The sequence below is a fragment of the Pongo pygmaeus genome, chromosome 6 (assembly GCF_028885625.2).
Source record: "Pongo pygmaeus isolate AG05252 chromosome 6, NHGRI_mPonPyg2-v2.0_pri, whole genome shotgun sequence".
Lineage (NCBI taxonomy): Eukaryota > Metazoa > Chordata > Mammalia > Primates > Hominidae > Pongo > Pongo pygmaeus.
The window spans coordinates 74,106,961-74,238,452 of NC_072379.2; the positions used below are offsets into that span (position 1 = coordinate 74,106,961).

The 131,492-nt window shown below is 38.6% G+C and overlaps 1 protein-coding gene across 1 annotated transcript; it reads right to left on the reverse strand.

The window, feature by feature from the left end:
• Positions 1–29,373: 29,373 nt before the first annotated feature.
• On the reverse strand, positions 29,374–105,055 carry SCIN (scinderin). The gene is made up of 16 exons (XM_054496802.2): positions 104,450–105,055; positions 97,188–97,342; positions 94,171–94,332; positions 75,431–75,580; positions 57,137–57,229; positions 54,888–55,020; positions 54,164–54,252; positions 53,215–53,430; positions 50,811–50,932; positions 46,786–46,876; positions 42,475–42,645; positions 38,663–38,840; positions 38,271–38,392; positions 33,439–33,516; positions 31,084–31,144; positions 29,374–30,389 (listed from the first exon to the last, which is right to left on the reverse strand). Exons 1-16 carry the CDS (start codon positions 104,646–104,648, stop codon positions 30,262–30,264), a joined length of 2,148 nt encoding a protein of 715 aa, XP_054352777.1. The 5' UTR covers positions 104,649–105,055; the 3' UTR covers positions 29,374–30,261.
• Between the last annotated feature and the right edge of the window lie 26,437 nt (positions 105,056–131,492).

Below are 131,492 nucleotides of genomic sequence, written 5' to 3' on the forward strand. Positions count from 1 at the left end.
TTGCTAAACTATTAGTATCAGAAGACCAGTTTAAAATGTATTTTATATCTAAGAGAAAAATTATAATTCTTAGTTTTATTTATTTGCATATACAAGTGGTAAACACCTGGAAAAGATTAATAATTTTGTATATTTTATGAAAAATGGAAATTATAAATGATAGGCATGGTTAATATTTTCTGCTTTCTGTTACTAAATAGACTTCCCATTTATTAAGAGGTTATAGGAGCACATTGAATTAACTCATAACACAGGAATGAAAGGCAGGCTATAATTGGATCTTTAAACTTCATGTACAACTTATAATCTTACAAAATATCATTATATGTAATAAAGCAAAATTCCTATTTAAAGAAATGATTTTTTTTTTTAAGAGATGGGGTCTTGCCATATTCCCCAGGCTAGTCTTGAACTCCTAGCCTCAAGAAATCCTTCCACTTTGGCCTCCCAAAGTGCTGAAATTACAAGCGTGAGCCACTGCACCTGGCTAGAGAAATGGATATTAAAATCAGGCTTTAAAAAATCAATTATTTTGGTGTCTCACACCTGTAATCCAAGCATTTTGGGAGGCCAGGTGGGTGGATCACTTGAGGTTAGAATTTCGAAACCAGCCTGGCCAACATGGTGAAACTTCGTCTCTACAAAAAATACAAAAAAATTATCCGGGTGTGGTGGAGGGTGCCTGTAATCCCAGCTACTCGGGAGCCTGAAGCAGGAGAATTGCTTGAACCCAGGAGGCGGAGGTTGCAGTGAGCCGAGATCACGCCACTGCACTCCAGCCTGGGCGACACAGCAAGACTCTGTCTCAAAAAATAAATAAATAAATCATCGTTTAATATTTTAGATTATAAACTATAATTTCTAAACAGTTAAAAATTTTTATTTTAGATTTTACTCAAATATTAAGGAGTATTAAATATATAAATTCAAACTTTTTATGAATTCCAAGAATATAAAATTATTTTGATGGCTAAAAAATTATGTGCAAAGCTAATGGGAATATAAAATGGTACAGTCACTTTGGAAAATTTTTTGATGGTTCCTCAAAAGGTTAAATATAGATTTGCCATATAAACCAGTAATTCCATTCCTACGTACATACCTAAGAGAAATAAAAACATATTTTATTAGTCCATTTTCACACTGCTATAAGTAAATATGTGAGACTGGGCTATTTATAAGAAAAGAAGTTTAATTGGCTCGTGGTTCTGCAGGGTGTATGGGAAGAATAGCAGCTTTTGCCTCTGGGGAGGCCTCAGGAAACTTTCAATCATGGTGGAAGGCAAAGGGAGAGCCAGCACTTTACATAGCTGAAGCAGGAGGAAGAGAGAGGGGGAAGGTGCTACACGCTTTTAAACAACCAGATCTTGTGAGAACTCACTCACCATCATGAGAAAGGCACCAAGGGGATGGTGCTAAACTATTCATGAGAACTCCACCCCCATGAATCAACCACCTCCCACCAGGCCCCACTTCCAACATTGAGGATTACAATTGCACATGTGATTTGGGTGGGGACATAGAGCCAAGCCATATCACATATGTCCACACAAAAATTTGTATATGAATGTTCATAGCACCATTATTCATAATAGCCCCAAAGTGGAAACAATCCAAATGTTCATCAGCTGAGGAATGAATAAACAAAATGTAGTGTATCCATACAAAGTAATATTATTTGGCAATAAAAAGAACTGAAATACTGATGCATGCTGTAACATGGATGATGCTTGGAAACATTATGCTAAGTGAAAGAAAGTCACAAAGGATCAAATGTTGTATGATTCTATATCATATGTATGTATGACTCCATATAAATATTGTATGATTCCATATATACACATATATATGGACGTCTGGTATAGGCAAATCCATAGAGACAGAAAATCTATTAATGGTTGCCTAGGGCTGGGAAGGAGGAGAGGTAAGAAAAAATGGGAAGTGACTGCTAATGGGTGTGAACTTTCTTTTTAGTGTACTAAAAATAGTCTAAGACTGATTTTGATGATACTTACACAATTCTGTGAATACACCAAAAATCACTGAACTGGGGGGAAGAAAAGCAAAAGCAATCTCTCAAAACTAAATAGCTTCTATCGGTAAACCATGTTTCTTTAAAAAGACTTGCACACTTGCCCATGTACAAGGAGTTTTAAATCTAGCACAGGTTTACAGGTTAAAAAAAATTTGCAATACTCTAGCTCTTCAGGATATATATGTAGGCTATTATTCATGTCATGTTTAGGAGAACTGAATTTTGATTGAATTCATTACAATTTCTTTACTTCAAAGGAAAAAGATCATCAGGCTTCAATAGATCTCACTAAGTTTTTGCATCAAAATATCCAGTTATCTGAAGAGTAAGATTTGCTGACTTGCAAACAATTAACATATACTAACTGATTATCTCCTGTGTCATATGCAAGACTTCACAAAACAACAGAATGCCTTTGAGGGGTTCAATTTAGGTTAGGATTGTGTCCACTATGTTTTCACGTCACAAATAATTCCATTCCAAATAAAGTAGAAAAATTGCACTGCTACAACATCAAAGAAGAGAACTAAACAAAGATTAAGCAAAGGTATTTGGCAACCCATTGTGCCAGCGCATGGAAACACAAGTCTCCACTTTGGCAGCTGTGTTTGTATACATTCCAGTCCAGGCTGAACATTAGGACTCCTTACCACATTGAACACCATGTGACTGGTGAAGCTTCAGCATAAACACAGACAGTGTTATGTATATGGATTCACTTTGCAACCTGATATTTATGTCATGTAAATTAAATATGCATTTGTACAAAGATTGAATATATCAGTATATATGCACAATATTTAGAGACTGCCTTCTTGCCAGCACTGTACTAGACTCTGGAGAATTATAAACACATGACTATATCCTAGCTATTTATAAAAACATGCAAAATAAATACAATATGTTTTTAATCATTGTCATCATGTATTTCACCACATATTATTTTTCTTCATAATTTTAACCCTAAACACACTACAAATTATTTAATTAATACATAGGAACACTAAAATTTAAATTTGCTTTTTTTTCCTTTGTGCTTTTTCTATACACATGATTCTAAGTGACTTAAAAGGGTCCAGACTTCTCTTTTTCCATTCTAACGATCTCTGATAACAAATCATTTCACATATAGAAGAGAGAAAATGTTGTTGGCCTTTTCTTAAATTTTTGATGTTTCCAAAATTATTTGCGAAAGCCACTTTGGGGACTCTTCTGAGATTGTGGAACTTTCTGCTTTATCCACTAATGTCCTGGAACCACAGCCTTCATTGAGGTCAGAATTAGAAGTGACTATATGGAAAGATCTTTTTTTTTTTTTTTTTTTTCAGGAAACCCTCAAATCCAACACTCTGGTCTGCGTGTATATGTCAGGGTTCCTAGCTGCCAACAAATAAAATCAATTATGGTTAGTTAAGCAGAAAGTAATCTTAAAAAGATGTTAGGGAGCCCTCTGAATCTGCTCGGGGGCCAGAGAGCCAGGCTTAGAGCCTGCACAGTTAAGAACAAAGTTCTAACTTAACCATTGATTAACTGCCAGCAAAGACAGACCTGCAGCCATTGTTGGGCAATGCCATCATAGACTGGTACTTCTCAGGATGAGCCCTGGACAAGACTGCCACAGCCTCAGCTACGGGCACCTTCATAAACTGGGCACATCCACCAGTGTCCTCATCAAAGTAGATCCCACGGTGCCATTGTCCCTGGCTCCAAATTTAAGCCTGATATGCTTGCATTTGACAGGTGGTATGTAGGCCCCATGCTTGTGCCCCCCCAACCCTCACCACTAACTGCAAGGACAGATGGGAACACTGGCTTCTAGGTTCTCTGTAGGAGATGGGCTGTCAAAAAGTAGAGAAAATGTTGGTCAAAGAGTTGGAAGACATAACAGTCTAAAATATTCAATGAAATATATAAAATCCCACATTGCTTTTTAGGTTACTTAGCTTTTTTGTGAGCAATATCTTTCCTTGCACTGAGAACATAACTTCTAAGATAGATGGAGAGGATGGGAGAAGGGGGTTTGAACTAATGATTCTTTCCCAACCATGTTATTCCCTGACTCAGAATTCTTCTATCTATTTATCTTCTTATGTATAAATTTCGGCAACATAGAATTTCAATTCCTGGAGTATGAGATTTTATAATAAATTTTGTGGTAGAAAATTTGGAAAAGAGGAAATAGGGCAATTGAAAATCTGGCCAAAGAGGCAATGTGTCTCTGCCTTCTTTATGGGCCTGGAATGCTGCTGGAAGTAACTTAATTATCCACCCATAATAATTGAAACTTTTACAAAGCCATGGTTATAAAACACATCTGGGCTCTCATCACCTGCCACCCCACCCCACCTTGCTTCCACATTTTTCTTTCTTTTGAAATATTCTTCTCTCCATAGTGGTTATCTTAAACCTTTTCTATGTGCCTCATGTGTTCGAATACACCATGTCCTTTCTCACTCTGTAGATAATCATACCTCCCCAAACTCTGTGGCACCATTCTTTTCTCCAGTGACACTGGAAGTGAAGAGCCATCTGCCTGAGGCTAATCTTGCTCCAGTGCCTAGATCTATCTACCCCTGCTTTTTCTCAGTACCTACCATCTCTTATTTAACTTTATGCTGTGTTCTGAAACTTTACATTTGTACTAGTTATTTCTCTGCAATATGTAAATATTTTCAAGGCTTTTGCATTCTTAAAAAAATCTGCAACCCCAGATCCTGCTGTACTTACTGGGCTTTCCATTGCCATGACTGCCAAACTTCTTCAAGAGTGTTTCCTGTACTAGCTTTTTCTGTTAACTCATTTTGCTGAATCCAACGAATATTTCTGGGATTTTTATCTTCCTTGATTATGCAGCAGCTTTGACAATACTGACACCTTCTCTTTTTCCTGGATTTCTTTTTTTTTTTTTTTTTTTTTGAGACGGAGTTTCACTCTTGTTGCTGAAGCTGGAGTGCAATGGTGCGATCTCGGCTCACTGCAACCTCTGCCTCCCGGGTTCAAACGATTCTCCTGCCTCAGCCTCCCGAGTAGCTGGGGTCACAGGTATGTGCCACCATGCCCGGCTAATTTTGTATTTTTAGTAGAGACGGCGTTTCACCATGTTGGTAAGGCTAGTCTTGAACTCCCGACTTCAGGTGATCCACCCGCCTCGGCCTCTGAAAGTGCTGGGATTACAGGCGTGAGCCACCGCGCCCTGCTCTTTTTCCTGGATTTCTTTGATACCTCAGTCTTTTCCTTCTCCCCTCCTCCCTTGTCCTCCTCCTCTCAGGCTCCTTTGCAGATTTTATTTTCCGTCTTGTTTACCTGTCTGAGTTCATTTGGTCGGCTACAACAGAATATTATAAACTGGTTGGCTTACAAACAACAGAAATTGATTTCTCACAGTTCTGGAGGCTGGGACATCCAAGTCAAGGTGCTGGCAAATTCAGTATCTGCTGAGGGCCCACTTCCTGGTTTATAGACCACTGTCTTCTCCCTGTAACTTCAGATGGTGGAAGAAGTGACAGGTCACTTCTCTCTCAGACTCCTTTCATAAGGGCACTCTAAAGGGTTAAAGTCAAGGATGCATAGCTCAATGATTTCTTACAAAGTGAGAACCCCCTAGATCTCTGCAGTGTTGTATTTTTGGGGCTTGTGTATATGTGTGTATTCTATTTTATGTGGGATTTTTTTACAATGAACATGTGTATGGGTTGAATTGTGCCTCTAAAATGATTTGTCCGCGTCCTAATTATAAAAAACCAAGTATGTCCTCATTTAAAAAAAGGATTTTTTCAATGTGATTAAATTAACAGTTTTGAGCTGAGATCATCCTGGATTAACTGAGCGGGTCCTAAATCCAATCACAAGTATCTTTACAAGAGAAGACACAGTGAAAAAGGACATAAAGGAGTCAGAGATCGGAGTTATGATGCCGCAAACCAAGGAATGCCTGGAACCACCAGAATCTGAAACAAGGAAGAACTTTCTCCTAGAGCCTTTGTAGGTAACATGGTCCTAAAGACACCTTGATTTTGAACTTCTGGACTCCAGAACTGTGACAGAATAAATTTCTGTTGTTTTAGACTACCAAGTTTGTTAGGACATTCCTGGGGAACTAATACAGCATGTGTAATCATTATGACAGCAATAAAGTAAATATTATTAAAGTACAAGATTTGCAGTCCTCCCCTCCCCCTGCCTTCTAAGGAGGCACGTGGCCTTTGCCCGCTAAGCAAGCTTCTGATTGTTGTTTTGTCCTTGATCACGTTGATGGGTAGAATTGAGCTGAAAGCTCAGGATGAAACTCTGGTTTTTTTTTTTTAATCTTGCCCAAATTCCTATCTAAAGGGTCTGGGGAGTCATGCCCTCAGATGGGTTTTATACCCTGTATACCATGATTTACTTTCCAACCTGACTCTGGCATAACATTATGAGACAAAGAAGAAAATCAAAATATTTTACCCCAAAACATGTTTCTTTGCCATATTTTGAAATGGCCCTGCAAATCTGTTCTTTATGGGGGAAAATTTGCATCTGTAAAGAATCTCTATTAACATATCTACATCTTTTTCTTCCAGACCCTCCCAATCCTAAAGAGATTAAGATCTGAATAGAAAACATTTGTCATCTATTGTCTCTAAGGGCAGCCACTTCAGAAGAACTTCGGTCTCCATGATCTTTATCTTAACCTGAACATTCCCTTTCTATCAATCCCAGGTCTTTAGACAAACTCAACCAATTGTCAACCAGAAAAGGTTTAAATTCACTGATAGCCAGGAAGCCACGCCGCTTTGAGTTGCTCCACCTTACTGGACCAAATCAATGTATTTCTTAAATGTATTTGATTGATGTCTCATGCCTCTCTAAAAACATATACAACCAAGCTGCTCTGGGACTACCTTGGGCACATGTTCTCAGGACTTCTCCAGGGCTGTGTCATGGGCCATCGTCACTCATATTTGGCTTAGAATAAATCTCTTCAGATATTTTAAAGAGTTTAACTCTTTTCATCGACAAAGCTTAGGATAATGAGGGTGGGATATGAATGAAGAAAAACGTTAGAAAAATGAGCAGCTTCAGGAAAGAACAGAAGACCTGGGGGAAGGCTTGCTCTGGGTTCTAGCCCCAGTGGCCAATTTACCAGGGAGTAATAGATGAGGCCCAAACATGACAATATCTCTGCTCTGACGTTTTGATTTTGTTAATTTTCATTTGATATCAATGAGCGAGGCCAGCATGAGCATCAAATACCCATATGCAACAATCTACATAACTGAAAACTCCAAGGCCACATGTGGTGTGTCATGCATGTCCTTGTGAAGAAGACCACCAAACAGGCTTTGTGTGAGCAACAAGGCTATTTATTTCACCTGGGTACAGGCAGGCAGAGTCTGAAAAGAGAGTCAGCAAAGGGTGGTGGGATTCTCATTAGTTCTTATAGGTTTTGGGATAGGTGGTGGAGTTAGGAGCAATGTTTTGCAGGCAGGGGGTGGATCTCACAAGTACATTCTCAAGGGTGGGAAGAATTACAAAGAACCTTGTTAAGGGTGGGGGAGATTACAAAGTACATTGATCAGTTAGTATGGGGCAGAAACACATCACAATGATGGAATGTCATCAGTTAAGGCTATTTTCACTTCTTTTGTGGATCCTCAATTGCTTCAGGTCATCCAGATGTATACGTGCAGGTCACAGGGGATATGATGGCTTAGCTTGGGCTCAAAGGCCTGACATTCTTGTCTTCTTATATTAATAAGAAAAGCAAAACAAAATGGTGGTGAAGTGTTGGAGCAGTGAAAATTTTGGGGGAGTTGGTATGGAGAGATAATGGGCGACGTTTCTCAGGGCTGCTTCAAGCGGGATTAGGCACGGTGTGGGAACCCAGAGTGGGAGAGGTTAGGCTGAAGGAAGATTTTGTGGTAAGGGGTGATATTGTGGGTTTGTTAGAAGGAGCATTTGTTGTATAGAACGATTGGTGATGGCCTGGATGCGGTTTTGTATGACTTGAGAAACTAAACGAAAGACACAAGGTCCAAATAAAAAAGGAGAAAAATAGGTACTAAAGGACTAAGAGTTGGTAGTACCCAGGATGTCCAATTAGAGAGTGTCCAAGTGGATTCAACATTATTGTTTGCTTGGTTGGCGAGTTTTTAGGCTCTATCCTTGAGTTTTTTTATGTTGTCATATACCAGGCCAGATTGATTTAGGTAAAAACAACACTCTTCATTTAAAAATATAGAGTCCTCCTTTCTCAGCAGTGTGTAAATCGAGGCCTTGGCAATTTTGGAGCAAAGAGAAACGCAAAGCCAGCAATTGTTTGTTAAAGAAGGATTAGAAACGGCTAGGAGAGTGAGTGAGATTGATAGTGTGGTGGAGACAGCTGGGGAGAGGTAGAGGGTGGCATAAGAATGGGAACGAGAATAAGAGTGAGTATAAAAGTAAAGAGTAGGACTTCAACAGGGCGAAAGTATTGGAGTGTGCCCTGTCAGCAAAGATCATCTATCCACTCTAAGAGGGAGTCAAGAGTGGCGGATTGGGGATAGATTTTCACAATGGAAAGGAAATGAGAGGTTTTAAGAGGCAGGCTAATGGCTTGTAACCTACATGGAAGAGGTTATGAAATGACGACAGAATAGAATGGGCCTGTAAGGCTGGAAGGAGTTTTTTTTTTTTTTTTTTTTTTTGGTCTAAGAACCATCTGCCTTGAGTGGAGAAGGATTGATAGGTGGAAACTTCATTTGGAGAGTAAATAGGACTGACCAATGAGAAGGAGAAAAACTGGCCATGCCATGAGGGACAGAAGTTGGAACACTAGCTGCTTCTTTAGCTACCTTATCAGCATAAGCATTGCCCTGAGTGATGGGACCTGATGCCTTTTGATGGCCTTTGCAGTGAACGACTCCAGCTTCCTTTGGAAGTAAAGTGGTTTTAAGAAGAGTTTTTATTAAAGAGGCATTAATGGTGGAGGACTCTTGCATAATGAGGAAATTTATTTTTGCCCATATAACAGTATGGTGGTGCAGGATATGGAAGGCATATTTAGAGTCAGTATAAATATTGATGCGTAGTCCTTTTGCAGGAGTGAGGGCTCGAGTTAAGGCAATGCATTTGGCTTGCTGAGAGGTAGTGGAGGGGGGCAGGGCGGTAGCCTCAGTGATAGATGTGGAAGATACTATAGCATAGCCTGCCTTTGCTGGTGTGTGGCGATTAGGCCTGGTGGAACTGCCAACAATAAACCAAGTGTGATCAGGGTGAGGAACAGGAAAGAAGGAAATATGGGGAAATGGAATGAATGTCGGGTGGATTAGAGAGAGACAGTCATGGGGGTGGGGGCCAGCCTAAAACAGTAAGGTTAAGTTGTTTGGACAAAAAGGCTGCAGGGCATGGTCTGGCTCTTGTGTAAGAATTTTGACTGCACAGCCCTGCACTTTAGCTGTGTGTAATGAAAAAGGGTTGGAATGAGTTAGGGAGATCTAGTGTGGGAGCACTCTCTAAAGCTGTCTTCAAGGAACAGAAAGAGGAATGGGGAAAGGATTTAGGATATATGGGGTCAGCTAGGTTTCCTTTTGTGAATTTACATAATGGTTTTATTAGGATGGCAAAACCAGGTATCTAAAGATGAAAGTATCCAACCATGCCCAGGAATGAAAGGAGCTGTTCTGTAGAAGGGGTTGGGGTTTGAGAGATCAGTCAGACACGATCGGCAGGGAGAGCATGTGTGTTTTTATGAAGAATTATGCCGAGGTAGGTAATGGATGGAGAAGAAATTTGAGCTTTGGAGGGGGATACCCGATATCCCTTGGAGAATAAATGTTGAAGGAGCAGGAAGGTGTCTTCTTGAGAAGATTCAAAGGAGGGGCTACAAAATAGAAGGTCATGAATATATTGAATAAGGTGAGAAGCAGACGGGTGGAAAGAAAGTAAATCATGAGAAAGAGCTTGGCTGAAGTAATGAGGGCTGTCCCTGAAGCCTTGCGGCAGTACAGCCCAGGAAAGCTGCTGGGACTGATGGGTGTCAGGGTCAGTCTAGGTAAAAGCAAAGAGAGGCTGGGACCAGGGGTGTAGGGGAATAGTGAAAAAGCATCTTTAAGATCAAGAACGGAATAGCGAGTTGTGGAGGAAGGTATTGAGGACAAAAGAGTGTATAGGTTGGGCACCACAGGGTGGATAGGCAAAACAACTTTGGTTGAAAAGTGCAGATCCTGAACTAACCTATAAGACCTGTCTGAATGTTTTTGGACAGGTAAAATGGGGGAATTGTAAGGAGAATTTATGGCTTTAAAAAGCCATGCTGTAACAGGTGAGTGATAATGGGCTTTAATCCTTTTAAAGTGTGGTGGGGTAAGGGTGATTAGATTTTAATGGGATGGTAAGGGGTGCATGATCGGTCTCCAAGGAGGGAGTAGAGGTGTCCTATACTTGCAGATTAAGGTGGGGAGATACAAGGGGAGGATTCAAAGGAGGCTTTGAACTGGGGAAAAGGGTGGTAATGAGGTGTGGCTGTAGCCCAGGAATAGTCAGGGAAGCAGATAATTTGGTTAAAGTATCTTGACCTAATAAGGGAGCTGGGCAGGTGGGGATAACTAAAAAAGAATGCACAAAAGAATGTTGTCCAAGTTGGCACCAGAGTTGGGGAGTTTTAAGACATTTAGATGCCTGGCCGTCAATACCCACAATAGTGTTTTAAGGGAAACACGCCCTTGAAAAGAAGGTAATGTGGAGTGGGTAGCCTCCGTATTGATTAAGAAGGAGACGGACTTACCCTCCAGTGTAAGAGTTACCCAAAGCATCTGTGGTGGTCCTGTAGGCTTCCGAAGCGATCGGGCAGTGTCAGTCTTCAGCCACTAAGCCGAGCAGATCTGGGAAGGAGTCAGTCAGAGAGCCTTGAGCCAGAGTTCCAGGGGCTCTGGGAGTGGCTGCCAGGTTGGACAGTCCGATTTCCAGTGGGGTCCCGCACAGATGGGACATGGCTTAGAAGGAATCCCGGGTTGCGGGCATTCCTTGGCCCAGTGGCCAGATTTCTGGCACTTGAAGCAAGCTCCTGGGGAAGGAGGTCTTGGAGGAACCCCTGGCAGCTGCGGATCAGGCATTTGGAGTTCTTGTGTGCTGGAGATGTGGCTGGGGTTTGTCTCACAGTGGAGGCAAGGAATTGCAACTCAGAAATACATTGCCACTTGGCTGCCTCTACTCTATTATTGCACACCTTGAAGGTGAGGTTAATTAAGTCCTGTTGTGGGGTTTGAGGGCCAGAATCTAATTTCTGGAGCTTTTTTAAAGTCAGGAGTGGGTTGGGTAATAAAATGTATATTGAGAATAAGACAGCCTTCTGGCCCCTACGGGTCTAGGGCGGTAAAGTGTCTAAGGGTTGTTGCCAAATGGGCCATGGACTGGCTGGGTTTTTATATTTGATGAAAAAGAGCCTAAATGCTAACAGATTTGGGAGAGGTCAGATAAAGAAAAAGGAGCATTAACCTTGACTATGCCTTTAGCTCCAGCCACCTTTTTAAGAGGAAATTGTTGGGGAGGTGGGAGAGAGCTAGTCTAGGAAAGAAACTGTAAGCCGGACCGGGTGTGAGGAGGAGAGGTGATAAAAGGATTATAGAGTGGGGGATCGGAGGCTGAGGAAGGATTGGGACCCGGCTAGGCCCGGAGAGGAGCAGCCTGGGGAGGAGGGGAGAGGTCAGACGATTCCATAGAAAAGGAGGATTCAGAGGACTCAGAAGTTGGGGTGGAGACTGAAGGAACAGACAGGAGAGAAAGAAGAAAGATTTGGGACGAGTCACATCGGGAACAGAGACTAGGGAGGAACCGATGTGTAAAAGAATGCCTGGACATCAGGCACCTCAGACCATTTGCCAATTTTTTGACAAAAATCATCCAGGTCTTGTAAAATGGAGAAATCAAAAGTGCCGTTTTCTGGCTACTTGGAACTATTGTCGAGTTTGTATTGGGGCCAAGCGGTATTGCAGAAGAAAATAAGGCATTTAGGTTTTAGGTCAGGTGTGAGTCGAAGGGGTTTTAGGTTTTTAAGAACACAGGCTAAGGGAGAAGATTGGGGAATGGAGGGTGGAAGCTTGCCCATAGTGAAGGAAGTAAGTTTAAAGAGAAAGGTAGAGACATGGAGAAGCGGGGTGGGGAGCAGCCCTGGGCTGCAATGTGGGTGAGCAGCCAAAGCAGGCGTCCCTGCAATTGACTTGCCACTGAGGGAATGTCGGTGAATGACCAAAACAGGCATCCCTGCGGTAATCAGACACCAGTGGAATGTGGGTGAATCATCAGGCAGGCGTCCCCACCGTGATTAAACACCAAGGGAAGACTGTCTTCCTGAGTCTGTGACCGGAGCTGGAGTTTTGGGTCCACGAATAAAATGTGTCTCCTTTGTCACCACTAGAGAGGCAAAAGAACTGGAATTGGAAGGACAGGGAGATTGAAGGGTAGCGAGAGAGGCTGGAGGAGAGAGTGAAAAGACCGCTTACCCGATTTGAAATTGGTGAGATGTTCCTTGGGCTGGTTGGTCTGAGGACCTGAGGTCATAGGTGGATCTCTTCACGGAGTGAGGGTGAGGACAGGGGACTGGTCTCCCAAAGGAGTCCCTCTGACGCGGGTCTTCGGCACCAAATGTCACACGCGTCCATGTGAAGAGATCACCAAACAGGCTTTGGGTGAGCAACAAGACTGTTTATTTCACCTGGGTGCAGGCAGGCTGAGTCCGAAAAGAGAGTCAGCAAAGGGTGATGGGATTATCATTAGTTCTTATAGGTTTTGGGATAGGTGGCGGAGTTAGGAGCAATGTTTTGCAGGCAGGGGGTGGATCTCACAAAGTACATTCTCAAGGGTGGAAAGAAGTACAAAGAACCTTCTTAAGGGTAGGGGAGATTACAAACAAACTTTTTAAGGGTGGGGGAGATTACAAAGTACATTGATCAGTTAGTATGGGGCAGAAACACATCACAATGGTGGAATGTCATCAGTTAAGGCTATTTTCACTTCTTTTGTGGATCTTCAATTGCTTCAGGCCAGCTGGATGTACATGTGCAGGTCACAGGGGATATGATGGCTTAGCTTGGGCTCAGAGGCCTGACATGGTGTGTACTCTGTGTAAAGTGGGGAGCTAGTTATTTTGCACAGGGCAGTCCATGGTCAGGATTTGCCATTGTGCCATTTTAGCCAGCCACTGTGGCTCTTTCACGACACTAAATATGGCTCAGACTAGGGACAGTGATTTGCACTATGTTTACCTGTGATATCTGTCTCTGGGTTAAATATAGTATATAAGTTATGTACACAATTTTCTTCCCCTGGATGACCATGGATATACTTATCCTGAGACTTATTTCCTTCATTAATATAAAGCCATCATGGTGGCTTTAGATATCCATGCCAAAATGGCACATGATGTTTGGAAGACTCTTTATCCCAACTTCAGGCAGTTCCCTTCACCAGTTAAGGGAATCTCCTGCTTTCATGGACAAATCTAGCTACCTGATTTCTGGCTTCTGGTTTTTGAAGGTGCTGTTCAAATACAGCCAAGTCTGTATTTACCTGTCTATTGTTTACCAGCTCATAGAGACATAGATTAAGTCCATAGACAAATGGGTGGTAAATGGTGCTTTTAAAAAACATAAATAGGGCCGGGCGCCGTGGCCCATGTCTGTAATCCCAGCACTTTGGAAGGCAGAGGAGGGTGGATCACGAGGTGAGGAGTTCAAGACCAGCCTGGCCAACATGGCAAAACCCCGTCTTTACTTAAAAATACAAAAAATTAGCCAGGCATGGTGGCGGGCGCCTGTAATCCCAGCTACTCAGGAGGCTGAGGCAGGAGAATCGCTTGAACCTGGGAGGCAGAGGTTGCAGTGAGCAGAGATCGTGCCACTGTACTCCAGCCTGGGCGACAGTGCAAGACTCCATCTCAAAACAAAACAAAAACAAACGACAACAACAAAAAACATAAATAGTGGTGTCATTGCCTACTTTCACCCCTCTGAATTTGTAGGCTGGAAAATACAATAGCCATTCAGAACACTATACATTCTACAGCAATTACAATTTCTACTCGTAATATTCCATGAGTTGCCCAACTTTACTGATAAACTCTAATGCTATCTGTATCTAAAATAAATGATAGGATGTATATCAATACCTTGAGGACTCCTTCCCACAGCAGAGGGTGCAGCCCCAAGCTAGAGAGGAAGATCATACAAGAGAGTCTTGGCATCACCTTTCTGTACGGCCAGGTTCCCCAAACACCTGGCTCCTTCAAAATAATGGAGATAATCAAACAACTTCAGTTGCCTCCCTTTCTTATTTCATTGTATCCTCTGAACTCTGCCATAAACTCCATTATGCATGCCAAAACTCTAAAATGTGGAACAACATTGTTTCTCAGAAGGTATTGTGTTACTGAAGAATCCAGGCTCAGGTTTGTCGGAAAGGGAATGCGTCAGGAGAGATTTTCACCTACATAGCATCTTTGGTGTGTCAACACTCCAGTGAAACCCTGCCCACATTCACCTCTTCCTTTGACCTTTCTAAGGAGTTAAGGGCCCTGCTCTATCATTCTCACTACTATTTCAGTTAAAGCTCATCAGTTCCCTGGGAGGTGAGATCTGGCAAAATATATTCCATCTAAGGATCACAAGCTAATGACAATGTCAAATAATTAGGAAAACTCAGATTTGCTCATTCTTGTTTACTGTTTACCTAGAAGTTGGCATTAGCCAGAATGATTTGGATAACATCAACATTAGTTTTATTTCATGAATTATTAAAACCTTAGATTGAGTCATAGTAAACTTGCAGGGATATTTTAATTCAGTATTGTTTGCAATCAGCACAGAAATAATGGAAAACAATTTATGATGAGACATTTTTAGTAAAGGTGTCATTTTTATTATAATAACATTAAAAATAATCTCTCTAAATAAGATGGAGTTTGTCATGTTAACTAAATTAAAGCATCAATTTTTTATAGGCAACAGGAAATATGACTACTGAATTCTTATTCCTATATTAGGAGAAAAGTATATTAGAAATTATCATTCTGAAGAAATGGAGACATGATGAAATGCATGCAAATGCCATAGTCAATTACAAACTAGAAATAACATCTTAATAAGGGACTGATATTGTCAAATAATACTTGGCTGCTTTTCACATCAATATGAAGAAGAAAAAAACAACACAGGCTGCAAAGGCCCAAGGGAAAATAATACCTCTGATTTGTCTGCCACTGATTGCATTATACAAGGAAACTGCTAAACAATATCTTTGTTTTTTTGCTAATGCAAATATATATATATATATATACATATACATACATATATATACATATACATACATATATATATATACATATATATATATAACTTAAAAATTCGTGTCCAGGTGCAGTGGCTCATGCCTGTAATCCCAGCACTTTGGGAGGCCAAGGCAGGTGGATTTCCTGAGTCTAGGAGTTCAAGACCAGCCTGGACAACATGGCAAAACCCCATCTCTACACAAAAAATTAGCTGGGTGTGGTGGCATGCACCTATAGTCCCAGCTCCTCAGGAGACTGAGGTGGGAGGATTGCTTGAGCCCAGGAGGCAGAGGCTGCAGTGAGCAGAGATCACTACTGTACTCCAGCCTGGGCAACAGAGTGAGACCCTGTCTCAAAAAAAAAAAAAAAATCATATTATATCCTTTAGTACACACATGTATGCATTTTTGTTGGGTATATACCATGGAGTGGGATTTCTGGATTATAGGATATGTGTATGTTCATTTTAGTAGAAAGTACAAAAACCGTTCAAACCCATTGTATCAATTTATACTTCCCCAGTAGCGGATGTAAGCTCCAGTTTCAGTACCTCCTCTCCTCTATTTTTACTTGGCATTACCAAGTAAAATATTCGATTTTAGTCATTTCCTAATGAATAAATATTAAAGTTGAGCCACTTTTTACAGGTTTTTTTTTCTTCCTCCTACCTCTCACCGTCACCCAGGCTGGAGTGCGGTGGCGCGACTCGGTTCGCTCCAACTTCCGCCTCCCCGGGTTCAAGCGATTCTCTTGCCTCAGCCTTCCGAGTAGCTAGGATTGTAGGCGCCCGCCACTACGCTCAGCTAATTTTTTGTATTTTTAGTAGAGACGGGGTTTCACTATGTTGGTCAGGCTGGTCTCGGACTCCTGGCCTCGTGATCCACCCTCCTTGGCCTCTCAAAGTGCTGGGATTACAGGCCTCAGCCACTGCGCCCCGCCATTTTACAGGTTTAATGGCTACTTTTCTATCAGTTTTTGTGAAGTGCATTTATGAGCCAGTATTTTCCTCTGAGTTGTCCGTTTTATCCAAGAGCAAAGAACACAGTGGAATGAATGATAATTCTACATACGCGGGGCATTTGTAGGCTTTTAAATTCAAGTCCAGTTCAAATCAATTAGGTTTAAAATAAATGTTCAGTGTTTTCCTTTCAGTTCAAAGTAATTATCTACTTATTTTTTCAGCAAAAGGGCTTGCGTCACTACACAACAGTATAAATTCACAGTATATAGCTTTGGAGAATGATTGGGACAAGAATTGCTTCATGACTGAATAATGAGTTAAGTGGACAGATGCTTTATGCTTATAGTGTGTTCCTAATCATTACCGGAGGCCAAAACATTATTCAAAATACAATGTGAAGGCCATTCTCTTTACCAGAACTGCTAGAAATAAATGGTGGGAAACATTATTTGATGAGCTACCTAAGATGAGATGAGAAGACTGAGGATTGTGCTTGAGAAAATACAGAGGATCTAAATGGCTCACCAGGCTCTCCAGCACCAAGAGGTAAATGCAGGACTTCTGTTTGACTGAGTTGAGTACGAATTTCTTGAATCAGAGAGAAAAGATGAGGCTGACCTCTACTAACAGTAGGCTTCCTGGGTCTTTCTGTTCTTTCTTTCTTCTGATTAAATATTAGATAAATATGCCAATATATCAGTTTGAAGAGACACAAGCATATTAACTTGCTAGGGAACACCTGTATCTCTTTCTCCACATGTACCCAGTCTAATGTGTTTGGTTTTAGATTAGTACATATGTTTGGCAAACATACAATATTTTATGTGTATGTTTACAAAAGTAATACTGTGCTATGGATCAAAAAGTTTTGACCAGTCTATACACCTATTAATAGTTTATGGGTGAACCTGTAACCCTACACTTTGATGACCACTAACATTTTAATATTTTAACATTTGCTAATCTGGTAGATAGATAAAAATATGATTATTTTATTGTGAATTTATTTAATTAAGAGTATCTTAGACTATCTTTACATTATTTACTGGTCATTTTCATTCTTTTCTGTGAACTTTTATTCGTGTCTTTTGGCCATTTTTCTATTGGGTTGCTGACTCATTGATTTGTAAGAGTTTCTTTTCAGTGAAAGGAATTCCTTATGTAGCTATAATGTTAGCTGTATGTATTACATATTAATTTCTAAGTTACTCATCTGTTTTGGGTACTAGATACAGTGGATTTATCATATCTGTGGGTTCTACATCTGCGGATCAAAACTATTTGGGGAAAAAACAATAAAATAACAATACAACAATACAAAAATAATGCAAATAAAAAACCAATATAGTATAACAACTATTTACACAGCATTTACACTGTATTAAGTATTATAAGTAATGCAGAGATGACTTAAGAGTATACAGGAGAATGCTATAGGTTTTATGCAAATACTACACCATTTTATATAAGCGACTTGAGCATTCAAGGATGTTGTTATCCATGGGGGTCCTCGAGCCAATCTCCCGTGGATACTGAAGAACAACCGTATGTCATATTTTCATGTAGTGAATGTATCATATTTTTAATTTTATGCTTCATGGGTACATGCATCTTTGCTGTGATACATTCAGAAATTATGCTTATGTTCTTCTCTTTCCATCTTTTGGGCAGGTTAAAACTCTGCAACAAAACTGAATAATCATTTTAGGCACTTAGCAACTTTTATTCTGCCTTATCATCTTGCTGCTGATCTCATTTTTGATATTGCCATTCAATAAATATTAACTGAGACCCTACTATATGCCTAGGCCTGTGCTATAAATTGGAAATGAGAAAAACCACTGGCTAAACTAGAGAAACATCATCAAATACAGTGTACCCTGGGCCACTCACCTTGCCCTTTACTAATGTTGTGAAAAAGTACTACTTATTAAATCATTTTATTCTCATTATCCTTCAAAAAATATTAAGCTTGACTCAGAAGATATTTATAAATATTTTTAAAAATTATTTTTCACTCAATTACATTCCTAGAAATGTTAAATGTCTACTTACATCATTTTTGTTGCATGCAGGACTAGTGCTATATTTATTAGTTCAGGTTACACTGCCATAGCAAGAAAATGCCTTTTTAGGTAAATGTTCCTTTAGGCAAATGTTAGAGTTGGATCACATGGTCATAATCAAGTTGAAGTAAGGCTGAGAAATCTCATGCCTGCCTGGATGGCCACATTATCTGCTAAAATATCAGTGAATTCTATGATTAAAAAAAAATAGAGATATTCAATACTAAGGGACATTAGCTTCTACCATAGCCCATTTGTGTGGTAAGTCAGTTGTCTCTTTAGTTTTTTCATCCCACATGAAGGATGAAAAAAATTCATGTGGGATGAATTGTTGGACCCTACATTGTTCATCCTTTAGGGCCCAACAATTCTGAGCTTTTGGCTAAGAATCTAGAATCTCTACATGAGGCAAAGTTCTTTCCATGGGTTCTAATGTAGTTTCTTCTTTTTCAATGACCTATATAGACTGGTAGATAATGTAACTGCCACTCAGTGTATCAGTATATACTGATATACAATGGCATATTGGAAATAAAATAGAATGAAATAATAGAATACGATAGAATGGAATGGAATGGAATCAGGGTAACTGCGATAAAAATTATTACTTGGAAAAGGGAAGAATGGAAAACATAAAAACTCACTTTTCTGTAGCTTTGCTGAAACCTTGCAGGACAAAAATTGCTAAGATTCTCTATTGGCTACTTGCCAGTAAGTAGCTTGATATCATTAACTTACTTGAACTTGGCTCTGCTCCCTGGGATACTCCCCTGTCCATTGTCTTTTTGATCTCTTGGCTTTGCCCTTAGGGAAATTGTTCCCTGTCCACAATCCTTTGGGGCACATCTACAGTGAATGTTGGAAGGCATAGCTTCTTTTCTACTTTAGATGTGATAATGGCCAAGCAATTCTAGGTTTTGAGCTGAATACAGCATAAGTTTCTTAACTTTCTGCTGATTCAGGGTTAAAGTCTTAGGCGATGCTTTATGATTAGACAATCACATGCCTTTGTAAACTAGGTTTGCAAGTTTTTTGGAATGCAGTATGCTCAAAACCATAGTTGACTCCTGATCTATTTGTTTCCAGGCAGTTGTATATCAAAGAAACCAAAAAGGCTTTATCTGACTATAAGCCTTACAATGCTATTGTCACTCTCTCCGTTGAATTAATAGCAGCTACAATGGTGGGGAAACAACATCCTTAATCTGATTTTATGTTTGCATTGGTCTCTATTTTTGGTTGCAAACACATAAGGGAAGGCTCTTGAGCAAGGTCCTGAGTAACAACTTAACTACTGTTATTTTGTTTATAGAAACAGTTGAGTTTTCCCAGTTACTAGTCCCTCAATTTAGATTGCTTGCCATCTGCTGATAATAGAGCAGGATTATATCCCTTCATCTCTGCATTAAATTGATTAATTTTTGCCTGCCTTACCCTCTGTCTGATAGCACATTGCTAAGAGCAGCAAGGAACAGCCAATACACATTAATATCCTGAATTTTCCAAACCCCTTTTCCAGGAAATATAGGCTTTGTAACTACTATTAAAAATTTTACTTAATGTTTTATCATAGAAGGGATGACTGGCCTCCCAGCTCACAAAATCTATTTACTCACTCTCAGCAAGTCTACAATTAAGGCAGAACTAGGACATTTTTAAGGAATATCCCACTTCTGATAATAGTTTTTATATTAATTAGGGTACAGACTAAACTGCTTAACAATGAGATTCTGAAATGCACTGACTCAAACAAGGTAGAATATTCTTTCTTTTTGTTTATCAATCTTTACAAATTTATTTTTCTTCGCCATGCAACACTTTATTCAATAAAATGGAATAAGCGTGTCCTTGCCTATCAGTCCTAAAATGAGCACATCAAGTCATAATAGGGAAGCTCTGCCATCTGCTATGTGTGGTTTCCATCGCTGGCCTCAAAGTGGCTATTCTAGCTCTCATCATTTCTCAGCCAGTGGGAAAGGAATAGACAAGTGGAGGACAAAGAGCTTCCTTTTTAAGAAGGTGACAAGAAATCTGCCCTCATAACTCATAGAACTTCTGCTTGTGTGTCATTGGCCTGAATTTAGTCAGATGACCACACTTTAACTGCCAGGGAATGTGACCTATTATGATATGCAGGCAGGGTTTCTATTACTAAAAGAGAAAAGAGAAGAACGGATAATGGAGATCATTTAGCAGATTTTTCACATCTGTTGGGAAGAATGGCATGCATATTTAGAAACAATAGTTTTAGCTCCTAGATAACATAAAAATTATACATTTTTGATCTATATTTCATATTTTTAAATATGTTCATCATATTTAAAATTTATCAGACTGTTTTATCAGTCTGATATAATATTATTATAAGAGATATATTATTATAAGATATCTTATATTATTATTATATTATATTATTATATTAATATATTATTATAATATCTGATAATATTATTATAAGAGATAAATTTGTCTTTATGTTTTGAAGGAGTTTCCCCTAACTTCTACACAGGTGTTTTTCATCCTATTTTTCACTTCTCACCTCTGCATATATAATAAACCTCATCAAGCGCAAAGTACTACAAACTAGCAATAGTTTCTGGCATTCAATTTTTTTCACCATCACCCTACCCTCACCAGCATTCTTGTTTTATTTATTATTTATTTTGGGCAATCATTGAGTTTTTCCCACTACCTCCTCACCCCTTTTGAGTTTTTCAGAACGTTTCCATGAGTAGCTGAACATTTACGCTTATAACTCCTTTCTTCATCATATACACTTTTTGACGTGTTGGTTTAATTTGGTTTTGTTCAGAAAGTTTCTCTGTCTTCATCATATTCTGTATATTCTGAGACTGTGCCATGCTCTTGTTGATGTCTTCCTTCTCTTTTCAGCTGGCTTAGCTGGGGGTAGCAGCTCAACTAATTCCTCCTGACTTCCAGCAGCTGTGCTTGTTTCTTTCCCAGCATTCATACTCCTCCGTGAAAGACTGTGAGGTGAGTAGGCAGGCAAAATACATGCTTAACCATTAGAGAAACTAAGATCAAAAAGCAATGAAGTGGTTCACCTAGTATATCTGGCCCAAATAATAACAGTGGAGCCAAGATTATTCCGAAGGTCTTTTAATTAAAGGACCTAACAAGACGCCATGCAGTGTTCTCTAGTATTACATCGCTATTGGAATCAACCACACTGCTTTCAGACAAAGCAATGGAACTCCAACAGCATCAGTAATCTGTCAGTTATATTTGGCTATTAGGTGTCATCTTGGGAATACCCGGGAAAGAATCTGGTTCCACCAAGACTTACTTGAAAGTTTACTCTTCTGAGGGGAGAAAAGCCATGCCTGGATAATTGAATGAAATTATGCTCTTTCTTTTTGGTTTCACTTAATTATTACCTTAAAATCCAATGAGTATAAAATACATTTTTTAAAAAACCCATAAAGCTCAAACTTTTAGAAGCATGTCATATTTTTGCAAGCTATGGAATACCTGTAATCCTTATTAGGAAATAGGACATAATTTTCAGGGTTTTTTTGTTGTTAACTTTTTTCATTAAAATTTGGGGAATCACTATTCGGTGACCATTTCTGCCTACACATTCTTCTGGGCTTGTGGCAGTTTTGGTGCTGAAATATGAGCTGATTTGCTCCCATATAATTTATGAAATTCCTTGGCAAATATTTATAACTATGTTTGATGGTGACCTATTCTCTTTAGGAATGTCATCATAGAAATCATCCATGTATGGATTTTAGAGAGGCCAGTTAGGCATTATGTAAGTTTTTTGTTCTGAGTTACTGATGACCTCTTGGAGCCTGAGACATTACAAAGGGAAGAATAGAATGCAGACACAAATAAGCAGCTGATTCAAGGACTGTAAAATAAATGTTCACTCTGGTGCCCTCCATAAAAGTTCACGTGAAATAATACTTGACCTTATAAAACATGACCTTTTTTGAAGCACATTTATATTCAGAAGTTGAAATCTCAAAATAATGATTTCTCTTCATCAAATCTGGGTTAAACATTATGTACCATTAGAAGCCTATTGGCTAACCCTGACTGATAACCTGCTGAGAATGTTATCTTTCCAGCGATGTCCTTCCTGGATTGTAAAATACATAACATCTATAGATATCCTGTAACTGAGAATAGAAAAATACCACTCTCAAAATCCAAAGCTCAAGGTAATCTTATGAAATTAGATCCTTAGTTTAAAATATTTTGTTTTTGGTTTAACTCAGCTGAAATATCCTATGCACTCTCTTGTTTCCGTAATTGTCCCACACATACTTTTGAATTTCAGGTAGTGTTACTGTAATTGTGTAGACAACAATAACCTTATATGAGCTCAATATGTGAGTTTTTTTTTTTCTGCCCAAGTATGAAAGATTGTTAGATTGAAACAAGAACAGACATTTTTCAAGGATTATGAAAGAGAGGAAATATTGACTATATTTTCCCCCAGTTGCTATTTATTTTATTTTATTTATTTATTTTTTTTGAGACAGTATCTGACTGTTGCCCAGGCTGGAGTACAGCAGCATGATCATGGCTCACTGCAACCTCCACCTCCCAGGCTCAAGGGATCCTCTCCTCTCAGCCTCCCAAGTAGCTGAGACCACAGGTACGCACCACCACATTTGGCTAAGTTTTGTATTTTTTGTAGAGATGTGGCTTCGCCATGTTACCCAGGTTAGTCTCAAACTCCTGAGCTCAAGTGATCCTCCTGCCTCGGCCTCCCAAAGTGCTAGGACTATAGGCATGAGCCACTATGCCTGGTCCAATTATTTTCTATTTTAGAAATGAGGAGGCCAGCGCAATGGTTCATGCCTATAATCCCAGCACTTTGGGAGGCCGAAGCAGGAGGATCACTTGAGGCCAGTAGTTCAAGACCAGCCTGGACAACATGATGAAACCCTGTCTCTACAAAAAAAAATACAAAAATTAACCAGTAGTGGTTGTGCACACCTGTGGTCCCAGCTACTTAGGAGGCTGAGGTGGGAGAATCACCTAAGTCTGGGGAGGTCAAGGCTGCAGTGAGCCCTGAGCACACCACTGCACTTTGGCCTGGGAAACTGAGTGGGATCCTGTCTCAATAAATAAATACATTGATAGATAAATAGATAGATAGATAGATAGATAGATAGATAGGTACATAGATAGACAGATAGACAGAGGTCTAGGCTGATGGTAGAGTTAATGGAAGAGAGTGGGAATATTGACCAGCTTTTCAAGGTATCAGCTTTTACCCAATATACCAACTGACTAGAATACTAGCTTCACCGTACACCTTTTTACCCAGGCAGAATAGCATCCCACCAAATATGTCTACATATTGTGACAAAGATGTCTAGGATCTGTGAATGTTACTTTACATGCCAAAAAAAGGACTTTGCAGATGTGATTAAATTAAGGATCTTGAGATGGAGGAGATTATCCTGCATTATCTGATGGCTCAATAATCCACTGGACCATTGGACAACATAAGCAAAAGCATTCTTATAAGTGAGGGAGGGAGGCAGGAGAATCAGAGACAGAGAAGGGGATGTAACCAACAGAAACAGAGGCCAGATAGGAAGACACAGATTTTGAAGATGCTATTTTGCTGGCTTTAAAGATGGAAGAAGTGGACACAAACCAAGGGAGAGGGTCTTGGGAGAGGAGGATGCCACTGGTATCTGCCAAACAGAGGCCAGCAATGTTACTAAACATTCTATAATGAACAGGCAGCCCCACAAAATAAAGAATTATTTATATGTGTATAGTGCCAAGGTTGAGAAACTGCCTTGTTAGACACGTTAGGACCTCCAGCAAAGTACGGAATAGAAGAGATGAGAACAAACATCCATCTCTTGTTCCAGATCTTAGGGCAAAACACTTAATTTTCCATTCTGAAGTATGCTGTCAACTGTATAGTTTTTGTAGATACTCTTTTTAAGATGGAAGACCCTCCATTCTATTCCTACTTTGCTGAGAATTTTTACTATGAATGGTTGCAGAATTTTATCAACTGCTTTTCTATATCTATTCAGATGTTCAAATGGTTTTTAGTCTGTTAATATGGAAAGTTATTAATTTTTAAATGTTAAAATGAACTCCTGGGATAAAACCCAGTTATAAATTGCTGGATTCAATTTGATAAACTTTTAATACTTTTACATCTATGTTATGAGGGATACTGGTTTTATTACTGTCTTAAATGTGTTTTTTCCTCCCAATCTGCGGTAAACTTTCTTAAATGTTTAACAGAAGTCACAGTGAAGCACAAATCGGCCTGGATTTTTCTCCGTGAGGAGATATTTAGACCGGGCACTGTGGCTCACACTTGAAATCTCAGCACTTTGGGAGGCTGAGGAGGGAGGATCACTTGAGCCCAGGAGTTCCAGAACAGCATGGGCAACATAGCAAGGCCTCATCTCTGCAAAACCTAAAAACAAACTAGCCAGGTATGGTGGCATGTCCCTGTGAGTCCCAGCTACTTGGGAAGCTGAGGTGGGAGGATTACTTGAGCCCATGGGGTCCAGGCTGCAGTGACCTGTGATTGCGACACTGTACTCCAGTCTGGGCAACAGAGGAAAATCCCGGAGTCTCAAGAAAGAAAAGTTTGACTATAATTTCTTTTTTATTTTCTTTCTTTCTTTTTTGAGACAGCGTCTCGCTCTGTTGCCCAGGCTGGAGTGCAGTGGTGCAATCTTGGCTCACTGCAACCTCCACCTCCTGGGCTCAAGTGATCCTCCCACCACAGCCTCCCAAGTAGCTGGAACCACAGGCACTCACCACCATGCCCAGCTAATTTTTGTATTTTTTGTTGAGATGAGGTTTTGCCATGTTGCCTAGGCTGGTCTCAAATTCCTGGGCTCAAGTGATCCACCTGCCTTGGCCTCACAAACTACTAGCATTAATTTGATTTCTTTGTGTGTGTGTGTGTGTGTGCACATGCATGTGCATATTCCTACTTAGATTATCTATCCATTTCTTCTTGAGTTAGCTTTAGCAGTTTCTGCCTCCCAAGGAATCTATTTCATCAATGTCAAGTTTATTGGCATAAATTATTTCTCTTATATATTTTAATGTCCATAAGATCAGCGGTGGCATCCTTCTTAATCTTGATATTAGTAATTTATGTTTCCCCACTGTTTTCTTATTAGTCTGGCTAGAATTTTATCATTTTATGATTCAGAAGAACCGTTTTTAAAAAAATCTATTAGCATTCCCTTTTCTCTGCTTATTTTGGGTATAATTTGTCATCTTTCAGTTTCATAAGGTAAGAACTTAGATTATTGATTTGAGGGCTTTTTATTTATTTAATGTAAGCATTTAATGCTATAAATTTCCTTTTAAAAAAATTCTAATTTCTCTTGTGATTTCTTCTTTCACCCAAATATTTGGGGACTTGCCAGATATCTTTGACTTCTCAATTAGTTCCATTGTGATTAGAGGCACAGTTTGTACGATTTCATCTTTTTAATTTGTTGGCATTTGTTTTATGGCCTAGAATATTTTCTATCTTGGTAAATATTTTAAGTTCCCTTAAAAAACAAATATACATGCTGGTATTATTGGTGGTGTTCAGTAAACATCAAATCGGTTAAGTTGGTTGAAAGTATTGTTCAAGTCTTTTAGATTTTTGCTGATTTTCTTCTTATTCTGTAAGCTACTGTGAGATGATTTCCCTATTCCAACGTGATTCCATGTATTCTTCCATTATGTTCATGGTTTCATTTTCACGTGAAAATTTGTGAACTACATGGAATTTATCCAGGCACATTTAGTAAGATGTGGATCCAACTTTTCATTTGTTTTTCCTTTAAGACCAAAGCATTGCATCATGAATGTTTTAGGTAGCACAATAAGCTCAGTTGGTATTAAATAGAAAAAAAAATTTTAGAGAATATGTATAATACATGTCATACTTTAAAAAATCTAACACAAGTCTTTAAAATTAAAAGGGGAGTTAACATAGTGAAGAGAAAATAAGACAACAGAGCAAGGCAGACAATTTTTGAAAATATATTTAAAAAATTACAACACACCCATCCTGTATATATAGTGAATACTATTATTCTTTTCTTCATTTTGATTAGAATTATATCCCTCTGAATAACCTATACAGTCCAGAAATTGTTTTGAAGCCAGTTTACTGATTATCTTGCAAAACAAAGCAAACAAATGATAGCTAAGGCCATAAAACAATTGTTGACTTTACCTGGGTACTATGTTTCCTGGTTGTTTGCTCAAAGTAATGCCATAACTTGATTCTTTATTTTAATTCTTGAGATGTACTACTCTTTTTAAAATTATTTTTATTTTTGTTTTTGTAGAGATGGAATCTCACTGTGTTGCCCAGGCTGGAGTACTGTGGCTATTCACAGTTGCTATCATAGCTCACTACAGCCTTAAACTTCCTCTCGCCTCAGTCTCCCAAGTAGCTGGGACTACAGGCACATACCACTGTGCCCAGCTTATTATTTCTTACTAGATTAATTATTTCTAATTAGTGCTTGATTTTTCTGGATTCATTTACATATATATATATTTTTTGTTGATTAGTCACAAATTTCACACAACTAGGAGTGTGCTATATTGTTTGGGGCAAGAAAGGGTCCATAAAGCACTGGTAGCTGAGGCTAAATATATTTGTTTTGGTTTCTGATCCCCAAAATCCATGAGTAAAAGCAGAGAAGAAATAAATCTAATATTTCATATTAAAAATTAGTAAGTATTAGCTCCACCAAAGAAAAAAAAGAAAGTAATTATAAAACGTTTCTATTTATTAATTAGGCTGTATGAAACTGCATTTCAATTCCAAAGGACTAATTTCTATAAGGAATTACATGTAATTTGAGTTTTAAGACTACACAGTATCATTGAACAATGGAACACTCTCTAGAATAATTTTCTTTAATCCCGCAAACGTTCACCTTTTTAGAAGTAGGTTTTGTTTTTGTTTTATATGGATTTTGCTTGTGTTGCAGATGTTTCTTCAAGCCACATCAGCTTTAGGTGTGAAATTAAAATACCAACTCCATAGGGCTCTTAAGTGTTCTTGCAATAGCAGCTGTAGTTGCTGACAATTTGTGTTCACCTCTACTGGTCAGGCTGAGCAATGGGCATAGGTACTTCCTCCCCACAGTGCTTGTGCTGCTGATGCTGTTTTTTGTTTGTTTGTTTGTTTGTTTTTGTTTTTGTTTTTGTTTTTTGTGAGACAGAGTCTCACTCTGTTGCCCAGGCTGGAGTGCAGTGGCATGATCTCAGCTCACTGCAAGCTCCGCCTCCCGGGTTAAAGCCATTCTCCTGCCTCAGCCTCCCGAGTAGCTGGGACTACAGGTGCCCACCACCACGCCCGGCTAATTTTTTGTATTTTTAGTAGAGATGGGGTTTCACTGTGTCAGCCAGGATGGTCTCGATCTCCTGACCTCGTGATCCACCCGCCTCGGCCTCCCAAAGTGCTGGAATTACAGGCGTGAGCCACCGCCCAGCCTGATGCTGCTGTCTTGTTACCATCACTGCCTCGGATTCCCTGGGTTTGCGATTTGGAAAAGTAGTATTCTCACATCTCAGGCTGTGATGAAATTTTTTCTAGTCCAGTGGTGACAGTGGAAGAGAACCCTGTGGAATCTCCCTGTTTCTCTAGACTTCAGCCCATTCTACCAGGCATGCTTTCCTTTCAAGGCCTTTGCTGTTGGTACTCCTTCGGCCTGGGTGTAACCCTGAGGTTCACTCCCCACTCACTATCGATTCTTTTTTTTTTTTTTTAATTTTTATTTATTTATTTTTTTACACAGAGTTTCACTCTTATTGTCCAAGCTAGAGTGCAATGGCGTGATCTCAGCTCACTGCAGCCTCTGCCTCCCAGGTTCAAGCGATTCTCCTGCTTCAGCTTCCTGAGTAGCTGGGATTACCGGCACCTGCCACCACGCCTGGCTAATTTTTGTATTTTTAGTAGAGACGGAGTTCACCATGTTGTCCAGACTGGTCTCAAACTCCTGACCTCAAGTGATTCGCCTGCCTCAGCCTCCCAAAGTGCTGGGATTACAGGTGTGAGCCACCGCACCTGGCCTCGATTCTCTGTTTAGATATCACCTACTTAACTACACCTCCCCTGACCATCCTATTAGTATTGCCTAGCCTCCTTCCCTGTATTTTCTTCTCCACAGCACATATCTTCTAATGTATTTTATAATATATCTATGTGTTGATTTGGGTTTTTTTTGCCACTTCTGTAGAATATAAACTCCATAAAAGTTTAGATTTTGTCTATTTCATTCATGTTGAGTCCAAAGTGCCTGAAAGAGTGCCTGATACTGAATAGATGTCTAATGAATATTTATTGAATGAATAGTGCCTTGAAGTACAGCTTCTCTCTGCTTCCTTACCTCCCACGCAAGCTCCAGGATCTCATGGGAGCATTCACCATTAGGCCATAATAAAACTGGGCCCACTTCTCCATGCCAGGACCCAATTTGAAATACATATGCCCTTCATTTCCCCAGAGAGAAGGTAAGAACTCCTCAGATCACTTCCCTGCTTCATTTCTTCTTCCCATGGAAATGTACCTTCCCCTCCTCAACTACCCAGTCCTCTATCCAATGACCAAATTCAGTTCCTACTTTATTGGGGATCCAGATTCTGTCTCAACTCCTGTTTTCTGGGGACCTATGTTTTGCATGCAATCTCATATTTTAAAATTTTCATAATGATCTGACCATGAACAGCTGTTGAATTTTGACCACTTGAGGATGAATTAAGAAATACTAAACTCAAATCTACTTATGCATAGATGTATTTGACCTTAAAATTAATAGTGTAATTAACTCATCAAATTTGAATAAAATGTCATTAACACAAAACTTTCGAAGAGATGTATTTTAATAATGAAAGACAGCATTAGTGAGGTTTTTCCTGTATGTATCTTTTGTGATATTAAACATGTACTGTCAAATGTCTATCTATCTATCTATCTATCTATCTATCTATCTATCTATCTAAGTGGATAACAATACAATTCATTTTGTCATGAAAGAGCTGTGTTTTCAAAGGCTTTTAATAAGGTTAAAAAAGATAAAATTCCTCTTAGAAAATAACGCTTAGCAGTTAATGGCATCAAAGTCACATTGACTAAAGAAGGAAAATAGCAATCAATTGTTAAAGCCACCTTAACATAAACCTTATTGCAAGTATACAAATCTTTTGAACACAATCTATAGAAAAGAGAATAACTTCCAAGGCATTACAACTTTTTCTCTGGCATGTTAAAAAACAAGTTTGACTAATGGCTAATGCATTATAAAATTTACTATCTGACAAATCTCTCTAGATTATGCATAGTATTTTACTTTTGAAAGGTCATAAAAAAGATATAAATCAGTTTCCATAAGAGCTAATATTGGCCCATAACGAAAGTTTCCTTCAGGTTATTTTAATGTATTAACGTAAGAAAACTCCAGTTTAAGAAGAATTTCAAGCCAAAACTAAGCATTAAAAAATAGGCATTTGGTTGAGGTTAATTTCTTTTTTTTTTTTTTTTTTGAGACAGAGTGTCTGTTGCCCAGGCTGGAGTGTGGTGGCGCAATCCTGGCTCACTGCAACCTCAGCCTCCTGGGTTCAAGCAATTTTCCTGTCTCAGCCTTCCAAGTAGCAGAGACTACAGGCGTGCACCACCATGTCCAGCTAATTTTTTTGTATTTTTAGTAGAGGCAGGGTTTCGCCATGTTGGCCAGGCTGGTCTCGAAATCCTGACCCCAATGATCCGCCTGCCTCAGCCTCCCAAAATGCTGGGATTACAGGTGTGAGCCACCGCGCCCGGCCTTAATTTTCAAAAGACAAATAAACAAAAAGGTTTTCTTGTTCCTCTCCCAAAACAGCAATGAGATAACTGCCTTGTAATGTTTGTTTGCTTTTTACAAACACCAATTTACCACTTGCTGGAATCCCAGCCCAGGAACCAGCCTGTGAACGTGGGTGGCTCATGGCCCTGTTTTATGATGACAATTGGTGTCCTCTTGTCTCTTCCAGAAGGGTCTGTCTCAAGGTACATTTTGGCTAAAAAGAGTTGTAAAGACATATAAATTCAGTTAGTTTGAGTTAAACTAAAGTAACTGCAGATTGAAAATTCTTCGAATAAAAGTAATAAATTAAATTTCCAGAAGAACAAATAAATATTGGCCACATTGAAAATGAAAATTCTTTGAATACAATTCTTCAAATGAAAGTAATAAATTAAATTTCCATTGACCAGGTAGACAAATACAATTTCTTTTTGATTTCTCTCATCTGCCATGAAAGGCAACATGCGAGTCTCATTAATGCCTGAAAGAATTCCAAGTTTTATGGAATTGTCCTTGTGGCATAATTATTGTTATACGTTTCAGTAAAAGCAAAATTGTGCCAGAAAGAACAGCATTGTCAAAAGGAAGTTTATAAAATCTGGCTTATCGCAGTCATGGAGGTTTTACTCTTATCATAATAAAACAAGGGTTGAAATGAATTTAAGTTTTTCAGGTTAAATTGATATAATTCTATTCTAGATTAGAAAACAAAACATATTTTTTCTTGTGCCCATTTGGAAATTCTCCAGTTCAAAAAATCCCATTACTCTTTAGTTTTGAGGAGGAATGCTAAGCTACTTCTTGATTTTGAAATGTATTTTTGTAAGACATGGTGGCAAAGAGCAAGTCAGACACTCGGTCATAATGGTGCCCAGTTACTGCTATAATTGTCCATCGATTGAGCTTACCAGACTTCAGAGATTCTTTTTTCTCAACTTCATTAGCATCTTTGCCAATCCAAATAAATATCTGAAAAATGAAACAATAACAATATGTATGATTTTTGGGATGTTGACTCAGTGCTAGGCCCTGTGTAAAGTGCTTCACACACACATTGCTCATTCAATCTTCACAATATCCGCAGAAGTTAGGGATGTGGAGGCGGTGGCCCAGAGAGGTACCATCACTTTCCCAGTGTTCACACTTATCAGGAGACACCTAAATTTACATCCAGCCAGTTTCACTTCAGATTTCACACTTGGATATTTTATGTTTACATGGCATTTTCTAGTTTGTAAAGTGATCTTTCACAAAAAAAACAGATTGTCTGGGTGGATTTTTTTTTTTCATCCACCCCCTAGGGTGTGACAGCAGTCGAAGGAAACCAAAATATTTCACCTCTGAATACACTTCTTTGACATATTTCGAGATGGCTGTTCAGAGGACTTGCAAACAGAGATAGCCCTGCAAAGCTGCCTTTTGTAGGGGAAGATCTGCATCTGTAGAGAATCTGCAGTGGTGCAGCCGGACTTTCTCTGAGGCCCTCCCTTTTCGGGATCTAGGGAAGATTAACTGAGAGTCTCACACTCTTAAAGGTCTGAAAGAAACATTTACCATCTATACTTTATGTGAGGTTTTATCCATAACAAGACCACCTTTCCTAGCCAGGCCTCTTCTCTCCCTCCCATAACCAGTTTTGGCATCCTTCAATCCCCCATTATTTCTGTAACTTCAAAATGGTACAAAAGCATCAACCATCCAGCCATTTATTTAGTTCTTGCATTCTGTATGACTCCTGTGCACATTAATATATTTGTATGCCCTTTCTCCTATTAATCTGCCTTTTATCAACTGATTTTTATGTGAACCTTTGGACAGTGAAGGGGAAATTTTCCCTTGGCCCTTACACAGTCATTATCCCCATTTCCTAGATGTGGATCTTGGCTGGAAGAGACCACATGTGGACCACATGTAGAGCTTGTCTGTGGGTGATCCCAGACTCCCTCTAGGAACCTTTGATTTAATGTTAGTGTTTTTCTCCTCTAGTAGCTTGCCCTCCCTATAAGATGTTGGTAAAAATGCTATAATGTTTAGTATTTAAATAGCAATTTTTTTAAAAAAATTGATATAATTATACAATCTGTATATATCCTTCTCCTTGTCAAGTGTGTGGGTGGGGGTACTTTAATGCTGAAAAAAAATTCCTGAATTACCTTATTTTTGAAATCACTTTAAAATCGCTGTGGCAGAGCAATTTTGGTCAGTTACATTTAGATTGTATTCTATTTCATACTGAAAGTGCTGAAATATTTGTGTGCAGGGAATAGAACAAATCATGAAAGCATGGTAATTTAAATAAAAAGTATGATTTTAAAAAATGAAATGTGGCATGGTAAATATTCTAAAAAGTATCCATGATTACAGAAACAGGAGTTGACTACAAATGAGAAAAATTAAATATATATCTGAATAAGGAAGTGTAATTCTTCTTTAATTCTTAAATACACAAGAATGTTTTATTGACCTGGAGATTAAAATCTCATCTAGAAATAAGTAATCCGTTCACTTGGCAAGAATCTGAGCCTGGGCCCTCAAGTCAAACATGGTCATTGTAGATCAGAAGCTAGGGTGTGATATAACTGAATGGTTTATCAATTGGGAACAAACTTAAAAGGAACAATCTCTGTGCTTGACTCTACGACTAGGCCTAATTCAGATAAGCATTTCACACTTGTTCTATATAGTTTAGTTCATAATATACTTACTTTTCTCTTTCACTGTTAATTTACATAGAGGTTAAAAACCTATCAGATGTGGCATGTCAAATCACCATTAATTTCCTTGAAAATTAAGATAAATAAAACAGTAACATATTTTACTGTGTAGATTCAAAGCTATTCTGCCTGTTTCTTCCCCAGGGGAGGGGTACCCATGACTTCTTGTCAAATTTCAAGAGAAACTTTGAATATGTCAGTTTCCTCAATGGCATTGTACCCCCATGACACTGTACACACGAATGCACTTATTAGTTAAATGAATTATAAACAAATTAGGAATGAGTAACTTACAAATAAATGAAAAATAAAAGTTTTTTGCCTACAACTGTAAAGCCAAAGACGGTAGCTCTGGAATTATTTTCATAGTAAGAAATCAACTTGCCATATGTATTAGTTTCATTTTTTACCAAATGTGTGTATGTGTTTTTTAAATACAGCCTAAATCTCTAGGCTCATTTATATCTAGACTTACCATTTCTCAAATCAAGTTCTGTCTTCTCCCAACCAAAAATGCATTCTCTTCTTATGAACAAAATGTAGTTTTACCTGTTCCCAAGCATCTAGTAACATGACATCATCTTCTGCTAAATCATCCTGTGTGAACTCTCCTGGAACCTCTTCAATCTGAAAGGTATAAAAAGCTATATGAGCAAGAAGTAAAGCAGTAATTTTTCTAATACATAGGATAGAAATGCCCTGTATTTTTTTTTGAGTATAGTGAAAATAAAATTTGGTAGTAATTTTTTTCTTCTTTTTCAGGTAATAAAAATTTAAATAATTGTTCATTAATTTGGCATCACAAACTAGTAGTATTTTATTTGGCCAGCACAGTATTTAATATAAACATTGCATTTGTGAAATTAAATAATTCAAATATAAAGCTGGTGGAACCTTAAATTATTTTGAACTTTGAGAGGAATGTGGCTATGTGGCCTGAGTCTTGAGGCATGCACTCAAGCTTTTGTCTTTTTTTCTGCAAATAATTAGGAAGACCAAAGAGTGCCAGAGGTAAGACCCCCCTCAGATCACCACTCCTCACAGAGTAAGAAAGTACTCTTCCTTGGAATGTATTAATAGCAATCTGTAACCAATCAAATCACTGTCAGTATACACTGGTCTTATATAAAAAATTACATAATCCTGCTAAAATTTCTCTGTTTCTGCCTATTGTCAGTGAAACTTTAACTCCTCCACTTTAAAATGCTGACCCCATGCATTTGGAGTCAGTGTTTTCTGGGTGGCTATCCTTAAGCTTTGCATTTCAATAAACTATATATTTAATCACATTTTCTAAATCTCATCCTTAGGGTCGACACATTTGAATGCCCACATATATAGTCAATTTGCTCACAATCCTCTGTACTTCCAGTCCTTTATGACTAGTTGTTTCACAGATTTATGTTGCCTATCTAGTTCCTAAAAACATTTGAGTTTATGGTCTGAGTATTAAATTATCTTTCACTTTGTAGGTCAAGATTACTTTTAAAAAGTCAATAGGGCCAGGTGTGGTGGCTCACGCCTGTAATCCCAGCACTTCGGGAGGCCGAGATGGGCGGATCACGAGGTCAGGAGTTCAAGACCAGCCTGGCCAATATGGTGAAACTGTGTCTCTACTAAAAATACAAAAATTAGCCGGGTGTGGTGGCAGGCGCCTATAGTCCCAGCTACTTGGGAGGCTGATGTAGGAGAATTGCTTGAACCTGGGAGGTGGAGATTGCAGTGAGTCAAGACAGTGCCATTGCATTCCAGCCTGGGGAACAGAATGAGACTCCGTCTCAGGAAAAAAAAAAAAGAGAGAAAGAGAGAACAAGTCAATAGGCCTGGTCATTTTAATAAATCAAAAATTTTCAATAAGATGACATTATAACATAATATTGCATATACAAATTTTTTTTATTTTTAATGGGTTAAATTGTGTTAAATTATAGTTAGCATTAAAGGGTAATGGAAGGGTTAGCTTCATCCACCCAATACCAGTGGGCATGTATTAATCTAAAGTTCAGTATTTTTAGAGAATTCTGAGTGAAAACCCCCCTGATCCTTAGGCAGGAGTTTGGATTTTGGTTCCCCATTCTTTATTCACTCCCTCTGGCATGTGACTTTGCGGTGCTATGGAGCTGACTGGGGCCTTGGCCATGTCATATTAGCAAAGGCGACTCAGCAAGGGCCTTTTTGTGTCCTTGACTTTGTCACTGGAAAAATATGTATAAACTCAAAACATGCGCCCAGCATAGATAAACCTAGTTCCCAGCAGCCTGCAGACATCTGAGCATGACAATTCATGTTTGTTGTAATCTGATGAGATTTTGAGATTGTTATACAAAATAAACAAAACAAAAAACCTTGACCATTTAGAAGGCAAAGGATTTGTTTATATTATCTTTTTAGAGGACATATACCAATCACATAATGATTTTAAAAAGAAAAACTTTAAATAGCACTTACTTGATGTCAGGCACTGTTCTAATCTTTTATATGCAACAGCTAAGTTATTATTCACAACAACTCTATGAAGTAGGTACTAAGATTACCACCATTTTAGAGTTGAGACAACTACAGCCCAGACAGGCTCAGTAACCAGCCTAAAGTCACACAGCCAGCAAGTACTACCACCAGATAAGTGACAGCACATGGGCAGATTGGTTCTAAAAGCTGTGCTTTTAGCTAATAAGCTCTGCTGCCTTGTAGCTGCCTTGTAGGAATCTACACGTGTAAAGCCTACTTTCTGATAGTAATTATAAGATCAAAGATTTGTTAGCAACAATCCTTTGCCTTAAACTATAAAGGGAGCAGAAGGGGTTCCAAATATCAAACAAGAAAATGAGTTGGTGCAGAGGAAATGTATATTTCTCTTAAAGGCTAATATATGTGCATAACAAAAAGCCAAAGACTAACAGATCTTTTTTCTTTAAACACACTGAGAACAAAGCCTAGGTACTTGTTTTTGTAAAATATATTTTTCTTGGAAACAAACATCTAATTTATAGCAATGTTAATAAATAATTCTAATAAGAAATTATAGAAGCATATGCTGAAAAATAAGTTGCTTGGATGCAGTATCAAGTTACCAGTCAAAACAATAAAACAGCAGATTTTTCTGATGACAAATCTATAAAATATAGCAAGTTCAGGGATTTCCTGTAAAGTAGGTGAGCAAATTGTGGTATACAGCAAGCAAATATTTATCTCAATGCACTGTTTAAATCTTTAACTTGTAGGTCAAATCATTTATAAGCTTCAAGGGAGACTTGAACCACTTCATCTCAAATAATTTTATTTCTAGTAATCAAAATATCTGACAAAGTACACGGGAAATTTTCTTTCCTGTGTTGAAAAATAAAGTTTTCATTTATTCACTAGGGCATGTTGACCAAAATCTGTAGATCAAATTTTATATAAAAGAAGAATTCATTCTTTAAATGAAAAATTTACCAAAAACTTAGCATGTCGAACAGAGAAAGTATAACTTTTTTTTGAAATTTAGGTGAGAGGCTGTGGTTCAGGATGATATTTCAGAGCCCAGTGTAAAATCACTCCTGTATTCTTTTGTATTGGATGTTTGTTTCCCCCCAGAATTCCTATGTTAAACCCCTAGCCCCCAATGGCATGGTAGTAGGAGGTGGGGCCTTTGGGAGGTAATTAGGTTCAGATGAGGCCATGAGGGTACAGTGCCCCTGCTTAGTGTCTGTCTTAACAAAGAAAGAACAAGACTAGAGCTTGCTCTCTTGGCCATGTGAGGACACAAGAAGGCTAGGAAGTGGCCCCTCACCAGACATCAGATCTGCTGGTGCCTTAATCTTGGACTTCTCAGCCTTCAGAACCGTGAAAAATAAATGTTTGTGGTTTAAACCACACAGTCAATGGTATTTTTGTTATATAGGAGCTTGAACTAAGACATGCATACACATACTTCTAATTTTACTTCTGACTGGACTGGAAGTCAAAGCTTGTAAATGACTATGAAATAAAACATTCCTGTTGATATCAGTTAATTTGTAACTGCATATATAGCTTTCTGTGATTTTTGCCCAGTGATCATAATATTTCCATAATATTTTTAATTCAGTCAATATGGTGAAAATTTTTACTCCCCTGGGAAATTGACATGTAAAATTTACACAGTTTGATCAGAAATAATGATTGCTGCCCACAGAAAATGCCAAATTATTAAATTAACAAATCTAGCCACATGTATATTCATACAGCAACTGCATGCTCACACAGGTGTAAAGTAGCTGGTACTTTTAAGAGCAGCTTAATCTATATAGGACATCACAACATTAATGCTTTCACATTAATTATATCATTAACCCTTAAAATACCCTGTGTAAGGAACAGAAAACCAAATACTGCAGGTTCTCACTTATAAGTGGGAGCTAAATGATGAGAACACATGGACACATAGAGAGGAACAACACACACTGGGGCCTATCAAAAGGTGGAAGGTGGGATGAGGGAGACAATCAGGAAAAATAACTAATGGATACTAGGCTTAATACCTGGGTGATGAAATAATCTGTACAACAAACCCCCACGACACAAGTTTACCTATGTAATGAACCTGCACATGTACCCCTGAACTTAAAATAAAAGTTAAAAAAAAAAATATCCTGTGTAGAGCAAAGGTTGTCACCGTGGTTTGTGGGCAGGCTGAAACTGAGATTCAGAACAGTAGCATGTCTGAAAGTGTCAGAGCCACATGTGAATGCCCCTCCTGGCATTGTTAGGTTCTATCTCACTGTTTTTTGTTTTTTTTTTGAGATGGAGTCTCACTCTGTTGCCCAGGCTGGAACACAGTGGTGCCAGTGGTGCGATCTTGGCTCACTGCAACCTCTGCCTCCTGGGTTCAAGAGATTCTCCTGTCTCAGCCTCCCAAGTAGCTGGGACTACAGGCACGCACCACCATGCCTGACTAATTGTTGTATTTTTAGTAGAGAGGGGGTTTCACCACATTGGCCAGGCTGGTCTTGAACTCCTTGATCTCGTGATACACCAGTCTCAGCTTCCCAAAGTGCTGGGATTACAGGCATGAGCCACTGCGCCCAGCCTTTTTTTTTTTTTTTTTTACAGAGTTTTACTCTTGTTGCCCAGGCTGGAGTGGAGTGGAGTGGCATGACCTTGGCTCACTGCAACCTCCACCTCCTGGGTTCAAGTGATTCTCCCGCCTCAAGCCTCCTGAGTAGCTTGAATTACAAGTGTGCACCACCACATCCAGCTAATTTTTGTATTTTTAGTAGAGACGGTTTCTACATGTTGGTCAGGCTGGTCTCGAACTCCTGACCTCAGGTGATCCACCTGCCTCAGCCTCCCAAAGTGCTGGGATTACAGGCATGAGCCACCGCACCCAGCCCTATCCCACTGTTTTTAAAGACACTTACAACAAATCTTCCAGTTTTGTTAGAGCAGCCATAAAGCCGAGGTGGATGGTCTTCAGCCTGGGTTTCCAGTAGTGGTGAGGTCTGGTAGTCTTTTTTCCCTCCAAGGGAATTCCAGAACTCCTCTGTGGAAAACACACTCAGTTATCCAGTGCATTTTCAGGGACATATGCTTGCTGTTGCTTTACATGAACAAATATTATCTCATCTTGATTTCAATGTTGAGAAATTACTTAAAGAAATCAGGTACCATCACCCACCCACCTCTGCAACTAATGGAGAGATTGTCAACCCTTATAAGCCATTAGAAAGTGACTTTTTGGTGAAAAAAAGATGATTAGCAATCATATCAGTATAAATTCTAGTTAGTGCCCTTGGCCCCACAGCACACACACCTGGCTCCTTGCCTTCTTGGATCCTTAAGGTTTTGCACTTGAGGACACTTGCTACATACTCTGCTCCTTTCTCCTCCTCCTGGCTAGCACCTTTTCCTACCCAGATGTAGCCACTATTTTGTGGCAGTTTCAGGACAAAAACATCGTTAGAATTCAGTGAATTTGCATCAACATCAACCTGGAATATGAAGAAAAATAAAACAATGATTCAAATTCATTGCTGCTCCCTCAATAAACATGTCCCAGAAGCTGTGACTGTGGTGAACCATACATAGCCTTCTGCCCTATCCCAGGAAATTAATTCAGGGCAGCTCTGGGACACCACTATGGTGTTTTAAACCCTAGAGTAGGAGCACTTTGGTCTGTGTCACTTGTGAATTTGTGACTCTGTGTCTGTCTCTGTGAGAAACTGTCTGACCATATGACTGTGCTACTATGTCACTGGTATGACTTTCTGCATAATTGTCAAACAAGTGTGACGTGTGATTCCAGAAAGAGGAAGAAGAACCAGTAAGCAAGACTGAGGGGGAGCAGCTGAGACGGAGGAGGAAAACAAGAGTGTAAAGTGATCTTGAGGCCAAGTGAGGAAAATGCTTCAAGAAGGCAGGGGTGATTTGCTGTGCCAAATGGTGCTGCTTGGCCAACCACACTGAACTGCCAGGATGAAGGCATCCATGATGTGGAGAGTTGAATTTCGCCAGGTTTGTCAGGAGCCTGTCGAAGGAGAGAACACTAGAGGTGGAAGGAACGGCTGTTGGAAGTTTTAAAGGAATGTCCAGGAATTGGGAACATTCAGGAAAATGGTTAAAGTCCTCTCTCAGCAGGAATGAGGCACAGACCAAGCTCAAAGGAATCTATCAGATGTGATGATGGAGAATTACAGGAACCAAGTCTGGCTTCCAGGGCTTCCAATTTCTAATATAAACAGCTCATTATGGGTACAGAGGAAAGAGCCAGGATGATGGCTAGAAGGTGACAAGAGACCTGTGCCCAGACTGGTGTGAGATCAGGAAATGAGATCTAAAACAGAACCTTTATAAAGCCTTAGCCTGCCGGGAGATGAAGACAGGAAGACCTGTAAAATGATCTTGACTGGTGCATTTCAGAGAGGTTGGGAATGTGAAAGCTGGTTTGAGAGGCTGCAAGGAAATAAAGAGATGCACACAAAGCAGCTGATGAGGTCTCACAAAGGAATGTCCACTGGGGAAGAGATCAGAATGTAACAATGGTGCATTTTGGTTGACTTTCCCATCTGAAATCAACTGAGAATGCCCATAGATAATGAATGCTTAAATGTCATTTTGATAGTTTTTAAATGTCAAAAAAAAATAGTCATAATTAAACACAGAAGAATCCGTGCACAGAAGGTTCTGGATGAGATCAATACATATGCTGGCATTTAAACCATATGACTGAATGAGACCACGGTGAAGGGGCCAAGGCCGAGGCTTGGAGCGCTCAAGAACTTAGAGGTCAAACAGAAGAGGAAAACGCAGCAAACTGACCCAAGAGGAGTGGCCGATAGGTTAGGAAGAAACCGTGGTAAGTGTGGGGATACATTCACCTAGTGAAAAAAGAAGTGTTCAATAAAACTGGAAAGGCCGAGTGGCAAATGCAAGTGGGAGGTTGAGAAAAATGAGATCAGAAAAGTGACCTTTGTTTGTGGCATGCGGCAGGTCATTGGCAAACTAGATAAAAACCATGTTCAGTGGACTAGTGGGATGGACACCTGATTGAGGTGGCTTTAGAGAGAACTGGCTTTAAAAAGTAGAGATGATGAGTGAGTGAAAACACTCAAGACAAACCTTTCAATGATATGTGCTCTTAAGAAGGACAGCGAAATGATGCAGTAGCTGGATAAGGTCATGGTCAAAGTCAAGACACAGTTTTTAAAGAAATGACAGGAGGTTTTTGTTACAGCCATCTTTGTAGTTCAAAGTGAATGATTCCAGATGGAAAAATAAATTGATGATACAGAATGAAAGGAGATTACTGCCTGCAATCATGATGAAATAGAAGTGGAATAAATGCACGGGAAAGACAGAAATCCAGGAGATCCCTTAGGAAAGCAAAAGAGGGAAGGATCCGAACAGAAGTTGGTGGCCAGATGGGCAGGGGAGGACTTGGGCCTTAGATAGGAGTGATAGTCTATGTAATAAACACTTAATAAATTATTTATTGATATATCACTGTATACAAATATATTACTCATTGCTAATTTATGGATAATAGTATATATATAATATATATAGTATATAATATTCACTTATGAGACACTTCATCACATGGAAATTCCTAATATAAAATATTTACTAATTTAAAAATATAAATAAAAATTTGATATTTACTTCATAAAAGAGGAAGGAAAGAGAATATATACACAGATGCAGACAAATTGATAGAGTTGCAGGGGAGTAGATAAGGTGATTTATGCCTGATTTATCTTCTCTGTGAACTCTGAACCAAAGTTATCAGTAGAGAGAAGGAGGTGCTGGGGATCTGGGGAGAAAGGAGGACATGAAGCGTGGGGTGTGAAGGAGGCAGCGGGTTCATGGATTCAGCTACAGGCCTGGAGAATTGCCAGAATGTGCATTCTGGAGTAAAGGAGCCAAAGGACAGGAGAGAGTTGTCAGAGATTAGATGACTGAAACAGATTTCTGAGGAGCTATAGTTACTGCAAATGGCAAAATTTAGTATAGGACCATGTGAGTGTGAGATGAAATGCGGTCAAGGAAAAGACTGCTGGAAGAGAGAAGCTGGAGAGATGGAAATAGTGAGATAATGAGATAATGGCTGAAGTCATTAAAGAAGAGGAGGACTGGCAGTTCAGTCTATGAAAGCACAAGAGGTCTAGAGGAGGGAAAGTCTGATATAAAGGAGAGAGGCAAGATAAAATCAAAGAGGTAAGGGTGAGCAGGGAGTGAACTTGTCCAGCCCCATCCCTGAGGCCATGGTGAGTGGGCCTTGGGAAAACACAAGTTCCACTTGAGAGGGCTGCCGGGGAATCTGTCCTCAGAGGACAGTCATAGAGAAATCAGGTGCAGGGAGAGGGAGGCTTAGAGAAGAAGTTGCAGGTGGAGGGATGAGATGACCAACCCAAGTTTAAGGGGTCTGCCGATTGACTTGTATGGAGGGCAAGTTTGGGGGAGAGCTCCAGGCTTGATATGCAGAGCATGCCAGGCAGTGTAAGGGTGATGTGGAAGACCTGGATTTCAATGGTGACTAGGGTGACAGGATTGTTCTAATGTGAAAGCACTTAGCCATTTAAAAACCTGGGCAGGCTGGCCTTGTCTATACCTGGAGGTCTTCTTATCTTGTGGCACCATGGCATGGGGTTTGATCCCAGCTGCTGTCAGAAACAGCTCATGGGGCCAGTTCAGTTATGGTTCTGGTCCAGTGTGGCGGGACATGCCTCCCATATTTGTTACGCTTGTGCAAACGAGGGCCTTCCCTCTCAAATGTCTCCAGTGTGGTCAGTCACCTGACCATCACCCGTGATCCATCCACCTCAGGCCTTTCAAGATGGAGCTTAAGCAGCCTCATGCTTTTGACAGCTAATTTGTGATAGTATTCTTAAAAATTTATTTGTTTGGGTTCAATGTAATTGAAAAATGTGAAAGTCCTGGTATCTGGAGTTTTACTTTTTACTCAAATCTCCTGCTTTAAGTGTTTTTAAAATTTTGAACAGTGGATTAATTATAGAAATGAAGGGAGTTTATTTGCCAAGTTTTAAAAGTCTCATATTTGCTGATGGCTCATGTCCATTGGGAAGCCCATAACTAGGGCATGTTTTACGGAATGCATGACATTACCTCCACAATTCTGGTGATAGATGCCAGGTTTCTCCGGACTTGAAAGAGGCGTGTAGGGGGAGCAGGTGCCTGACCTCCTTTCTTTGATGTTCCATTCTTGTAAATAATGAGCGGTTTGTCTTTGAACAAACTCAGCAGGTGAACAGGCTCTTTGCCTTGGGAGACTCGGATCTGATGGGGGAGAGGGGGAATAAAAGAAATGTAATTAGGAGTGCTGTGAAAGAAGGTTTTAGTTCCAAATGTGTTCTTATGTTGTCTTTTTGAAAATAAAACAAAAAATAAAAAGTCAAGAGCAGGAGGAATGATGATTAACAGAACATATAGGTTAATGATAATCAATTTTCCCTGTTGACTTAAGAATCTTTTGTTATCGCAGGCACGGTGTCCGTGAGTAGTTTCTTGTCAGGGGAAACATAACCATGCTCCAATACTTTCTGTTTTTGAAAAGTATGAAGATGTAGTCTGTTCATCTACATCTCCGAAAGAGAAAAGGTAACACCAAGGTGCTGGTATCTGCGACCTTATGTGAAAATCACTCTTCTTTCAAGGGCACCAGTAACACTTACAGATATTTACAGAAGTACTAGAATCTCATGTGTTTTGGATCTGGTTCAGAAGGTTAAGAGATATGCATTCAAATGCTTCACAACATAAGATGACCCCAAATCATACTCATTATTTCTATATCTCTGTATTTGTAAAATAAAAAAAATTACACACACACACACACACAAAGATTTCTATGCAAGCATTAAAAATGGGCAAAAATAAACAGAATATGTTTTCCACTTTTTAACTTACCTATAGAAATGTAATACTAGATATGCTCAATATAAGAAACTTTAAAAAATACAGTATAAAGACATTTCAGGATGAGAAAATTGAAAAAAAAGGGAAATTATTTGCTGGATTTTATTTATTAGCCCCAAATATTGGATTAGAATTTCCTATTTCTCACACAAACTATTGATGCATTTACATAAAGAGTCCAAATTTCATGTCAGTCTCCCATTGTTTTCATTTGTTCTGCCCTATGCTAAAATTGAACTGTCTCACTTCCCCTGATTTGTCTTTTCTAGAAGCCAGGTGAACGGGAATGCTGATGCATGTACTCATTACATGCATATACATACATGCATATAGGGAGGCCAAAAGGCATTGAAAATAACTGACTTCATAAGTATATTTCAATTAGTAGGAATTCAAATAAGTGAGAAGCAAATTATGGAAATGTTTTGTCAGTTATAGTCTCACAAATACCTAAAACTGTTAGCTTAGCATTTCATATAACATGGAGAAAACTTTAATTGCCAACATGAGAGAAAGAGAAACACTGATTAAGGCCCATCCCTTACTGTCAAAGGAGAATAAGAAAGAAAAAAGGCTGATTAAAAGATGTTCAATATGGTTAATATAGTCTACAAAGGAGCGTTGAAAACCGCAATACTTTAGTTTTTTCATGCATTATTGTAAGCTACTGCCATCTAGCGATTAAACTAAAAATTACCATTTTGTTGTCAATTTAGGATTCAACTGGCTGACAACTCACGGTAATTCATTAATCGAGTGCATCAAATATAGTACTATGAAATATGAAATATGTAAGACAATGCATATCTTCAAAGTTTTTTAATAGTTTGGTAAGTAATACCTTAAAGATCAACTAAATTCCATAGAATTGAGTGCATTTAAAGAATTCAGTCATTTCATTAATTTATTAATTAAAAGTAGCAAGTTAACTTATTTTTAAAAAGTTAATATGTGCCTTTAAATTTAGATTTAACTTGTTTTATGTATCTACTAACTTGTATCAAGATGGAAAGGAAACCAGCGGGAAGACCAACTTCAGCCTTCACATCTTACACTTTATGTTCTGAAGTGTCTAACTTGCCTCTCTCAATTATTACATTAAAATAAGCAATTACACACTTACAAAGATTTGAAAACAAGACAGAAAAACCCTTTTGTACCATATAGAGTCTTAGCTCCCTCGACACCAGGAATGAGGAAGTTAAACAGGCACAACCATGTAAAGGGAGTGTTTAATGCTGCTGTATCAGAAACTGTATCACTTGGCATTGGCCAAGTTAGCACCTGCTTTCAGTTTGAACTCTAATCTGTAAGATGCTTTTCCCACCAGATGGGAGCAGATGGCTTCTCAAAAACTGGCCAAAGACAACAGGCAGGCGGAAAACAGGCAGCAGTGTGCGCAGCTCCAGCTAGGAAGACACAGGGAATGAGAGAGAGGGAGAGAGAAAGCTCCAGCTAGCTGTAGGAAAAAGGAACAAGCAAGTACCCTCTCACAGAATGAACAAGAAAGCAGACAGACACACTGGGGCACACTAGAGGAAAACAGGGTCTCCTTGAAGTCTGTGTGTCAGTTATACAGTAAGGGAATCTAAAAAACAAAGACCCAAAAACTTTTTCATGCTAACTAATAAGGGTCCTGAAACAAGTAGCAGATACTCCACCATAAATATAAAAGGAGGAGCAGTTGAACTTAGGAGAGTACAGAAGGTTGAACCAGGCTAGAAACAGCAGTCTCTTAGACACAGTGAGGAGATCTAGAACTAGACATTGATGTTGTCTGACATTGTATAACATTTAAAGTTTTATAATAAATAAAGCAGCATATTATCTCTTCCTGCCCCTTTTTCTCTATCTTAATCTCTGTCTCTAGAGACAGATAAGATAGATAAGTTAGATAGATAGATACACTAAAAAGTTGACTCATTTATAATTACATGAAATTTTCATTTTGAATTTTGATTCAGTCATTCTCGACAAGTAATTTTTTATTTCAGAAATACCCAAGTAAAAAAATACATCTCTCCTCCCTCTCACGCTGTCCTCTCCCTTGCCCTTCCTCGTCTCTCCTCCCTCTTTTCTCATTTCTTCCTCCATGATTTCCCTCTCTTCTCTTCCCTCTCCTCCCCTCGTATCCCTTTGCTTTCCCCTTTCTCCCTATCTTTTCTCTTTGTCCCTCCCATTTCTGTTCGTCCTTTCTCCCTGTCCACCACTTCCTCCCTCACTTTTGGGTGTTGGACTTTGTTTCAGTAAAGATTCTGGTACCTAAAAGGGAAATATAAGGACCCATGCTATTTTATCAAGATTTATTTCTGTTTACTTGTGCAAAACATAACTTACGCATGTTTAGGATTTGCGAGTGTAAGAAAATGCATTTTTTTAACCTATTAATTAGAATTGTTCATCTGTGCTTGTTCTGTACTGTTGTATTTATTTCCCATTGTTGCTGTAACAAATACTATGATTTAGTGGCTTAAAACAACACAAACTTATCATCTTACAGTTTTGGAGGTCAGAAGTCTGAAATGAGTTATGGGGCTAATTTAGTAACTGGGCTAAAATCTGGAATAACAATTTAGTCACGGGGCTAAAATCAAGCTATTGCAGGGCTATACCTTTCCAGAGGCTCTAGGAATCAATCTATTCCTTGCTTTTTCTGGCTTCTAGAGGTTGTCCATATTTCTTTGCTGGGGACTCTCTTCCACCTTCTTTTTTTTAATTTTTATTTTTTAATTGATTAATAATAATTGTAGATATTCATGGGGCACATACAATGTATAGTGATCAAATTAGGGTAACTAGCATAACATCATCTCAAATATTTATCATTTCTTTGTGTTGGGAATGTTCAATATCCTTGTTCTAGCAATTTGCAACTATATAATATGTAATTGTTCCCTCTATCCTCAAAGCTAGCGATCGCTGGTTGAGTCTTTCCCATGCTGCACCCCTCTGACTCTGTCTGGCTTTCTGTTTTACTTATAAGGACCCTGGTGATTACACTAGGCCCACCCAGTAATCCCAGATAATCTCCCTAGTTTAAGATCTGCTGATGAACAACCATAACTCCATCTCCAACCTTAATTCTCCTTTACTTTGTAATATATCACACTCACAGGTCCTGAGGATTAGGACATGAACACCTTGGGGGCATTATTCTGCCTACCGTATCTGTTGAACAACAGCTGGAAACAGTAATACAGGTAAAACCGTCTTAATGTCAAGCAACTATCATTGGCATAGGGTGTGATTCTAATGGGAAGATTCTTTTGGAATCTTACACGTGTTGATAGTTTTTGTTTTTGTTTTTGTTTGCTACCTCCTTTCCAGAATCTGAGAGAACTAATTTGAAATGAGAGTAGGAATATTTGAATTTCAAAATGAAAAACAGTTCATATCAAGAAAATGTCAAATTTCTATCCCAACTTGGGAGGGAGCTATAGCTATCCATTGAGCTAGCAAGACTTTAACTTGTGTGAGTTTTGGGGGTAAAAATATCCCAACCTGCACAGCCCGTCCTCCGAGGGACCGATCCAACTGAACAGTCAGGAAGGCAGATGTTGTCAGCTCATCTCGTGTGGCATTTGCTCCTTGCCTAGAGGAATGAAAGTGAAACGAATTAGCTTGCCTTTAAGTTTTAAGATCGTCGCATGTAGGCATTGCAAGCAGAGACAAGTTATTATGAAAGATCAAGAAGAAGCGAACTGTTTTAACATGATATGAGCTGTTAAGCTATGTTTTTGTCAAGGTATCTAACATTTAATTGTCCTATGTGTTGTCTAGAACTGTATATGGTAGGCATTTTTATCTCCACTTTAAAGAAATTGAGCTTTTGCTCCTTACATAATTTAGCTAAGTAATCGGGTTCACCTGATTTTAAGTTGGAGCTGCCTGTTTTTTAGAAAACACCTCTACAGTGAAAAATAATCCATCTGAGATGAAAATACGAGCCGAACTTATTAGGTTGAATGTTAGGGGCATTTTGTCTTTCTTGCCTTTTTATTTTTTTTACTTTTTTTGAGACGGAGTCTCGCACTGTCACCCGGGCTGGAGTGCAATGGTGCAGTCTTGGCTCACTGCAACCTCCACCTCCCGGCTTCAAGCGATTCTCCTGCCTCAGCCTCCTGAGTAGCTGGGATTACAGGCGCCTGCCACCACACCCGGCTAATTTTTTGTATTTTTAGTAGAGATGGGGGTGTCACTATGTTCGCCAGGCTGGTCTCAAACTCCTGACCTCATGATCTGCCCACCTCGGCCTCCCAAAGTGCTAGGATTACAGGCATGAGCCACTGCGCCCAGCCAGCATTTTGTCTTTCTATGAATATTTGGTGAGCATGAACCAAATGTCTGTAACCCAGAAAAATCAAGAAAATAATAATGAGAAGTAGACAATGGAGAGGCCCCATTTTGTCATCTTAGCAATTCCATAAGGAATTATTTATTATTATTATTATTATTATTATTAGAGACAGAGCCTCACTCATCACCCAGGCTGGAGGGCAGTGGCGTGAACTTGGCTCACTGCAACCTCCACCTCCCAGGTTCAAGCAATTCTCCTGCCTCAGCCTCCTCAGTAGCTGGGATTACAGGTGCTAATTTTTGTATTTTTAGTAGAGACGGGGTTTCACCATGTTGGTCAGGCTGGTTTCAAACTCCTGACCTCAGGTGATCCACCCGCCTCGGCCTCCCAAAGTGCTAGGATTAAAGGGGTGAGGCACTGCGCCCTGCCCACCATAAGGAATTATTAATAAGGCTGTACAAGAGGCTAAACTTCCAGCACTCAGATAAGGGTCAATCAACATGTCCAGTTCATTCGTAGCCTCTCTTTCTAGGGTAGCTTGTGGCTGTTAACTCTGTGTCACCTTAACCTGTAAAGCAACTTGTGGGAGATCTGCTGTTTGATGAGCTTGTACTTCAATGTCACTTTTTCTAGGAGCCTGTCTTAGTTCATTTTCTGTTGCTTATAACAGAATACCTGAAACAGGGTAATTTATAAGGAAAAGGAACTTATTTTTACAGTTATGGAGGGTGAGAAGTCCAAAGTCAAGAGATCACATCTGGTGAGGGTTTTCTTGCTGGAGAAGACTCTGCAGACTCCTGAGGTAGTGCAGGTCATCACACAGTGAGGGAGTTGAGTATGCCAGCTCAGGCTTCTTTCTCTTCTTATAAAGCCACTGGCCCCATTCTCATGATAACCCATTCATCCATTAATGATCTCATCCATTCATGAGAGCTATCACCTCTTAAAGGCCCCGTCTCCCAATACTTCCACACTGAAAATTAAGTTTCAACATGAGTTCTAGAGGGTACAAATATTTAACCAATAGCATAGGGGTATGGTGGAGGGTCTGTATATAATTACCCAAAGATCACTCAATTTGATCTTACATAAAATCCTTTATATTGCACTAAAAACACCTGTTAATCATCTGTTTCTCATTACGTATAGGCTCCTGAAGGCACAGGTTATAGTTTTCTTTCCACCACTGTATCTCCAGAAATTAGTACAATGCTTGGCACATAAAGTGCTCAATAAACACTTCCAAATGATACAAGAAATAGTTACTATTTAAAACTTAAATTTAGCATTTAAAATTTGTAACCTGATTTACTCTATTTTAGTATGTCCACATAGGCATTTATATGGGTTGCAAATTGTTAATTCCTCAAAACACTCTTTTGCATTACTTGCTTAGTCTTTTTTCGTTTAATATAAGTACCACAATCAATTATGTTTTTCATATTCAAAAGAGAATTAAGAGGAAGACCATGAAATAAAATGCAAAAGAAAAGTTAACTGGGAATAATTAATTTATCCCTATAAATGGCATGATTTTGTTGCACAAACACTTTTCTGAATTAAAATTTTAGAAAAGGAAATTGCAAAATAAGGACATAACTACCTGGTATAGATATACTCAGGCCTTAAAGAGACCAATAGATTAAGATTTAAAATGTTGCTTTACCAGTTACAATAGCTGTGACTTTGAGTTAAATTACTTAACCTGTCTAACCTCCCCTGCTCCACTCTTTTTGGAAAGAAATAAAAAATACAAGGAAACATCTGGCACTTTGCCAGTGCAAACATGCTGCTCACAGAATGGTTGCTATTAAGACGACATGTTAATTGCAGAGCTAAATAGCTAAATGCATTCATCTAGGACAGCATATGGATTGACTGTGGCGTCAGAGATGATCCTGGGTGCGGTGGTTCACATGGATGTGGTGGTATAGATTAGAATCTCAGGATTCCCCCCAGCTGAGATTTTGATTTATTCGGTGTGGGTGACAGCATTTGGATTTATGAGAAATTGTCCAGGTTATTCCAATATGCAGTCAGTGTTCTAAACCACTGCCTGAAGCAGTGCCTGTCAATCATTAAAGTGCATATGAATTACTTGAGGTTCTTGCTAAAATGCAGGTTCTGCCTTTGTGCGTCAAACGTGGTGCCTGAGAGTCTACATATCTAAGAAGCTCCCAGGTGATATTGATGCCTCTGAGTTCCCAGACCACTCTTTTGGTGTCATCCCATCTCCTGAACTTGACTGGGCTCAAGGCACTGGGCAGTGTAGATGACCAGACTATGGGTATGCGTGTGACCCTGTCTCTGTGTGTGAGGTTCACCAAAAAGAAATGTCACCATATCAGCAGAGGACTGAATGCATCTATATTCTATACACCTATTATAGGTTGTTATCATTATGTAGGCAAAGGTAGGCATCTGCCCTGCCTTTGTACCTTACGCCCACATTTCTCTGCTTGAAGATCTTTTTTAAGAATTATTTTCTTTTTTCCAGCCGTCTTAGCAATATTCTATTTTTACCTGATTTCACTTAATAAAAAGTTAGAGAATTTCACATTATATAATTTGTTGCAGAATCCCTATCACTTGACATATCCTGGCATGGTGTATGCACATAAATTACTTGGTTGGACATTTGATCATTTCCTCCTTGAGTAGGGCATTGGTAAATTTAGACTTCAATTAACTCAAATCATCATGCAAAACCATGTAAGATGAAAACACAGTTGCATATTTTTTCCATTATTGTTGTGAATTTAATGGAAACAAGAATAAGAATTGCATCAAGTTGAGGTATCAGTGGAATCACAAATTGTATCTCCTACAGGTTTTGCCATATTGCAACTTTGCAGCTCCAATTAGGATGGACCTCTGTGAATTTTAACCATAAGAAGCCATGGTACCTGACACTTGCTGTTGCAGTGTTAACCTGCATACAAGATGAGATATTCAACTACATATCCACTAGGAGAACATCACTGGTTTAGGATATCAAAACTTTTTTCCTAGACTAGATAGCATGCTCTTTATGTGACTCCTGCTGCCTGTGGATGGCAGCTGCAAAACATAGTCAAAATCATGCAAAAAGAAAATACTATATGCATGCTATACAAATCTCACTGGGGTGATTATAGGATTATTCTACCCCATAATGCATAGAATTTAATACTTTGGAGCAAAATCTGGCTCCTGTGGAACCCGAGATCTTTGCATGATATAAACTCACCACGTGTAAATAATCTGTCCTCTGGGATAGGTATAGAGTATGATGTAGCAGTCACCACCATAGAATTCACCATATGAGTTTTGGTCGACTTGGATCCTACCATTGTTTTCTACACGCCAAATCTGGAAGGAATGGAATATATACAACAAATTACAATTTTCTTGATCTAATAATATTTCTCATAAGCTTTAAATAATTTTTGGTTCAAATCTATTATTAAACAACTTTTAAATTATTTTTTAACTAGTTTACAAATCAAGCAAAGGAAAGAAATTGTTATCAATTTGCCAATTTATTGACATTTTAACTACTTTTATGTGTCTTTTGCTTCCTCTACAGTGTTAAGCTCAGTTCCGAGCCTGTTGATTAATAAATACCTATTGTTTCATCTACTAGTGGAAATAACATGACACTCCAGTGGAATAAAAAACTGCAAGATTCAGCTCAGAAATATATATCACTTTATAGTAATTTTTTTTCTTCAATTATGAAATAACATATATATATATATTTTTTTCCCTGTGCTTTAAGATAGAGACTATTATTTTCCCAGGCAAGACTTGATAGACTGTGACCAAATACTAAAAATGCTACAACACACTGTCCCTCCACGATTTATGTTGAAATCCTAACTTCTAGTGTGATGGTATTAGGAGGTGGGACCTTTGGGAGGTAATTAGGTCATGAGGCTGGAGCCTTCATAAATGAAATTAGTGCCCTTATAATCAGAAAGCTCTCTAGCTCCTTTTCCACCATGTGAGGATGTAGCAAAAAGTCTATGAACCTCGAAGTGGATCCTCCACCAAACACTGAACCCATCAAAACCTTGAGCTTAGACTCCCCAGCCTCCAGAATGGTGAGAAATAAATGTTTCTGCTTAAACCCCCAATCTATGGTATTTTTGTTATAGTAGCCTGAACAGACTAAGACCATGCCAATATGACTCTGGTTTTAAAGGGTGCCATCCAGGAATAAGACTGAAATGTGATGATGGGATAAAAGCAGGCAGAACCACTTTCATTCTACCTCCTCGTCTTCAGTACAGATTAAAGACCCTCCAAGTTGGAGAGATGAGAATTGTAGATGAAACAGGAGAGTAACAAATGAAGGAGAGGCTGCCAGGCACTGTGTGTGTACATGCAAGCACACACACACACACACACACACATGCACACTTGCCTAAGTTCTTGGTTGGGAAGGGCAGACTCTTTGCTTTGAAATCTGAAGATAAGCAAGTGGAAAGGAACAGTGCAGTGCTTCTAGAGAGAGGCCACCCCATACTATCCTAGTGAGCAGAAGCCTTAGATCCTAGAGAGAGTACAAGATCCTAGAGAGAGCCCCCAGATTTCAGCAGCCGTAGGATGGCACAGGAGAAGGCTGCAGCCAGGACACAGCTGGTGCTGGGGACCAAGTTTGCCAGGAGGGCTGAGCTCCAGCAGGAATGTCTGAGCAGGAGACAGATGCAGACCCAGAAGTCGATACCCCTCTGACAACAGCCATGAGGGATATTTGTGACCTTCTCCCTTGGCACTTCCCACTCTCCAACACCCATGCCGCTTAGATTCACGCTTCATGTCTTTGAAAAGAGGAAAAATTATTTCACTAATTTCTTGACCGTATACTTTGGTCCAAGAATTGTGGTAAGCCCTAGGAATATAGAGATGAAATATTTCATTCCTGTCCTCAAGGAATTGATGAGAGGTCTAGGAGAAATCTGGCAGTAAATGAACAATTCTGTGGTAGGTATATGATAAATTCTGTGAAAAATATTGCTAGAGGTTGAGCACAGAGAAAGGCCACTTCAGCGCTGAGGGAAGCCTTCTCAGAAAAGGTATGGCTTGTGATTTAACTGAGTTGCCAAGGAGGCGTAGGAACATTAGCTAGATGGCAGAGGGGAAATCAGTCCTCAAGGCAGTGGAAGGGTGAAGCCAAGAGGACGGAAAGGGTCAAGGGTCCAGCTGAAGATGGAGCTTCTCAGGAAGGCTGTGGAGAGCCATTAAACATGTATAAATATATTTAGATATACATTTATAAGTATATATGTATATATACACACAGATATATATGTATATATACACATTTATATATATGTGTGTGTGTGTGTGTGTGTGTATACACACATTTCTCACTCTGTCACCCAGGCTGGAGTGCAGTGGTGTGATCTTGGCTCACTGCAGCCTCCACCTCCCAGGCTCAAGCGATTCTCGTGCCTCAGCCTACCAAGTAGCTAGGACTACGGGCGAGCTCCACCATGCCTGGCTAATTTTTGTATTTTTAGTAGAGGTGGGGTTTCACCATGTTGGCCAGGCTGATCTCGAACTCCCGTCCTCAAGTGATCTCCCCCGCCCTCCCCCAACATACACTGGCATTAATGGGCTTGACAAAAACAAAAACAGGTAAATACCTCCACTTTGCCAGAACCATCATCCACCATATAGTGCTGGGCTGCCATCTGCGGAGAACTGTGTAATTTTGAGGCATCAAAGGGAATTTGTTTTATTTGAGCCACTTTCTCTGTGACATAAACTTTCCCGAAGCCATCACTCTGATCTTTATCTCTCCAGTCCTTAAAGAACTGTTTGAAGATTGGTGTTTCACCTCCTTCTGGAAGAACTTGAATCTGAAATTTAAAATAATAATAATAATAAACAGGAAAGTAAGAAATTAAGGGAAAATATGAATCTGGCAGTGGAGACAGAACTAAGGAAATGGAAAATTATCCTGGTTTAGCTATCAAGCTCATATAATCCAAAATTGCTTTTTCTCACAACTAAAGTAATTGCCGCTGAATTTGAATATTTGAGAGAAGAATCCAGTTCTTTAATATGTTACCCCTGCAGTAAAATAAGTTTGTCTTTCTACATAAGGTTCACAAGAGCTCTGTGACCTGGAAGAAATTATCTCATTGTGTTCCTTGTGCAGGGACATAACAATGAGGAGAGTAGATGAGGCTGAGATATTCAGAAAGGAAAGGAGTAATTAGCCAGGGTCTAAATTGATTTTGATGAAGACAAATATCATCTGGGTTTCAGGCCAAGTCTGCACAACTTGCTCTAAGGAATAATAACTCATAAGTGCCCTTAGCTAAATCTACTGTGGTTTACTATCTTGAATTAAAGGCTGTGGAGGAAGTGAATGGGCAGCTCTATGGAAAGTCTGATGTGCAGTTTCTAAAAAATTCTAACCCCCACACAGATAAAGAAGAGGGACATCAGATTGTAGCAGACAGGCAGGTGGAGAATCACTTCACATACAGACGTTACTTTGACCCAAACTTTTTCATGAGTTTCGTGGAGATGTCATGAGCTCCCATGTTTTCTATTTTTTTCTAGCCAGTTCATTTTCACACATACTTGGGTATTCTTGGAATAATTCATTTGCTGTAGAAATTCTTCAGCTGTCTTCATTGCAGCCTTCCTCTCTTGGGGATTAGCATCTTTACCTAAAATACAAGATAAATTAAAGAGAAAGAACTTCAGAGAAGGAAGACATTCTATGATTAAGAAATACTTGTGTACCATAATAAACATAATTATAACTGAAGTTAAATACAGCAGTGAAAGAATAGCAAAGTTGGCCGGGCGTGGTGGCTTACACCTGTAATCCCAGCACTTTGGGAGGCCAAGGCGGGTGGATCACGAGGTCAGGAGATCGAGACCATCCTGGCTAACATGGTGAAAGCCCGTCTCCACAAAAAATACAAAAAAATTAGCCGGGCGTGGTGGCGGGCTGCACTCCAGGCTGGGCGACAGAAAAAATAAAAATAAAAAATAAAAAGAATAGCAAAAATTTCCTGGTATAGTAAGTATATTTAACAATACAGGAAAAAACGTTATTTGTAAAACAATTCTTTTTATATTGCCCAAATGCTTTTTTTTTTTTTTTTTTTAACTCCATAATCCTTGGTATATGATGTTGGTAGGAGGAAAATGGCTGCATTTTATGTGAGACATTTATAGATCAGGTCTTAATTAAAAGGTGGGCTTTTTTAAAAAAATCAAAAAATATATTTTATTTACCCTTATAGAGGAAATATCTATAAATCTGAAATACAGCATCGTCAATGGAATTTTTTACCTTTCCATACAAAAATTTGTTTTGCAGCCCCGTGGTCCAAAATAAAGCATTCTTCAGACAGCAGCATTGCCATTGAGAAGGGGTTTTCTTCTGCCACCACAGTCACTCTCATGGAGCCACTCGCATCTGAAACCTAATATAAAAACCATGACCTCCATGTTTTCATTTGGGGACGGTAAGGATGTTCTATAATTAGATTATGGTAATGGTTGTACAACTCAGTAAATGTCATGAAATAAAAAGCATTGAATTGTACACTTTAAATGCAAGAATTTTATGTTGTATAAATTATATCTCAATAAAACTCTTTCAAAGGAAATGAAAAGAATCCGCAAGACTAATTATATTGCAATTTTTTTTGAAAGTCCTTTGGGGTAAAGGAACTACAAATAAAAAGTTAAGTTTTGACACTGTGCCTAAAACATCAGAAAAGAATAGTGATAATAATAATGGCTGAGGTCTATTCAGATGCTCTTATGTACTAAACATCATGTAATTAACTTTACCTCATTATTTCTTGTACATTTTGGAGCAATCTTTTCAAGTAGGTAATGATCTTAAAATCATTACATACACACAAGAAGATGAAGTTAAACATTCACTCATTCAACATTTACTATCTACCATATACCAGTCACTTTGTTAAGGAGAGTATTGATATAGTTTATGCATAAAGATTTTTTCAACATAGGTCCTGCAATTTAAGTAAACTTTGTATAAATTATCAAAGTAAATTTCTTCTGTCACATTTAGAAATGACTACAGACTATTATAACACATTTTTAAGTGGTCTTACAAAATTGAAAATGATATTCACGTGCAGGTTAGGATTTACTGGTTTTCAATGGCCAGCTTGTATGCTACAGTTTAGTTACCTATTATACAGATTCCAGGGCCCTCCCTAGATCAGTGGAGTTTTGCAGGACGAGGGTGGAGTCTGAATTCTGTAGTTTTAGAAAATGCCCCAGGTGATTTTGCTTGCCAGCCTTGTTAAGAAACCCGAATTATTTTTCAAAGGAACTTTATACTTTATATCCATGTAATACAGCATAGCTCCACTAGAGGAAGCTATGACTCAGGATGAATATTTTCCCATCTAAAAATACTTCTTTAGTTCATAATGCTGTCCAAGAGGGAGAACAGTTTTGGTTGATGATGTGAAAAAAAAGATATCTGTCAGGCTGTTGAAAATGAGTTTTAGAAATAGTAATTTTTAAAAGCAGTCACAAAATATTTAGGTAACACTTTCTGTATGGCTCATATTAAAATTACCAGTATTTAGCAGAAATGGTAACCATGTTTCCTTTTGCATCTAGGAAGAAAAAAAATCCACTTATTCATTATGAAAAGAAAGTTACGCTAAACAAGTTATTAGTTTGGTCTTCACGTAAAATTACAGAGTTTCGGAGCCAAAAATCCCTTAAAGAGCAGCAAATATAGTTTCTTTCTGTTACAGACGAGAAAAGTACTAAATTCTGCATGGAGATTTATGATCTGCTCCAAATCACACGCTTAGAAAGTTGCAAGGGGAGGGAACACTGGAAGAATACCACTGTAGCGATCTCCTTAACTGGAGTGTCTTGCAGTTTTTGTTACCCTCAACAGAAAAAACAAACAAACAAAAAATAAAAAAAACTATAGATTTGGAAGGAACCTACTTTCTTTTTTGTGTGTGGATAAGAATACTTAGACCCAGAGTGGTTACGTCCTGTGCAAAGTCATGCTGCTAATCATGTGCTATAGAGCTGATATGGAAGTAGGTATGTTAATGCCTGGGACAGAACTGTTTTTACCCTGTTTCCCTCCAGCTGTTTCATTTGGTAGCTCAGCCCTCCTGTAACAAAGAACTCCTTCATTATGGCTAAAGACAATGTTTTAAATAGGGCAAAGACTTTTTATCAAGAATTTATAAGAAAAAGCTGATAAAATATTTTTACTCCATAAAGGAAACATTGTATTGAGTACTATATATCAAAAGATTGTTGCAAACTAGTACAGCAACAATATATAATTTTATGTAAGTCACAGCAATAAGTTCACATATTTGTTGTTTTCATAAAAATAACAAAAAGTATTAAAACTTAATTAAAAAAACATATAAGAGCAAAGAACTGATTCTATCTACACATTGCTCTTGGAGAGCAATGAGGAGAGTTCTCAACTGCAGCAAAGGGAATCCCTCCCTATACAGGCCTCTCTAGCTACATCCAGTACTGTAGAAACAATAAATTTGGTTACAGTGAACTCACCATGTATAGTTTAGCCATTTTCCTGTTACTTATGTCTGCTATAATGTCATCATCATCGCCTCCATCTGGAAGCTCTGGCTTTTCCCCTAAGACCTGGAAAAAAGTGAACAGTGGATGCAAAGATAAAGATCTCCCATTGAAGGATGCAGTTAGAAAAATACACTTATAAAGACATGGATTATAAAATATTTGCAATTAAAATGACCAGGCTCAAACACTTCTCATCAATGCATACAAGGTAGTCCTTTTCACATAGGTCAAATCAATCAATTGCATTAAGTAAACAAGCACTGAGGTTTCTTGTTTGCAACCTCAAACAATGAATTTCAAGAAAGGAAAATCCCTAATTTGAGAGCCTAGGTGTCCGTATTACTGAAAGCTAGAAGGAATTAATTAAAATTTGAGCTCTATGTTCAGCTCTGCGCAGAATTTCTTCTATGACCTCTGCTTCTAGAAATAATCTCTCAGTTTTATGAGTTTATTATAATAAAGATTTGAATCAAAATTACTATTTGGAGGTAAAATACTATTATAATTATTGACATATAGGATAAAGTGCAAGCTCTTGATCACCCAAATCATGCTTCGTTTTCTGCTGTATCCTTGGCACTTGGAACAGTTCTTGGGACATAGTATATGCTCAGTAAGTATTTGTCAAAATAATGAATAAATGAATTTATCTATTCTGTGCATATGTGATGCAATCCAAAAGTCCAAAAAAGTGTTTGGTAGAAAATACATTTGAATCTGCTTTGAATTTCTTTATATTAAAGTAAAAAATATGTCTATGAGTACCTTAATTAATTTATTAATTAACACAAACAGCATAGAATGTCAAGGACAGGAATCAAATATAAACTTATTTTAAATAATTTAATTTTTATAATATAGATATAAATTCAAGTTTAGAAAATGCAAAGATGTTCATTTAGATACAACAAATATTTAACACACAATAAGTTCCTTACATAATGTGTTTTTCCTTACAATATATTGCATAAAAATGTGTACTGCAAAATACCAGAAAACAATAAAAATGTACTTTAATCCTTGCATGAGTATAAGTACACTCTCAAATTTAGAGATGCATCAGAGAACTTATGTCCTCTGGGAACATACCTATCTTTTTATTTGTACTGTGATCAATAAAATGTTTTAGATACTGTACATGCTAAATGATAGTAATACAGTTTTTCTTTTTTTGCTAAAAATAGAATCAAGCAACAAACAAACAAACAAACAAAAAACTAAAACACTTGTGACCAAAAGCTTTTTCAAAAAAACACTTTTGGTAGAAGTATGTATAGCTTGTAAGAGCCATCAAAGATCTCCTCACATATACTTTTCTAATTCTACTCCAACTAAGACCGTAGTTTGGAATAAACAGTTTGTGTTAAGGGCATATCTAATACTAGGAAACCTCCCAGCGGGCGGACCCAGTCTGGGATTTGAGGCACACTCTAACTTTTAATTTTCAGACCACAATTCCCATATTAGCCAGGCATCTTAATTAGCTTCTCAAAGGACTGCAGCATAGTTGGGAATTGAACTCAAGGGATTTAGCAAAAACAGGCTTAACTCCAGAGGCAGAGAGATGCCATATATTGTCAGGTATCATCTCTAAGGATCACTTTAAAATTGAGTTCAACTAAGCATTTATCAAATATTTGAGGTCACTGGGGTATGTAAATGAGTCTCTAACCATGTTGTCCCACACTTAAGGACTTTACATCTGGCGTAGAAAGAGCAAAATAACTAAATATGTTCACTTTATCAACTAGGCCATACATTTTGATCTTTGACATAAACTGTAAACACAGCTTGGAAGATCATGCCTGAATGTAAAATATTTTCATTTTGGGTTGCCCACGCGATTGGCATTTAGCTCATGTAATCCTTTGTTGTATGTGAAATAACATATATTTTGACAATTTAATGGGGTACAAACACAGAGAAGCCTCATTTGAGGGTGTTACCTAAAAATTTCATCAATTGTTCTAGCCAAGATGTATCTTGCAAGTTTGGAGCTCCTCTTTCAATTACTTTCTGTAAGTTTCTGTTTAAAAGTATTGCCATCATCTAAATACTCCAAACTGAACTTATTTTCTACAAAACTAGCCACTCTCAATTCTCCATTTGTGTCAATGTATCTCTATTCTCTCCTCTTTATATGGACTTAATATTATGTGGTCAGTTTTAAATACTTCCTCTCCTCCAATTTGGATCTCCTACCCACTTAGTCATTATTATTATTTTTAATAATGGTTAGTCACTGATTCCTGTCTATTCCTGGACACTGGCTGCAAGGCCCCTTATTTCACATTACTCCTATGTTGTAGGAATATGACTCTAGAGCAAGGAAATCCTGTCATTTGCAACAACATGGATGAACCTATTGTACATTATGCGAAGTGAAATAAGCCAGACACAGAAAGATAAACAATGCATGATCTCATTAATATGTGGAATCCAAAATATCCAATTCATAGAAATACAGTGGTAGAATGGTGATTGCCAGGGGCTGAAAAATAGAGGAAATGGAGAAATGTTGGTGAAAGAATTCAAACTTTCAGGTATAAGATAAGTAAGTTCTGGAGACAAAGTATAGTATGATGGTTATAGTTATTAATAATGTAGTTTATACTTGAAATTTGCTAAGAGAGAAGATATTCAAATATTTTCATCACACACACACAATGTGAGGTGACAGATGTTAATTATCTTGATTGTGGTAATCATTTCACAACTTATACATCTATCAAAATATCACATTTTGTATATGACAAAGTTTGTACATATATATCTATCAAAATGTGATATTTTGATAGATATATATGTACAAACTTTGTCAATTATCCCTTTATAAAGCTGGAAAACATTTAAAATTTCTTTTTAAATTTTTAAAAAATAAAAAATAAAAAAGATTTATATTTTACATCTGCTGCAGTGGTTCCTGAACTTCAATGTACTCAAGCAACACCTGTGTAACTTTGCAAATACAGATTCTCAGCTGCCAGCCATTGAGTCAATAAACAGGTCTATGGTGAGGCCCAGGAATCTGCAATCTAGATTATTCTGAATTGGGTGCTCCCACTGACCCAAAACTTCTGTCTGAATCCCAAGTCCCCTTCAGATGCTGAATGTCATCTACCCTGCCTTATTTCTCAGCATTCCCCCTCCTCTAATCAGGCTGACATACTCGGTGTTCCCTATGGAAGCCATGCCCATTCCTTCCCCATAGCTAGCTAGGAGATTAATAATCGACCAGCTTCAGAGTTTCTAGGTTCTCATGACCTGTCTCAAGACCACCCTTGGTGTTTGTTTATTTCTTTCCCTACTATGATCCAAGGTGAACTTTTCTTTTTAAAACTTAAGCAGGCTTATGTGGAAATTTGTATTTTCAGATAAAAGGATCAGGCAGCCAAGAAACAATTGCTATACTCTTTTACTCTCTTAATCCTTAGTTTTTCACAGCATGTACATCTGTTTTTATTTATTCATTTATTTTTTACCTTTTAGTCAACTTTACCTACTTTGGATAAAAACTTCCAACATTTACACTGTCTTGTTCTCAAGATGTGGTTACCCTTCTTTATACAAAAAAGTCAAGATGTTTGGCCACTTTAGAATAAATATTTGTAATGCATCATAAGAAAACAATAGCTATGCATGACCTGGAAGAAGCACAATATATAACTCAAAGCTACATATCACTGTAGATGAAAATGTGCCAAGTTGGTGCCAAGTCCTAAAGGCATTTATCATTGAGGGTCTTATGTGCTCCCAGCAGAACTCTGAGAGAGAGGCAGAACCTGTATCATGATTACTTTAACTTCATAGATTAAGAAAATAAGACTGAAGGAAGTTAGGAGTTTTGCCTTAGATCCATGTCTCATAAATATTAAAGCAAATATGTAAACCCCAGGCCTTCTAACCTCTACTTCAAAGCTCTTTATATAGAAAATGAGGCATTTCATTCTTCTCACCTTAATCATTTTAGGGTAGATGACTCTGCTTTTATTTTCACTAAAAACAGAATCAGCTCACAGGTTCCAAGAATGAACATTTTAATTAGTAAATTCTGTATCTTACTTCTTTTCCTTAACTGAGAAACAATCAGTAGAGTGTAACATATGGAGCACAGAAATAAATTGTAAGAGTGAAGCTAATCCTTGTTGTTATGGTATATTTACTTGCTGCAAGGCATTTTATGCCTTAGGTAAGACAAATATTTGATAATAGGGAAGATCCACAGAGATATAAAATGACCGGTGATTCCAAGAATGCTGTGGTCTTATTTAGCCAGCTCCACCCACTCTAGATATAAGATTCCAACATTTACTCTGCTGCTCTCTCTCAGTGATGGCCTCAAAAATACCTTTATCCCTTTATTCATAAATAAAATAGAGGGTGATTTCATACATTAAAGAATGGATAAAGGTATTTTTGAGGAGGGAAAGCATGTGAGGTATTTTAGAGGTAGGAAAGCATATTTGGATAAAAAGACAAAGTGAACTGGGCCTCTGCAAGAGGTTTAGCTATAGCGCAGTGCTGTCCAGTAGAAATTTCTGCAATGATGAAATATTCCACATCTTTGCTGTCCAACACAGTTCTCACTAGCCATTTGTAGCTAATGAGTACCTGAAATGTGGCTAGTGTGACTGAGTAACTGAATTTTACATTTTATTTAATTTTAAGGAATTTAAACATAAACTTAAATAGTCACTCATGTCTTGAGGATGCCAGACGGAGAGTGCAACCCTAGAGGCCTCAGGGAATGCTGTGGCAGCACATTGCATGAACTTATCATGAGGCAGGACTGGGCTTCAGCATTCCTGGAATATCAGCGTATTAGAGGATAGATGTTGAAGGGTCAAACTCAGAAGAAAGTTACCCCAAAAGTTACTATAATATGGAAAGTTACCTTAAGTTACTATAACACAGAAAGCAAAATCACAAGTCATTAAAAGCCATAAGCCAGAATGCCAACTTATTAGACAAGAGCAGTTGTTTTCACTGGCTGCATATTAGAACCATCTGGGCTGATATAAAAAAGAATGCCAATGCCTGAATCCAATCTCTAGAAATTTGGATTTATTTATTCTGATTGGAGCCCATGCATTGTATATTTGAAAAGCCTTCTAGGCCTGGTTTGGTGATGTGATTCAAGTGCTCCGTGGCATCAGCTTTGCTAGCCTGGTTTATCTACCTCAACCATTGGGATAGGTCTGCCAAGCATTTCTGAGGTTCACATTAGCTTGTTAGAACACATCTCCCCTGGACAAATTATTAGGGCCTGGAGGTCTGGGAGCTGCTCTGGGGCAAATCTCAGGTATTAAGATTTCAGGTCATTTGCCTTTTCTGGACATCACCAAACCTTTTTCCCTAAGGCTTCAAACCCACTTTGGACATTTCTGTCTGATCAGTGCTTGGATGAACTCTTCCAAAACTTGCCTTTGGGGTTCCTAATTTCTATGCATTCCTCCATTGTCTTTTTGACACCTCCCTTCATTTGGCAGGATCAGGCAGGCTGAGCTGGGTGGAGCCACTACTAAGAGTCTCTGTAATCTCGTTTCCACATTTAAAATGGTATAATAAATAATGTGGTTCAATTATCATGTGATTATTACTATGACTAGCATATGGTGAAAATTCAACAAATGGTAGATCCTGTACCCTTTCTTCACCTTTATATATGCAGAGTCAAATCTTTCCCTGGTGAAAGCATTACTCTTTCTGTCTTATACAACCCTGCATATTACTGGAATAATCCTTTGCATAATGATTTTACCACTGGACTTCTTGCCACGCACCTCCTCATGGACTTACACTTTATTATTTGTTCATGTACTGATCTAATGATTTTATAAAGCAGTCTATATGTCTTGGTAATGTACCTCTGTCAAAAGGTACATTTCCCGTCACGGGAAAAAAAGGCAGGAGAAACTATATCTTAGATTTAAACTACAAATTGAATATAGATCTGTATGTCCCTCTCCAGGCAAAACCTAGAGAAAAGTCTTTTATGCAATCAGCAGAAGAGTAGGTGACAATGCTGAAAAAAAGGAATACGGTATAGTAATCTCTTCCTTTCATTGAAGTCCACAATTGTGGTGTCTATGATGTCGTTAGTCCTTGATTATAAAACGAATTCTCTGATCCTCCTTCTGTGTTTCCATCATATTTTCCCATATAGTCTTGTACATATGACCTTATTTTGGTGAGGCAAGATATATCTGTTATGTAAGGTTTATTTCTTGAGTGTCTATAATATTCTGGCTCTGTGGGAAAGAGCTGAGTCTACAGTGGTTAACAGGTTAGCTTTGATTCCTGCTTTAGGTGAACTAACTTTCAGTGCAGTGTTTTAGCTGTTTGGAGTTGCTATAACAGAATACCACAAATTAGGTAATCTATAAAGAAAATAAATTTATTTCTCACATTATGAAGTCCAATATCAAGGTAGCAGAATCTGGTGAGGCCTTCTTGCTACCTCATCTCATGGTATAAGGAAGAAAGGCAAGAGAATGTGGAGAGCAAGAGAGCAAGAAGGGGCCAAACTCACTTTTATATAATAATAAACCCACTCTCAAGAAATAACCCACTTCTGCAATAATAATGTCAAACTATTCATGAGGGCTCTAGTCATCTCTTATTAGGTCCCATTTCCCAAAACTGCTGGGTCCATAAAGACCATTCTCCTCCTCTCACGACTGGGGCTTCACTACGGTGTCTCTGGTAACATTATTAGTCTCAGTAACTTCTTGCTTATTTTCACTGACTTTGGAAAAGATCACCCTCTGGTACTCTAAGTTGGATAAAAAACTAAGTTGGATAAGGGGAGAAATGGAGAAGAAAATAGGGCACCCCTATAATGAGAACATGAGCTAAACCTCGAGTATTTTTTCACTGCCCTGTATCACCATATACATATACGTATACACACATTTATATGAACTTGTTTAATTTTATCTCATCTTATCCTTTGAGGAGAAGGTACATAAACCTGATTTATATATAACTTTTCATTCAATTTGGCCAAGTTTTGTTTCAATGGCAAGGGAGTTGGGAAAACTTTTTTATCTACATAATCCAGAAAATTTCCAAGCACGAAATTTTAATTGAGCAAACTCAAAAATGGCTTTTCAAGTACTCTGAGGCACTTAAAAATATTTGCATGCCTTCTATGTTATACATTAAGAAAATGTATATTTTTTCCAAAAAAAAATGTGTACCCCAATTACCCTGAACCTAATGCCTCTGTAATTTGGATGAAGGGCTGAATGCTAATGGTAAGAGATAAAAAACAAAGGGGTAAGCCAGTTGAATTAGTCAATTTTCACACTGCTATAAAGAAATACCTGATACTGGGTAATTAATGAAGAAAAAAGGTTTAATTGACTCACTGTTCCGCATGACTGGGGATGCCTCAAGAAACTTACAATCATGGCAGAAGGTGAAGGGGAAGCAAGGCACATCTTATATGGCAGCAGGAGAGAGAGAGTGAACACACAGGAAAAAACTACCACCTTTAAAACCATCAGACCTTGTGAGAACTCCCTCACTAGCTCGAGAACAACATGGGTGAAACTGCCACCATGATCCAATCACCTCCCACCAGATCCCTCCCTTGATGTGTGGGGATTACAATTACAGATGAGATTTGGGTGGGGACACAGAGCCAAACCATATCACCAGTCCACTAAGTACAAACACTGTGCTATTAAAACTAGTAATTATTATATGGAATATATAAAATGAGGCATAATTATCAAACATTTCTGGCAAAGTTTTTGAAGTTATAAAATAACTTCACAGCAGTTGGGATTTCCCTTGCTCTCTATGTTTAAGATCACAGTGTCTGTAAGAAAGATAGTTTGGGTGTGATCCACAGATTTCTTATTCTTATTTCTACTTAAGCAAGTTACATAGCCTCTCTAAGACTCAGTTTCCTCATCTGTAAAGTAAGGATGTAGCAGATGCTATTGGTGCTCTGCCCATATCACCTTGATCTAACTTAGAGGTCATTTGCAGATAGTGTCTTAAAGCTCTAAGTCTTCTGCTCTCTACATGGTGGCATTATCTGGCCATGGAGCTGTCTATAGATAGTATCTTAAAGTTCAAAGTCTTTTGCTTTCTATCTGGTGGCATTATCTAGCCATGGAGCTGTACTGTGTCCAAATACAAGGCAGACTGCAGGTTCTGGGGCATTAAGAACCAAGGAGCAACGCTCAAGCAATGAGGGATGGGAATTACTGGCTAGACCCAGCAACCACTCAGCCTTCTGAGGGCTAATGCCTGAGGGTCTCTTTGGGACTTAACCCCAGTTGCTCACTGCAGTAAGACACCTGTCAACAAAATGTTGTCTCACTTTACTCCCACTTGATGCTTTCAGGATCACCTTTCAAATAACAACCTGCCCCCAAGTCCCTGTCTCAGAGTCAACTTTTGGAGGAACACAACATAGACAGGGAATAAAAGATGTCTCCATTTCATAGTAAGGGTTTTAAGAATTAAATCCTGTAAAGCCCCTAGAAGAGTGCCTCTTCTATGGTTAGCACTGAATATTTGTCAGGGTAGTAGTTGTTAGCTCTTTTGCAGCAATTAAAATCCATTTCCTAGATTATTTAATTCCTGTGTTAATAAGAAGAAGCACTTGTATGCTATCAAGAAAATGTAACAAAAAGATTAAGGAATAAACAGAAAGTTCAGCCTACCAGTGAGCCATCTACATTTACCCTTGCAGAATACAAGATGAGAGAAGTCGTGCCATTCCCTAACAATAGTCTTCTATAACAGTGAATATCACAATGCAGTTGTAGAGCATTTGCTCCTTGTTTCAAAACTGTTTTTAATCAATATATTTGTCTTCTCTACATGCACTCTATCAGACATCGTTAAGATGTATTTTTGACAGCAGATTGCAGACCATTAATATTTAATTTCTCTGTGATACATGGTATATGACTTCACTTACCAACATAGTTCTATGAAGCTTTTTTGTTTACATACAGATATTAATATATTTTAGTAGCATGTTAGTAACTTTTTCATGATTAGTAGATTATGGGATATCTAACGCTGAGAATTTCCTATTGGTTTCCACTGAGCAGAATACTGTATTTACATGAACAAACATCCTTTCCTTACAAAGTCGCTTTAAAGCCTTTAAATAAACATATTATTACATATACATTTTTTCAAAATAATGTAATTCTAAAAATTGTGATGCACTAGACACCCCTGCAAACATAATAGCAATTCTGATATAGTAACACTAGTTTATACAAGTGCTGTCAGTATAACCCAGTTCCAACACTCTGTGATTCTAGGCTCTGGAAAAACAGTACTTGGAAACACAATCCAGGTGGCCACCATTTAAGGACGCTCTTTCCAATATGTGAGCATATTTCCTCATGATATTAAACAAATGCTTGTTATCAAATACATACTAAGGAGATATGAATGGCTGAATCTTGCATATTTAACATTTTCGTATCTGGGCTTGGCTAACTCTAAGCACAATATGTAAGAGGAAACTGATACAAAGTAAATATTATTGTTTATTATTACATACTTAAAAACTAATTTACAAAATGAATGCAAGAAATCATGAATCACTGAATCAGAGACCTGGCCCTTTTATATCTGTGTTTAGCTGATTCTTAGCACAAAGGATAAGATGAACTTGACCTAAAATTACTGAAAAAATACAGTCTGACTGTTAGTTTTTTTAAAATATATTATCACTATTGTGACAAGTGGAACACTAAAAGGATAGAACAGAAACTGCCATTATAGTTCAATATTTATATTCGCTTATCAATTCAGATACACACCTTGTGGGGCAAAGATCCATCCCTCTCCCCTGTCCTACCCATTAAATCCATCTGTCTTGGAACTGCATTATCCTATTTACAGAGTCTATTGATATTCCCTCACTTCAGCTGCAAGCTAAAGGGAAAATTACCTCATTCAGAGATGATTACCAAGTGGTGTTAACTTGGACGGATTATATAACAGTGGTACCTTGTCTGTAAGGTTACAACTCTTCGTGATGAACTTCGGTGTGACAAAGGGGGAGATTATGTGAAATGTTATCACTTTATTGCAGCATATGATAAGCTGTTACTATATGAATTTCTTATCTTTGTTCAGAACATTTCAACTTCCCCCACTGGATGAATTGGTGAGGAACAAAACGGGTATCCAAATTCAATACTAGAAATCCAAGCAACAAATTCATTAAATTAAATAACAAGAAATGAATAGTGTCTTGAACAGTGCTTGGCAAGCAGTAAGCCATCAATACATGGTAGATCTAAATAGCTAGAGCAACACTAGTGTTCTAGAGAGCGTTGCAACCTTGGGGCAGGTACTCCTTATCACTGCAATACTTTGGATTTCAGGAGTGTACTAAGTATTATTGCAGTAAAGCAAAATGGAGAAAATGCATTAATTACAATGCAGCAAAGAGGAGAAAAAGAAAGATTCCTACTTGCTTGTATCTCTGATAGTTCATCTCTTCTCTATATGCAGTGTAGCCTCAGGACTAATTTAGAGAGGGTTGCAAATATATCTCCCTTTAACTTAAAAATCTTTGAATGGTAAGTCGGTAAATGGACCTCCTCTTTCCCAGTGACTCTCATAATAATGTTATTTCAATCAAATGACAAATACTTGATGAGCAGTGCCTATGTGTCAGGCACAATGCTACATGAATGAGGGATTCCAAAATATTTAAGACATTGTTTAATTTCCCAAGGACTTACAAAAAGTCATAGGAAAATAAAAGCAGGATAAATAAGGAAGCTAAAACTACTTGGAAAACACACAAGTATTTAGACCCAACTGATAACTCAGACAATTCAAATTTCCATTCTTACAAAGTACAGGGTTTCGACTAGAATGAAAAAAAATAGGAGGGCAACAGAAAAATAGTTTAATGAGTTATTTTTTGTGTGGGTATTACAAACCCATAAAACAACCTTAATCTATTTTTTTTTATTTTAAGAGACAGAGTCACTTTATGTTGCCCAGGCTGGAGTGCAGCGGCTATTTACGGGCATGATCATAGCTCACAGCATCCTTGAACTCCTGGACTCAAGCAATCCTCCCATCAGAGCTTCCCAAATAGCTGGCACTATAGATGTGCACCACCAGCCTAGCTGTATATCTATTTATATCATTTTCCTATAAAGCTTTAGACGCTTTCAAAAGTGCTAAATATATTGTTCCAAAGTGGTTGTGAGGGGGATTTTCACAAAGCTCCCTATTTCAATTACTAGTACTTCTTTGGTTCATTCGATACAACCCTACAAAGACAAATGGAGAATGACTGATTTATCTAATCAAAGATCACTCCCCAGAAATAAAGCTCTTTCCTCTCTCTGTAGTATCATTTTCAAAACAGTCATTCTTTATTTAAATGTACAACTATATTTTCATTAAAATATTAAAATATAAACCCATGTAAGTCCAGTAAACTCAGGACAAACATTTCCACAGAAAAACTTTAAGGAATGCTGACAAAATCCTAAGCTTCCAAATTCCAATTTGATTTGGTAATCTTTTACTTTGTATTCTGAAATGTATGAATGTTCCAATGATCAAATTATTAAAATTTAAAAATCACTCCTATTTCTGTAAATTTAAAAGAACTTTGGAAGCACTAGCAATGTGCACAGCCTTTTGACATTAAGTTTGGGGGAAGAATAAGACAAATGTACTAGATGACTCAATAATAAAGCACTACATCTGTGTAGATCCTTGGAGTTCACGGAGCAAATTCACCTTTAGTCCAGAGCAGTGAGCAGTGGTGGCCCCAACAGTTCCCAAAGAGGCAGCACTGGAATTGCAGGCAACAGCCAATCAGGGTAGCCAGGCCAGTGGGCAGCAGTGTTACATGCTGTCCTGGCAAGAAAAGAATTGGAGTTTTGTGGCTGCTGGATTCTAAAAGGGGTGATGACCTGACCTGAGAGGGACATAAGGTAACATGCATTTTAATTCATAGATGAAGAGTTTTAGATACTAGCTACATGTTTCCTACTGTGTGAAGCACTTTCACTTGGAGTATATGCCATCTGCCTAATATGTGGGACAGTATTGCACTAAGTATAAATAAGCTCAAGACTTGTTCGTTGTTTTTTGAGAGGCTGGTTTTAACTATCACCTGAAAAAAGAAGAGGAGCAGAATATTTGTATTATCCTTTCTAAGTACCAACTGCCCTTCTATATAAATCTAGCTGGTCTTAAAACTTATTTTAATCAGCATATGACTTTGTTCATGTCTACATCAACAATATCACCTAAAACACGGAATTTTTAAAGCAGTACCATCCCCTAAAAAACAGAAAAACAAGCATACTTAGTTTCTGAAACTATATATTTCACAGTTAATTGTCTTAATTATCCAAATACTAGTGGGCAATGAGTTAGAGCTGTAAGGGCTACACAAATATAAAGGCAGTGCCTGCCCTCAAGGAACTTAGTATTGATAACATATAAATTTTATTTTGCAAAGTACTTTGAACAAATATGGCTACAAATTTACTCTTTGCCTTAATAGGCTTTGTAGAGTACATCTCTAAAAGATAACTTAAGAACTATCTTCACTATTCAACTCTAGTTTTTACTAACAGGACAGCCAGATCAGCATAGAGTAAATATCCCATCAACTTTCCAAGAGAATGGCTGAATACATTCTTTGTTTTCATACTGTGAATTATGACTTATAAAAACAAAAGGAACACATTTTCTATTTTGGGAGAACCTTTGGAGTTTAATCTAGACTATATGCTAATATCATAAAGTCTAAAATAGGATTTTCATCATGAAAAGTCTTCCAACAAATTGTGGTGTTATTCAGACCATGCTCTCTGGCCTCTGAAGACCCTCACGATTCTATTCCCACACTTTCTGACTATTTTCTAGTGCATGCTTATCTCCTCAACCAGACAATAAAGTAAGCAGAGTCTTCAAACTTCGTTGGGAACCAACCCTGCACTTGATAAACAGTTATTAATGGAGACATAATATGTTATTCTGATTTTCTTTTTTTTAGGTCAAAAATCTGAAACATTCATTGCATGTATGACTTTCCAGAGAGCCTTACAGTCGTTTTTATAAAAGCAAGAGTTCAACAACAGTTCAGCAACACAGCATCTGCCTACCATATCCCTGCAGTATTTTTACTGCCAGTATTTCACCACCAGCATTTACAATGATTATAGGCTTAACGAATTCATTAAACTATATTTAAAAAGTCTTTCCAGAATAAAAAAAATTGTTGTTGTGTCAAACAACTTGCCCCTTCTTCATCTTCATTCTTTTTATATCTACCAGATGCTGGGTTTTTTTCTTAATGAAAGTCTATAAAACATAGATATTTTTTTCCTTGGGTTTTTTGTTTGGTTGGTTGGTTTTTGTTTTGTTTTTGTTTCTGTTTTTATTTTTTGCTTTCCTCCTAATGTTTACAAAATGATTAATCAAGGAATAAAGTTTGGGACCTTAGGGCTAGTGAAATATTTAATTTTTCTTCACATTCACTGATTATTTTAAATATGAAAAGAAGAAAGATCACGAAAAAAGCTTTACATAATTTATGTGCAGTCATTTATGGTAAATATATTTGCAGCAAAAACAAGCTCAGAGTAGAATTTGACTTTAGTTACAGAGTTTAGTTTTTTCCACCTACAGGATTGTCTTCCTATTTAGGCACATGGGCTTTTAAAAGTACTAAAGATGCAGAAAGGAGGGTGGGCACACATCCTGTTTCCCCAGACAGTCTTGTTAATGATGGTTGTGTCCTGTCTCCTCAGTGCCCCCTTTTACTCTACAATGTGCTTTGTATGGAGGATAAATTTATGGTCATCCTGGAGATAAGCCATATAAAAACTGTGTGAAAATAGTGTGATCAATAGCTGAAATACTTCAAACTAAAGATAAATTTTTCAAAAGACTCTCAGAAAAGTTTGAGTTTCAGTGTTGAGCACTTTAATGTCTTAGACAAGTTCAAAAAATTCAGCACTCAATACAGAGTAATGAAAACAGGCTCATTTAATTGATTAAAATATCCTTGCTTTCAAGCCATTTCAAACTTTCACACAGACAGGCTTTCAAAGCTTTTAAAGTTAATAATTTTAAAAGAACCCCATTAGAAATGAATTTTTTAAAAGGTCAAATTTAGGCCGGGCGCGGAGGCCCATGCCTGTAATTTCAGCACTTTGGGAGGCCACAGCCGGCGGATCACAACGCAGGAATTTGAGACCAGCCTGGCCAACAGAGTGAAACCCTGTCTCTACTAAAAATGCAAAAAATTAGCTGGGTGTGGTGGCGGGTGCCTGTAATCCCAGCTACTTGGGAGGCTGAGGCAGGAGAATCACTTGAACCTGGAAGGCGGAGGCTGCAGTGAGCCGAGACCATACCACTGCACTCTAGACCGGGTGACAGTGCAAGACTCCAGCTCAAAAAAAAAATAAATAAATAAAACGTCACATTTAAAATATATTTGAAAAATTTTTAGATTTTCAGACTCCATCTCTAGTAAAATCAACAGTTGCACTAGAGTCTCAGAAAAAGAAATGCCATTTTTAAATTTTAAACAAGGATACTCTGTGTGTGTGTGTGTGTGTGTTTATGTGTGCATGCGTGCTATAGACTGGTTTGGAACACTTCTGAAACCTATTAGTTCCCTTCTAAGAAAAATATTTGCTAAATGCATAAAAGAAGATACAAAGTATTATAATGGAAATAAATTACATTGAAATGCAACTATTAAAATATCAAAATACATATATTTTAAAGTTTGGTAAAGTAATATACGAGCTTTTCATTAACTCATTAAATACTAGTGAGCAGAAGATCTAATAACAATAATAATTACCAAGTAGCAATAAGCATAAACGTATTTTGAGGTTGTGTACAATAGCTATAATGGGAGCTGAAAAGTCACAGGACTGTTCTGCTACTCACGTTTGCTTATTACTTTCACAATTGGAGGAAAGGCCGTATTTCAGTTATGAGGTTAGTGAAAATAAAGTTGTAATTCTTCCCAACCAAGTTCATGGGCTTTTTGTATTCTATCCTTATCATTACAACACTAAGAAAGCCTAGAAGTCAAACAAGTTTGTTATAGGTGTTCAATTAATTAATCAAATAATTACTCTTTCTTGTAATCAGGCTACAAAACTACATTTCCAAAAACGAAAGCCCACTGAATGCTTTTTTTTTTCCTTATCTAATAAAGGTTTTCACTGAAAATTCATCTCAGTTGATTGTGTGAGTGAAAGCAGTCAAATAAAATGTAGTATAGACACTGAACGTATTGAACGAAAACAAAGTGGGTGCTTTGTAGGATTTTTCTAAAAACCAAACTGAGGAGTCTTGGAAACACAGACATCACATTTTATCTTAAGCATTATATCTCTTTATCCTTATCACTAATATTTTAAAGTCAAATTATATTTTTGCACAGTTTTTCTTCATTTGCATTTTCTTATTTTAATTTTACAGTGTAATGTATTGACTGTTTACACTTTCTTTTTCAAAACATTGAATGAAATCCAATAAGCAAGGACACCACGTATGTACATGCACAGCAAGGCCCCTCAGCCACAGCAGCATCACTTCCTGGAACAGACTACAAGTGGCAAATGAGTGGTAATTAAACACAGTTGCTGCCCAAGAGGTAAGGTAGAAGCATAGATCATTAGAATCTAAATGGACCAGAGAAGCCATTTTGTCTAACCCTTCACTTTGCAAATGAGGAATCAGAGACAATGAGTAGTCAGGAGACTTGCTTTGGGCCAAGGGTGACCCTGGAGAAGCATGAGTGATATCTGATAGTTAATGTAACACTCTTCTTACCACTTCACAGGGCGAGTCCTGTTCCTGAGTCTGATTCTATCCAAGCATAGCTATTGAGACAAGGGGTTACAGTCAACTAGAAATACATCTTATTTATAGAGTTTTGCTTCCAAATATGCCAAGTTAGAAGACTTACATGGTTGATCCCATCTCTAGAACAGAGGCCTTAAAAGAATATTAAAAGATCAAGAATTCGTTTTGAATACTTTTCAAAGTCTGATTTATTAGCTATGTTATTCTAACCAGTAAAAATCCAGTAAAACCATCCCTAATTTTATCTTAATTTTTTAAATGGCCTTTTTTTCTGATTATAAAATGAATCATATATGTTAATTATAACAAAGACAAATGAAGAAGAAAAATAAGCAGCCACATCCCAAGATGTAATACTGGTAATATTTTAGCACATTTTTCTAGGTATGTACATATGTATGAATACAGAGCTATATACACATATTATATATTAGTATAATGCATATAAAATTTTATATTCTGTCTTTTCTCCTAGCATTATACCATGAGAATTTCCCCGCTGAATTAAAATTATTTCCAAAACATCATTAATGTGAAAGTCTGTGTCTGGGCATTATTAAAGCAATAAAGTTTAAAGACATTACAATACATAAAGTTATTTCATATAATTTCTGATCACTGGATTTTTAGGCTATCACTGGACCATGTAACTACTGCATTAAATTTCTGTAAGTCAAAAATATTAAAAATGTTTATGAGATAGCCTTTAGATAGATTTAAATGCAAATCTAAAATTACTGGGGGAATATGTATAATATTCCAGGAAATCAAAGAAATGAAAACTCAGAGATACCACCTACCACTATTAAACGCAGAAGTTTCAAAAAGGTATTATATCAACAGATTTTGACAGGGCTCTGTAAAGTCACGATGGAACACAGTGCTCGTACAAGGAAGTAGCAACTGGTGCAAACATTTAGTGCCTGGCACATCACAGGAGTACAATAAATATTTGTTGTGTGAACAAATGGAAATTAATTTGTGAATACGTATGAAGGCATCTTAATATAGTTATACTCCTTAACTGATAATCTTATTTAAAGGAATATATACAATATATGCACTTAGGTAGTCACTGCAGTGCTCTTAAAAGACAAAGTTTGGTCACAACCAAATGCCTAAGATTCATATAATTGTTAAGTAAATGATGTAGGGTCTATAGAGCCATGAACACTTAATTTTCACATTAATTTAAGAACTACACTAAAATCATAAGTGTGTTGCCTGTAATTCTTAGCTTAAAATGATTGAAATATTTTAAATACTGGCATATTTAATCTCTTGGTATAAGATTTTATTTAATTCTTTTAACGAAATACAGGTTGAGCATCCCTAATCCAAACATCTGAAATTAGAAATACTCCAAAGTCTGAAACTTTTTGAGTCCTGACGTTATGCTGCAAGTGGAAATTCCACCCACAAGTACTTAACACACATCTTGTTTCATGCACAAAATTATTTAAAATATTGTATAAATTTATCTTCAGGCTGTGCATGTAAGGTGTATGTGAAACATAAATGAGTTTCATGTTTAGACTTGACTCCCATCCCCAAGATATATCATTTTGTGTATACAAATATTTCCAACACCCCGGGAATTCAAAATCTGAAACACTTCTGGTCCCATGCACTTTGGAAAAGGGATACTCAACCTGCAACTGTTAATTTTAAAATTGAAGACAACCACCATGTTTGAAAAAAACCCTGAGAAGGCTGGGTGGGGTGGCTCACGCCTGTAATCCCAGCACTTTGGGAGGCCGAGGCGGGCAGATCACAAGGTCAGGGGATCAGGACCACTGGCTAACACGGTGAAGCCCTGCCTCTACCAAAAACACAAAAAATTAGCCAGGTGTGGTGGTGGGCGCCTGTAGTCCCAGCTACTCGGGAGGCTGAGGCAGGAGAATGGCGTGAACCCGGGAGGCAGAGCTTGCAGTGAGTGGAGATCGTGCCACTGCACTCCAGCCTGGGCCACAGAGCAAGACTCCGTCTCAAAAACAAAAACAAAAAAAAAACAAGTAAAACCCTGAGAAGCCCAGATGAATAGATGAAAGAACTATTATATTGTCTTCCTTCCAAAATACATTCTTATAGTCAAGTTCAGAAGTGTCACTCATTTGTTTCACCTCATATACTATAGAAGATAAGGCCAGGGCTTCCTTTGATAGTGACACCAATGGTGAGAGAGAGTCATGACTTTCTGTTTTCCCAGTTCCATCACTTAGAACCCTGTTGTTTCCTCTTACTAATTGTAGCTGGGCTCACTATTGAAAAATGTGTTGAATCTCTTTCCCCTTCTTCCCCACCCTGTCGCCTTACACACACACACACACACACACACACACACACGCACACGACTTGGAGTGGTAACCCTTTAACAAACAACAGGAGTCACAATACCTCTATAAGTTCTGAGGGTTCACTTCCTTCTTCCACGACAATTAGTTCAGACCTTCCTTTCCTTTCATTGTAGCGAATGCCAGTAGCTACCTGGTTTGCCTTCAGACGTTCATATTTGTTGCACGAGGAACCACACCACTGATAAATTTCCTAAAAGAAAGAGACAGATCTGTTGACCCTAAGAATATGAGGAAGACATTCAGCCTCAGTGTAATACTTGTGATTGATTAGGAAAGAAAAAGGAAAATTAAATTATCTATTGTTGAGGTGTATACATAATTGTTATACTTCATTCTGCATCCTGCTGCTTTCAGTTAGCATTATAAAGTAAGCAGTTTTTAAGCATAGAAAATATAAATATATATATCACCATTCTCTGTGTATACAATCTATAAATTACAATTTATAAAAGTAAACATATGGATTAAATTAGAAATAATACATATATCACTCTTCAGAAAAGTAGTCAAGAATCTGTTAAAATGAGATACTCTTGATGATAACATTGATATAACACTTCTGTAAAACTATTCATGTTTTTAAATTGACAAATACATGTTGTATGTATTTATTGTGTATAACATGATGTTTTGATATATGTATACATTGTGGAATGGCTAAATCAAGATAATTAATATATGTAAAGCAATTTAACAATTCTTATCAAGAGCCATAAAAAGAGTGATATTGTCCCAGTAATAACACTATCTGACACTTACTTTAATAAATTATTCATAAAAGGAGAAAAAAACCCACACATATAAGGGTTTTCATTGCTATGTGATTTTATTGGTGAGGCCCTGGAAAGGCATTAATTGTTCAAGAATAGGATAATAGTTATATAAATTATGATACATAGGGAAATTTTGATACTTAACTGTTAAAATCAAACTTTAACATCAAAACATGAAAAAGTCTAAACAGAGTAACAGTGTGATATATTGTAGAGATTATATTAGCTACCATTTAAACTACTATATATTTTAGATTGTAGATTTTAGTATCATGTCCGGAAGGTATACAGATACAAATGTAAAATAATAATAAAAATTATCTCCTCCATTAACATTGTTTGTCAAAAGAAAGAAAGAGAAGTTGAATAATACCCAGACCTGGAGGGGCTGTGGGAATGGGCATTATCACCCACTATTTGGGTGATATAAACTGACACAGGTTTTTTAAGGGTGGTTTAGCATCATTATAAAAAAATTAAGGTCGGGCATGGTGGCTCATGCCTGTAATCCTAGCACTTTGGGAGGCCGAGGGGGTGGATCACAAGGTCAGGAGATCAAGAACATCCTGGCTAACACGGTGAAACCCCGTCTCTACTAAAAATATAAAAAATTAGCCAGGTGTGGTGGTGGGTGCCTGTAATCCCAGCTACTTGGGAGGCTGAGGCAGGAGAATGGCATGAACCCAGGAGGCGGACCTTGCAGTGAGCGGAGATCGTGCCACTGCACTCCAGCCTGGGGGACAGAGCGAGACTCCGTCTCAAAAAAAAAAAAAAATTAAATGTGCTTTTAATGTCAAGAAATTCCATTTATAGGAATCTATACTACAGAAATATTTGAACATGGCATATAAAAACAAAAGAAACTGTTGCGGGAAGTCAGGGGCCCCGAACGAAAGGACCAGCTGGAGCCACGGCAGAGGAACATACATGTGAAGATTTCATGGACATTTATCACTTCCCAAATAATACTCTTATAATTTCTTGTGCCTGTCTTACTTTAATCTCTTAATCCTGTTATCTTCCTAAGCTGAAGATGTACGTCACCTCAGGACCACTATAATTGTGTTAACTGTACAAATTGATTGTAAAACATGTGTGTTTGAACAATATGAAATAAGTGCACCTTGAAAAAGAACAGAGTAACAGTGATTTATGGATAATGCTTTAACAGGATTTAGTTTAAAAACCATTCGTTGACTTGATTTAAGTATGCTAGACACTGAAAATTGTAAAGCAAACAGTTTCAGGGGCAACTATTTCACCATCTAAGATCCTAAGGCATTTAACAACTCAACACTATCATATTTCTCTAGGGAAGCAATGTTAAAAAAAAGCCCTGTAAATATGAAATTATCCATTTATAAATAATTTGGAATGAAATCCACTTAAATTCTGGCAGAAAGCTGATGTACATATTGTATATGAGCATCCTCTAGCAGAAGTTTGTGAAACTATAATTAACTCTTAATACACAAACTATTAAAGAAAAACAACATTATTCTGCACAATTGGAAAAGGAAGAAATAAGACTATAAATACAATCTGTTACTGGCAGTTAGTCTGGTCCACTATTTACAAGAAATAAGAGCAAGCAAGTTATATTTATAGAAACAACCACATTTGGGGAGGGGAGTCCTATTATTGGTCTTGAAAATCAGAGGTTTCTAAAATTTCTTTAAAACTATGTGGTGAGTTAACAAGTGCAGCCAGACATCATTTGAGGACAGAAAATAAGGGCAAAAATAAAACAATGCTCAATGGTGCCCTTGAGGAAAAGCAAGATTTCAGAGGCTGTGTTTAAAGGAGCACCCAAAACAGCCTATGTGATGTTGACTCAACATGTGCAAAGAATTCAGCATAGGCTTGCTACTCTTTTGTCCTTTTCTAAGTTATTATTCTAAATACATCTAAAATTTCATTAAAGGAGAATGTGAGGCCAGACTTCTTCCTCTTCCTGGCATCTATTGGCTTTGTCTTTCCTGTGTTTAGCTTTCCCTTAGATCTAGTTACCCAAATATAGAAATTCATTAAGATGTATCTTTAGCCTAGAGGTTCTCTAAGTATAGTTTAAAAATAATGATTTGTGAGATAACTCCAGGAACCTTTTTTATTTTAAAAGTTTAAAATATGACTTATCTCGTTTTTCAATAAACAAATGTTTCTTTATATCTATTTTGTTGTCTCCTCAAAGCCAACTCAACTCAATATCCTTCAGTTACATATGTATTGAAAGATATTGTGTGTGTTTTTCAAACAACTTCTGAATGAAGGACGCAAGATGAATGGAGTGGTGTGCAGGGCCACTGAAGGCCTGGTGGCCAGAAAGGAAACAACTACATTTGAATTAGGGCAGATCAGTGGTGATAGAGAGAAGAGAAATAAATATTTAGAAGGTCTAAGCCTATAGGATTGGTCAATAATGCCATTTGGCTGTGCAGTAGAGGGACAGGGAAAAGGAAAATGACTTGGACAATTCTAGCTTGGTTGCTGGTAGTGATGCCACTCACCAGGACCAGATGAACAGTTTTGGGAGGGATCTTTGCATAGCACCAGTGAGCACAGGTGAAATTATATTCTCTTACCAGTCAAAATGTTTGCCAAACCAAAAAAAAAAAAAAAAAAAAAAAAAAGGCTTACAGTCATACTTTAACAAAAAGCATTTCTGCCAGCCACCTAAGTTGGTGACTCAACTGCTCAATCAACATCAAGAGTTACCGCTTCTTCATGCGTATTGTTACAGGTAGTTACGCAGGCATGAGTAGGGCAGGAGAGGGCCCTCCCCCAACCACTAGGAATGTCAGCTGATGGTTCGGCAATGATCACATTGCCTCTCTAAAAGTGATAAATTGGCAGCTGGCACCAGAAAGAGGCCATTTCCTGAAGGTCCACACCTGTTGCACTAAAGTGAACGCAGACGTCAGGGAGGCCATTTCCTGATGGTCCACACCTATTGCACTTAATTGAACGCAGACGGCAGGGAGAAGCAACTTCTTGGGGATGTGCATGAAGAGACAACATAGTGGTGTATGACCTTCTGGGGACACACCACTGGAAAGGAAGAAAGCCTCAGGTGGGCATGTGTACGACTTCCTAGACACACCGCATGTGCTCACCTCCTAAGGGTAAGGAGGGCACTGCACATTCAGGCAGCCCATCCTAAGGGAAGAATCATGGGAAAGGAATCTATAAAGTCCTAGGATCAAAGTAAACACTACGCTTGACTTTGGTGCCTGCTTGGGTCTCTTCCAAGCATACGTTCCTTTCCTTTCCTTCCTGTTCTAAGCCCTTTAAAAACAAACTTCCACTCCTGCTCTGAAACTTGTCTTGGTCTCTTTCTCTGCCTTATGCCCCTCAGTCGAATTCTTTCTTCTGAGGAGATAAGAATTGAGGTTGCTGCAGACCCATATGGACTTGCCACTAGTAACGTGGATGCCTTCCACTGGTAACAATATGACCCTGAACTGCCCAGCACCTTTAGACATTTTCTTGAAGTGATTTTCAACATTCAGTGTACATTATATTATGGTGTCCTGGAGGGAAGGAGTCTTAAGAAGTCCAAACACCAAATTCCAAAACTTTAAAATCAGAATCTTCAGGGGTCAAGTCACAGTTACCAGTATTTTAAAAAACTTTTCCAAATGATTCTAATGTGAAACTATGGCTGAGTATTAAAGTACAAATCATAACATCTTAAGAGTTGTCTTTCCTAGTGCCTGCTCCTCTCCCCTCAACCATTGCCCCTATCCAGCAAGAAGCAGCCAGATGACAATGGTGCCCCTCTTCTATTACCTATTAAAAGGCTGGAATGTTAGGAACAATCTGCCCCAGGACCCCTCCCCTCACCCCAATGCAGCTGACTCTTACCCCAAATACTCTGCAGCTGCATTCCTGGACCCTTATCTAGGCCTACAGCAAGGTCACCAGACTTGCTTACAGCCCTACGGGCGGCATGGGGGAGGTCACGAGAAATGTGGATAAACCTAAGTTACGCCTTCTTGTAAATTCCTATATTGAAACCTGGTCACAAGATGATATGTGGTAAAGTTAACTGACAAACAACCCCAGGGTCTCTCTCCCCCATATAAACCCCTCATTCTGTAAGCTCAGTGCTGCCTCCTCTGACTGTGGTGGAGCAGCTCAGCAGGATAATAAGCTTACTCGCCTGACCTTGGGTCTCTCTCTCATCCTTTCTCTTGGCTAACCTTCATTTTGATGCCAAAACCCAGGAAGGGGATAGGCTCTGGCTGGGCATCCTTAGAGGACTCTCTCTCTCTCTCTCTCCTATCATCCCTTACCTAGCCAACCTCCCCTTCCCGAACCTGCTGAAGACCCTAAGGATCTCCCAGAATTCTCCCATTGTTGGCGACCTCATCCACCATCAGAGCCTCTGCGAAGGGTGAGTAAGAGAGACTTTTGCCTATTACCCGGAACCCTTGACCGTCTCTTCACTCCCAAAAGACCCAACCTTGGGCCAAGGGCTTCCTTTGGCCTCCAGGCCTCTGGTTCCTCCATTTCAGGGACGCCTGACTCGGTGGCTACCTCCTCTATTCCATACAAGGCCCGCGAGACAGGGGCCCCCCTCTCGTCCTTGTCATCTGTGGTCTCTTCTTCCTCTACCCTCACCTCCTCCATTCACTATGGGAGCCTCTCAGTCTACCCCTCCCAAGACCACCCCCCTTGGGTGTCTCCTCCGCAATCGCAAGTCTCTCGGCCTCCGTTCAGAGATCCGTTCTAAGAGGCTTATCTTTTACTGCAATACTGTATGGCCTCAATACCAATTGGACAATGGCTCCCAATGGCCCGAAAATGGCACTTTCAATTTCAATATACTTAGAGACTTAGACAACTTTTGCCATCGCAATGAGAAATGGTCTGAGATTCCTTATGTTCAGGCTTTCTTCATTCTCCGTAACTGCCCTTCTCTCTGCCAGTCCTGCTCTACTTTCCAAATCCTACTCACCAGCTCAAAACCTGACTCATCTCCCACCACCCCACCCACAGACCCAGCCGATGACTCCTCTTCCTTTGACCCGGTGGATTTTCTCCCTCCCCGACAGCATCGTGATCCTCCACCAGAGCATCATGATCCTCCACCGTATGTCCCTGCTCCGGCTCTACCCCTCTCCCCCCATCTCTCTAACCAACCTGCTTCTGACTCTGAGTCCTCTCTGCCTCCTCCCCTCACCCGCTCTCGGGACCAACGTGCTCAGCAACCAGCTCCCTTGCTTCCTCTCTGGGAAGTAGCAGGAGCCGAGGGGATCGTCCGTGTCCACGTCCCTTTCTCCTTCTACGATCTCTTACAGATTGAAGAACGTCTCGGGTCCTTCTCCTCTGATCCCGATACTTTTATCAAAGAATTTAAATATCTTACTCAATCTTATGAACTCACTTGGCATGATCTCTACTTTATCCTCTCTTCTACCCTCCTTCCAGAAGAGAAGGAAAGAGTGTGGCTCGCAGCACAGGCATATGCCGACGATCTTCATCGGCAGGATCCTACTAAGCCCGTAGGAGCTGCTGCTGTTCCCTGGGAAGAGCCTTCCTGGGAATACCAACCCACAGACCCTGGCCCAGCGTACTGTAGCCATATGATTACTTGCCTCATTGCAGGCCTTAACAAAGCTGCCCATAGGCTGTAAATTTTGAAAAACTTAAAGACATTTCCCAAAAGGCAGATGAAAATCCTGCCCAATCTCTTTCCCGCCTTACAGAAGCTCTCCAAAAATATACCCGCATCGACCCCGCCTCCTGAGAAGGAACTATTGTTCTTAATACCCATTTTATTTCCCAATCTGCCCCTGATATCCGGCACAAACTTAAAAAGGCTGAAGATGTCTCTCAAACCCCACAACAAGACCTCCTTAACCTGGCTTTCAAAGTCTTTAATAACAGAGATGAGCAAAATAAATTAGATAAAGCCCAAAGAGATCGTGCTAAATACCAGCTTCTAGCAGTGGCTATCTGTCAGCCTAGCCATAGTACCCAAGGGCACAAAAGACCCGATTGCAGCAACCCTCCTGGGCCTTGTTTTAAGTGCAGCAAAGAAGGCCACTGGATGTGGGCATGTCCCCACCCATGAGTGCCGAAGAGCCCTTGCCTAGTCTGCCAGCAGATGGGCACTGGAAGTCTGATTGTCCTCTCAACAGATGGGCAGACAAGCATGCTCCTCAGAGCCACCATCCCTTCAACAAGACAAAAAGTGAAGAATCACTTGCACTCTCACAGCTCCTTGGCCTAGCCACTGAAGACTGATGAGGCCCAGGGCCCCTGGGCCCCGGCCCCCGGCCCCCACTGCCATCACTGCATCGGAGCCCAGGGTAACTCTACTAGTAGCGGGTAAGCCGATCTCTTTTTTAATTGATAGTGGGGCCACCCACTCAGCTTTGCCTGAGTTCTCAAGACCCACTCATCCCTCTCAAGTCTCAGTTGTGGGGGTTGATAGACTCATCTCTTGTCCACTTGCCACCAGACCTCTTACTTTTTCCCTGTTTGATGCCGTTTTCTCACACTCTTTCCTTATCATGCCTCGTTGCCCCACCGCCATTCTAGGCTGAGACCTTTTAGCCAAAGTCAAAGCTTCTATCACCTTTTCTTGCCCCCCTTAACTAGAGTCCCCTCCTGCTCTTCTTTGCCAGTCTGGCTCCTGACCCCTCTCCCCAGTACCCACTTCCTGCCTCTCTCATTAATCCTTCCATAGCTGCTCATCATGACCCCACCAAAATCCAGTTAAAAGACCCTTCCAAATTTCCCAGCGTTCCTCAATACCCCATTGCTCTAACCCACCAAAAGGGCCTACAGCCCATCGTAAACAAGCTCTGCTCATGCGGTCTTCTTAGACCAACACACTCTCCATATAACACCCCTATCCTCCCTGTTAAAAAGTCTGATGGCTCATACCCACTCGTTCACGACCTCTGAGCCATCAATCAAGCTGTCCTCCCTATTCATCCCATAGTCCATAACCCCTATACACTTCTCTCTCTCATCCCCGCCAACACCACCCTCTACACTGCAATTGACCTGAAGGATGCCTTCTTTACCATTTCCCTACACCCTGATTCCCAAAACCTATTTGCTTTCACCTGGACTGACTCTGACACCCTCCAGTCACAACAACTCACATGGACTGTCCTCCCTCAGGGCTTCAGGGATAGCCCTCATTTCTTCGGACAAGCTCTAGCCTGAGACCTCCCTTCCTTATACCTGTCTCCCAGTCATCTTCTTCAATACATGGACGACCTTCTTCTTTGCAGCCCCTCTCTAAAAGACTCTCAAACTCACATGGCCACTGCTCTCTTAAACTTTCTCGCTATCAAAGGGTATAGGGTCTCCCCCTCCAAGGCCCAACTCTCCATCTCCATGGTGACTTACTTAGGAATTCAACTTTCCCCTGGGGCCCAGGCTATGACTCCAGCCGGGGCAGCATTAATAGAAAATCTACCCCCACCCTCCTCCAAAAGCGAAATCCTTTCCTTCCTAGGGCTAGCAGGCTTCTTTAGAATATGGATTTCCAACTTTGCCCTCCTAGCTCGTCCCCTCTATGAAGTGGCCAAAGGCCCTCCCAATGAACCTCTAAACCCCACACATAACATACTCCCCAGCTTCCACAAACTCCAAACTGCTCTTGTCACTGTGTCAGCTCCATCCTTACCTGTTATCTCCCAACCTTTCACTCTCTATACTGCTGAAAGCTGAGGAACAGCCCTCGGTGTCTTAGGACAACAGAAAGGAAATCCTCCTTCCTTTGCCCCTGTAGCTTACTTCTCTAAACAACTAGATAACACAGTCAAAGGGTGGCCAACTTGCTTTAAAGCACTAGAAGCGGTGGCCAGCTTAGCTCTAGAAAGCAGGAAACTAATTTTCAGCCAGAATACCACCGTCCACAGTTCTCATAATCTACAAGATCTCCTCTCCTCCCAAGCATTAAGCTCCCTTCCTCCTTCCAGGATTCAATTACTCCACACCCTCTTTATAAAAAATCCCAAATTCAGTCTTGCCAGAAGTGCTCCCCTCAACCCAGCATCCTTGCTCCCCGTATCCTCTTCCCTTTCTACTCATTTTTGCACCAATATCCTGGACCAGGTACAGCCACGTTTCCCAAACATTTCCTCCGAGCCTCTCACCAACCCGGATGACCAACTATTCACAGATGGCTCCTCTTCCGGGCCCACCGGCTACCCCCAAATTGCTGGATATGCAGTTGTTTCCCTTGACCAAGTAATTGAAGCCAGGATCCTCCTCCCAAAAAGCAGAACTCATAGCTCTCACCAGGGCCCTAACACTTTCCAAAGGCAAACGAGTCAACATTTATACAGACTCCAAATATGCCTATCACATTCCTCGTTCCCATGCTGCTATCTGGCAAAAGAGAGGACTCCTTACTGCCAAAGGAACCCCTATCACTAATGGCCCCCTTATTTATTAACTCCTTCAGGCCACACACCTCCCAGCTAAAGCAGGAGTTATACTGGTTCAGATGAAACCTGAAGGTTCAAACAGGTTCAGATGAAATCTCAAGAGGCAACAGAAAGGCCGATGAGGCAGCAAAAGAAGCCTCCCTTTCTTCTGCCTCTGCCCCTCTCCTTCTTGTTACCCCAACAATCCAACCAAAGAACTCTCCCACCGAGAAAGCTTTGCTACTACAGCAAGGAGCCTCCTTTCAAGGGGACTGGATAGTCAAAAATCAAAAGCTTGTCCTCCCCTAAGAGCAGACCAAAGAAATTCTGACATCTCTTCACCAATCCTTCCATATCAGTGTGCGCCCCCACACCTACTCCTTCACTCTATTTCTCCTTCCCCCATCTATTCACCTCACTAAGAGACATAACCTCAAACTGTCCTATATGCTCTGTGACTTCCTCCCAAGGGGCCCTCCACTCTCCCTCCATCCCTACACATCAGCTCAGAGGAACACTCCCAGGTGAGGACTTGCAAATAGACTTCACCCACATGCATCCCATCAAGAGGACAAAATGTATTCTTACTCTTATAGACACCTTCTCTGGATGGGTAGAAGCATTTCCTACCTCTTCAGAAAAGGCCACAGAAGTCTCCCAAATTCTTGTAACAGAAATCATCCCTAGATTTGGTCTCCCTGGCTCCATACAATCAGACAATGGCCCCTAGCTTCATCTCCCAAATCACTCAACAGGTTTCTCAGTCCCTCGGCATCCAGTGGTGTCTCCATATCCTATGCTGGCCCAAGACATCCGAAAAAGTCGAAAGGGCAAATGGGATCCTTAAGGCTCAGTTAACCAAACTCACTCTTGAAGTCCAAAAACCATGGACCTCCCTTTTGCCCATAGCACTGGACAGCATTAGAGCCAGTCCAAAAGCACCCTCCTTCCTCAGTCCATTTGAGTTAATATACGGACGCCCTCTTCTCTTACAAAACAGGCCCCCTTCTAACTCTCAGCTAGAATACCTCCCAACACTCACCCTCATCCGCCATCTCCTCTGCCAACAAGCCAACCAGGCCCTCCCAAAACCCCACGAAGGGGTCTCCAATTCCAAACAGACCTGCTCTCCAATTCCAAAAGACTCTTTAAGCAGCAGTGACACTTCAAAACCATCGAGGTTTAGATCTCCTCACTGCCGAGAAAGGCGGACTGTGTATCTTTTTAGAAGAGGAGTGCTGTTTCTATACTAACCAGTCAGGACTAGTACAAGATATGCTCGACGAATAAATGAAAAGGCTTCTGGCCGGGTGCAGTGGCTCACGCCTGTAATCCCAGATCTTTGGGAGGCCGAGGCGGGCGGATCATGAGGTCAGGAGATCGAGACCATCTTGGCTAACACGGTGAAAGCCCGTCTCTACTAAACATAGAAAAAATTAGCCGGGCGTGGTGGCGGGCGCCTGTAGTCCCAGCTACTCGGGAGGCTGAGGCAGGAAAATGGCGTGTGGCGTGAACCCGGGAGGCGGAGCTTGCAGTGAGCCGAGATTGCGCCACTGCACTCCAGCCTGGGCGACAGAGCAAGACTCCGTCTCAAAAAAAAAAAAAAAAAAAAGCTTCTGAAATCAGGCAGCGCCTTTCAGATTCCTGGCCCAGGTGATTTCGTAACTCCTGGGCACCCTGGCTACTGCCCTTCCTAGGCCCTACCATTACCCTCTTCCTCCATTTAGCACTTGGCCCATGTCTCTTACATCTCTTTACCCAGTTTTTACAGGACCATGTTAGAACCTTCACCCATGGAACAGTACAAGACATGATGCTACTCCGAGAACACCGACAGCTCCAGGAACGGCAGTCCCTACTACCCAGCCACTCCCCCCAACCATCGCCCCTATCCAGCAAGAAGCAGCCAGAGGACAACGGCGCCCCTCTTCTATTACCTATTAAAAGGCTGGAATGTTAGGAACAAGCTGCACCAGAACCCCTCCCCACCCCGCCCCACCCGATACAGCTGACCCTTACCCTGAATACTCTGCAGCTGCGTTCCTGGACCCTTATCTAGGCGCTACAGCAAGGTCACCAGACTTGCTTACAGCCCTGCGGGCGGCATGGGGGAGGTCACGAGAAACGTGGATAAACCTAAGTTACACCCTCTTGTAAATTCCTGTATTGTAACCTGGTCACGAGACGATGTGTGGTAAGGTTAACCAATAAGCAACCCCAGGGTCTCTCTCCCCCGTATAAAACCCTCATTTTGTAAGCTCAGGGCTGCCTCCTCTGACTGTGGTGAAGCAGCCTGGCAGGTTAGTAAACTTACTCGCCTGACCTTGGGTCTCTCTCTCGTCCTTTCTCTAGGCTAACCTTACAGCGCCCTCATCCATTCTCCAATTATAATGTGTTTACACCTTTCCTCCTGCATGTCTCACATTTTACCTTGTCATCCTCTTACTTGTGTATGTGTCTATGCCTCCCAGCATTTGACAGTACCTGAAGGTCAAAGCCTATCTGCTGTTTACCCTTACAATTCTATTCACTCAGCACACACTAGGCACAGAATAAATGCCATTCATCCCTACTTTTACTTCAGGGTACATTTTAGAGATCTAATATTTGGTGTACCTTTCCCCTTACCCATTCTTGTTGCCTCAAGGCTCTCCTCTTATAAATCTAGTGGTATGCATTACTTTGGGGGTAAGGAAAAATTTATCCAGAACAGAGAAGATTTGGTTCAGTCTTTAGTTTTAAAATGAGCATTTTTAAGTAATAGCAGAGACAAAAGTCTGAAAGCTAACATAGTTTTAATTTAAAAGAAACTTGATTTTGCTACAGCTTTTTGGCCAGGAGTAAGTGAGGATGCTGTTTCGAAAGCTGGTCTTGCGTCGTAAGCAGTACAGTGTTGGTCTTAGGGGCTGGGGTGTATTTTGCAGGAACCACAGAGTAAGCAAGAATGTGAGGTGGTGTAAGACTAGTTTGCCTGGTTCAAAAAGTAAAAAAGAAGACTGAAAAAAGTAGGAAATCTAACCCAAAGCAATGAATCTTTGAGAAGAGCCCAGCACACTTCCCTTCCAATTGATTTGTCCTACACCCATCCACGAGCCTAAGCATTAGAGCAGAAATGACTGAGGGTAGCATCCAAGCCATTGGGCCAAGGGGCACTGGTACGATGAGGATACAGTGTCCCACAATTCCAGGGTAGTCTGGGAAAAACAAAGCAGAGTTCCTGAGAAGAGTGCAGTAGTGGCTGACAGAACCAAAAAGGGTGTTGTAGTGATATGTGGCCATGACATCAGATGACTAAAATGAGGCTATGGATATTCCCTAGCAAATGTCTTGGGAACAGAGGCCAAAGCCGAAAGCTCAAGAATCACTGGAATGAGTGGAATGACTATACCTCAATGAAGGTTATAGATTAGTGAGGACTGATGACTACAAACCAGATTCACACATCCATCCTCATCCTCACTCCCCACCCCCAGGCCACAATATCACATATATGTCCCCTACTCCTGAGGGATGGAAAAGAGGATGGGTAGGATAAGTTCAAACTGCTTTAATGGCTAACAAAATTCACCTTTATTCCCTTTTATTTTTAGTTGACATGTAAGAATTGTACATATTTATTGGCTACAGAGTGATATTTTGATACAAGTATAAAGTGTGTAATGATCAAATCAGAGTAATTAGCACATCAATCACCTCAAATAGTTATCACTTATTTGTACTGGGAACACTCGAAATCCTTTTCTAGCTTTGAAAAAATAGACAATAAATTATTGTTAACTGTATTCACCACATAGCACTATAGAACGGTAGAACAGAACTTATTCCTCCTATCTTGCTATAATTTTGTATCTGTTAATTAACCTCTCCCTATCCTCCCCTACCCCTACCCTTCCCAATCTCTCATAACCACAATTCTACTCTCTAGATCTATAAGCTCATTTTTTAAGTCCCTGCATTTGAGTGAGAAGATGAAGTGTTTATCTTTCTGTGCCTGACTTGCTTTGCTTAACATAATATCCTCCAGATTCATCCATGTTGGTGCAAATGGAAGGATTCCATTCTTTATTTTATGGCTGATTATTGTTCCATTGTGTGTATATCACATTTTCTTTATTCATCTGTTTATGGATATTTATGTTGATTCCATATGTCTGCTATTGTGAATAGTGATGCAATAAACATAGGGGCATGCGTATCCCTTTGATATACTAATGTCCCTTCCTTTAGATAAATACCCAGTAGTGGGATTGCTGGATCATATGGTAGTTCTATTTTTATTTTTTTTGAGAAACTTCCATAATGTTTTTCATAATGGCTGTAGTAATTTACCTTACCACAGCGTATAAGAGTTCCTTTTTCTCTGCATCCTCATGAGCATTTGTTTTTTCTGTGTGTGTTTTTGATGACAGTCATTCTAACTGGGATAAGATGATATCTCATAGTGGTTTTGCTTTCCATTTTCCTGATAATTAGTGATGTTCAGCATTTTATCATTTTCTTACTGGCCATTCAAAATTTATTTCAATAAATCAAAATTATTTTTAAAACTTCTGGGGAAATAGGAGCTTGAGAATAGGGTCCAGTTGAGTTATAAATGAATAAAAAAACACTCTAGACATGTGACTGCATGAGCCATATTCTTTATGCTGGATAGATATACATTTGTTGAAACATTTGTTGAGTAACTATAAGTTGTAGGCTTTATATTTTAGAAACACAGTGAGTGAGGAAGGCTGATAAGTAAATAGACAAGCAATATAAAAAAGGCTGAGAAGCAAGTCTCTGCATAATGACAGGAAAGTTAAGTCTAAATCTGACCCTAAAGGGCTGGGACACTGGACAGTGGAAGCAGAAGAAAAGGTCAGGAAACAAACTATGAAGAAGACAATATCTGACGTGGATATCAAAGGATGAGAAAATATTGGATGCCTGCTGGAGAAAGGTGCCAAATAAGAGGCGAGTATTCTAGGAAAGGAATCCATCTGCAAAAGCAAAAGTCTGGTGACTTGAAGGAATGTGTCAGGCACTGGGTACTAAGACAGTATCAACAGCAATGAAGAGAACAGGAAAGATTCAAGAGATAATCAGAAGGTAGAATAGGCTAGGATAGCGATTAAATGAATGTGGAGCACTTGGGAGAAGTCAGGATGACTCCTGGATTTTGGCTTTGAAAACCTGAGTGAGTGGTGGCTCCATTAATAAGATAAAGGCAATTAGAGAAGAAATCACTTTCTAGATGTGTTGAGTTTGAGGTTCTTATGACACACATAACATGAAATATCTGAAATACTGACTTGGAGCTCAGGCAAGAGGTCTGAGTTAGATTTAAAGTTTAGATTGACTCATGGGTAGTAGTTGAAGCTCTGGGTGGGGATGAGTTTGCTTAGGAAGAATGTATAAAAGAAGAGAAAATAATTAAAATCCTTTAAAAAAGCACTTGAAGGTGTGGGCAGGCCATGCAAAGAAGAACAAGAGTGGCCTGAGAGGGAGAAAAACAAGGAAGCCAGGGGAGGAGTGAGGCTGGAGAAGCTGGGAAAAGTCAAAAGTGTGGGTTGCAACACAAGAATCACGCGCATAATGTCACGGTGTCCACCGGATTTAGCAGGGGTCATCGATGCCCATAACAAGAACAGTTTCCGAGGAACTGTGGGAGTGAAAGTCGGACTGTGGGTTAAAGACTGACTGGTAAATGAGGAAGTGGAGACTGTTTTTTCAAAGCAGCATGACTGAACAATGGGAGAGGGCATGATCGATTATAAATAGTGAGGAGAACAGGGTAAAGTTGCATCACTGACCAAACAGCAAGGAAACAGAACATGGGGAACATCAGGATCAGCAGCTCACCGCAGGAATTCCTACTCCTGGGAAATCGAATTCTTCACTAGTGGCTGACTGTGACATATCTTTCCAAGAGTTAGCCCCAGACTCCAAATCTTAAGAATATGGGCTTTTCTTCCACTATCATTCACATTCTGCAGTTACTAGTAGTATTTTACAGTATTTTCAGATGTAAGTTTACTAATTTCTAAAAATACTTCATATCTTTAAAAATAGTGGGAAAATCATGACTAATAAATTCACCAACTTTAAAATACATTGTTCAAAAGTGTTTTTCCAATGACTCTGTAAATTGGTAAGATCTAGCCACATTTCATGTTATTTTCTAAAAATATGCTAAATATGAGACAATGAGTCTAAATCATTCTCCAAAATATTGATGATGTTCTTCACTTTCAAACTGGCTAAACTGATAATTTTACTACCTCATGCCTCAGGCTGAGGAGGTTATATTGTAATGTCCGGGAATATTTACTATAATTTAAAATTCAATAAAAGGACAAATGTTTCTAAGAGATAGGGAATAACATATTAATAATAGTGACTGTTGATCAAAAAAGCTGATTTCTCTGATATATGATCAAGGTATGGGATTTAGGTTATATCCATAACCTTAGTTTTGGCCAGGTGGCCTTAGCTGGGTGATAACTGGATGTTTAACCTAAGTTTTTCATACCTGGGTCACAATACAAACTTGAAGAAACTGCACTGGCATCCTTTTAGGCTCTCTGATGCAGAAGGTTGTCTTTAAATAACTAGCGCAATGACTACTATTAAAATATTATGGTACAGAAAAGTTTAGCTACGTGTATTTCTTTGTTTACTGACACACCCCAAAATAAAGTTGCCAAGGTAGTTCAAGATCTTATCACCATTCAGAAACTTTTGGCAACATACCAACTGGCTAAAGGTTAATAACACAAACACAGATCCTGGAGGTATTTGCTGTAGATTATGTAGGAATCTGGTGCTTGATTCTCACCAGGGTATCCCTTTTGAGTATAGGAAAATTCCGGAATATAATTGATAACCAAGCACCAGTACCTCTGCAACAAATATCTCTCATTCCAAATATCTCTTTTACAAGGCATGGGAGAAGGGAACTTGAAAGTTATTAAAGATAATTAACTATATAAAATAAAAATAATTTACTATTAAATAGATGAATGCCCTGGAACTTTATAATAGAGACTCTGTCCCTATTACGTGAACCTGGATTTGTAGCCCATACTCCCACAGGTTGACTATGGGAAGAGAGTATACGGCACAAGAACTACAACCTGTCTACCACCACATCCAACTACCTGGCCCATAGTGGAAACTCTGTATTTGTTCCACAAAATAATAAATGATTTAGTGAATACTACTGCTTTCAGTGGAATCTCAGCAGATTAGGCATCATCAGTTCTGAATTCAGCAGATTCTGAAACTGTCACAAGACATTCTATTACCAGGCTATACTATCTAATATACTACCAAGTTAGCTTAGTGTGGTGAAAAAAATGTAAAGTAGGAATAGAAAAACCCAGGACCCATCCTAGGTCATCATGCAACTGGCATGAATGTGGAGTGACTTGCACATACCTTCTAAGGCCTAAGGCTTTTGTTTCCCCTTTTGAAACTGGGATGATAACTGCCATTTCCCAGATGTGACTGTGTGTCAGACGAGACTGAATCATAGTCAGCTAAGGATAAAAGTGGTATCAGAAATCAGAGTCAAGATGTAAAAACAAATGAGGAAGTTAAGGCTCAGAGACATTAATGAGTTGCCCAGTATCATAGCAGATAGTTAGAAAGCTGAATTGGAAGCTATTCGTGACAACTGAATAGATTATTATATTTACATAGAAATTACATTATATATAACAATTTTTTTTTAAGAAAAGAAATACTTTCAAGTAATGGCAGTAATTAATTACATTATCACTAGGAAGCGCTCTTCTGGTTAAGGGACCCTCGCGATCACCTAATCAAATATTTACTTTTACAGATGAGAACCTCAGAGTACAGCAACTGGAATGAGAACTGAGGTCTCCTTTTTCTAATAAAAATGCCATTTTATTTTCAAAAGCACTTATAAAGGGCTTTAGAGTGCAAGTGGTGGAGATGAAAGTTGAGATAGAAAATTATTGTGCATAAGGTTTGAGAGACTGAATGCTGCAATTGCTTTTGGAACTGTGTGGCTGTAGACATTTATGTGCAAGAGTTATTTATTTCTTTATTTATAGTGTAGGGGGTGGCGGCAGTAGGGGAGAATGAAAGGGTGGAACAGTATGTGTATTCTGCCTAGATCTGAGAGTCAGGACTTAAATCTGTTAGGAGAATGAATTAGCTATTGAAGTTGAAAAGGACTTTCCCATGAAATGTATTGTGAGATTCAGGGCAAAAGTACTGCCATTTAGGGTGTAGATGTCTACGTGTAATATTAAGAATTGTACTTTGGGCATTTATATTATTGTGACCTCAACTTTGCACACAAGCTGGTATGATCCAAGACAGTTGGATTATGTATAAGTAGTAATAAAACTATAGATGCACGCTCACTTAAAGAAGGTGATGCAATTTATATCTTGGGGTCATTTTCTAAACAATGTATAACCTTAGTACATTTAATCTCTGTACTGTTGTTAAATTAATATTGATTAAACAGAACTTTGTAACTCTATTTTCAGAATCTTTTGTGTCCCTCCTCTATGGAGATGGAATAAGCTCTTTGGGCTTCTGTCTACTGCTTTATCCCAAAATACTGCCCAAGTACATGCAATAAAACAAAATGCTTCGTTGAGCATCAGATATGCTGAGAGTCTATTCCTGCCTTCACCATTTACTGACTTTGCAACCTTGAGCAAATTCCATAGACAAGCCTCATGCTAACTGAAGCAATTCAGGTCAGCTCATGACTCTGTTACAACGTTTGGCCCAGAAATGTTAGGAATGATAATTAGAATGTTGAGATGTATGGTGTGATGAAAATGATGATAATGAAAAGCAGGAAGAGGAGATCCTTATAAGTTCTGTGCTTTCTTGCTTTCATTGCTTTTGCACATGGCTTTTCAGTGGAAGGAAATGCTCTTTATTTCTATTATAAAAACTTCACAAAGTTTTAAAGACACAACTTATATTCTACCTTCTAGGGTCTAGCAAAGGGTCTTGCAATAATGCTTCTTTGTCATGACAATAATGATTAATAAGTATACCTGACATTAGAGGAGTGTCTTTTCCAGGAAGAAAACATAAGTCAGGTATAATATACCATTGCCCATGCCATTAAGATGATACTTGATATTTGTACTTGTGCTAATTGAAAAGTGTGAAATGGCATGGTGTGTTTATATATGTATGTCAAAATATGTCTTTAAAATTCTTTAGGTGGCTGTTTAGATTCATCTTATGTCCATATTATATTCTAGAACCTTTTGTTGCTGGGGGAACCAGTTTCCCCCTCAAGCTATGTTTTCCCATGCACAATTAGAGACAAAAATAATTAGAGGAAGCTCTTGTTCAGAGAGAAGGGGAAATGTATTAAAAATTAGTCAATTTCTGTTCTATGGTAGGAAGAACTAAATCACTATTCTAAACCTATCAAAGAAAATAAAAACTTTGAAGTCTCACTTCATGCGTCATTTAAATACTTGGCGATTACTCAGCTCACATAAACGTGGCCCCTTTCTGGTGTGTAGAAAAAGTGATTCTTTTCAATGGCATGTACATATGATTTGATCTGAAAGCAATTCACTTTTCTTTAGACATCGATGTGTGTATATGAAACTTACGGTGCCAAGGTCAATGATGAAGCAGTCACCCTTGTTGAAACTGTCCCAGCTAAGGGGAACTTCTGTGGCTCTCACCACTCTACGACCCTTCACATGTAGGAGCCTCCTGGCTGTCAGGTCGTTCGTAAGAACATGATTTAATCCAGATGCCACGCCTCCAGCCTGATAAATGAGGGAAGACAGACACACAAAAAACAAAGAGAAAACTGATGAGGTGTCTACCTAGACAAAGCAAAGCACAATAATACTGCTGGTGTTTGTGCCAAAACTGTACCTGTCAGGCCAAGTTAAAATAGCCACCTATTCCATAAAACAAGAGAGAACCCCTTGGTAATCAACAGATTGTATTTGTTTGGTCTCTTTATTCTTTCAGTTTTAACCATTCAATTGACAACTGCAAGTATTTACTGAGCACCTTCAGTGTATAAAACGCTGCTGCAAAAACAAAAAGAAGAAGCCATAGCTCTTGCCCTTTGGACACTAATGATCCCCAAATCATTAATGAGCAAGAAGGCAAAGATTTCAGGGAAGAAGGTGACAGGTGGCTAGAGGAGGGTCAGAAGTAACATGTACAGATGACAGCAGCCAGAGAAGAAGGCACCCAAAAGTTCACACTGGTACAGGGTTGGGACAGAGATGGTTGTTGAGTGCTGGCCAGGAATGGGTTGATCTTATGTATGGACCTTGTTTTTACATTTAAAGTAATCAAATGTCTTCTTTATTTTCTGGTAAACAGTTCTTACTATTAATAAATATGCTAGGCCTGAGTGTTTTTACTGTAAGCTAGGAGAGATGCAATATCTTGACTGTACATCCCCAACCAAAAAAAATAAAATAAAATGAAATACAATCACACTGAATTAAAGAAAAATATTAACTGTATCAACTACATCTTCTTATATTATTTGCAATGATCTTTTACCTTTTCATTTTTTCTAATTAAGTGATATGAACCATATATTTATTTCTACTATTAATTATAATTAATTATATGTGAATAACTGAGCTACAGTATAAACAAAACTGTCATTGATAGATCAAAAACCTCTATAATAATGGCATGGAAAATTAGAGCTAATTTGTCATTAGCACATTCCTTTCCATTGACTTTAAATTTCCACCGATCTCCAATAAAAGTTGGTACAGATTAAATGTTAATTTCAGGACAATTAAAACCTCAAATTAAAAAAATATATATATATACAATGATTTCCCAGTCCATAATTTTACAACAACTGCTACATTTCTTGGTTGAATAAACTAAGTATTATATAATTAAATAAATACATCTATGTACTCCTGTTTTGAGACGGAGTTTCACTCATGTCTCCCAGGCTGGAGTGCAATGGCACGACCTCGGCTCACTGCAAACTCTGCCTCCTGGGTTCAAGCAATTCTCCTGCCTCAGCTTCCCTAGTAGCTAGGGTTACAGGCGCATGTCACTACGCCCAGTTAAATTTTGTATTTTTAGTAGAGGGAGTTTCACCATATTGGTCAGGCTGGTCTCAAATTTCTGACCTCAGGTGATCCATCTGCTTTGGCCTCTCAAAGTGTTGGGATTACAGGCATGAGCCACCACGCTCGACTACCGTTACTTTATTATTTAATTTATTCCTTAATACAACACCTGTATGAGGAAGCTGTTATAATATTCATTGTTTGGGGAAACTGAGCACAGAAAGCTCAGTATTTTCCCTAAAGCAAACAAGTCATATGTGGCAGAAATGGGTTCATAACTAGGACGGTGTCACAGCACCTGCTTTTAGTAACTACAAGACTCAATTTATTTAAAATGTTGAGTTCACTGACATAAAGGAAGTTTCAGTATCATTTGTCATAAACTGTAGGAGCTCTTGTGAATCAAATAAAATGAGAGGTAATAGTTTTGTATTTAGGGTAGTTCATAGCCTAGAATAAAATAATGATTTCAAGAGACATAAGAGAACCTATAATGTATAAGTGTTTTGTTCTGATCTCAATAGTATCACAAAATATTCAACCAAGACTCTGAACAGGTAAAAGTATAAATAAACCTTGCCATCTTAGTAACTGGACTTAGTATTACAGTCAGAATTGTAGTGCAGCTCTAAGGTTTCAGGTCTTCACTAGGGTAGCATGCTCACAGGGCGGGGCAGTGGGGTGTGCAGAACACTTGCTAGAGCGTGTTTGATTTCGGAAATCTGTGATGTTTGTCTGGGGAGGGTATTCCTCACACTTTAACTGAACACGTGTGGAGGGGTGAGTGGCAGGAATGGTGAAGGGAGGGCCAGTCTGGAGAGCTAACTAGGAGGATGCCAAAAAAAAAAAACCCAAAAAAAAAAACAAACCTGTCCTATACTGAAGGCTGCCTTAAAGGGACAGAACCATTTAACTATTTGTTCTTATTTATTTTCAGAAGTAAAGCCAATTGATCAGTGTTTCAGACCAGTGTGCATAAATTGTATATGTGCGTGTGTGTAATTTACCTGCAGAATTTTAAGCTCAAAATTTTCATCTGCATCCCTTCTAAGATCAAACCACACTATTTTGGAAATACATGTATAGTTCTTTACAGTTACTAAAATTATAATTATTATAAATACTGTATTAATATATTCCAGAACAATTGAGATTTTGAAGGCTTAGGTTACTTGCAGAAACTTCAGAGATTCTCTAGAAGAGCAAAAACGAAAACTTTTAAGACCCAAATTACCAAAATTTAAATGTTGAAATAGCTACAAAATATTAAAAAGGTATCTTGTGAAGACACAACTGAAAGCTCTTTTAAAAAATTAACCTATCAAATTAAATTGTCACAATATTTCACATATTGTACCACACATTTCACAAACATTTATTGAACACCTACTTTGTATCCAGCAGGTACTGGGGATATATCCATGAACAAAACAGATTAAAACAAAAACAGATAAAACAAAAACTCCTGCCCTCAATGAACTGTCATTCTATGAAGACAGGAGGTATGGATGGACAAGAGGAGAAAGGGATTCATAATGGAAACTGAGGGAGCTGCTTACCTTGTATTTCAGACCACGTTTGAAATAGCTAACGAAGTCATTAGACTCATATTCTTGAAGTTCTCTATTCTGCACTGGCTTGCCACCCAAATAGTCATCCATCTGAACAGTGAAGATGGCAGCAGCTGTGCTTTCATCCTGGGAACACTCCTTTCCTAAAACAGTGAACAACAGCACCTCAATTATCAAGCAAGAAAAAGGATTAAGGCAGAGTTTCTGATATGAAAGAAGTCAGAAATTTTCATTTCAATTATGTATCAATAAAACAGTCTTCTACAGAAAGATCTTTTAGCTAAAATAGTGTATGTAATACGTTATTTTGCTAATAATTAACAATTTTTTTAGTCTATTTTTTTTTTTTTTTGAGAGAGGGCGTTGCTCAGTTGCTAAGCCTGGAATGCAATGGCATAATCATAGCTCACCATAACCCCAAACTCCGGGGCTTAAGTGATCCTCCTGCCTCAGTCTCACCAGCAGCTTGGACTACAGGTGCATGCCACCATGCTTTGCTAATTCTCAAAAAAGAGTTTTGTAGGGAAAAGGTCTCCATATGTTGCCCAGGCTGGTCTCAAACTCCTGGCCTCAAGCAGTCCTCTGGCTTTGGCCTCCTAAATTGTTGGGGATTACAGGTGTGAGCCACCGTGCCTGGCCTATTTTTGTTTCTGCTTTTTCCAATTCCTTTAAAAATTTTAAAAAGAAGCACTGTTGTGTGAAGTTGCTCAAGAAGATAAAACAATCTATTCCAATGAGATTTAAGTAAGCATTAATTTGGTAAGGTCAATAAGATCAGACTATGAAAACATTTGACAAGTGGTTTAGCCTTTATTAGGATAAATCTTTGGTTTTATGATATGTCAATATGTTAATTGATGTTTGTGAGAAACATGAACATCATGAGCCATAATTAAATAAGTGGTTTTTACAATGGGAAAATGAATATAATTTAATTTTACCCCTATTTTTTGGTCTTTTTCCCTACTTCACTATCTGATTGGTTTTGTTTGAATGAAATAATGACCTCTGGAGGAAAGGAAGAGCAAAGGAAGCAGCATACTAACATTTATTAAGTGTTAATGTACTTGGTATTGTTCCAGGTATTTTACATAAAACATACATTTAATTTTCACAATTGCAATACACATCACATCCAGGTAACTTCACTAAGGTCAAAACAATTCCTAAGAACCAGTGTCTGTAGTGTACATAAAGGTTACAGTATGGACAGTCAGGAGGGGCACTCACATTTTATGGAAAACACTTCAAACTCTTTACTACATCCAAGCTGTAATAAAAATCTTAAACGACTCTAGAAATAATAATAGCCCACATTATACATTTATACTACCCCTGTGGGCCAGACACTACGCCAGTGTTTTACATGGATGATCTCATTTAATCTTCAAGCAACCTCATAAAGCAGAACCTATTTTCTACTAGATTGGAACAGAGAAAATGGAGGCTTAGATTGGCTGGGTAACTTTTCTGAGGTCATAAAGCAACTTTTGGGAGAAAAGGACCAGATGTGGGTTTGTGTGACTCTGAAGCACAGGTTCTCAAAAACTCCAGTACACTTGTGGGTATTTTTTTGTAGTCAGGCTCTCATTAGCGGCACAATTTTATAGTGACAAGGTATGTTAATTTCTTCCATGGATAACTGATGCATAAAAGCTTAGGAGCTGTAATAATTTAATAGTTCACATGAACAACCCTAATTGAGAGTATTCACCAAAGTTGAAGAAGGGAAATCAGTCAGCTATATTAAACAAAGAATCAGATTTCCTTACAAGTCCCCTCTTACTCTCAAAGGAGACCCATATACCAAGTATCTTCTGAGGGGAAAAAACAACAACAACAACAAAAAAACAACTCAGTAGCTAGAAGATTACTTGACGTGATAACAATTTTGTGAACTTGCTGTGGTCAAAGTTAAGTATTTGACACACCGGCAATTTTGCAATCTGAAAGGACTCTGGTGTCATTCTTCTGCCGATTTGGAATCCGAACCCTAACTGAGAATACCATAAAGATGCAGATGTAGATTTTTATGATGCTTTAAGAGAGATGCTTTAAGAGATACCTTGGAATCAAGGTTAACATCAAAAGTGTTAAACATGATGTATTTGACATAAACATCCTTACCTGACTACAAGTTGAAACCTGAATCTCTTTAGGTAGATGTAAATGGACAGGTATGAAGTTAATGAATGAACTGAAAGTAAGTTAATTAAATTATCCTATCATTTGCTGATGCTTATGTAATGTGGTTGGCTAGGGAACATCTGTATGAATAAAACAGGATGCCTGAATGAGATTGACAGCCTTGATGAAGCCAATGTCAGCCTTTGGATGTGAAAATTAGAATCAAATCCAGTTGTAGCATGATGGAATTCCAGAAAGTGTTTAGAAACTTATGAACTTTGTGTATAAAGTCTGCTTAAGAATCAATTTAGTTTTCCCCTATGAATCTGCTTATGATTTCCATTTGTTGTTTCCCTACACTGATTTTACCGGTGTCTTTTAATGTTCTGTTACACTATGTTGTGCCATGTTGTTTTATATTATGTTAGACTTCTGTACAACCTACAAATTTCTATAAGTATTTTGTGGATGTAATGATTTTGTAGATAAAAATAGAGGTTTAAAACTAGGTTACTCCAACAGCCATTCATGATAAAATAAAATAAGTCAAATTAGGAATAGAGAGGAACACCTTCAAATGATAGAGTCAACAAAAAACATAGAGCTAACAATGCTGAACAGTAAAAGACTGAATGTTTTTCCCATAAAATCCAGAAAATGGGTGTGCACTCTCACCACTCTTATTCAACATAGTACAGCAAGTTCTAACCACTGAAATAAAGTAAGAAAAAGAAAAAAAAGGCATACAAATTGAATAGGAAGAAATAAAAAGGTCTCTATTTAGAGACAACTATATTGTTTACATAGTGAACTCTAAGAGACCTATCCAAAAAAAAAAAAAACTCTCCTAGAAATAAAAAGTACATTGAGCAAATTAGCAGGATACAAGATTCATCAGTAACACAAAAAATCAGTCACATTTCTATATAGAAACAATGAACATGCTGAAACTGAAATTAAAGGCGCAATGCTATTGACAATCACTCCAAAGAAACTGAAATACTCAGGCATATAGTTTAAAAACATGTACAGGATCTGTATGCTGAAAATTACAAAATGGCATGCAAAATATCAAGGAAGACCTAAGTAAATGTAAACGCTTAGTGTTCATGGATTTTAAGACTCCACATAATAACGATGTCAATCCTTCACAAATTGATCTATAGGCCTAATGTTATTCTTATCAAAATCACAGTAAGGTTTATTATAGATATATACACGCTTATTGCAAAATTTATATAGTGAGGCGCAGGCCCTGGAATAGCTAAAATAATCTTGACAAACAAGCGTAAAGTGGGAGGAATCACTCTACCTGATACTAAGGTTTACTATATAGCTAACGTGATTAAAACAGATTGGTACTATTGAAGGATAGACACAGACCAATAGACCCAATTTCCCCCAGTAGTGGCAACTTTGTAAAATTACGGTATGGCTTAATATATTAACATATAATAAAGTATAGCACTGAATACCACAACCAAGATATTGGCATTGATATAATCCACCTATTTTGTTCGTATTTTCTCAGTTTTACTTGTACTCGTGTGTGTGTGCATTTAGTTCTATAAAATTTTATCACATGTGTAAATTCATACATCTGCTATCGCAATCAAGATGCTGTATAGTTCCACCAAAAACATCCTTCAAGTTGCCCTTTTATAATACACTCTTCTCCTGCCCACATCATCTCCTCTTCACCCTATCTGTAACCAACGGCAATGCCAAATCTAAAATTTTGTCATTTCAAAAATTTTATATAAATGGGATCATACAGTATAAAGCCTCTTAGGGTTTTTCACTCAGCATGATTCCCTGGAGCTTCATCCAAGTTGTTGTATGTATCAATAGTTTGTTCCTTTTTACTGCTGAGTAGTATTAGTTGGTACAGATGTACAACTTGTTTAACCAGTCACCTGTTGAAAAGCATCTGGGCTGATTCTAGTGTTTGTTTATTCAAATTAAACTGCTGTGGATATTCAGGTACAAGTTTTTATGTGAATACAAAACTTCATTTTTCTGGAATAAATACCTATGAATGCAATTACTGACTCATATGGTAGTAGTATATTTGGTTTTGTAAGAAACTACTAAACTCTTTTCCAGAGTGCTGTACCATTGCATGTACCCACCCCCATGCTCCAGCAATGTAAATGATCCAGTTTCTCAGCATCCTAGCCAGTCCTTCGTATAAGTTCTTTGTATCGTATATTGTAATCCAATCCTTTGGATTCCCAGGGCATTGCACAAGGCCTGGTACAGCCCACTTATAACATAAATGTATACTGCTTTAAAATATATTTGTGTAAAGTTTAAAACTGGCAAAGAGAAAGAGTGAGGATAAGTGTTTGTAGCTTAGGTTAGGGATGTGACAGGGAGCAGTTTTACTATCTGGACCTACCCATTGATTTGGTGCTATAAGGAACTACAAACAGAAGGTGAATGGATGCATTTAAACCGCTAGGTGCAAAGCTGAAATGTTTTTAAAGAAGGGCTAATGCAATAACATTTAAGTTCTTTGCAATAAATTTTTACTTTCATTACATTTAAGCATATGATGTTAATACATTTAAGCATGTAATGTTAATACAATAAAATAATCTGAGATATGCCAAGTGTTATGGAAACACTGAGAAAGAGACCATGAAAGACGACTCTCCCCCTCTGTTCTCTCTTGTTTTAGGTCCAACTTCTTCCTGTTTCCCCTTTTTGCCTCCCATTTGGCCTGTTTCTTCATTTCTATGCTATGCACCTTTTTTCATCTCAGTTTAACTTTAGTTTCTCTTTCTTCCAGCTGATTTCCTTTAACCAAACATTCTTTTCCCCTGGAAGTTCAGCTCTCTCTCCTGTGACTTTCTCTCAATCTGTCTCTCTGATGAATCCTCATGGATTCATCCTAATTTAGGTCTTAGACTACACTATTTTGGATGAAATTCTGTCTTCTTAGGGAACTGAAGTAGGAAGAGCTGTTGGGCAATCCCATCTGAAGGTCCTGTTGACTATTTTACTTGAAGCTTTTTTTCTCTCCATGATTCTCTCTTGACACAAAAACACTTCCAAGTACTCTCATTCTTTTTTTTTCTCTAAAGCCTTCTGTTTCCCAATAACCACAGACACTTTGTGCTTTCACAGTAACTATCACATTCTACCTGTGTTATATCACTTTTTGTCTTTTTGCACCTTTGAGGTGATCAACTTTTAGAGAAGTTTCATTAATTATTCATATCCACAAGTGCCTTGTACAGTACTGGCCATATTGAATAATTACTGAATGAATTCGCTTGTTATTAACATGTTATTGACTTCAGTTTTAGCATGTCTTTAAGATTATAAATGTTTCTGCCCAAACCATTTTCTATTATATTTTTGAAATTTATGGGCACCAAGTGGATAATTAAGTAGATAATTAAGTGAATAAGGTGAATCTGTAAACCCTACAAAACATAGTAGTTAAGAGGTCAACTTGGATAAAAATGTATAGAATTAAACAATTGTGTTCAAATCTCCCTTGTGGTCATCTGACAAAGTCAAACTTAACTGCTGTCTACAGTAAGATATGGAATTATTTTCACATTTTAATTTACTCAAATGGCAAATGTGGCATTTCAAACACATTCATTCATACTAGATTTAAGTTCTGCGTGGAAAGCCCTCTGTAAGGACATCATTATTCTATCTGGCATCATTCATTCTTGAACATGGGTTATAAAAGTTTCAGTGTTTTCTGGCAGAAAATACAAACAGACGACTGTGTATTGCAACATTATAATAGGAATAGCAGCAACGCAACAAGAAGCCAAAATGTGTTTAGAACTCAGGCTGAGCCTTCTCTGCCTCCTCAAGCTAACACAAATTTTTGACTCCAAATGGTATAATTAAAAGTCTTATCTTCATCTACGTATTTTTCATTTCTCATTTCTCAAATGTCTGTTCCAGGTGTTTGCCAATGTTTAGACAGTCACTATTCAATGTTTTCTACTATTTTGTTTCTTAAAATCTTCAAATGTTAGAAATTACAGTGTTGGCTTTCAGGGACTTAAAAATGTATATGTGTGTGTGGTTTTGTGTGTTTTCCTCCTAAGCTCAGGGATAAAACTAAACAAACACGAGTACTGGGCAGGCTAGCTAGTTTTAAAAGAAGGCAAAAAGGCTCAGAGAATAGGCATGTTGTTAGACAGGGTGTGCCCACTGGCACAAGACCTCCTGGGGAGAGGCTGGACATTCAGGATGTTTATGAGTAAAAGTAGAAGGTGGAAAAAGAACACACAAGGCCCAGTGTCCTGACAGCCTGGCACGAATGCAGCTCAAAATAATTACTACTGCTGAAGGAGTCGTTTCTGTTCCATCTTGTGTCCTTGCTAAAATAAATAATAAATAATAACAATAAAGCAGTCTATCTACATAAATATATGAAATACCCATATAGAGCTATTTATTTATATATAAAATATCGGTATTTTTTTCTTGCTTCCACCTGAGGACGCCAGCTTCCTAATGAAGCGGAGTTTTTGTCTACCTACAAGCAGCATGGTGCGGGCAGAATCCTGTTTTAAAGAGGCCCAGAACAATAATTCCCGCAATCATAGAGAAAATAAGCCAGTGCCCGAAACCAACAAATAAAAATAATGTGTGAAGAAAAACAAAAAGACTTCTCCCTAGCGGAGGCAGATGCCCCCAGACTTTATGACTTCCTCTCCATCCCGACAGGGAAAGCAGGACTGAGTTTGTCGGAAGGTGAGCGGGGCTTGGCCAGAGACGGTGTGCGCTGAGGCAGCGCCCCTGGACAAGAGTGGCGTTTGGATACTTGAAGGTGAATGGGGGAAGAAGCCAGAGTCACCAGCACCAAAGTCCAGGAACTACACCTGGCAAAGGTGAAAGCCTGCGAGGTAAGTCAATTGCGGACAACGCCTGAGCCCCGCGTTTGCAGCCGGCAAGTTGACTTCGGTAGGGAGAAAGTGGCCGGCCCCAAAGGGCAGCCCCGTGAGGGCGCGAGTGGCGCGACAGGTCTCCAGTCTAGCTCAGTTTGCGGTCCCCTTTACTCCCACGCCTGCAAATCTCAGACCCCTACGTCCTCCCCTCGCCGGCCTTGGCGCGTCGGGGTCCCGCCGCCCGCCGTCCCTTACCGAGCCAGAAGTGCAGGCGGTAGGTGAAGCCTCGGCTTGTCTTGGCCGTGTGCAGCACCAGGTAGGCATCCCCGACGTAGAAGTCGCCGTGAGCGCTCTGGGGCACGGGCACCAGCTCCAGCTTCTCAATCCTCCAGACCTGCAGCCCCGCCTGCTTGCCCGCCCGGGCAAACTCCTCGTAGTATAGCTCCCGCGCCATGGCTCCTGCACGCGATGCTCCGGGGGTCGCGGGATATCGTTGATCTTGGAGTTGGACTAAACCGAGAGCAGCAGGAGGAACCTTATTCGCCGCCACTTTATAGGGTTTGCCATCCGGGGAGGCGGCGCCCTGAAACGGGAGGGGCTGAGTGCCCAGGCGCGAGTTGACGGAGGCGGCGATCGCTTCCCACAGGGAGCGCAGCGCTGGCTTCCAAGCTCCCACGCCCTGCCCCAGGCCAGGAGCGGAATCGGCGTCCCAGAAGTCTTGAGATTCAGAGGGAGTTTATAGTAACTCGTGCCAATGCCTCCTCCAAGGAAAGACATTTTCTCTAGCAATAGACGAAGAACATTAACGATTAAAACTGCTTGGCACTCCTTCGTGCATACCCATCGCCACCGTCCTGCATATTTCCCCTTCTCTCGCTAATCCTGTTATTTCTGGATCTCAGTTGTGCCTGGCAGGAGGGGTCAGGTGAGGAAAGAGCGCGCCAGCCCTACAGAGTTGAGTCAGCGTTTACCCGGGTGGAGCAATACCTGTTCTTTCTGGCCCTCTAGAATAATTCTTAGAACAAGGCTTCCTCTGCTAGTAGCAACACCTGCTATTAGGCAGCAGACGAGTGTGTCACATTAGCATGCTGGAATAATTTTAATACATCCTTCTTTAAAAAATTGGCTTTTTGAGTAACAAGCATCCTAATGATCAATTCTGTCATTTCATTGGGCAATCTCTCCATTCCTGATGACCAAAGTTTCTGTCTCGATCTTCCAGTTTGAAAATACCATGAAAAACAGCATGTCAGTTTTCTTGGACAGGAAGAAAACCTGGGAGAATGGCAGTCTTACCCCAAGTGACAGAGCTCTGTAAATCTCAAAGAGTTCGGGAGCTGTGGTTGAGCTTTCTTAACACCTGCTTCCTTTGGCCAAGAAAGATGAAAACAACAATAACAACAAAAACCCAGCAGCCGCCCTCCTGAGATGTTCTCTGCAGGGCTGTTTGTGGCTGTAATTTTATGCCTGACCGGACTTCTGGGTTACCTGTTACCTAGCTTCAAGGTGATAATTTTCTTTGTTTTACCTACAGGTTTTGCTTTTGCAGCATGGCTAAAACACTATGGAATACAGATGGAAATTTTACTCTTGATTTGGCATTCGTTTAACAAGCTGGTATAGCAAAGGATTCTGTTACTGAAAAAGGCAAATCACTCAGGATGTATAGACTAAGAAAGCTGAATTTCATGCGTGTAAAATTGTTTTCATTCAATTTCTCAAATTACATGAATCCCTAGAAGGTCAATAATAATGCAAAATTAGATTTTTTTCCTTAATTAAATTATGTTTTTAATAGTTTATTACATGACCATGGTAAAAAAATTAAAAGTACAAAATGTGTGCAATAAAAAATTATCTCCATTTCACCCTGCCACCCAGTTGCTTTCCCCAAAGGCAATTACATTACCAGTTTCTTATGTATTTTTCCAGACACTCAAATTTTGTCAACAAGAATATAGATAATGTAGTTATTTTAAATTTTTAACAGAAAATGTAACATATAACCTTTTCGAATCCCCCCCCCCCGTGTGTGTGTGTTTGTGTGTGTCTGTGTATCAACACACAGTACTCATAGAGCTACTGGTTTTTACTGACCACATGGTATTCCACCTTATAAACATACTAATTTATTTTGTCTATCTCAGTTCATAGTGTAGGGGCCAAGGGAAAACTTCCCCTCTACCCTCTGAAGTTTCACTGAAAAATCAAGTCACAAAAGGCAGATTAACAGGACAAATGGCATACAAATTTATCAGCGGGCATGGGGGAGAATCACAGAGTGATTGGCCAATATCCCAATGAGGTACAGAGGGTTGTACATCCTTATTAGAGGAAAGGCAGATGGGTGATGTATGGGTGATTTGGGGGGTTAGAAAATGATTTTTAGGGGAATTCAATGGGTTTGAAGAACATACAGTGGCCTGAGACAAAGTGTATTAAGCCTGCAGAGCAGACAATGGTTTGTGACAAAAGTCTCTCCATGTGTGTTGACAGACTTCTGTCTTTCTTTCTGCAATATGAGTTCAGTTTGTGGAAAGTCAGGGAAGAGACCAGAGGTAACTGTTTTCTTCTTTGGCAAGTCGAGACTTTAGGCAGATAAGGGAACTTCAGAGAACACCTTCATCCTGTGCTTTGGGAAAGAGAGGATTGGTGAAGGAAGGTCAAAGAAAACTTAAGCCTTCTTCATTTCAGCAGGTCAAAGTGTCACATTTTGTGGTATTGGTTTCTGAGCCCCAACATTAGGCATTTAAATTTTGTGTATATTTTGCCAATACAGTGTTACAAATAGCACATTGAACATACTTTATTATGCATTCGCAGTATTATAATTGAGATAAAACCCTGGAAATATAATTGGTTAGGATTAAATAGCTTTTATGATAGTGACGATAATTATGAAACCAATTACTACCACTTACTGATCTTTGACAATACTAGGCTATAGTACACATTACCTTGATTCAATTCCTGCTTTCATCCTTAGTTCTGAGGCTTTCAGGAAGTTACTTAACTACACATAGCCAGCCTCATGTTCCTCATCTCTAAAATGGGAAAATAATAATATTTGCCTTATAAGATTATTTGGTTTAAATGAGTTGACACATATAAGGTATTTGTGTCTGTTACACAGAAAACACTCAATAATTAGGAACGATTATTATGTGGTGGTGAGCTTCCTTTTGCTCCTTTAGATATCTTCTCTATCCTGCACCATTCCATCTTCCCTTGAGGTTGATCTGCAAGAGCTAAATCAAGTGGGCTCTGATGTCCTCTAGCTTGAGGCTTGGTTGGAGACCAGAGGGAGAAAAGAGAGTGAGGTCGGAGTATTTATTTCCTTGGCTCCTTCTGCAAAAAGTCACTGTTCTTTTAAAGGCAAACAACTCTGTCTGACTTTTTGTCTCCTGTTGGGTCATAGCAACTCTCCCCTCACATGTTTTATTCCTTTTGTTTTCTCTGCCTCTGTTCTTTTGTATATAGCTTCCTAAAAATCTCCTGGAATTTTCCTATTTTGCATGCATGCTCTGTTATAAGTTGAGATCCTGATGGATAAATTTTATTAGCTACATTCTTTTTTTTTCTCCTGACCAAAACAGCGAGAGGTGGATATGAAGCCTCATTTTACTGATGAGGGAACTGAAGCTTTGGAGTTTGCCATAGGTCAGTCACCCAGCTGATGAGTAGCCAAAGGGAATTCAAGTTCTCTCTCTCATTCAAAAGCACTTGCTCTTTCCAAAAACGTATTCTTTCAATCTAAATTATTTGGCCAGGTGTTTTTCCCTGAAGCATACTTTATAATTTTATTTTCTTCAAGGTTGTATCTAGAGAAGCTTCTGATCTAGTATGTCCCATGCAGCCCTAAGAAACTTAGTTTTAACTTTGAGCCGTTAGGTCTCAGTTTCCTTATCTGTAGACTGAAATCATGTGTTCTCTTCCTCCTGATGAAAAAAATATAAGAACTGGTGCTCTAGACTTAAGATAATTTAAAAACCAGAGGTGTCTCAAGTTCAGTTTCAATTTCAGTGATCATTCCTTTCTTGGAGAAATAAAAAGAAGCTGTGGCATAGATGAAAGTGAAATTCCCTCTAGGTTAGGCCAGAGCTAGTGTGAGGCAAGTAAGACACACGCCTAGGATGCAAAAGTTAAAGAGGCACAAAAAACAGCAACAACAAAGTAGCATTCAAGATAAATACTATTTTAAGGTGATATTTTAAAGCTCAAAATTAATGCAAAATATCATGATATAACATTTCAAATAGAGACAGGATTGTTAATAGTGCTGTACAGGCTGAGACAAAGGAAAAGTACTGATCCTTCCATTACTTAAAACTTTGGGCTGGGCACGGTGGCTCACCTGTAATCCCAGCACTTTGGGAGGCCGAGGTGGGCAGATCACGAGGTCAGGAGACCGAGACCATCCTGACTAACACGGTGAAACCCCGTCTCTACTAAAAATACAAAAAATTAGCTAGTTGTGGTGGCGGGCACCTATAGTCCCAGCTACTCGGGAGGCTGAGGCAGGAGAATGGTATGAACCCGGGAGACGGAGCTTGCAGTGAGCCGAGACTGCGCCACTGCACTCCAGCCTGGGAGACAGAGCGAGACACTGTCTCAAAAAACAAAACAAAACAAAACAAAACAAACAAAAAAACCACTTTGATAGTTAGTTAATAGTTTTGGCATTAATTTTGATATTTAAAAAAGTGCTGCATTGAAATACTATTTTATATACTAAAATACTTGATTTCTTTTTTCTTTTTTTTCATCCTATTAATTTTGTGCATGAGGCAAGTGCCTCACTCTCCTGACCCTAGTCCTCTCCTGGCTAAGTGAGCTCCAGATCTAAACTTCCAACTCCCTGATAGATATAGCTACCTGATTGGTCCTGTTGAGGTCAAGTTCAACATACTCACAACAATCTTATCGTTTTATCCAAACATACTTCTATTTTTTTCTAATTTCACTAACAGATCATTTAATTTTGACCTAACACTCTCTGTTTATCTCCATATGCAATCAACAACCCAATCCATCCCTAGTAGCCTGCTCTCTTGCTCCTCCTCTGATCTTCAGTAGAGACATGCAGTGAAAGTTAAGCGGCCTAACTTACAATATTGCTTTGACCTAGGTTGAATCCTTGTTCTCCCCCATTTCAGCTCACTGAGCTGCGGCAAGTTACTAAACATTATGTGTCTCAGTTTTCTCATCTGTGGAATGGGGATACTGACAGAAATTTCCTTGTAGAATTGTCATGAGGATTAAATGGATAAATACATATAAACCTGGAAAAGTACCTGGTACATAGTAAGCGGCAGTAAACTCCACTGAGACTAACAAGTGATTAATTCATTTCTCCAAATTCAATCTTCAACGAATAATGTTTCCAGAGTCCAGATAAGGACTGCCCATTTTCTACACAAAAAAAATGGTCTCCAAAACCAAGTGCCAATTTCCTTTCCAGGCCTGTATTTTCTCTTCCTCTCTCATACCCTAGTTTCCTAAAAGTAAATAATTTCCTTCCATTTGTGTTATTGCCCTTCTTCCATATCTGTCTGTTAAAGTTCCTAATTCTTTAAAGTCTGCTTCCTTAGGGTCATGATTCCCCCGGATCCATTAAACTCCAGCATCCTCTGTGCTCCCAGCACTCCAGATCTGCTTACATCATAGCAGCTCCCACACCCTGAAGTGTGTTTTCTCTCTCAAGTTTGAAGGTTCACTTAGAGATTCATGTCTCATTATTTGATTCCCTGGCTTTATGGTAATACATGCTGACTAGGTATGATTGAATTGTTTGTTTTAGATTAAATTACATTTATATTTTCATCAGTTTACAAACCTCAGTCCAAGAAGAAACCCCCAGTGTGAATAAGTCTTTACCAAGAGTCAGGAGGTTTGAGGTTTGGGGCCATGTGATTGGACTCAAGGTAAGTGTTCTAGAATATTAATACCTAGAGGGGAATGTTGCATACGTTATTCCTCTGAATAAAAAACAATGTCAAATAATATAATTGATGTATTGTGCAATTCAGTAAAATGGGTTGGGAAAAATGAATCAGCTTCAAGCGATCTTCATTCCTCAGGGGTAGAATCTCAGAGTTGAGAGACATTTTATTTATATCATTGCATTGTGATCCCAGAATTGTTGAAACTAAACATATGAAAGACAGGGACTGCACTTTTTTCCCCCAGGAGAGGTAAATGCTTTGAATGTGCTATTTATTTGCTTTCTTTTTTTTATAGAAATAATGAAATAATGTAATTAAAAATACATTTCTTTTACTGGTAGTCCTGCTAAATTGTAATAACTTAACATTTGTTTTACCAAATTATTTGAGGGTATAAGCATGGAACCTGGAATCAGGGGACCTGAGCATTGTGAGGATTAAAAGAGATTGTGTATGTCAAAGCCCTAAGCAATCAACAAAATCAGTTGATAATCAGCAAACACCATTTTTTCCAGTACCTATCAAAGCTTCACTTAGAAGTGAAAATACATTCCAGGGAAGTGTATTTCCATCCTTTCGGCTCATTCTAAACAAACTAGAGCTTAAAAAAAAGCACTTTTTTTTTTTTTTTTTGAGATGGCGTCTCGCTCTGTCATCCAGGCTGGTTAGTGGGTTGCCAAGGTTGATTTTCAGTACTCTAGTTTGCTACTTAGACTACTTCATGGATAGGTTCTAGAAATTAATTCCACATTATGTTTTTTTCCAGCATTATTTCACACAGGTCTAAAATTGAGACACAGAATGGCAACTCAGAGTGAGAAATGCATTTGCATTTAAGTGCCCTGTCAAGCAAGTGGTTTAAAGGAAGCATGCTTATGAAAAATCTGATACCAGCCTCATTCTGCTGTGCTTGTCTCGGGCTTCAACATACCCTCAGTGGAAAATGCCTGGAAGCAGGTTGCATCCGGCATATTTTGCAGGAAAAATGAGAAACTTCACTGAAGGTGATTTATAGGCAGTGCTCATGGGCAACAAAAACCCTTTCAAAGCTTTGTCAGAAAGATGTCCATCTCACAGTTCAGGAAGACAAAAAACCCACCCACTCATCTGTTAAATATAATCCCTTTGCCATTCCAGTTTTCCTACAACCTCCACCTTTATGAAAGCTAGTAAAATGAGGAGGATTTGAGCAATGACTCATTAGCACTGACAAGAGAAATCAGTGTGCAAAGCATTTGGCAGGAATATTCTAACAAAAGACAAACCTGAGATGTCCATGCTGCAGGAAGAACTCTGCATTAGACACCAGAAACATTCACACACTGGCTGTGTAAACAACAGCTTTGTGAACTTGGACAACTCTCGTCACCCAGGCTGGAGTGCAGTGGTGCGATCTCGGCTCACTGCAAGCTCCACCTCCCAGGTTCACGCCATTCTCCTGCCTCAGCCTCCTGAGTAGCTGGGACTACAGGCGCCTGCCACCATGCCCGGCTAATTTTTTGTATTTTTTAGTAGAGACGGGGTTTCACCATGTTAGCCAGGATGGTCTTGATCTCCTGACCTTATGATCTGCCCACCTCGGCCTCCCAAAGTGCTGGGATTACAGGTGTAAGCCACCGCACCTGGCCCAAAAAAGTACTCATTTTAAAAAAAGCTTCAATCAGGATTTTGGACCTTCCCTTTCATAAGTCAATTATTTTTAAACTACACATAACACTGTAACTATAAAGTAATACTGAGCCATGAACTATCATAGTCCAAGGTTCAGTACTAAAGTGAAGGTTTTATTGCTGTTGAATGTGTGCTGGTGTGCTATATGGTCCATTTTTGTAAACCTGCTTACTACAGCAGGTCATAGTTGGTTGATTTGACATTTCTTCTGAATACTATGATGTAGTATTTTATTATGTAAGCAATGTCTAACCCATGTTTGATTATTTACAGAAACATTATCATTACTTTAGATAAGAAAGGTTGAGGATGAAAGTTTCATGAAAATTTATGATTTAAATGTATTTTTTTCCTTTAAAATTATATTTGTATAAATGGAGATCATATCGTCTAAAATATAATAAAATTGAGGCTAATGGTGTTTGAGCCTATGTCATCTTTTTTGCCTGATTTTTCTAAATGTCTCTATTTTACTAATAATCACAATTAACAATTTATTCTGTTTTGCTTGCTTATTTGTAGCCCTGGCATTACCACTTTGTGAGAAATAACTTCAGATTTTCAAGGACTAAGTCAACAATACTTGAATGCTAGAACTGTGTAACCATAGAAAATGATGGAAATCAGATATGATCAGATTGTTGTAAAGATGATCATTTTGTTGTAAAGATACTTACAAAATATGATCATTTTGTTGTAAAGATACTTACAAAAATAAGGTTAATTAATTCATTTAAACCAAATAGAAGGTTGTTTTCAAAAGTTAAAGCTTGAAGATTTTTTTTCTGCTAGCCAGAAATAACTTCCTTTAGCCAATTCTCTTTTTGTCACAACCTCCCTTTATATGAGTTGAAATTATGCAATTTGACTGTAACTCCTTTTACTCTTGGTATTTTGAGGCTTCCTTGAAATCACAGGCCTCTATGGAGTAAGCAAATTGACTGAAAGGATTTCCGAAGATACTTTATTTTACATACTTCAGAGAACAGTGTCTTTTGAGGCTGGCAAAGGGAGCCTCATCAACTCCGTATCTACCCAGTTCCTCTCCTGAAATGACAGAATTTTAAAATAAACAGCTTAACAAATATTCCCTGGACAGCTGGTACTCATGCTTCTAGCTGAGGCCTACTGAAGAAAGATGGAGAGCAATTTGCTTCACCCAAGAAGTCTTAGGGCACTGGGATACTTGGGGCAGTGAAGATGAGGGAGAATTCTTTTTGTTTTCCCACCATTTCTTTATCTCAGTATCTACATGGCATTTTTTTCTGATTGCCGTGGTTACACATGTTTACTGAAGACAATTTTGAAAATACCAATTACAAATGAGATTAAAATTATCCCTAATCATACAACCTAGGGATATGCTCTGATAACGTTTTACACAAAATTAAGATCATGATATAATACTGTACATTTCCATTTATAATTTGTTTAGGACTCATACTACACAGATCTTTTCTTTGAGTGGTTGGGGTTAAAAGCAGAATTCCCAAAAGTTCCATCCTTCCTTCCATTTGGGAAACCCTGACTTGTTAGGCACAGAAATATTCCATGTCATTTTAGCATCACTCAATTGTATAATTTTGACATTTATTTTTATGTGAAAATTGTAGAAGAATTACACTCATCCATAATCATGTCTTTCTTGCTCGCTCTCTGTTTTAACAAGTATTATGTTATTTAAGAAGTTCAGTGGCCTTGGCTGGGTGCTGTGGCTCACGCCTGTAATCCCAGCACTTTGGGAAGCCGAGGCGGGCAGATCACGGGATCAGGCGATCGAGACCATCCTGGCCAACACGGTGAAACCCCGTCTCTACTAAAAATACCAAAAATTAGCCGGGTGTGGTGGTGAGCGCCTGTAGTCTCAGCTACTCAGGAGGCTGAGGCAGGAGAATGGCTTTAACCCGGGAGGCGGAGCTTGCAGTGAGCCGAGATCGCGCCACTGCACTCTAGCCTGGGTGACAGAGCAAGACTCCGTCTCAAAAAAAAAAAAAAAAAAAAAAAATAGAAGTCAGTGCCCATCATTGACTCATAAAATGCCATCTTTTGGAGGTTACAGCATTTTTAACAGTTTGATATCCCTTTCAAATTGTTGAGTTGATAGACATGCCTATGCATTATCTTTCTGTCTGTCTGCCTATCTCTGTTCCTCTATTCATCCATTTCTGTTCCTCTATTCATCCATTTCTCTCTGTATTAGTGGTTAAGAGCACAGGCTCTGGAACTAGCTGTCCTGAGTTTAGTTTCCTGTTCTGCGAGTTCTAGCAATGCTGTGGCAAGTTACTTTGCACCTCAATTTTATGATCTCTAAAATGAGAGTACTATGTGATAGGATTGTTATGAAGGTTAAATGAGTTAACACATATAAAGTTCTTGAAATAGTTCTTACCAGCTAGTAAAACGCTCAGTAAAGGCACATTACAGTTATTCATGCATAAACACACATACACATCTACCCACAGGTACTTCAGCCAAAATGGAATGCATATCAGCATCCAGCTTCCTTTCATTTAAACAAAATCGTATTAATAGATTATGAACATTCTTTCAGGTAAGTATGTATGGATTTACCTCATTAAAAATAATGGCTTTGCATTCCATTGCATTAAGTAATATGTAATTTCCTTATTTTGGTACTTTTAGTTGCTTTACATGCATAAATTCAAATAATATATTAATAAACAACCTTCCACACATATCTTTCTTTGTATACACGTTACTATTTCTGTAAGATAGATTTCTAAAAGTGGAATTTCTAGGCCAAATGATTTACACGTTTTTTTGTTTGTTTGTTTGTTTTTTTTGAGACGGAGTCTTGCTGTGTCACCCAGACTGAGGTGCAGTGGGATGATCTCAGCTCACTGCAACCTCCGCCTTCCAGGTTCAGGCGATTCTCCTGCCTTAGCCTCCTGAATAGCTGGGACTACAGGTGCGTGCCACCAACCCCGGTTTATTTATGTGTTTATTTATGTATGTATGTATTTATTTATTTTGAGACGGAGTCTCTCTCTGTCGCCCAGGCTAGAATGCAGTGGCGCGATCTCAGCTCACTGCAAGCTCCGCCTCCCGGGTTAATGCCGTTGTCCTGCCTCAGCCTCCTGAGTAGCTGGGATTACAGGTGCTCGCCACCACGCCCGGCTAACTTTTTGTATTTTTAGTAGAGATGGGGCTTCTCCGTGTTAGCCAGGATGGTCTGGATCTCCTGACCTTGTGATCTGCCCGCCTCGGACTCCCAAAGTGCTGGGATTACAGGCGTGAGCCACTGCGCCTGGCCTCGCCTGGCTAATTTTTTGTATTTTTAATAGAGACCGGGTTTTGCCGGTTTTACACATTTTTTTTAAAGGTTTAAGGATATCACCAAATTATATTTTCTAAGTCAGTGGACAAAAATGACCATTCCCCTTATCTTAGTACTAAATTCTAACAATTTTTTATTAAAAATTCATTTCCAGTCTAATGCATGAAGATTATATCTCATTTTCTTAAAGTTGTATTTCTGTGTTTTCAGTGAAATTTAGCATTTTTCTATATATTTGTTACTATTTTTATTTCTTCTGGAAATTTCTTAATATATTATTTGAACATATATCAACAAATCATATTTTGTGTTAGTGTGTTAAGTATGCTAATTTTTCCTCTTAGATGGGTTGCAAACGTACCATTTATTTTCCTTCTTTGTTTTCTCCTTAGGAAAGTTTTCCTAACGTGATGTTAAATAACATTCTGATATACTCTATTGCAATAATTTTGAAACTTTGTATTTTTTCCTTAGATCTTTACTTCATCTGAAATATATATTTGTGTTATAACATAATTTAAAGATATAATTTTAATCTAAATTTATAACCACATTTCTTAACAAGATTTGTTAAATCATGTATATGTACTGATTTGAAAGATGTTTATAAAATATAAAATTTTTGTTTCTTAATCTTCTATTTAATCTACTAACTTATTTATTCATTTATCTGTAGAATGCTTTTTTGTATCACACTAATTTTTTGTTTCCCTTTAATCTCTGCTATGGCAGGTCTTCACTGTTTTTTTCTGTCTTAGCAATGCTTACATATTTTTCCACATAAAATTAAAAATCAATTGAACATTGTGTTTTAGCACTAATTTAATCTACTCTTCTGGGAACATTGTATAATTTTAGCGTTTGATCATATCTTGGCTTATAGTGGTCAATAATATTTCAGAATCTTTTAAAGTTCTTATTTCTAGACTTTTCATAAATAAATATGACATTTTTGTTATAATATTCTAAGCAAGTAAATGTCAATAAATTTGAAATTCAAGTAAAATGAATATAGTTCTAGAAAATGTAAAAATGCCAGAATTAATGCAGTAAGAAATATAAAATCTTAAATACACGTTAAATTAACAACATTGTTTTAAAAGCAAAAACTTCCCTCCTATAAAATACAAGGCCGAAAAAGTTTTACATGTGATTCACCTTTACTTCCTATTGTACACTAGTTGATGTAGAAAATACAATTAAAGAAAAGCTGCTAAAATCATTTTGATGAGGCTATTATAGCTACACAACCCAATAAAGGTATTCTAGAAAATATAATTATGGCTCAATTTCATTTATGAATATCAATGCCAATGTAATAAATAAAATTTTCTCCAACCAAGTAAAAAATGTGTTTTGTTTAAAGAAAAAACAGTAGGATTATCCTACTAGAGTAAAAAGTAATAAAATTCTTCTTTTTCAATATTCTTAGAAGGTTACATAGAAGGGAACTTTATTAATGTAATGGCATAATAATAAATTGCATTAATAACATAGTAAATAAAAAAACTTTAGAAGAATTTCATCTATGGTTGGCAAAAATGATAGAAAAAAACATTAAGAAATCCACTATCTCACTACTCTTCAAGAGGGTACAGAAGTCTTTGACAATGCAAAGACTGGAAAAAGACATACAAGATATTAAGAACTGCTAGGAAAAATAAAAATTCAATATTTGTAGATGATAACCATGTAAATAAAAGGTCTAAGAAAATGTACTGACAAATGAAGAGACCTCACAAGAAACTATAGCGATTATCAAATGATTCAAATAATGTAAAATGAAATGTAATAATGTAAAATATAAAAAATGAAATAGAAATTCAAAAGAATCAAAATCTATAAAATTGAATGTCTGTATGAGTTCAGAGTAGAAAGGGCTTTCTTAAACAAAATCTCAAAACAGCATAAAGTACAAAGGGAAGAATGGATAACTTTGACTACATCAAACTAAAGATGTAACTTCAAAATAAGACAACAAAGATGAAGTTAAATGTTGGCTGATAGACTGCGTAAAAATAAAAATATTTTCTATTAAGTATATCAGGAATATACATATAAACAAAAAGGACTCAGCAAGAAGAAATTCAATAAATCTTATGGAACAGTAATTTCGAATATTGATACAGGAAATAGAAATTATTTAGGCAGATAGTGAGGGTAAGAGAGTCCTCGGTAAGGTTCCTTTTTAATAAAAAGCAGCTTCAGGCCAGGTGTGGTGGCTCACACTTGTAATTCCACCACTTTGGGAGGCCAAGGCGGGTGGATCACCTGAGGACAGGAGTTCGAGACCAGCCTGACCAACATGGTGAGATCCCATCTCTATTGAAAACACAAAAATTAGCCAGGCATGTGGTGCATGCCTATAATTCCAGCTACTCGGGAGGCAGAGGCATGAGAATCGCTTGGGAGTCAGAGGTTGCAGTGAGCTGAGATCGTGCCTCTGCCCTCCAGCTTGGGCGACAGAGCAAGACTCCATCTCAAACAAACAACAACAAAAAAGCAGCCCCCAAATCATTTCTTTTCTAACAAAAAGCTACCTGAAAAATCACGCTGCAAGCATAGATAAACAAGCTAAAAGCTTGCATAGGTAAATGCCAGCAGCTCTGCCAATAGGAAAGGAATACCTGGAAGCCAGGTATATTCAACATGGAGGTTCCCTCTTCCCTTTTCTTTGCCGCCATGTGTGCAGTAAAAAAGCAGGCAACATGGCACCAGCCAGGTAGAGACCCTATCTGCATAATACAAGATTAGGGTGGGATGGCCAGCTTCTTCCTGTACTATGCAAACAGCACACCTGGTTCAACCAATCTCTCCGGCCCTATGTAAATCAGACATTACCTCCTTAAGCTCGTCTATAAAACCCCCGTGCATTTCACCACAGTACTGGAAGACCCACTTGGGCGCCCCTGTCTCTCTGCAAGAGAGAGAGCTATTCTCTTTTTCTTTTGCCTATTAAACCTACTTTCTTAAATGCACTTTTTGTGTTTCTGTGTCCTCGATTCCCTTGACGTGAGACAACGAACCTCAGTTATTTATCCCAGATGATGCCAATTCAATATGAAGTAATGTGAATGGCCAGTAAAGCATGAAGAGTACTCAGTGCTTGGGTCCTCACTATTTAACTGGAGGAGTCACATAGCCAATATTTGAGTGTTTACGATGGCCAGGCTTTACTAAATTCTTTTAAAATATAACTGTTCTGATACCTGTAGCAACTTTACGAGCTATGTATTATTATTATCTCATTTTACAGATCAGAAAACAGGAACAGAAAGCTACATAAGTATTCTACCTACCTAGAATATGAATCTAGGTAAGATTGCTTTGAGCCCATGTACCTAACGACTGTGGGATATGATGAGGTTTCTCTTTGAATAGCCTGATCAATCCTTTATTCTTTAATTCACAGTACCCCTCCCCCCTTTCTCTTTTTCTCCTCTTTCCTTTCTTTCTGCCTTTGTTACATGCCCAGACATGCCAGAGTACCAGGCATTATCAGTACCAGCTTGCATTCCTTTCCTTATTTAGACAGAAGACTAGTTCTCTAGCTCATTTCAGACACTTCTTCCCCATTTCCTCTCTCTCTTACGTGCCCACCTTATCTAAAGAAAATTCAAATGTTTAGCCAACCGGTTAGTTTAGATTGTGTGGCCCAACTCCAGTCAATGGAGAAAGGGTACCGGAGCAGGGTTTGCGTCATGAATAGAGGCTCTCATGCCCCTTTGTTCTGGTGTGCTCTCATGGACACTGGCCAGGGAGAAGCACCCCTCTGCGCATAAGTAAAATTGCTTTGCTGAAAATCCTTTGTTTGAGTGTTCAATTTCCTTAGTATTTTGAGCATTATTCCCAACACCACTACAACCACTACGATCCTACTTCTATAGCTATCAGTTTGTTAAACAATTAGAAAGATTAAAAAGTTATATAATATCAAAGGCTGATGAGGATGTGGGGAAACGAGAAACCTCCTACAACATTGAGAAAGGCAGCTCCAACATGACATAGCCATTTGGAGAGCAATCTGGTAGCATTTACTGAAAACTGTAAGCACATACTTTGTATTCCCAAATTCCACTCTTGTATTTGTACTCTAGACATGCTCTTTACAGATGCACAAGAAGACATGTACAATGATGCCTGCCAGAGCATACTGTGTGTATAAATAAGTTGAAGGCAACCTAGGAGATCAGACATAGGTAAATGTATGAGTAACGTGGTACATGGGTATGTACGAGAGAAATAACATACAGTGTCAGAGGCAATAAACAGCATGGAAGGAATAGCAGCATAGACAAATTTCAAAAAAATAAAGTTGAATAAAGTAGTAAGAAACTGAATGCAATACCACTTATACTGAGAGGTGACAGCATGCTGGCAGCCCTGGCAACCCTCTCTCGCTCTGGGTGCCTCCTCGGCCTCTGCGCCCACTCTGGCCACGCTTGAGGAGCCTGTCAGCCCATGGCTGCACTGTGGGACCCGCTTTCTGGGCTGGCCAAGGCCAGAGCCGGCTCCCTCAGCTGGCGGCAAGACGTGGAGGGAGAGGCGCTGGCGGGAACCAGGGCAGCGCGCGGGTTTTGCGGGCCAGCGCCAGTTCCGGGTGGGTGTGGGCTCCGCGACCCCGCACTCGGAGCGGCGGGACTGCCCCTCCGCCCCCTGCAGTGAGGGGCTTAGCACCCGGGCCAGCAGCTGCGGAGGGTGCGCCAGGTCCCCCAGCAGTGCCGGCCCACCAGTGCTGTGCTGGATTTCTCGCCGGGCCTCAGCTGCCTCCCTGTGGGGCAGGGCTTGAGACCTGCAGCCCGCCATGCCTGAGCCTCCCCCACGCCATGGGCTCCTGCACCGCCCAAGCCTCCCCGACGAGTGCCGCCCCCTGCTCTGCAGCTCCCTGTCCCATCAACCGCCCAAGAGCTGAGGAGTGCGGGCCACTGCGCGGGACTGGCAGGCAACTCTACCTGTGGCCCCAGTGTGGGATCCACTGGGTGAAGCCAGCTGGGCTCTTGAGTCTAGTGGGGACTTGGAGAACCTTTATGTCTGCTAAGGGATTGTAAACACCAATCAGCACCCTGTGTCTAGCTCGGGGTTTGTGGATGCACCAATCGGCACTCTGTATCTAGCTAGTCTGGTGGGGACTTGGAGAACCTTTATGTCTGCTAAGGGATTGTAAACACCAATCAGCACCCTGTGTCTAGCTCGGGGTTTGTGGATGCACCAATCGGCGCTCTGTATCTAGCTAGTCTGGTGGGGACTTGGAGAACCTTTATGTCTAGCTAAGGCATTGTGAATACACCAGTCGGCACTCTGTATCTAGCTCAAGGTTTGTAAATGCACCAATCAGCACCCTGTGTCTAGCTCAAGGTTTGTAAATGCACCAATCTGTGCTCTGTGTCTAGCTAATCTAATGGGTACTTGGAGAACTTTTGTGTCTAGCTCAGGGATTGTAAACGTGCCAATCAGCACCCTGTCAAAATGGACCAATCAGCTCTCTGTAAAATGGACCAATCAGCAGGATGTGGGTGGGGCCAGATGAGGGCCTAAAAGCAGGCTGCCCAAACCAGCAGTGGCAACCTGCTGCAGTCCCCTTCCACACTGTGGAAGGTTTGTTCTTTTGCTCTTTGCAATAAATCTTGCTGCTGCTCACTCTTTGGGTCCACACTGCCTTTATGAGCTGTAACACTCACTGCGAAGGTCCGTACTCCTGAAGCCAGCGAGACCACAAACCCCCCGGGAGGAACGAACAACTCCAGAGGTGCTGCCTTAAGAGCTGTAACACTCACCGCGAAGGTCCGGAGCTTCACTCCTGAAGCCAGCGAGACCACAAACCCACCAGAAGGAAGAAACTTCGAACACATCCAAACATCAGAAGGAACAAACTCTGGACACACCACCTTTAAGAACTGTAGCACTCACTGCGAGGGTCCGTGGCTTCATTCTTGAAGTCAGTGAGACCAAGAACCCACCAATTCCGGACACAATACCATTTAGAGCACACCCATATTGATAAAAACAAATTTTATGGAAGAATGTATTTGCAAATGGCCATCAACTACGTGGAATGTGGTTTGGAAGAGTGTTCATTGTCTGCATGTAAGTGGATGCCTGGTGGAGATAGGAAGGGGATGAATGATGCAATAATTAATGGGAAGAATCTCGAAATGAAATATAAAATAAGGGAGGTGCACAGTTAGAATAAAAGCCAGTCATGAACTAACGAGTAATGCCAATTTAATTATGTGGACTTGAAATGCAAGATCCCAAAGCAAAACAAAATAAAACTTGCAACATCAATTTCAACATCGATTTTGTATCTCTATTTTAGTGATAGATTTAAAAAAAATTAGTATATCAATATATAAAATTTAGACTTGATATAATAAAAATCCTTATGGATTTAAAGAAATTTTGGGAGCCGGAAGAATAATACAAAAAATTATTAGAGATTAGTGTAGTGGTTCTAGGTTCACTTTTTCCTGTGTATACTTTTAGCTCATATGACACAAAGAAAAAGCTTTAGCTCAGGAAGTGTTTCACATGAACTGTAAAACCTCGGTTATTAATTTACTATTTTATTGCCATTTGGTTTAACAACATGTAGAAAAATGCTTGTTCTTAAGACCTGAAATCCTCCAGCCTTAGAAACTTTACAAATCATTTGAACATCACAAAAAAGTTCAAATAATTAAGGCCAATATGTTCTATATTACATTATTTTGACCTTTCTTTTTATCTAATCGCAAATCTTGTAGTGACCCACTGAGCATATTTACCTTTTGAATCAAGGAAGCAGCAAGAAGGAAACAGCTGGGTAAGTACTTATAGAAAGAGAAGGCAGAAAAATGAAGGAAAATGTTTCCCTTTCAGGTATATTCTTTCCAGTTGTCTTAATTACTATCCTCTTGCATTGATGGCCTTTATTGAGTGATTGCAATGTTTAATTTTTCAAACAATAACAATGAAAAATTATAGTGTATTAATATATTCCTTAAGAGGTAAAAAATGCGTTTTTTCTCATCTAGCGATATAGTGAAATATTTGTGAATAAAATGATACAATGTCTGGGATTTACCTTGAAATATTGAGGGGGGATAAATGAGATCGTATTGCCAAAGTGATTGATGGTAATTGTTGATCTTAAGTAATGCGCATATAGAGGTTCACTATTCTCTTAGATCAACTTTTGCTTATGTTTAAAACTCTCCATTATAAAGAGTTTCCCAGTAAAATGATAAACTTAGGTTTTGTGTGGTTTTAAAAATCATTTAGCTATAATCGCCTTCTGAAATATTTATGAAATGAATAAAGCTCTTAGCATTGTATGGCTGGATATATTTGTCAGAATTTAAGGTGCCAGTCCAACTAGGCCCACCATATTAAGGGCTGACATTTGTATTCCTTTCCAAAACAATGGGCAGGTGTGAGCTGCTTTTCCTTATGTGAGGTAATCATTGGTAACTTTTCTTCCTCTCCAAGTTTGTGTATGGCAGATCTTGTCTACAGATGTTGCTTTTTCTCTCATCAAGCAATTGCACAATTCAACTGTCAAGTGTGAGTTGCTTCTTCTTATGTGAGGTAATCATTGGTACTTTTCTTCCTCCAAGTTTGTGTAGGGCAGATTTTGTCTACAGATGTTGCTTTTTCTCTTATCAAGCAATTGCACAATTAAACTGTCAAGTAGTAAGTATCTAATACAGTCTAATGACTTTGTGAAGGAAAAAACTAATTTATAAAAGACAGCACAGAGAACAATTGTCCGAAGGAGATTAATGAGAAAACTGGCTCATCTTACTGAAATGTTTAAACTAATGATTATGTACTTTTAGGGAGAGTTTTCTACATTAAAACACAAGTTGAAAATTGGTAACATTTATTGCCACATTTATTATGAAAGTTCATGATAACTTAAACATTTTGAATGGCGAATACTAAAATCTGAAAGAGAATGTCCATAGGCTGAGGAGAATAAATAACTCTGAAGGCCTCTGTCATTCAGGCTTTATATTGTGAGGATGTAACTTTTTGGCTTCTTTGTCCTGTCTTTTTTTAGAGAAGGGGAACTTCTGCAAAACATCTTCAGGGGGTTAATTTTCCTTTGTGTCATTTGGCAGACCCAAGCAGATTTTCAACTTAGCCTTCCCTTTTGGGACTATGAGATTGAAAGTGAATATTTTCTGCAGAAAGCTCTCTGCTCATCTGTTAAGAGCAGTTTAAAAGTTTCATAAATGAAATTGAAATTTTTAAATATTTAAAGTCCTATCTCAATGAAAGGAAAACTGTTGAAAATTTGAATATTTTAACTTGTGTTTCAACTAGTGAAAAAATGGAATGTTTCTCTATAGTCAATAAAAATATGGTGATTATCTTTTAAGTTTTCTATCTTAGAAAACACAGAAAATGTATTCTTTAACTCAAAGAAAAAATACTACTTTTCACTTTGTGCATTAAATTTTGTAGAAAAATGAATATGCCAAATTCTTAGTAGTTTAGGAGCTATGATTTAGCAGAATAGTTTTCTAGTGATAAAATTAGAGATGAAAAGACACTTGAAACCTGTTTCTTGCCATTAACATGCCTAAACTCTAGAGACATTGCGTATAGTGGTTAGGAATCTGGACTTCGCAACTTAAAAAATAAAAACTGGGTTTGATTTCCAGATGCTCCATTTATAAACTGTGAAGTTAGGTAAATTACTAACTTCCTCTACCCTCCCATGTGTAAAATGGTGATGATGAATCCATATTCAACACATTTATAGGAAACATATGTACATTGTCATAAAGATACAATTGGACTATGCATACAATGCACATAAATAACTAGAACACATAAAATTTGTTCAATAAGAAGTAGTTATTATTTGCTCTGGGACAGCATTCACATTTAATTTAAAATATATAGCAATGAATATGTTTGGTACAATAATTGTTTTGAAAACAAGTTTTCAAAAATTATTTGCTTTATAGAAAAAGGCAAAAATGCAGCATTTAGCTACAAGGCTGAAGGATTCTGAAAGTTATCCTGAAATCAACTAAAATATACTCAGTTTTTTAAAACTACTTCCTTTGAGTTTTAACATGCATCTGGTTTGAATTAGCGTTGGAAAACACTATTTTTTTTTTCCTAAATAAGGGCTTGATAATCTCCACATTGACAATAATATCGTTTAATTTTTTAAATATTCACTTTTTCAAAACTTGCTCAAAATTTTCACTTGCTCAAAAATTTTACAAAAGGAAATACAATCAGCAGTTTATACCTCGGCCTTAACCAATTGCTAATGTAATTATTTGACCAAAGAGTGGAACGGGTTCATCTTTCGTTCACCATTTTTGTATAGCTTTATGCAAGTGCAGGCCATTTTCCCTCATCGCTTTAAATTCTTAATTATTAATATTCTCAGCAAGCATAGAAGTAAATCAGTTTTATTGTGTCTCCAACGGAAAGCTTTTTCTGTCAATCAAATGTCAGTATTTTCTCCAAAAGCGGCATTCTTTTTCTTTTTCTTTCTTTTTTTTGAGACGGAGTCTTGCTCTGTCACACCTCACGAGAGTTCAGTGGCACGATCTCGGCTCACTGCAACCTCCGCCTCTCGGGTTCAACTGATTCTCCTGCCTCAGCCTCCTGAGTAGCTGGGATTACAGGCATGTGCCACCAAGCCCGGCTAATTTTTGTATTTTTTAGTAGAGACGGGGTTTTACCATCTTGGCCAGGCTAGTCTCGAACTCCTGACCTCATGATCTGCCTGCCTTGGCCTCCCAAAGTGCTGGGATTACAGGCGTGAGCCACCGTGCCTGGCTGAAAAGCTGCATTTCTTATCTAACAGAATCTTAATATTTTAATTTCACGGACCTTCCATTTTACTCCATAGAAGTATTGATTTAGAGATCAAAGTTAGAATTCAGCGACCTGAATTAGAGAGCAAAAGGAGCCCAAGCCTTGAAAAAGACAAGAAGAACCCTCAAAATGCCCACGCATGACTCAGAGGAAAGAATAAGATCCTTGGGATGTTAAGAGTTTGACAACTCTAACCAGGCTCTGTGGTCTGCTTTTGCTTTCAAGCTGATCCCAATGGAGAGTTTAAGAGGTGCAGGTTCTGGAGACCAACTGTATGAAATAAATTCCAACTCTATTGCCAACTGTGTGACTTGAGCAAATTGCTTTTACAAAGGGAGAATACTGATCTCTAGCTCAAAGGATGATTCTGAGGATTGAATCAATTCGTTATAAAATGTGGAGGATAGTGCCTAGCACAAGGTAAAGACAGTAAATATTAGCTATTTTATATATATATATAGCTGGGACTACAGTCGCATGCCACCACGCCCGGCTAATTTTATTATTATTTATTTATTTACTTATTTATTTATTTTTTGAGACGGAGTCTCGCTCTGTCGCCCAGGCTAGAGTGCAGTGGCGCGATCTTGGCTCACTGCAAGCTTCGCCTCCCGGGTTCACGCCATTCTGTTGCCTCAACCTCCTGAGTAGCTGGGACTACAGGTGCCTGCCACCATGCCTGGCTAATTTTTTGTATTTTTTAGTAGAGATGGAGTTTCACTGTGTTAGCCAGGATGGTCTCAATCTCCTGACGTCATGATCTGCCTGCCTCGGCCTCCCAAAGTGCTGGAATTATGGGCGTGAGCCACCGCGCCTGGCCAGCTATTATTATTTTATAAACACATATATATACAGGCTAAAGCAAGTGTGTGTGTGTGCGTGCGTGTGTGCACACATGTATGCAAGCATATGTGTATACATGTATGTATATTTACACATAGGCCTGTATGAATATACATATGTATAAGTATGCATACATACATATGCACCAAAATAGTGTGCCTTTTGGTTTTATCTTAAATTTTTTACTTGTCATGGACTACATTTTCAAGTATACATAGATTTATCTCATTTAAAAAAATTGCTGTCTTCTATCACATTGTGTAGATGTACCATTGTCACATTGGTGTACCTTTAGTTTTTCTTTCCAGGATTTTTGCTTTGCAAATAATACTTAAAGGTACAGGTTTCCGTATATTACCTAGTACATGAGTATCATTCTTTCTGAAGAATAGATTCTTGGAAGTGAAAGTGATGGGTCAAATTATGTTTATATTTTAAATTTTAATAGATTCTCCCAAAGTATTCCCCAAGTATATCAAACTACTTCATACTCCTAAAAACTGTTTATAAGACTTCATTTTTTCAGATTTTAGCCAGATAATGCTAAACAGTTTAGTTATTGAAAATCCAGTGGGTACAAATTGTATTGCATTTGGCTTTAATTTGCATTTTCTTGCCGATAGTGAACTTGAGCATATTTATACTTTTTGGCTGTTTACAGGTATTTTGTGACTTTTATGTTCATAGTATTTATATGTTGGCCTATTGTGTCTTTCATTTCTTTAATCATTGTGTATGTTAGAAATATTAACTCCTTGTCTCATATATGTTTTACAAATATTTTATCCTAATTTGTTGGTTGTATCTGGATTTTTTTCCTCTTTAAGTTGGACTTTCCACACTGAACTTAAAATATTCTCCCATAGTGCCTTCTAATACTTTTATAGCTTTATTTTTTCCCTTTAGATATTTAATCTACATATATTTATGCATATGATGGCTGCAAATATATAGTTTTATTTTCATCCACATGGGTGCTTGATTTTTTCATAGTTGAATAAGTACAAAATCCAAGCTAGAAATTGAGAAATGAATAGGATCTTACAAATTCCTTAGTCCATTGGTTCCATTTCACTATTCAGGTGACTAATTCCCACCAAAAGAAAACCCCAGAGTTTAAGGCAATTTGATTTGAACGTTAAAGTTTGCTGGCTCATCTGAAATTGCGTCATTTGGTCAGATCATCTCTTGCCATGACATTTCCTGCTGCATGGGTCTGCATTAATCAATTTGGCTTGTACTGTTTCCACGTTTAGCTTCCCCTTCTAGATATCTTTGGCCTTCCCTAAAATTATACCCCTTTACACCATTATTTCAAACAGATGGTAATGATTATTATTGCATCTTTTCTGTAAGATAATGTTTTGTTTTGTTTTTTCAAAATTCTGAGAGTTTCTGCAACTTCTGGTTTGGTTCAACTCTCTTCTGAAAATAACAAAGCTTAATATTCCATTAATAAATGTCTACCAGACAGGAAGATACTCATTTTTGTAGGCCAGGCTCAGGTAGGAAATATATACGAAATTTGATTTTTAAAATGTATATGTATCGGCACATTTGGGCAAAAATTCTAAAGGGATAAGCCATGGTACAAGTTTTTATGTTTTATTTTTTATTCTTTTTAGACAGGGTCTCACTCTCTTGCCCAGACTGGAGTGCAGTGGTGTGATCACAGCCTACTGTGGCCTTGACTTCCTGGGCTCAGGTGATCCTCCTAACTCGCCTCCTGAGTACCTGGGACTACAGGCATGCATCACCACACCTGGCTAATTTTGTATTTTTAGTAGAGACTAATACATGGGGTTTTGCCATGTTTCCCAGGCTGGTTTCAAACTTCTGGACTCCGGTGATCTGCCCACCTCAGCCTTCCAAAGTGCTAGGATTACAGACATTGAGCCACCACACCTGGCCACAAGTTTGTTTTTGAGAGGAGTTGTTTTAATTTTTGTTAGCATTATTTATTAGCATTTATTGTTGTTTCAGTTTTAGTTGCTGAAGTAGCCGTATTGGTTGAAGAAAATTTAGAAAATAAAAGGGTAAAGAAATATTATGGGCTGGGTGCGGTGGCTCACGCCTGTAATCCCAGCACTTTGGAAGGCCGAGGTGCACGGATCATGAGGTCAGGAGATCAAGACCATCCTGGCTAACATGGTGAAACCCTGTCTCTACTAAAAATACAAAAAATTAGCTGGGCGTGGTGGCGGGTGCCTGTAGTCCCATCTACTAGGGAGGCTGAGGCAGGAGAATGGTGTGAACCCGGGAGGCGGAGCTTTCAGTGAACTGAGATCATGCCACTGCACTCCAGCCTGGACAACAGGGCAAGATTCCATCTCAAAAAAAAAGAAAAGAAAAATTGTGTTCTGACATAATCACTTTAAATATTTTCATCTATATCTTTTTTAGTTTTATATATACATATGCAGTTTTTGAACAAAATTAATATAATGAACATATTTATTTTTTAAATTTACTTTTATGACTTAAAAGAGTAATTGAAAATTATGTGTTTAGCAATAAAACCTGGAAAGACTGATGGCAGTTCAACTTACAGTTTGCTTTTGCCCTTTGAAGAGGATGTATCTCTTTCACATGATTTTACTTTTTAAAACTTTTCTCAATTCTTAACAATTATGTTTTCTTCCTCACTTTTTGAGAACACTAGTGTCAAATTGCTAGAAAGAATATCACCACTTTGGAAAGAAACCAGAATATTTTCCTTGAACAGGAATCTGGGGTGAAATGAATAAATTATGTAAGTTCAAGTTATTGAGCAATTTTTCCCTGTGAGTGGACAAGTATTTGAAAGAAATAAAGAATACTAGCAAGTGGATCTAAGAAAGTATGATGTACCATTATAGAATGTTTACCTGGCATTCAAGAAGATAATTCAAAGCTACTATAGCAATAACTAAAGGTAAATATATGGTTTGAAAACAATGTTTAGATAGAAAAAAAATATTAATTATCTAAACCTTCAAATAAAGCAGATAGAAAAAGAACCACAACACAGTCAAAGAACAAAACATGAAATAAGGGAATAATAAAGATAATGTCACTAAAAGGAAATGGAAAACAGAGAGGTAATTTCCACAACTGAAAGTTATTTTTCAAAAAGATTAGCAAGCCAGACATGCATTTGAACAGACTGATCATTAGTAAGAATGTATATGTAAACAAAACACAGAATAAAGTATTAGTAGATGAAATAAGAAAGATATAAAAAACATAATGAAACATCAAGTTGTGACTAGTATAATAATTTGATAATACATTAGAAAACCAAATTAAATGGGCAAATGATTTAAAAATGTAAAGTGACAAAATTAGTAAAAGATAAAAAAAAACCTTGAATAGACTAATAGCCACTAAATATACTGAATTACTATTGAAAATGTTTTTATCTTAGGAAGTACCAGAAAAAGAAAAGTCTATGGGCAATTCCTACTACATATTCATGCAACAATATTAATCCCTATTTTATACAGGTTTAATCAAAAATAGGCAAAGAGAAAAAATGTCAAAGTGTTGTTAGGAGGCCACATTTTATTGCCCTTGGCCACATTTCCTCAAGAAGACTTTTACCTTTCAAAACCATTAAGCAAGGAGCTTTTCCTACTTCCATTCTATTTCAATTTCTATTTCCTTTTCAATTTAAAAGGCCTTCAGAATTGTATTTTTTATAATGAGAATAAGAATTAGTTCCCTCTGTTTTCCATCTATCAAATAAGAGCAATTTACAAGTCAAACCTACAAAATAGTACTGAGAGAACAAAAGTGCTGAATTTTATTCCACTACAAAAATTTTAATATTAGCACTTCTCTCCCTTAGTAATGTTTTAACTACTGATGACAGTTTTTATAATTAGTCATAAAACATTTTAAAATAAATTCTTGCTATTCATTCTGGAAAACAGAAAAATCATTTATCTAGTGTAAAGAAAGAGTGGAAAAACCTTTGTTCATATGATGAATCTTTTGTTTTAGAGACAGGATCTCCCTCTGTCACCCAAGATGGAGTGCAATGGTGTGATCATGACTCACTGCAGACTTGAAACCCCTGGGTTCAAGCTATCCAGCCTCAGCCTCCCCAGTAGCTGGGACTACAGGTGTGTACCACTACACCTGGCTAATTTTTAAAGTTTTTTGTAGAGAAGGAGTCTTGCTATGTTGCCCAGGGTGGTCTTGAACTGTACCCTTAAGTGATCTTCTTGCCTTGGCCTCCAGAAGTGCTGAGATTATAGGTGTGAGCCACTGCACCTGGCCTGAATGCTTAATATTAATATATATATATATTTTTCGAGACGGAGTCTTGCTCTGTCACCCAGGCTGGAATGCAGTGGTGCGATCTCGGCTTACTGCAACCTCCGCCTGCCACATTCAAGCAGTTCGCCTGCCTCAGCTTCCCGAGTAGCTGGGACTACAGGCGTGTGCCACCATGCCAGTCTAATTTTTTTGTATTTTTAGTAGAGACAGGGTTTCGCCATGCTGGTCAGGCTGGTCTAGAACTTCTAACCTCGTGGTCTGCCCACCTTGGCTTCCTAAATTGCTGGGATTACAGGCATGAGCCACCGTGTGCCGCCTTTAATATTAATTTGTATAGCAAATGTTTAGTTATCTAATAGATGTGGGTTGGAAGAGCTTATGTTGAAGTAATCTCTGCATATAGCATAGTGCTTTCTAGCTCAGGCTTTGTAGTTAATAAGCCTGGATTTTATATCCAGGTTTTCTTTACAAGCTGTGTGGCCTTTGGCAAGTTATGTAAACTCTCTTAGCCTCCCTATCTTTAAAATGGTATTATTATTTTAGAGACTTTTTGTGAGAAGTAAATTAGGTGATGAATATATGTAAGTTAAGAATAGCTGTCTCACAATAATCTTCATCTTAGTTATTATCTGTGCTATGATGTTTATTGTTAGAAGAGTTCAGTTATAATGTAAAGAATCTTTAGCTAATAGTTTAAGCAACATAATATACCTGATTGACAAAAATGTCTTCAAAATAACTTTTTGAAAGACACATTTATTTTGCTAAACGAAATAATGCTGTAGGTTTTTACTATCATGTAATGTCCTGGGATCCAATGAAAAAGACTAAAATTTGTGGTTGAAAAGATTTTTAAAAATCACCAAAAACTTGGAGATAAGGCCAATGAAGTACAGCATGACCTTTCAACATCAACCTGGGGAATTGGTTAATACGCCCATCCAATTAATATCAAATTATTTAGAGCCACACTGTCCGATATTTTAGCCATTGACTATATGTGGTTATTGAGCACTTGAAATGTGGCTAGTCAAAAGTGAGATGTGGTTTAAGTGCAAAATTTTGGAGTACAAATACAATTTCCATTTTTAATGCAATGAACAAAGAATCTTAGTAGAAAATCCACCCGCCTCAGCCTCCCAAAGTGCTGGGATTATAGGCGTGCGCCACTGCGCCTGGCTGAGAATATTCTTGATATATTGAGTTACATAATTTTTTTGTTAGAATTGTTTTCACTTGTTTTTTTTTCAACGTACCTGCTAGAGAATTTCAAATCACACAGTGGCTTCAATTATACTTCTATTTGATGGTGGTAGTTTAAAGGAATGCAGCTCTGTATGACTCACTGTTTACCGTTAACCAAGGTCCTGACTCTGTAAAATTACACGTTACGTGGTAGATTTCATTCCAGTAGGAATGCAAATGATGTCTCTCTGGTAGAGAGGATAAT

Excerpts from the sequence above, each read along its gene's own strand:
- SCIN (XM_054496802.2), bottom strand. The coding sequence starts at position 104,648 with ATGGCGCGGGAGCTATACTACGAGGAGTTTGCCCGGGCGGGCAAGCAG. Across the intron at positions 94,333-97,187 it reads AACGTGGTCTGAAATACAAG|GCTGGAGGCGTGGCATCTGG; the intron begins GTAAGCAGCTCC and ends CTCATTTATCAG. Across the intron at positions 30,390-31,083 it reads AAAAGAATCTCTGAAGTCTG|CCAAAATGTACCTTGAGACA; the intron begins GTAAGCTCAATC and ends AACTCTTTTTAG.